We start from the raw sequence: 128,317 nt of genomic DNA, 5'->3' as shown, positions 1-128,317 counted from the left end.
GTTTACAGTTTCAGAGGTTTAGTCCACAGTCAGCTGACTGACTCCATTACTCTGGGCCTGAGGTGAGATGGAGCATCATGGCAGAAGGGTGTGGCAGAGGAAAGTTGCCGAACTCATACCAGCCAGCAAGCAAAGAGACAAAGACAAGATATAGTCCCCCAAGAGCACGCCCCCAGTGACCTACTTCCTCTATCCATACCCCACCTGCCTCCTATAGTTACCACCCAGTAATCCATCCAAATTAGTAATCCACCAAATGGATTCATCCACTGATTAGGTTACAACTCTCATAATCAATGATTTCACATCTGAACAGTCCTGCATTGGTGAACATGAATTTTCTGGGGTTCACCTCCGATGCAAACCATAATATAGGGTTAGAATCCCCAGGTCTTCATAGAATTAGAGTTCCCAGAGGAAAAGTCAAACCTTCTGAGGTTGAAATTCCCAGAGAAGTTATATAACATCCACCCTTGGATGTCCCAAGTTCATGGACATTATTGCCATCTGGGGTTAGAATTCTGGACTACAGAATTTGTAGTCTAAGGTTTTCTTGGAGTTAGGAGCCCCAAAAGTGACACCTTGGATTAGGGGTTGAGGGTTAGAGTCCTCCTTCTCTTTCTTTCTGGCTGGCCATCTGTCCTTTCCACTCAAACCTTCTCGCTCCAAGCCCACGCGCATGCTTGGAGTTCCAATTCAAGCCAACAACACGGAGGAGGTCCGAGGTACCTACAGACTTCCTTGTGGACTCTGAACAGCAACTCTGGAAGAGCCGTGGCCAGTAAGAGAATCACATTTGGGTTTAACATGGGAGCTGCCTGCTCGGTCTTAACTCATTCTAAACCGCCCCTCTCCAAACTTGATTGCACTGAGACTGGGATGGAAAACAAGCCCAAAGGAAGGCCATTTACCCTCCCTGTGAAATGTGACACTGTCTGCCTTCGGTTGCCCCATGTTTTTCTATATGTTTCGATTGTCTCTTGTGAACACCTTTGAGACGATTCTTACACTGCAGTTACAGGGTTAACTCCGGAGGCTTTTAGCTCCCTCTTTGCCTTTTTTCTCCTCTCTCTTCTGCTATTTTTACTAAGATAATTTTATCATTCAGGCTTGCTGTGCCCTCTTCCCAGTGTTCACAAGATGGCTCACTTGAATTCCTTCCCCAGGGAGGTATTCTTTTTATGATGGCAGCTTTCAACATTTGAACAAAGTCGAAACACACAAGTACTTTAACAGGCGTTATTGCCGTCCACAGAGCAGGGCATGGCCTTGCCATCCCAGCAGGGAACAGACCTGCCATTTCCACCTTCCATCTTCTCCCAGGTCCCCAGGGAAGCCTCAGGCTTTCACTCTCCCCCCTTCTCCTGGACCCTGCATGGGGCTTTCTGCATGGCGGGGGGGGGGGGGGGGGGGGGGGTAAGAGCCAAGAGGCTTGAGCCAGTTCTCAAAATGTTTTTTTTTTGAAATATGTATATTTTTATATGATTTGGCAATTTTAATAATACACACTATTGAAATAATGTACTGCCGTACCTAAGTGTGCACAATTAGTGTTAATGAACATTTTTTTAATGTTTAAGGAGACAGAAATGCTAATTACTTTGATTTAATCATTACATATTGTATACAAATATTGAATTCACACTCTACCTCATAAAATATGTACAATTAAAGTATTGGTAATTGATGAAAATATAAAAAGGTATGAAATAAAAATCTTCACATCAATCTCCATGTCCATCTGCCCAATTTGTACCCCCTTCCCCAACTACCCCAAAGTAACCACTTGTACTAGTTTCCAGGTTAAGTACTATAATAGCCTGTTCTCCATGGATCAATGTCTAATTCTCCCTGGGCATCCCATCTCTCCTTTCTCCAACTCCCTTAATTATTTTACTGTGCCTTTGAAAGAGCCCTTATTCTAGCGTACACTGTATTATAATCAAGTAAGTTGTTTTCTTACATGTCTTAAAAGCAAGGATGAACAAATGTTTCCCATGAAGGACTAGATAGTAAATAATTAGCTTCTGCAGGGTGAGAGGCAAAGTGGAGGATTTTATGTAGATATTTATATAATAAAAGAGAATAAGATTTATGCACATTTTTTACTGATTAAATTCAAAATATAACAACAATAATTGAATATAATGTTTTTGTAATACAGGCCAATTAATGAGGAGAATACCATTAATATTTATAGACATTGAAATTGGAATTCCATGTACTTTCACATGAAACAAAATATTCTTTTTTATTAAAAATATTTTAATATATAAAAATCTCAGCTCACAGTTTATACAAAAACAGAGAGTGACCAAATTTGTCCTACAAACTCGGTTTGCTGACCCCTGTTCTACTGTGTGTGACCATCTCCTCTGGCTTCTTTACCTTAGCACCTTATGACACCAGTATGGTTTAAATGTTCTCCACAGGTTCATATGCTAAAGATTTGCCCGGCAGCCCATGGCACTATTGAGAAGAAAGTTGAGTCACTTGGATTGTGTCCTTGAAGGGATTATTGGGACATACTGGGACCCTCACCCTTTCCTCTCTTTCTCTCTCTGCTTTCCAGCTGCCATGAAGTGAACAGCTTTGTTCCACCACACACTCCCACTTTTGGTGTGCTGCCTCACCACAGGCCCAAAAGTTAAAGAGCCAGCCAACCAAGGATTGAAACCTCTGAAACTGTGAGACCAAATAAACCTTTCCTCTTTTTAAGTTATTTATCTCAGGTATTTTGTCACAGTGTCAGAAAGCTGACTAACACAGGTACCTTGCAGAGTCTTAGTGTTTGTTGAATGGATTACTCTACCCATCAGCATAGGATTTCATCCATCAAGTAATAATGGCTTAAATTAGTGAGCCTAATTTTGCCAGACACGGAACTGAGAACTTTACATTTGCTTGGTAGCTCACCACTTTACATTTGTTTACTAGCCTACTAGTAAGACTGCACTAGTATTATCCTTATAGTATAGATAAGGAAACTGAGGAACAAGGAGTGTACTGCTTCTTGCCATGAAGAAATTAAGCAGGAGGGCTTTGTCTGATGCCCAATCTTCTGACCCCTGTGGCCCAGTTCCTGAAAGCCCTCAGATGGCTTTGGATAGCAGCAGATTTCCAGAACTGTGAGCATTCTCTTAGAGCAGAGAACTCACGGCAGGGCGAAGACTGGTTTTAGGAAGGGAGGGATATTCTGAGCATAAGCAGGAAGGGGAGGGCTTTCCAGTGGCAGCACCTTCTAGAAAGCTCTTGACTATATATATATTTATAGTTTTTACCAGCCCCACATTTGAACAGGAGCAAGAGCAGTCCAGGAGTTTTGACTGATTTATCATTGAATCAGGTCATTGTTCTCTTTCATGTAACAGAATTTTATTTCACATGTTGCTAGGTGCATGCCAAAAATGTGGATCAGAACTATCAAAAGGATGGTACAGGAGATAATTTAGTAACATGGGGAAATGTTGCTAAAGAGGAACAGTAGGTTCAAAGTAATATGAATACCATGATCTTGTTTATTTCTTTTTTCAATCTTTATATTCTTAGCTTGTTTTTGCAGTGCTGGGAAGGGAACCCAGGGCCTTGTGTGTTTTAGGCAAATGCTTGACCACTGAACTTCCCCCGGTTCCTCCCGCTCTTCAAAACATGTTAATAAAATTCATTTGTGTAAGCATTCAGATACTTTCATGTGGGAAAGATGATATGCAGATTCCACTACAAGTGCAACAGGAAATCATATTGGAAAGGACGGTACATCTGGCACAGACCCACAGAGGCATGATTCCAAAGAAATGTTGGTCAAGAGCCGTCCATCTGGGAAAAACTAAAAATAATGATTTATAGCTTCATGGGTGCAAGAAATTGTTCAAATTTAAAACACTAAAAAGTAGCACTATTTATGAAATATGGAAATCAACTTCTAATTGTGCCAAAGGACATATAGGGCAAACAAGAGGAAAGTTTTCATTTGTTGAGGGACAAATATATGTGGTCCATCAGATTTAAATGCTAATTATTATTAACAGCAAGCCCTCCAAAGAGAAAATAAAATCCAAATCATTAATCATGTAATTTCAAACAGGTAATAAAGGCAATAAAATTGAATCCAGTCGTGGCCTATCAAATATTTACCTGACAGACATTCTTTACAGGAGCACTCGACCCATTTGTAACCCTGCTTCTATTCTATACTCTTTCTTAAAGGAAAAAAAAAAAAAGGACTAGTTTTGTAAAATGATAATTTGAAAAGAAACTATAGTGGTTCTTCCCTTATCCACAAGTGGTACGTTCTAGTGGATGTCTAAAACTGCAGAGAGCAAGGAAACTTAGTACATGATGATTTTTCCTAAACATATGTGCCCATAATAGTTTGCAAATTAATCACAGGAAGAGATGAACCATGATGACTAATAGAACAATGATAATAATACACTGTACCACAGGTTATGTGAATATGGTCTCTAGTTTTCTCTCTCAGAACATTGTACTGTACTGTGCTCACCAGATGTTCACTGAGGGTGGGTGAAACCCTGGACAGGAGGGACGGAGGTGCTGCCCAGGGCTACCTGTGCTGCTATGGCCCTCTCCTCTGTGAACTGGGTGTGTTTGCTCCTGTGTGTGCTTGTTGATTATTTCAAATGTATTACATTCAGACCATGCTTGATTTGAGGACTTCTTTTGTTTTCTTTTTTTTTCTGGACTATGGTTTTATTTGGCCACATCAAATACTTAGTGAGGAAAAACACCCATGTTGAGGCTGTTTCAACTTTGAATTGCTTTGCACATACATCCAAGATGTTATTGTAAACTCTGAGAGTAGCATTTTTGTGTCGGTATAATTATAGAATCGGGATCCTCTTTCTCCTCTATGGAGAGAGCAGCTCCAAACTATTCATTGTGTTCAAAGGACCTTGTGAACAAACTAAATTCACCCAAGGAAGGAAGGATGACTCAGACCTCTTGAGTCAGCATCTTGAGGACTTTCCCCAATAGCTAATCTTCCTATTGGGTTGCAATTTTTTTTTTTTTTTTGCAATAGGGCAATTTTGCTGTGTGTGTTAAGATTTCAATAAAAGGCAGAATGAAATATGGAGTATGAAGTTCCCAGCAGGTTTGAATCAGGGCATCACTCACTGCTCTAATGCAAAACCAAAACTGCAAGACACAGTGATAGTGAGGGTTGGTGGGCAAACTGGTGATCTTGGCCCCAGATCAATCTGTGTCAGGAGTCCCTCAGACTAATTTAATTTTGATGATATAGTTTGAGATCTAAGGTATCACTCATAAGTTACTAATTTTTATTAAGCAAATAGTTCAGGACTTGTGTATCCAAGCAAGTTTTGTCCTCTAAAGTAGTTCCTATGACGAAATCCACTTCCCAAAGATGTTCATATTCTCCTGGTGTGTTTTTGAAACCTTTCTTTTTAATTGATCCCTGGGCCAGTTTACAAACTCTATCAGAAAACCAGACTCTTTACTTAATATTTATGCAAAAATATATAAGTCACAATGGCTTTTCCCTATCTGGGAATACCATTGTTATATTCCTATTCATATGTTATATAGAGCAAAATAAAAAAGGAATAATAAACATTTTAAAAATTAAAAACATGAAAGCATGACAAAGAAATTGTGAGAGGAAATTGTTTCAGAAATCTCAGAATGAGGAAGATCTTTCTAAGTATTACACAGAACATGTATCTGTTGGGGTTTGCCAAGGAAACAGAATCAATAGGAGAGCTATCAATCTATTGATCTATCTACCTGTGTGTCTATCTATCTATCTATCTATCTATCTATCTATCTATCTATCCATACATCCATCCACCTGGATGAGATTCAGATGTAAGAGTGGACACCATAGTATTGAGTCAGAAGGCTGGAAAAAATTCAGATAGGGTTTACATGTGACATTCTTGAGGTTGATGCCTTCTTCTTTGGGAAGTCTCAGTTCTGCTTTTAAGGCTTTTGCTATAGTTTGGATCTTGACTATTCTCCAAAGGTCTGTGAGTTTAAGGCTTAGTCCCCAAGATGGCTTTATTAGGAGGTGGTGGAACCTTAGAAGGTAGAACCTAGAAGGAAGTCATCAAGTCATTGGAGGCTGCCATTGAAGGAGACAGTGGGATCCCAGCCCCTTCCTCTCCCTCTCTTTTGCTTCCTGGCCATGAGGTGAGTACTTTTGCTCTGACATGCAATCCTGCCATGATGTGCTGCCTCGCCACAGGCCCAACGATATGGGACCAACTGATCATAGACTGGAACATTTGCAACTGTGAGCCAAAATAAGCCTTTTATCTTATAAGTTAATTATCTCAGGTATTTTGTTATAGTGACGGAAAGCTGACTAATAGCCTTCCCCTAATTGGCTTTATTCAAAGTCTATTGATTTAATTGCTAATCACACCTAAAAAGGACCTTAAGAGCAATATCTAGATTTAATCTATTTTTCTAAACATTGTATTACAGCCTAGTCAACTATGTAAAAGAAAAAGTTGACAAAACTGACTGCAAATACAAAAGGGTGGCAACCCTGTTCCTATAGGGATTGCATTCTTGTGACATTGCTGTCAGTAATCTGCTGGTCCACTCTGCCTCTATCCTTTTAAGTGAGAGTTTGAATCTAAGTGAAATGAACTGCCACTCTTTTTTTCTAAACATGCATTTAAAGAGAAATTTAAAGTAGGAATTATTAGGCTGAGAATAGAACTTGAACCCTTCGTCATGGGTGACATGATTAACGTCTTCCACACATGGAAAAACTCGTTGCTATGTTTTATTCCTTGGTTGTGTTTTTGTTTGGGGAAATTTTTTGAATGAGAAATTTCTGTTAGTCTAGATGTCACTTTGTATTTGACATTAACTTCTCACACTGATTTAAAATTGGTGTCTCTTAATTAAAATAATTTTTAAAGAAAAATTTTAATGAGGGAAAAACCCTGCATTGTGTGACTTTCAATTAGAATGAAGGAGTTTTGGGGATTTCCATTGGGTACTTGTTGCTGTTTATGATTTAAAAACTTACAACAACAAAACAATAGCAAATATAAAAGTGATCATCATCGTGGTTTCAATCCATGAAACATCTGAGGAGATGGTCAGTGAAGTTTATTTTTTATGAGTGAGATTTAATTTCTCGAAGAAGTTTGAACACTTACTATAGACCTGAGAACACCTTTATCTTTTAAAATTCCCAACTTCCCATGAAGATTCTAGGTAGGGGCAGAGGAATGTCTCACACTTAACAGATGTGGAGAATGTGGAAGAAGTCAGTTGGCTTCACCAAAGTCACGCAGAACTGGCAGCCAAGGCCCAAAACATAGGGACTGTGACTCTGTGCTCATGATATTTTCCCCTAGTTCAGAGTTGGACCTTATTGGATAATTGATTCTTCAAAAGAACCTCCATTATAAGGTTCTATGAGTATTAATCCCTGGGATAAAAATAACAGCAATTCGATTTTTTTAAAAAAATGAGGTGGAAATTTGTTATATGATTGCCTCCCCCCCCCCCGCCCCCCGCCCAGGGAGGAACATTGATTGACTTAGTTCTCTTTGTGAAGTATAATTTTCTTTTCGGATTATTCAGTTTTACAAAGGAAAAATTTCAATGGGGCTAGTCCTGCCTGGAAAAAATAGCAAAAACAGGTGAGAAAAAAAATAATACACAAAATGTACTACAAACATAGCAGGAAAAAAATAGATTGTAAGAACACTTCCTTGCTGAAGGTAATGTCTAGCTGCAATAAAGGCCATGAATTCAGGACAAAAAAGGCTTTAGCCCGCAGAGTGGAAAACCATGTAGAATGGCAGCACAAATGGCTGGCCAGTACTAAGGCCATCAGCATGCCACAGAAGTCGGGGAGCAAGAGGTGCTTATTGTGTGTGTGTGTGTGTGTGTGTGTGTGTGTGCGCGCGCGCGCGCCAAGTGTGTTCATAAGTGTGTGCTCTTCCACCTCCCCCATCCCTGCATAGATTGTCAGCGAGAAGATCAGGGAGAGACTGCCTTGTCTGAATCATTTGGTTCATGTGAAATCTTCTCTTTTTTTTTCTTTCACTCCAGGGTCTAAATACCCTTGGTTAGGCAAGGACACCAAGGATACTTCCCCAACTGAGCCCTTCATCAACTCTCATTTTGTAGTTGTGTATGAATAGGTACTTTGAAGTGCCAGCCCCTTGGCTTACTTCAAAGACCAGCATTAGCAGGTGTTGGGTGTCCTTCACAAAGGGAGAACGAATTTTCTCGTATCAATACAAAAGTTTCATCTTTGAGCCTTGATGGTGGCAGAGCCACTCAACAGGATGGGATAGATATCATTTACATTCAGAAAGGTCATCGGGAATGAAGTTGCCTGGGTGGAAGAGGAGGAATGGAAATCATCAGGGACAGGAAATAGGTGTTTTTTTTTTTTTTTTTCTTCATCAGTTCTCTGAGTCAGAGATGGTGGAATTTATGGCTCTGGCATCATCGAGGCTTGAAGCCTTATTTGGATGGTTTGACCACTCCAAATCAGCATCAGTTTCTGCATTTTCATTAAAGTCTGGAAGAAGCTATTTGAACTTTTCCCCACTGTCAGTTTCAGACATTCTGATTCATTAGTTGAGCTTCCTAACAACCACCACCCATGGTTCTGATGCTGGAGGCCTCCAGGACATTGAAGAACATCACTAGAGCAGACAGTCAAGCAGAGTGACACTGAACCAGGGAGGTTTCTGCCTCTCTGGGGCCCCCTGGCTGGTTCTAGTCACTTGGGGGCCTGCTCATCCTGACTTAATGTAGGTCTCTGGGAGACAAGTCTGTTTTGAAGTTCCTGCTCTATCATTTACCCCATGAACTTGAGCTTGTGCCTTGGTTTACATATTTTTCGGGTGAGGATTATGTGAGATGACACCAAAAGGGCAGAGCAAGTTGTGTGACATAAACTATGTGTCCAATAAACTTGAGTTGTTATTACCATTGTTGAGATCACCTCTTAATGACTCTGGTTGTCTTCATATCTCTTGTTAATAGCTATAACATGTGTTTGGACAAAAGTTCATAAATTGGCCATCCAAGTCTGGCTCAGTAGCACATGTCTATGATTCCAGCAACTGGGGAGGTTGAGGCAGGAGGGATGGCAAGCCTGGGCAACTTAGAACTTGTCTCAAAAGAAAAAAGGGTTGAAGATATAGCTCAGGGGCAGAGTGCCTGCCTAGCATGTCCAAGGTCCTGGGTTCCATCCCTCCTGTTGAAAAAAAAAAATGACCATCCCATAGAACCCCATCCTATAGTACAACATGGATCAATGTTTGAGATTTCCTCCCAAGAGAATCTGCTCTCATGTGGCACTGTTTTACTCCTTGCTGATAAAAGTCTTGCCAAGGTTTTACCAATGTCCATTTTCCAAAATATCTCACCTCTTGTTTTCCTTGCCTCGGATTGTTGTGAGCTCTTCATATTGACATGCTGCTGGCACGAGGATGATAGAGGTTATACAGCATTGGCCACCAGATGTGAATGCAGGTCTGAGAGGAAAGTAGACCAAGTGCATGCTGGACTCAGCAAACTGACATTCGAGGTAGAGCAGAGACAGGTATGAGGTTTGGATTGGAGTGAAATGAGGTTCAAAAAGTGAGAGTCAGAGATGGGACCAGAGAGGCCAGTAAAAGTCAGAATAGAGGGCAGGGGTTGTGGCTCAGTGGTAGAGCACTCGCCTAGCATGCATGAAGCACTGGGTTTGATCCTCAGCACCACATAAAAATAAAATAAAGATATTGTGTCCACCTAATAATAATAATAATAATAATAATAATAATAGAATACACAGAGAGGGCATCTCACACACACCAGGAGGGAACGTTGGAGGTAGCTGCTGCCAGTCAGAGCTGGGGAGGTCCTCAGGGTGTGCAGGGTTAGGAGATGTGAGTTTACAAAGAAATCAGGACCTCCAGCACCTAGGAGGGTCTCAATATGGGAGATAGGCCCTTGGTTAGGCAAGGATACCAAGGATACTTCCCCTAGTGACAGGAACCATTAGAAACAATTAGACGGGGGCCAAGGAGGAGAAGAAGTGGGCATACATGCCAAGTGAGAAGGCCACCAGAGGAGGGCAGGAGCTGGTGTCCCTAACGTGCAGCTAGAGAGTGATTCTGACACAGCTGCAAGGACCAGGACCCGGGAGTCATTTGCCCAGGGCCTTGCACACAGTGTACTTTTAAGACACCGGAAGAAAGATCCTTAATCCATTTCACATCCTGCAAAGCACACGGGGGCTGAGTTACAGACACTGTTCAGATTAACCCCTCCGCCAGTCCTCATCCAGCAAGGAAACACTCAGGGCCTCTCCATGGGGCCCTTCTTTTCCCTTGACTCACTTCCCCCCACCCCAGGGTGAGGAATTCAGGTTGGGAAAAACCAGTGATTTTTCTGAAAGGAAGTGATTTGTCCTGGTTGTACTTTGACATAATGGAGCCCTCAGGTCCTCAGGCAAAGGGAAGCAGAAGCTTGCTGTTTCATCATGGGATTTCTGGAAACCTTCTCTCCCCAGTGGCCATTCTTATTAACCTGGGTTTCAGTATTCAGCAATGAGCTCCCCCTCACACAGGACCCTGCAGATGTGGGGAAAGACAGCAGGGAGGAGCACAGGGGCTCCTGGGCCTCACCAGTCTTTCTGCACAGAAGTGTGCTGTTAGGAGTGATTTTGGCTGCAATTTGTAGAAACTCCAAAATAAAAGTGGCTTAAGCAAGATGGGGGTTTTCTCTAACATGAAAAGTTCAGGATTGAAAACTTGTGTGTCCATAAAAACATACACACAATTAATTATGGTTTAGATGTGAGGTAGCCCTCAAAGCTCATGTGTTAGATAATGCAAGAATGTCCAGAGGTGAAATGATTCCATTATTAGAGTCGTAACCTAATCAGTGGATTAATCCACTGATACGGATTAACTGGGCAGTGACTGTAGGCAGGTAGGGTGTGGCTGGAGGAGGTAAGTCACTGGGGACGTGCCTTTGGGATTGATATTTTGTCCCTGGTGAGTGTTGCTTTCTAATCCTGATTTGCATGTCCTCATCTGCTTTCCTTCATCACACCCTTCCACCATGATGCCTGTCTTACCTTGTGCCCAGACTATGGAGGTGGCCGTCTATAGACTGAGACCTCTGAAACCATGAGCCAAATAAACCTTTCCTTCTCTAATTGTTCTTGTCGGGTCTTTTGGTCACAGCAATGAAAAGCTGACTAAAACACAAATGTTTCTGGGTATTTTATTCATAATGACCCATACTTGGAAGCAACCAAGATATCCCTCAGTAGGTGAATGGATAAAGAAACTGTGATACATCCAGTCAATTTAATATTATTCACAGCTGAAAAGAAATAAGCTATCAAGCTACAAAGAGACCTGAAAGAAAATTAAATGTATACTACAAATGGAAGAAGCCAGTCTGAAAAACCTCCATGCTGTACAGTTCCAAGCACATGACATTCTGGGAAAGGGAAAACTATGCAGACAGTAAGAAGATCAATGGTTGTGAAGAATACCAGGAGAAGGAGAGAGATGAATATGTAGAATACAGAGGACTTTTAGTTCTGCAAGACACATTATCATGGTGAATACATGTCATTATACATGTGTCAAACTAGTGAACTATGCTAATGTATAACACAAAGAGTGAAACTTAATGTCAAATGTAGACTTTAGTTAATAAAAATGTATCCATATTCATTCATTGATTATAGCAAAAGTAACACAACAATGCAATTTGTTAAATATAGAGGGAGCTTTGGGGGGGTGCTAAGAGCCACAGCCAAGTAATATGATGCATGGCATTTTTGGTTGAAAGGTGACGCCAGCAAGCCATTGAGATGATATGATTATGTTAAGATCTGCATTCATATGGATATTGGACTCCTGCTGTCCACCTTGGCCTGCTAGGGACTCCTGGAGAGTTCCCATTGGTTGGGGAAGTGCGGTAGGAGGGAATTCTGGAGGAGGGACTTCCTGTTGGGGTCCGGGAGAACATGGTGTAGGTCGGTCGGCAATTTCCCGGGAGCGTACGGGGCATTGGCGGCAGTTTCAAAAATAAAGTTTGTTCCTGCTTGAGTGGCTCGTGATTTTGTGCCCAGCCAGACTGCGGCAGGGGGTATACTGAGAAGGTATATGGTAGCTTTTTGTTCTCTCCACTTCGCTTTTCTGTAAACCTAAAAAGGATCCAAAAACTCAATTAATTAATTTTAAAAATTAATTAAAAACAATGTCTAGGATAGGCAATCTCAGCCTGGAACGATAGCTTCACAGTGATCTGAGACCCACGAACCTGTTGTCTTTCTGCCCTCCTAGCTAGTGTGGCTTCCATTCTCTACGCTCAGAATGCCAAGTGGAATATCCACTATCAGTGGTTCAGGAAGCAGGAAAGAACACTGCACTTGAGTCCACATTTATTAAGTAACCTTTGTGGGAAGTGCTTTGCAACATTTGCGGGTATGTATCACTACTCATGTGGCTCCACATAGCTGCGAGGGAAGCTAGGTGCTGTGGTTTGGAACTGAAGTATCCCTTACAGGTTCCTGTGTTAAAGGCTTGGTTGCCAGCCTACAGCCCTGGGCCTGGTGAAAAGAAGTTATGCCACAGGGCATGCCCGGGACGGGGATATCGGACACTGGCCCCTTCCTTTCTCTCTCTTTGCTTCCTGGCTGCCATGTGGTGAGCAGCTTTGCTCCGCCACCTGATCCCTACCATGACTTGGTGCCTTGCCACAGGTTCCAAAACTATCGACACAACCAACCAGGGACTGAAACCATGAGCCAAAATAGATGTTTCCTCCCTTAAAAAATTGATAAATTAATTAATTTTATAGTAGAATGCGTTTTGACACATTGTACACAAATGGAGCCCAGCTTCTCCTTCCTCTGGTTGACCATGGTTCAGGGCCACCCCAGTAGTGTGATCATCCATGTACATAGGCTACTAATGACATGTTTCCTCCTTTTAAGTTGATTTGTCTCAGGGATTTGCTGTGATGGAAAGCTGACAAACAGGCGGGGGGAGGTAGTCTTTTGCTCTGGGTAAATCGCCACCCTAGTGATTCTCTTACTAAGGGAAAATAGGGGAATGGGTGTTGGGCATTGTCTACCTCAGGAAGGCACTACTGCTCTTGGAAGCATAGGGCTTGGCCTTTTAAAGAAGCCTTGCAATTTCTCAGTGACACTGCTTAGTTTTCCCCATCCCAGAGACCTTCCAGAGGAATTCCTGGCTGGTGGGGAGGTATGTGTTGATTGTTCAATGGAGTCAGGCACTGAGGAGGAATCTTACCACTTACCCCTTCAATTGAAGGCTCACTAGGCAGCTTGCTGACCTCACTTTTCTACCCTGATATTGGGATGGAAGTGGGACTGCCCCAACAATGACCAGTGTAGTGACATTAATGGCATCGTTGAAGCACAGCACATCTCCTTTCAACCAGGGAAGAGCTTGCTTGTGTACAGGCTGGGTGGCATTCAGGAGCAGGGACAGCAAGATATAATCCACTTGCTTTCTGCCCTGCAGGAAGCAGAAGTCTCTAAAGAGCAAATATACCAATGATACCTCCAGAATAAACAGCTGTCACAGGGTCCCAACTCCTTACGCCAGGCTGGGGGACCTTCCGCATAAAAGAATCACCCCAAGCCCTCTCAGGGCAGAGCGGGAGCACTCATGCAGAACTGATGCAGCTTCTGTCTGAGGATACATGGGGGGCCTTCTGGGGGCAGCGGATGCTTTGCTCATGCCTTTAAATGACTTCATAAGCACCAGAGGGCAGAGAATCCATCAAGGCTAGACAGGGAAAGTAGAGTGGATGAAAGCCACAGGGACACCAGGTCACGGCCAACTCCTGACGTCGGTGTTGCGTCTTTCCTCCTGCAGTTTGTTAATGGGGTTATAGGCTTCTGCAACTACCCATTAATACTCATAGCTGTCAGCTCTGGCTGGCAGCGCCTCTGAAACACCAGCCTCACGGCTGGGGAGCACATGCGTGTGGCTTGCACACAGAGCAGCTAAGCTTTCCAGTAAGTGGGGCCCTGCTCCTGCTCTGCCTCTCCCCTTGGCTGGTCAGATAACTAGAGGCTCCTTGGACTATAGGAACCAGACGCCAGAGAATTAAGGTTGAAGATTTTTTGTTTTTCCCCTTTGGGATGAAAACATGCTGTTCTAAAACCACTGTACACCTGCTTAAATATAATGTTTGCCAACAGGGAAAGCGTCAGAGTTTCTTAGAAGCACATTTCTGCCAAAGTCCAAGATTTGAAAACTTCAGGGAGCAGAGGAAATTTAGTAAGCAGACCAGTTTGTATTTCTTAGTAACCATTTTGTGTTTATATATCAAATGAGAGAGAGAAACTTGGTAGAAAGAGGTCAGTTCCAAAAAGTCACTCCCCACCCCCCAAACTCACTGTTGCACAATATATATATTTTTTCATTTACTTCATTTAAAATGTACTGAATGAACATTTGCTTTGTGCCAGGAATTTTGTTGTTTTGCCAATAAGAGAGGGAAAGTAAAAGGAGTTGGCTTTGAGGTCACTGGATCACCAGTGACCTGCCTACTCTGGGTACTGTGGAGATGGCCATCCTTGTGGAAAGCCTGGCCTCCAAACTTTCTGGTCAGGCTGGAAATACCATCTTCCAGAAAAACTGTCTGAGCCATCTGCCATTTCCTCCCCAGGGTCCAGCTGCTACTCCACCCCCACCCCCACCCACAGACCAGACAGCCTGTGGCTCCACTGTCCCCTCTTCCCTTCTTCCCAGCCCGAGGGACTAGTCTAGAGATGAAAGATAACCAAACTCACCACAACCCAATTTCTCCCAAAGAACTTTTGTATTCCCCAAATCCTCTCCCCATTATCAATATGCAACATATATGCTTCTGACTAGGACATTTTACCTATATACAGTCTTCTAGAAGCCTTTAAGAGCCTTGGTGTTGGCAGAACTAAGCCAAAAGATGCATGTGTTGGCTCTGCTTTCTGCTGTTTGTTTTTCCAAAGGCAGTGAAGACAGATACTGACAGTGTGATGAAGTCTCAAAGTGGCACAAGTGGCATTCCCTTTGAATCATTGAAAGAGTGCTTTGTTGCAATCAGAACACTTTGAAACATCCTGCAGAAAAAGGGAAAACAGAATGGAAGGAAATTTTGAAATGAATGAGAACTAAATTGCAAGATCCCCAGCAAACGTACCAGCTGTCAAGGCAGCCACTGCACCTGAGATTTTCCCTTGACAAACGATCCCCCTCTCTATCACCCCAAGCTGTCAATTTTATCATCCGGTGTTCACTGTAAACACAGACTGGACAGTAGGCTCTGCATTTTTGCATTTATCAGACACAGAAAGCTGCATTTTATATTGTCTTTTTGAAGGTTTCCATGAGGATGACACCACTTTAGGGTGGTATTCTGTCAGTCTTGTGATAAGAGTACTGTCCATCCTTAATGATTAAAACAAAAGTTTACAATTTCATTTAGTTAAAAAAAATTTAAAATAGAACAATTTTAGGTTCACAGAAAAAAAATGAGCAGAAAATATAGAGTTTCCATATACTCTCTTTCCTTGCACATGAATAGCCTCCCCCACTATCGACTTCCTGCACAGGATAGCACTTTTGCTATAAAGGATAAACCTACATTTATATGCAATTATAATTTTTCAAAGTCCATAATTAGCATTAGGGTCTACTTCTGATGTTGCTCATTCTACAGGTTTTGACAAAGGTATAAGGTGATGCATCCTCCATTATAGAATCATACAGAATCATGTCATTCACCTAAAAATCTTCTACACTTCACATATCCACCCCTCCCTCAGCTTAACTGCTGGAAATCACTCATGTTTTCAGTTTTTTTTCCCCAAACTTCATATAGTTGTGTAAGAAATATGCTCACCTGTCCAAATCCAAGGAATGAACTAAGAGACACAAGGTACAGCAAAAAGCAAGGCTTTACTTTAATGGGTGTGTCTTGTAAGATGGGGTGTGTTGGGGGAGCAGGCACACAGAGATTGGGCAACCAGCATTTTATCCCTTAGAGTGCAAGGTCCCTCTCCTGGCTCCTCATTGGCTGAGTACTATGGGGTGTACAGACTTCCTGAATGTCACCTAGGTTTTACTCTCTCCTATTGGGTTATTTAAAGAAATACACCTTTAGTTGTTCCCACCCCTCTTTGTTCTCTTGTGGCGAGATAGTCTTCTTGGGGTGAATGCACTCTGACACATACGCAGCTCTTACTTCTTTACCTTAGTTACTATTTCTTAACAGAGAGCTGTTTCTGTCTCGGTTAGGCCCTCCTGTTTGTGAAGGGGCTGTTCAGGTGCATGGATCTGCCACATCCATAGGTTAGGGTGCTATTGTGTAACTTTCCCTTCTGCTCCATTTCCCCTCTGACTGTCTTTCTCCCATCCAAGTACTAACCAGGCCCAACCCTGCCTTGCTTCTAAGATCCGACAAGATTGTGTGTGTTCAGGGTGGTATGGCCATAGACTCAACTGTCTTTCTTACATCCCAACTTTACACCTAAGGCTAAATACTATATTCTGAAAATGAACCACCAGACTTTCCATTTCTCACAGTTGGAACCACAGAGTAGGTATCCATTTCAGATTATCAGCTTTCATGTAGTAACCTGCATTTAGGTTTCCTCCATGTCTTTTTGTGGTTTGAGCTCATTTCTTTCTACTGTTGGGTAAGACCCTCTTGTCTGGATGTACCAAGCTTCTTCATCCATTCACCTACTGAAGGCCATCTTGATTGCTTCCCTGTTCTGGTGGTGGCTTTTTTCTCATTCTCTTGATATTATCTTTTATAGAAATTTTTAATTTTAACAAAGTTAGATTTATCAATTCTTCCATGAATTGTGCCTTTGCTGTTCTATCTAAAAAGCCATTGCCAAACCCAAGGTTGTCTGGATTTCTTCCTTCTAGGAGTTTTATTTATTTGTTTATCGTACTGGGGATAGAACCCAGTGACTTGCACTGCTAGAAATGCTCTACCATTGAGCTACGTTCCCAGACTTCTTATAGGCGTTTTACAGTCTTGCATGTTTGGATTTAAGTCTGTTTTATTTTAGTTTTTATAGTCTTTATAATCTAGACCTGTGTCTAGATTAATTTTTTGCATGCAGATGTCCTGTTGTTCCAGCACCATTGTTAGTTTAAGAGACTATTTTTATTGAAAAGACTCTTGCTTTGGCACCTTTGTCAAAGCTAAAGTGACTATACTATGTGGGTTTATTTCTAGGTTCTCTGTTGTGTCCCATTGACCCATTTCTATTATTTCCCCAACATCACACTAAATTTTTTCTTGAATATTCTTTTTCCTATTGATTTGTAGTTCTTTTTACATTTAGAACACAAGTGCTTTGTTGATCATGCAAACTCTTTTCCCAATTTGTTTTCTTTTTGCTCTGTTAATAGTGTTTTTGATGAACAAAATTCTTCGTGTTAATGTAGTTACTCATTATTTTTTCTATTATTATTATTATTATTACCTTTGTTCCTTATTTAAGAAATCTTTGCCTTCTCCAAAATCATGAAGAAGTTCCCCTCAAAATTGTTTTTAATATCCCAGTCTATGGTGAAATTCTGGTGGAGAAATGAGATGGAACATTGACTAAATATAAATAAACTAGGAATTATTTCATGCAAAATCACTTAGAGCAAGAACTACATCATAGCTTCCCAGCATGGAATACTGCAAGTTTAGTCGCAGAAGATTAGTTGCAGAAGATTTCCCAAAGAAGGGTAACTTAGCCCCAGAATGAAAGAAACTCCTGGAATTCAGTACAGTGGGAAATACAGGGCCAGGCTCCAGTTGAAGAACAAGGCTGGGACATGAGGGAGCAGGAGGAGCGATAGCGCTGATAGGTACTAGGGATCGAACCCTGGGGTGATCTACCACTGAGCTATATCCCCAGCCCTTTTTAACTTTTGTTTTGAGACAGTGTCTCACTCAGCTGTTGACGCTGACCTAGAACTTTAGATCCTCCTATCTCAGCCTCTGGAGCTGCTGGGATTATGGGAGTGCATCATGCCACCCTGCCCCTTGGAATTTTCAAATGTTTGTTCCTTTTTCATAGACATGAACCTAGCATAGGATATGCCAGGTTTGACTACAGAGTACTCAGCATTCTAATGTTTCTTAAATATGTTCACATTGGAAACATTCTACCACAATAAGTCGAAATAAGACATCAATACGGGATATAAATGCTGAATGTAGTGAGACTCCTCTGAGAGTAGGGAATTATTGTCTAAGATGATTTTGTGTAGCATATTCATTCATAAATAGGAAGGAGACTAGAAAATAGTGATCAATCTACTAAAAGGACCAGACATCATATTAAATAAGAAACGACAAAAGGAACAGAGAATGATGAACTTAGAAGAGTGAGAAACTTGGGGTAAGAATGTTGGGAGATAGGAAATGGGACAAAGGGGACCTGCTCATATTTGCAAGCATTTGAGGAGGTATGTAGAAAGGAAACTAGACTTCTTGTGTGTTTCTCCAGAATCCGGGACAATGAGCCATAGGTAGAAATGATAGGGAACGGGTTTCACTCAATGGAAGAAAGACTTTTCAAAAGAAAAGCAAACCATGGAGGGGTGTTCTCATAGGGCAGTGGTCTCCTTCACATTTCCTGTCCTCAAGTTACTGGGTGTCCACCTGGCAGGGCACAGATGGGCATCTACTTACAGGTCTTTCCTGCTTCTGAAAGTAATTGACTAACTGATGGATTAGTTGCAGAAGATTTCCCAAAGAAGGGTAACTTAGCTCCAGAATGAAAGAATCTCCTGGAACTCAGTACAGTGGGGAATACAGGGCCAGGCTCCAGTTGAAGAACAAGCCGGGGACATGAGGGAGCAGGGGGAGTGTTAGTGCTTATAGTTAGAAAAGGGTCACATGGAGAGAACTAACATTGATGTCCAGAAAAAAAATCAGTTGTCAGAAATAGGGCTGTGTGCAAAGATGGATATACTTATTAACTTACCCATCTATTCCATAATGACTTATTTGGTGTTGTATTTATAGGATGGAATGATACACAGTAGTTAAAAATAAATGAACTACAGCTGTGTACATTAAAAAGCATAATGCTGAGTAAAAAAAAAAAGTCAAGCCATAGAAAGTATAGAGAATTATGATTCCAATAATATAAAGTAAAAAAATTAGGCAAAATTAAATAATATGTTATATAGAAATGCATACAGTTATTGTAATCCATTCCAGATTAAACAAGGAGGGGCTGGGGAAGCAGCACAGAAACATAATAAGACAAAGGGACAAGGAAATGATTGATGTAAAGTTCAGTTGTGTGGCAGGAAGAGAGGGCTGGGTTCAGGGAAGAGCATACAAGTGCTTCCTAGATAGTAGTGAAAGTTTATTTCTTAAGCTGGTTGGTGGATACATAGGTATTTCTTTTATTACTCTTAAATCTGCACACATATAGTTCATGCACTCTTGAATATAGGATGTAGTCACAAAAATCAAAAGAAAATCAAAGAAGAGGTGGACATTTTAGATTGAAGGAGTGCACCAAGTCTTAAGTAGAAGAGAGAGAAATAAATCCATACATAGGCATAGCAGAGAATAGCAGTAAACAAAAAAATATAGAAAAAAACTGTCAAAACCACTAGAAAGATAAGTACTTAAAAGCAATCCTTTAACTGACAGGCGATTTATCAGCAATAATGGATACCTACAAGTACCTGCATGGTATCTTCAAACTGCTGAGGGAAAACAACTATATAAAGCAGAATTCCTTACCCATGAATTACACCCAAGATTTAGAGTGAAATAAAATCATTTTTAGACATAGAGACCAAAGAGTTTAGCCCTCACAAACCTCAGTAGACAAGCTACCAAGGATATTTTCCAGCAAAAGGAAATTTAATCCACAAGGAATGAATGGGAATCAAAAATCCAGGGTGAATAAAAAAACTGGTCAACATTCTGGAAAATCTACAATAGCCTTAGCTATAAACACACACAAGAAAGCTAATTCAGAGGTTGCTATGGTTCAGATGAAGTTGCCTAAAGTCTCATGCTATAAAAGGTTGGTTCCCAGCTCTGCACTATGGGGAGTGGAAAGTTAAATAGGTAAAGCCTACGTCGGGGTGTGCCCTTGTAGTTACGTTGTATCCTATTGCAGAGCTGGGTGCAAAGAGTTAACACTAATGCATTATTTAAAAAATGCTAGAAAAGAGGATATATATATACACAATATCTTTATTTACTAATTTTCATGTGGTACTGAGGATTGAACCCAGTGCCTCACACATCACACATGCGGGGCAAACGCTCTATCGCTGAGCTACATCCCAACCCCCTGGAAGAAAGGATTTTGAATGTTTTCATGATGAAGAAATGATAAATGTTGGGGGAGATAGACATGATGATCATCTTGATTTGATAATTACCCAATGTATGCATGAATAGAAACTTCACATGGTACCCCAGAAATATGTGCAATTATTATGCATCCCATTAAAAAATAATGATTAAGGAAAGCTGGTCCAGCAGGGTTCATACAGAGTTGGAAACCTTTCAGGATGATGATCCTTGGTGGGGGAAAACAAGGCCTAATTGAGGAAATGATGTGAGATTTGAGTAGGAAATGACAGGGCGAGCCAGCCATGTGCAGTTTTTCAGGCAGAACATTCCACAGTCCCAAGAGCAGAAGTTTGGCATGTGTGAGGAACAGAAAGTTCAGCAAACCTGAAAGTGTAAGAAACAGCTCATGGAGGAGCTTGAAGGCCACAGAAGGATACTTGCATTTTGTTTTTACTGCCATGAAGAACAATTGGAGAGTTTCTTGCAGGTGAGTTACACAATCTGTCTTTATAAAGAGAATTTTGGCTGCTGTGTGAGCTGGAGGGGGGTACAGCTCTGTGGGGGAGTATGCAGTTAGCATGAATGAGGCCCCAGATTCCCTCCCCAGCATCCCAACATTCCCACTCATCATATATCATTCTGGCTGTTGTGTGCAGAATGAATGCATTATCAGGGAGTTGGAAGCAAGAGGGAAACAGGAAGCTCTTTGGGGGCAAGTGCAGTTACTCAAGTGAGAGAAAGGTCTGACTTGATCCAGCGGTTTGTAGTGGACAGACAGAGGCATGGACAGGTTGGAAATATATTTGGGCTGTTGAGCCAACAGGAAGTGCTCTTATATGGACTCTTATATTGGATAAGAGTTCATGAAAGGGAGAGATGGAGGCTGACTCTCAGACAAGGGGTTTGAGCAACGGCAGTGAGATGCGGAAGTTTGAGGAGCTTCAGATCAGGTGGGTGTTGCAATCAACAATTCTGTTTAAGTTTGAGACGACTATTAGCTATAAAAGCTGAATGGTCAAGCAGGTAGTTAGACACTTCAGGGTGGAGGTTGGCACAGAGTTCTGCATGACAGATATAAATTGAGAGCTGTCAGAATATAGATTGGACTGGGTACACTCACTTAAGGAGTGAGTATAGATGGAGAAGATGTCTAGGTGGAGGCTTGAGATTAGGGTTTCTAGAATTAGCAAATAAAAATAGAAGCTACTAAGTTGAATTTGCATCTCAGATAAGAAATTAACACTTAAAAAATATGTTCCATAAATATGTTTAAAAATCATTTGTTGTTTAGGATATGCATATGCTTAAAAATCATTTGCTGCTTATCTGAAACTCCTATTTTATTGAGCATCATTGTAATTTATTTGGCAACTCTATCTAAGGTATTTCTGTATTTAGATGACAAGCAGAGAAGGAAAAGAAAAGGCAATGTGTGGCTGTGCAGCCAATTTCTCCAGAACGCAGCCTCATAAAATAATGCCTTATTATGCTCACAGATTCTGGGGTCAGGAATCTGAACAGGGCGTAGTAGGTATGGCTTGCCTCTGCTCCATGATGTCTGGGGCCTCAGTGAGAAGACTGGGAAGCTGGACACTAGAGTCATCTGGATATTTGTGGACGCACATGTATGATGATGGATGCTGGGCAGTTGGTTGTCATTTTAGTTAGGGCCATCAGCTGGAGCCTCTCCATGTGGCCTCTGTATGTGACCTGGGCTTTCTTCCAATATGGTGGATGGTTTCCAAGGGTGAAAAAGAAAAGTCCGGGGAGGGGGGGCGGGAGGGAGAGAGAGAGAAGAAAGAAGAAAGGGGAGGATGGAGAGAATGACCCAATCAGGTAGAAACTGTATCATTTTTATGACCTAGCCTCCAAAGTCCCATAACACTACTTCTACCATACCCCATTGGTCAGTGCAGGCACAAGTTCAAGAGGAGGGAAAATCTTTACATCCTTGACAGGAAGCAGTAAACTTCCAGGAGAGCTTTTGAGGCTTCTATACTTCCTGTGTTCAGTCTTCTGATCCCAGATCACTCTGCCTCAGGCCAGTGCAGTAGGAAAAAATCAGGAGAGTGAAAGCTAAGAGGAGACACTGTCTTAAGAAGGAGGGAATGGGGAGCTGAGGAAAGGATGCCCAGTGCGTGTGTGCACGTGTGTGCACCCCCTGTGGCTTGAGGGGGTGACAGGCAAGGTCTGGAGAGGGTGGGTGTGAATGAGGAGGATACACGTGTGCTTGTCTTGGTCAGTGTAAGAGAAAGCTTGCTAATGAGAAATATAGTGAGAAGAGAGATTGCACCTGTGGCCAGGCTGGCGCAGCGACGGTGGAGAGAGCAAAGCCCGGCAGGGTATGGGGGCTTGGTGAAGACTGGCAGGGAGAGGAAATGGAAAAGGAATGGCTGAGTGGCAAGGAAAATGGAAGCACAGAACCCATTGAGGAGTGTCTTTGAAATGTGTTTCATGGGGCCTTAAGATAATTATTCTAAGGAAATATTCCTAAGAATGAATAATGCTAACATTCTGTGGCGCTAAGAGGGAAAAAGTGCTCTGAATGTTCCCTAAGTTTTCCATTATCTTTTAAAAAATGTTCCCAAGCCTAGGGAATAATGCTACACAGCATGTTTTTCTTCCTCTTGGCCTTGAGAAGTAATTTTCAATGTTGGCTGATGTGTTTTGCGGTGTAATTGGTCCTCACATGCAGCTTGTGGCATCAAATTCAAGGTCCCCAGGAATACAGCTTAAAGAAGGGAGCTAAGGTGAGTGAGCCCTGCCCATGTGGAGAGGGGACCATGTGCCCCATGGCCCTGGCTGGAGGGGGAGGATGTTGGTCCTCAGGTCACCATGACAACCAACCTACATCTTTCAATACATTCATGGTGATCAAAACGCCAGGGGAGCCATAATGTGCCAGTTTATAGTCTGATGGACTCTTTCCCCTTTAGGATACCCTCCGTGCCCAACAAAATGGGCAGCATCTACCACTGTGTCCCCTATGTGGGTTAGCAGGATAAGAAGGAAATGCTATGGGGAAATGGCTTAATGGACTCCCTCTCCTCCCTGAGTACCAACATGTAGGAAAAATATTTCTGGTCTATCAAATGTTACTTAGAAATTGAAAAAGAAAAAAAAAAAACCCTGCTAGTTAATTTTTTTCTTCCAGTGGTGTGACCAGCTAAGCAAGTGGAAAGTAAATTGTGTTTGGGCATACAGACTAAGTCACAGGAAATAAAGGGCCTTACCTGAGGTAACCGGCCAAGTCAGGAGATATTGTCGCTCGAGGCTCCTGATTTCAGATAACTTAACCCATTAATGAAGAAGCTCCACTAGGTCTTGGTATATGCTCTGGACCATAAGGAGGGATAGGAAGAAAGCAAGGATTCACTTGTCACATCTTTATGGACCTGAACATGGAATAACTAAGGGGCTTAGTCATGTCTCTGCCCTTGAACACCTCCTGTGTGGGTGGATGTGTGCAGGCAGAAGCAGGCAGGGGGCTCCAGGGAATCAAGGCTGGGGCATCCCAGTCAAAGCCAGTCCTGGCTTTAAGGGGAAGAGAGGCAAAAATGCATGCTATTTTAAATAATTTATAGTGAATAATTTAGTCCTTTTCCATTACCGTAACATAATGCCACAGACTGGATAATTTATAAAGAAAAGAGATTTGCTTCTTACATTCTGGTAGGCTACGAAGTCTAAAGTTGAGGGGATGCACTTGGTGAGGGCCTTCATGCTATAGCACAGCATAGTGCAGGGTGTCACTGGCTAGAGACAGAGCAAGTGCCAGCTGAGGTCTCTTTCTTCTTATAAAGCCACTAATCTCATCATAGGGATCCACTCTCATGACCTCATCTAACCCTAGTTACCTCCTAAGGCCCCATCTCCAAATCCTATCAACCTATGAATGTCAATAGGATTTTCCACTCTCTTAATTCCATAACAACGTCAACCAAATCTCAACCCATAAATTTTGTGGGTGGGGCACATTCCAATTATCACAGTGATTAAGGAGCAAACCAACCAGGGTGAAGGAGATGATGAGAGCACGTGGGTTCCAGGAAGTGGAGCAGTTGTCATGGGTTGGATTAGTTTGAAAAGGCTTTGTGCAGAAGAAGCAGTTTGAGCTGGGCTTCCTGAGAGGAGGATTTGAATGGGGATCATCTGCCTGAGCAGAAGCAACCCATAGACCTCCCCATCCTAAAAAGAACACGGTCCACATTTAGAATCCTAGTAACAGCATCAATTTCCTTGGAGTAAAGAGAAGTTAACCTTCAATTACTTACTACATGTTTTCATTCAGCTTTGTTAGGCACATACTAAAAGTTCTATGTTTTTTTCTTCTCTTTTCTAATGTAGAAATTCTGGGAGTGAATTTGTCTTAGCTTTTAGTCTGGAGATATTTGTTCAAGGAATAATGTAGCCATTCACCCTACAATGTTGTGACCCTGTATGAGTGACAGATTGTCAGAGGAGCCCAGCATCCTCTCAGGTCATGGTTACATGGGAGCACCATGGAAAAGGCTCCTGGGATCTCTTAGCATCCTTTTTACTTTAGAAGAAGTAATGGAAAATGATGGCTCCTTGATATAAAAGGCACCTCAGCAACAGGCCGGAGTTTCTGAATATTGACTCTGAACCACAGGGGCATCACCCCACAAAAGGCATTCCTAAACTTCCACATTTTCACTCTTAAAAATTTCAAAAGTTCAAGAGAATAAAAAGAAAAGCCACAAACTTGGGATAAGGTATGTTCACAACACATATCTGATCAAAGCCTGCTATCCAAAGCATGCAAAACTCTAGTTGATAAGAAACAACCCAACTAAAAGTGAACCAAGGCCTTTAACAGATTCTTCACCAAAAAAGATACACAAGATGGCAAGTAAGCATATGAAAAGATGCCCCATATAATATGTTATCAGGGAAATGCAAATTAAAACAATGAGGTACCACTGCACTTGAATTAAACGGCCCAAATCCAAAACAATGACAACACTGAATGCTGTCTAGGATTCATGACAGCAGGAACTCTCACTCATTGCTGGTGGGAATTTAATGATCTAGCCATGTTAGAAGGCAGTTTGGCCGTTTCTTACTTACAAAACAAAACATGCCCTTAGCATACAGTCCAGCATTTGTGCTCCTTGATATTTCCCCAAAGGAGTTAAATACTTAGGTCAACACAAATACTCACCCTGGAGTGCTTACAGTGGCTTTATTCATCATTGTCAAAGGTTGCAAGCAACTAAGATGTTCTTCAGTAGGTGAATGGATAAACAAACTGTGGCAAAGCCCGACAATGGAATATTTTCAGCACAAAACAGAGGGGTTGGGGAGAAGAGAGCGCACTATCAAGTCACAAAAAGACATAAAGGGACCTTTAAATGCCTATTATTAAATGAAAGAAACCAATCTGAAAAGGCTACATACTGTATGATTTCAACTATATGACATTCTGGAAGAGGCAAAACTATGGGAATAGATCAGTATAAATATCAGTGGCTGTCAGGGTTTAGGAGGAGGAGGAGGAAGGGATGAAAAGACAGAGCACAGAGAATTTTTAGGGCAGTGAAAATTCTCTGTGTGATATCATTATGGTGGATACATGCCATCATACATTTGTCCAAACCCAAGAGACGCCACCAAGAGTGCACCCTGAGATTAACAACCGACTCTGGATGATGGTGATGTATTAATGTAAGTTCATCAACTGTAATAAATATACACCTATGGTGGGGAATGTTAAAAATGGAGAAGGCTATTCATGTGTGGGGCAGGAGGTGTATGGAAAAATCTCTGTACCTTTCTTTTAATTTTCATGTGAACTTGAAATGTCTCTAAAAAACATGTCTTAAAAAATGTAAAAGTATAGAATCAAGATTGAATGTGTAGCTTACTGGTAGAGCACTTGGCTGGCATACGCAAGGACCTGGGTTCAATCTCCAGTACTGAAATAAGGAAAAAGTCCAGAATTATTGAAAGCCCAGTACAATGAACCCTTGTACTCCCTCTACCCAGATTGCATTGCTTTGACTTTCTACACATTTATGTGTCTTTGGGTAGAGAAGAAATTGAGTTATAGACACCATGACACATCTGTTTATATTTTGAAAAGCGTCTCCTAACTATAAATACACTGTCCTACATAACTGCAAGAGAATTTTAAAAATTCCTCAGTGTGACCTAGTATCCAGTCCATGTTTAAATTCCTGCAGCTGTCCCCAAAATGTCTTTCTTAGATGTTCATTTTCTTTGAATCCAGATCCAGTCTCTCCCGTTGTGCCTGGCTATTATGATTCTTTAAGTTTTTTAAACCTGTACACTTTTGCCTTTTTTTTTTTGCATGACATATTTTGTTTTAAAAATCAACAATGTTGAGATATAATCAAAATACAATAAAATGCAGGCATTTTCATATGTTCATAAGTGTATATATAATTGTATAAACCAATGTAACCATCATCCCTGGCAAGATAATTTCTGTCACCCTGAAAGCTCATGGGTATCTCTCTAAAGTCCTCTCTCTGCTCCTGGTCCCAGGAAACCATTGATCTGCTTTCACATTATCATATTGATTTTCTGTAGATTGGTTGGCTTGTCTTGTAGAACATCTTACATGTCCAATTGTTTCCTTGTAGTGTCATTAACCTGACACTCTAGCTATTGTATTTTCTGTGCACTGGATGTTAAGTCTAAACGTTTGGCTAATTGCAAGTAAAATGCACATGGAAAAGAAGACTTCATAGGTGATACCAAATACCTCTTGTGGCATCACACTGGGAGGCATATGAAACCAGGGTGTGCCATTGGTAGGGACACTCAGCTTGCTCCCTTGGGTGAGCTATTGATCATTAGGTTTTTCTTTGTAAAACTATATTGTTATCTTGAAATGAGTAAGTAGTTTTCCCTTATCTGGGGCGTTGCTTTCTATGGTTTCATTTTCCTGAAGGCAACCATGGTCTAAAAACATTAAATGGAAAATTCCAGAAATAAACAATTCATAAGCTTTAAATGACATTAAATTGTTATAATTATTGTATTTTATTATTGTTGTTGTGCCTAGTTCATAACTTAAACTTTATCATAGCTATGGATATATATTTTTAAAAATCCCATTGCATGTCTAGGATAGGGTACTATCTACAGTTTCAGACATCTTTTGTTTTAGGAATCCAAGGAACATCATGGAACAAATACCCCCAGATTAGGGGGGACTACTGTATGTCAGTGTGTTAGTTGGCTTTCTGTCATTGACAAAATACCAGAGAAAATCAACTTACGGGAAGAAAGACTGATTTGGGCTCATAGTTTCAGAGGTCTCAGTCCACACTCAGCCAGGTCCATTGCTTTGGGCCTGAGCTGAGGCAGAACATCATGGCAGAAAGTGACGGAGCCAAGCTGCTCAGCTCATAGTAGCCAGGAAACACAGAGAGATGAGGTGGGTTAGGAACAACACACAGGCCCAAGGTTTCACCCACAAGGCCCTATTCCCTCCAACAAGGTTTCGCATCCTACAATTTCCACCACCTCCCAGTCGTCCATTTAGCTGTGAACCTGTCAGTGAATTGATGGGTTAACTGGCAGCCTAGCAAAAGAGTTTCTTGATTTTTCAATTATGTAGGATCATTCATTTTAGAGTTTTAGTTAAGTGATAAAATTTCAAAAAACCTGTTGGGCTGCTATGGCCTTATGGGATTTATAAAATAATAGCATCCTGTTCAAAATTGGAACTATACTCCAAGCATCCTAAAACAATTAAAGGGCACAAGGTCAATTCAGAATGTTACATGGATTATTTTAGAAATTACCTTATTCATGTATTTCAGGATATTTATAATGTAATTATAATTCATTTATGCACTAAATATTCTGCCCTTGAAATCCTGTCATCAAGTTAAAGAATTAATGTAACCACTTGCACTGCCCAGAGAGAGGACCACATTTTGCATGCTTTATTCTAGGTGACTCCCAATAAAAATGGACCCCGTTCCCTCAGCATTAGCTCTTTATGAACATGCATGGTGAGGCCAAGGATGGATGACTATTTAATGATACTGAGTTTTACATGAGGGCACTGGAGTCAGAAACAGTTGCAAAATAGGGGAAGGAAGTAGCCTGGGGCTCCGTCTTCCAGAAAACACCAAAATACACCTGAAGAACTTCAGATGTTCCAAGTTCTCTTTGTGCTGTATTGTGAGTGAGTCCCAAGGAAAGGTCAGCTATAATTTGAAAGTGTTGCAGGAATAATGTTATCAACTGTGGGACACACAGTATGAGGAGGGAAAGGATTCCTCCAAAGTGGCCTTCTGCTCCTCACTGGTTGAGGACTTCCATTTTTCTCTGCTGGATTATGTCTTGACCCAAGAAACCTCCCACCAAATTCTTAGTGACAGAACTCAGCATAAGTGGTGTGTGTGTGTGTGTGTGTGTGTGTGTGTGTGTGAGAGAGAGAGAGAGAGAGAGAGAGAGAGAGAGAGAGAGAGAGCATGCATAAGCATGTGCAAAGATGCATATCCAGGAGCTCAACTGGCTTGCCAGAGATGTCCACAGGTATATAATGCTGTTTGTTGGATACTGTGAATCCATGGGTACCTCTATCCATTTGAGAATATATCAAGGTCCAGACCTCTTCATTATAGTAATATGAAATCACTAACTTAGGTGCTCAGAGAGCAAAATGATGAACCAGATAGAGATCTTGACCTGGAGGAATTCGGAAAATAAAGTAGTGGAGACCTTGATTATGCATTGAAACTGCCTGGGGACCTTTAAGAAATGGTGGTCCTGGTCTCATTGAGCAGAGGTTCTGACTAATTTGGGTCCAGAATATGCTGTAAGTACAAAGACTTGAAAACTCCTGAGTGGTTCTAATGTGCATTGCAGTAAAGAAAGGCATTTGCCAGTAAATAGATGGAGCTAGAGAATATCATGCTAAGTGAAATAAGCCAATGCCCCTCAAAACAAAGGCTGAATGTTTTCTCTGGTATGCGGATGCTAATTCACTATAAGGGGGATGCTAGGGAAGAATAGAGTTACTTTAGATTAGACAGAGGGGAGTGAAGGGAGAGGAGAGGGTATGAGGGTTGGAAGGATAGTAGAATGAATCAGACATTATTTCCCTATGTGTGTGTGTGTGTGTGTGTGTGTGTGTGTGTGTATAACTATACAACCAGTGGGATTCTATATTATGTACAACCAGGAGAATGAGAAATTAAACTCCATCATATATGATGTATCAAAGTGCATTCTACTGTCATGTATAACTAATTAAAGCAAAACAAAAAAAGACAAAGCCCCCAGAGAGCCATAAACTTAGGAGCAGTAACATCTTCAGTCTCTAGGAGTGCTATGTAGACTGTGGAAGTGTACATATAATCAGTAGGGAAATGAATACAATTTGAAGCTGTTGTCCTCTTTTATATTCAGGTACGTGTGTACATAAATACATACATATTACATAAGTATCACATTCTCATAATAGATCCAGGGATATGAAAATATTCAAAGCAAAACACCTGGTCCCATAGTGACTTGATTGATGTTCAATGATTCACTAGTCCTCTTTCTATGTTTGAAGCACATTGACATGTAGGCTCCACCACATACTTCATATGTACTCCATAAGCCTATGGAGTTGAGATCAGGTTATCTACTTTGGTTATAGTGGTGTTTACCTCCATGTTTTGATGGCTATTTAGTGTCATTGGCTATTTGATGTGCGTATAACTCTTTTATTTCTTGTTACTCTTGTTTTTTTTTTTGAGAGAGAGAAAGAGAAAGAATTTTTTAAATATTTATTTTTTATTTTTAGTTTTCAATGGACATAACATCTTTATTTTATTTGTATGTGGTGCTGAGGATCGAACCCAGCGCCCCGCGCATGCCAGGCGAGCACGCTACCGCTTGAGCCACATCCCCAGTCCCATCACTTTTGTTTTAATTGATACAAAAATCTCTTTAGAGCAGTAACAAAACAACCCCTATAGTTAAACAAGCAAAATTAAAACTACAACTGAGAGTCCTCATATGATTCCGCAAAAACAAAACAAAACAAAACAAAAACTTAGCTTTTGATTTCCATGAAAACCAGAAACTTTTTGTTTTGCAATGTAGAACTACTTCTGACTTAATCAAACACTCAGGCTGTAGGGCAAACAATTGGAGAAATGTGGTTCTGGAGAATAAGTATGTTTCTAATGGAAACTATGAGAGGAACAGAGTCTGGACATTTTAGAGTGGGAGGAAAAGGATTAAGAATGATTTATCAGAGCGAAGCAAAAAGGAACCTGAAAGGGGTAAGGTAGCAAGTTGATACTGCAGCAATGCAATGAATTTCGGATTTCCTCTCTTATTTCATTTTGAGATGAGTGAGGTTACATACATGTACATCACTTGGGGTGACTAAGCTGAAGGTGGAGTTGAAGGATACTGTCTTCCTCCTCCATCACTGGCATGATGAACAAGTGATGTCTACGTGGGAATCCACTCAGGAGATGCAGTTTCGTGAAATCACCCATGCTAATGTGCAAAGCGGCAACTGCTTCTGCAGATGCCTTGCAGGGCAGTGAAGCCAGCAAGTAGGTTATCCAGGCTGGAGTGCAACTGTTTAAGCATTAAATTGCATGTTTATTTCACGGAACATTAAAAACCAAATGGTGCCCTGTCATGCACCGCACCTGTGCCTCTTGTTTGGTGTGGAAATGATTGCTATAGAACCTGATGCAATGCTGAATTATCCCGGAGCTGACAGCAGAAGTTGTGATTCACTAGAGAAACCCTGATGCCTCAGCCAGGCCCAAGCTAGTCAAAGTTAAATACAATTGGTTTTCAGGTTTACTACACTGAATGTGTTTATTCCAAAACATAAGATGCTTGGGGGTTTTGTAATGCACTATGATTACTTTTTAGAGAAGTTTGTTTCTTAAAAACAGATGAGAGTAAAGAAAAACAGTCAGCGTTTCTCTTTAGGTAGTTGGACTCCCTACTATTGCATCTCTCCTGGTAAAAGTGGTGGCCTCCCTGTGGCAGTAGCTTGAGGGAGACAAACTGGAGAGGGTTTAGTGGAGCCAGGAAGTCCAGACATAATTTGAAGGCTCCATATTTTACCACATGCTGTTCTTGGTAGCAAAGGATTTGTCATTTCATTTAAGTCTGGGAATTAAGCATGACTCAATGCAGATGGCCAAGTTCTGAGCGGGAATGAGAATGGGCATCTGGCTAGTTTGATATAGCCAAGTGGACTTTCCTTATCAAATCTGACTGTTGTGAGCCAGGCCATTCTTAAATACATAACCCCTGGTCCATAAGTGAACCCACCCTGACACATAGTAAGGGCCCCTCTTATCTTATCCCCCCGTCGCCCTCCTCTACCCCACAGACCACGCACCATCACCTGGCAGGAGCACAGGATCATCTTGCTGGGAGATCTCTGGCATTTGGATCCACAGTGAGTGGTAAGGAGGGGAGGGGGTGCTTCACCTGGTCCCAACAGGTTATGTTCCCGCAGACGGGCAGAGCCCAACATAGAGAGCGAGCAGGAGCCTTTCCTCAGGAACTGGGGGGCAGATTTCTGTGACGGTCATGAGGACAGGTGCTATGTATCAGGCTACTGTAAGTGCTCAGTAAATGTTCGCTGAACAAAGAAAGATATTACAGAGGGACAAAGAGACATTTGATGAATAAAGAGAAGAGAGAAATGTCTTCAGTGGGCTTGTATCCCTCCCAGAAGAAATTGTATATAGTGTTATTCAAAAATGTTATCAAAATATCCCTCCTAAGACAAGGATAGAGGGAATGCTTAGCTTAGGGGGGCCTGGAATGGAGGCTTGGGGACTATAAATCACATCTAATGATATGCAGCTGATGGTCCAGGTTCTGACATAGCTGTCTCATGCCTGTCTTGAGGTCACTCTGCAGGATGATGTCTCTTGGACCAACTCCTGGACAGCCCTTTTGTAACCCCCAGAATCCTCTAAGCCTGGTAGACCCTTCAAGACCTAGACCTGAGGGATTAATTAATAAGCTGTTTGTAATCAAAATAGGCTAATGAAAGTAAAATCTTCTCCAAAACACTATAAATTGGGATATTCCCTTACCTGGGCAGACTATGTAAACGTGAGTTTATTTGGAAGCAGGGGGACAAACCAAAGGATCTCCTTAGGTTTCTGAGGTCCTATGAGTTCACAACCTTTTTCAAAATATTTTATGGAGCCTGGCGCGGCAGCACATGCCTGTAATTCCAGCAGCGTGGGAAGCTGAGGCAGGAGCATCGCAAGTTCAAAGCCAGCCACAGCAACTTATTGACAAGGCTCTAAGCAACTTAGCAAGACCCTATTTCAAAATTAAAAAATAAAAATGATTGGGATGAGGCTCAGTGGCTAAGTGCCCCTAGGTTCAATTCCTGGTATTAAAAAAATTTGTATATATTTATGTATGCACACACACACACACACACACAGAGTATGGGTCTGGGAATATAGCTCCACATGCCTAGTATGTGTGAGATCCTGGGTTCAAGTCCCAGCACTGCAAAAAAAAAGAAAAAGAAAAACCAAAAAATAAGCTCCAAAGCCAAAATATTACTGTAGCCCAGCGCTAAACATTTAATTTGACATTGTTAATTTGTAGCTGAGGAATCTGGGCCATGGCATGGTGGACCATTTGCCCAAAGTTAAACTGAACATCAGCCTTTGTCAGCTTTCTGCTCTCCTCTGAGAACATTCCAAATTTGGTGATGTTCTGGTTTCCGACTTATAATTAGCCTCAAGAAAGTGCTGACAGGTTGCGCTGCTACATTGAGGCCAGTCTCTCTTTCCCAGGAATCTGACATAAAGTCCCCATTCCAGCAGTGCATGACCCAGTTTCTTTCTCATGTTCCTGGCGCTCTGGGGCTGCTGAAAGGGCCAGCCGTAGCTAACAGAACAGAAGCATGGGCCCCAGCTCTGCTCCTGAACAGTGCCATCTCCACTAGGCTGGGGCCCATATGCTCAGCTTTCTGGGGTCACTGAACTTCCACTTGCACCCCTGAATTCAGATGCAGTCCCAAACTGACACTGTGCATAGTTGCAGGCTGCAAACAACTTAGAGGACCTATGTTTCTAGGAGAAATTTCCAGTCTAGAAACAATCAAGGCTGTTTACCATTCACTCTGGTCCTATTTTTTTCCCCCTTGATATGGGGGATGGAGCCCAAGGTCTTATACATGCTAGACACCTGCTCTATCTCTGAGCCATGCTCCAAGCCCCTTTACAATTTTGTTTTGAGATAGGGTCTTGCTAAGTTGCTGAGGCTGGCCTTGACTTTGTGATCCTTCTGCATCAGATTTCCTGAGTCACTGAGATTAAAGGCATGTATCACTGTGCCTGGGTTTTGGCCCTGATTTTGAGAACTCTTCTTTGTAAAACACCCAATACTCTGCACACACGTGCATACACATCACACAGTCATACAACATGCATGATAACACAACACACACTCATACCACACACACAACACACACTCTCACATCACATATAACCCCCATACCACATACCTATGCACCCACAACAACACACACACACACACACGTATCACAACACATACCACAGTAAAACACCACCCCAGTGTGTGCCGTTCTCAGATATAAGGAAGTGGGTGCCATCATTTTTGGTGTCCTGGCTAAAGGAAGAATTCACCTTGAAGAGAATTTGACTGACACTGATCTTCAAGAAAGTTATGTCTTAATTTTATTTTCTTCTGGGAACTTTTCTTACATTCAATTAATATTACATGAGGATGCCATGTAACACAGGAAATAGCACAACTTGAGTTTGAATCCCAACGCTGCTATTTACAGTCAGTTCACCTTGGACAAGTAGCTTAATTTCCCTGGAGCCTCATTTTCCTCATCTGCAAAGTGAAAATAATTATACAAACACCAACGTGTAATTGTGAAGATAAGAACCAGCGGTATAGAGTGCTCACTGTGTTGTCTGGCACATGGTGTTTAGTACACAGGTGTGTGGAGACAGGTTGATGGGTGGGTGTCCTCATCCTGCTCTGCTTTTTCGGGTCGGAGGGGCTGTACCCATTCTCAACTTTCATTTGGGACAAAGCCTCCAACTTCTCCGGGTACCTGGCAGCTGGAGATTGCTAGTAACTGAGGGATGGGTGTACAGCTTTGGGCCATGAGCATGACCATTCTCCCAAGACAGAGAGATTCTTCAAAGAAAAAAAAAATAAACAAGTCACCTTCTTAGGTCAGTCTGGGTTCTCTGGAGCGCCTTCGTACCCTGTGCTCACCTTTCGTTGGCCTCCTGCCTGCAGGAGGAAGTTCAGTGACCCCAGGGCTGCTCCAAGGAAAAGGTACTATTGCTTTCCAAGTCATTTCCAAAGTTCATGTTGAGATCTAATTGTCAAGTAATGGTGTTGAGAGGTGGAGCCTTCAAGAGATGGATTAAGCCATTATGGTGGGAGGGGGCTCCTGATAAAAGGATGAGTGGGCTTGAAGCCGTGCGTCTTGTGCCTGCCCACTGGCCTTGTACCACGTTATATTGCAGAACTGCAAAGGCCCACCAGAAGCTGGTGCCACACTCTTGGACTTGCCAAGCCTCCAGAACCACGAGCAAATAAAATTCTACTGTGATTAAACTACTGCTTGTGGGATTCTGTGGTATCAGCAGAAAACAGACTAAGATACTGATTAACATGGGTGGTGGTGACTCTGTAGTTGACTTTCTAACATAAAGATGATATTTTTCATAATAAAAAGAAGCATAAAAACAAAAGTGCCAGTAGAGAGGGTTGCCTAGAGCAACTCGAAGAGAGGGAGGAGTTAGTAGGTGAGAAGCGCTGAGGGTCTGTCCTGGGGCTCTGGCAAAGAGGATGGAGACGGAGGAATGGCCTCACAAAACAACCAGCAGGTAGAACCTGGGGTCTTGGCAACAGAGGTGGCATTGAATGAGACAGGGAATCGTCTAGAACACCCAGCGATGCCCAGGCTTCCTGCAGGGTCTTGGAACCATCCGAGAAGGATAGAGTGGTCAGGAGATGGGTTGGAAGGGATGATACAATTTGTTAAGGGCAAATCGAGTTTGTGCTACTTGTAGGGACAAGAAGTGGCATGTTCAGTAGTCAGTTAGATACAAGGATCAGAGCTCTGCAGAACCAGTGGGCAGCTGTCTTTAAAAACTGTTTTATTGCTAAAGATTATTCTAAGTAGTTACTCATTCCGCTTGGCGGGAGGGCCCAGAAAACCCCCAGCACGCTGGTAATTATTCAGTCTGAGTCACTGGGTGGCCCTTTTCTCATGGTTCATCTTTCTTTACCTAAGCGCAGGGTTTAATGATTTTTCAAGCTCCTTTTCCCTGGATTATAATGCGGAACTACTCAGCCTGGTACTTAAGAAGCTCATTTCCTATTTAAACTTTATTAGAATCTAATTCCTTCTCTATCAAATGGCAATGCAATAACTTCAGCTTCCCAAGTTAAGTGGGAGAGAGAGAGCCATCGAAAACTACAAGTAAACAGGAAAGGCGGAGAAGATGAGAGAAAACAGAAGACTTATTCCTGCTCAGGGCCTGTTTCACATCCCAGGGAGGTGGCAAAGAGTTCCTCTGCTCTTCAGGCACACATCTGGGGCTGTCCAATCACGTCTGCTGGTGGTGCAGATGCACTGGGGAGGGCCATCCAGAGACAGTTGTCCTCACATGGCTGAGAATCCAGAGCCCTGTGTGTGAAGAATCTGAGCTCAGGGAGGTGAGCTTAGGTCACATTGCTGGACAGAGAGCCAGGGGACAGGGATAAGAGATGCACCTGGTTCATGAGTTCAGGGGCTCCAGTCTACCTTGCATGACCCTGAGAGTGAGTTGCCTTCAATTCTGTCTCCAAGAGGCTTGTCTTGCCCTACTGGACCCAGGAACCTTAACATAGGTTCAGGACAACAACCCAGGGACGTCGATGCTGTTGCTCTGTGTTCCCTTCTGCTCTCACACACTTTGTGGATTGTTTCAAACTCGTCTTTCATGACCAGCTCAAAACTCCTCCTCTGTGAGCTGTCCTCAGTCCACTCAGCAGCAGGGGCCTCCACCTTCTCTCTGTGTCCCTGGCCCTATGTTCCTGCTTACCTTCAAGTATCAATCACAGGAAGGCTTACGTATCCATCTCCTCTCCTGACTGTTGCTGAAGTCTTCATAGCACACAATTAGTATGTGTCAAGCATTTAATAATGTGAAATAGCGAGTGAGTGAATGAATGAATAAACAAAAGAACAAGGAGCTGCTTATTAGGCCTTGTGGTTTGCCCTTCAAGAATGCAAAAGTGACCTGGGGACGGTGGATAGTGGACAAACCTGGTCACCCGAGGGCAGATCACCTGATACTTCCTCTCTCCCTGCTCTTTTCTCTCTGTGTCAACATGCAGACCTCTCACTACTCTCCAGAGCTGGAACCTTCTCAGGACTTGGCTCTAGTGGGTGAAGTGGCTGTCCTGGGTCTAACCTGGGCCATTTGGTACAACACTGGGCTGCTCTCCTCCATCCTCACTCCAGTTCTGTTTCCTTCCCCATCCCTCGATCCCTAGCAGACCTCACTACCTGCCTCTCCCATCACGGGGAGGGGATGCTCCCTGTCTCCTCCATTCAAGGAGTGCCCTAGGCAACTCTGAGAGGCAGGCACTGAGCAAGGAAGCCGCAAAGAAGCATCATTCTTCAAGGTGTTCACTTAGCAGCAAGAGCAGGGATGTTAAGAAGTGGAATTCCAAAGAGAAGATAGCACCTTATTTTGTCCTTTGCTTCCCCAACTGTCTTGGTTGAGTTTAGAGGGTTTGATCTTTAATCAGATCTTCATTAATCACATGCCTAGTGACAACCCGTCTCAGGTTTTGTCCAAATAGCTCAAACAGGCCTGGGGGTGAGTTTGGTGGTACAGTGCTTGCCTACCATGCTCGAGGCCCTGGGTTCCAACTCCACAACTAAAAAGGAAATTCAAAGATGCAAACCTTAAGCAGAAACACATGATTAAGTCTGCTGATTCTGCAGCTTCTCCATGAGCAAGCCTGTCTTGCCAGACCCCAGCCATTCTGCATTCTGTTGGGGGGTATATTAGTCAGCTTTCTGTTACTCTAACAAAATACCAGAGTCAAGCCTACTTTATTTTTAAAAAGAGATTTATTTTGACTCATTGTTCTGGAAGTGCAAGATGTAGGCACCCGATCTGGTGGTGGCCTTCTTGCTGACTGAGTCCCAGGGCAGCAAAGGGCAAGAGTCAGGGGGCACATGTAAGTATGTGTGTGGCTCTCCCTCTTCTTATAAAGTCTTCAGGATTCAATCATGGGGGCTCTGCCCTAATGACCTTATTTAATCTTAACCATCTCCCAGATGCTCCATATGGTGTTGAGACACCACAGGCAGATTAAGTTTCCACCCTCTTAATACCACTGACACATAACTTTGTGGATTAAACTCTAGCATGAGTTCAGGGGGACAAGCCATAGCCAAGTGGTCTTCCCAGTGACCCTTTTTAGGGATTACTCCACCCCACTCCATCCTTCTATCCTTGGAGGCTGCCATGTTTTTAACACTGCAATGCACTTCCCCACCAAAACCAATTAGCCCAAGGGGAGTGGGTGGGGGCATACTACAAAACAAGCCAGTCCCCTCACAGAAGAGTTTAGTCTGGGGCATGGTAGAAAAGGCAGTGTCTCTATTTGGGTGGCTAAATTGTAATGAGTTTCAGCAGAAAGGGATTTCCCAAATGGTGTTAACTTGTTTATGGAATCGTTGCAACAACTAAGAAATGGTTTGTTAAGTCTCATCCTTGGGCTCATCCTCTAAGAGCTGAGGTGCTTCAGCTTCAGAATCTTATGTCTAGGCCCTGACTACATGGTTGCCATGCAACACAGACAGAACCCGAGGACCTTACACTAGGTGAAGGAAGTCAGGCACAGAAAGACATCACATGTTCTCACCTGTGTGTGTGAATGTTTAAAAATTGATTTCAGGGGGCTGAGGATGTGGCTCAAGTGGTAGCGCGCTCGCCTGGCATGCGTGCGGCCCGGGTTCGATCCTCAGCGCCACATACAAAACAAAGATGTTGTATCTGCCGATAACTAAAAAATAAATATTAAAATTCTCTCTCTCTCTCCTCTCTCACTCTCTCTTTTAAAAAAAAAATTGATTTCAGGGAATTAGAGAGTAGAAGGGTTACCAAAGGCTAGAAAGGGTGTCGAGGTAGAGTGAAGGTGGCTGATGGGTCTGGGGATGCAGTTGGAAAGGAGGAATAACTTCTAATTAGACGGTAGGATAACTATGGTTGACAAACTTTAATTGTATAGTTCAAAATAGTCGATAGAGAGGATGTTACATGTTCCTAATCCAAAAAAAAAAAAAAAAAGATAAATGTTGAGGGTGATGCTAATTCTCCAGATCTTATCATTACACACGGTATACATGTACTGAAGCATCACACTATACCTCCCCTCCCCCCAAAAAATGTGCAAATTATTTGGGGTCAATTCAAATTTTAAAATATATTTTTAAAAAGAGGCTGCAACTGGTTCCAAAATCACATTGCATCTGCCACAATTCACACCATCAACACAGACACCTCAGTCGGGCATGGTGGTGAATGTCTGTAATCCTGGTGGCTCCAGAGGCTGAGGCAGGAGGATCACTAGTTCAAGGCTAGCCTCAGCAATTTAGTGAGGCCCTAAGCAACTTAAGGAGACCCTGTCGCAAATAAAAAATTTTTTAAAAAGGGCTGGGGGTGTGGCTCAGTGGTTAAGTGCCCCTGGGTTCAATCCCTGGTACAAAAAAGAAAAGAAAAGAAAAATCATGACACCTCTTCTCTAGCTGCTGCAGTAAAGCACGGTGCCTCCATGTGGAGCTTGCCAACAGGTAGGATGGGGCAGCAGAGAAGGCCTCCACCTCACACTCTCCAAGTTGTCTGCCCAAACCTAGTTCATTCTCACAACCTTGGTGGTGAGGGAGCTGGAACTGCAGTCTGTCAGTTCTACCCTGAGCTATCCCAGGAGGGACTGGAGGAGGAGAGGGGAATAAGCGTGAGGGCTGATCCATCCCTACCGCCTTTACCTTCTTAGGTTTCTTAATTTGATTAAACAGCAGCCCTCCTAAGACTTCAGATGTGCCCCAGCCCCACGTCCTGCTCGTCTCAAGCAAATCAGACTCTCCCTTTTTGTAGCGAAGGTGCCAGATATCAGAGGGAAACTGGCCTGGAGATCATGTCAGCTCAGCCCTGAGCCACCTTTACTGTGGGTACCATGTGCCCAGAGTTGTGTCCTTCTCTATAAATGTACTGTTTGTGGAGGGCAAAGTGAATAGGAAAAGCAATCCCCAGGGTTAGTGGACAAAAGTGTCCCTTGGGAGAATGCGGGCCACTCAGTAGACCATCAGGTGAGGGTTTAACAGGTGCTGTGTATCAGAGGTGGAGCCAACGAGGGTGGAAGGTGTTGGGCTTGGAGTCAGACTCTAGGCGGGGAATGTCACAGTTGCACTGCTGGGGCCCTGGAATAGACTGCTTAGGCACTCCAGGGGGACAGGCAGGGATCAACAGGTGTGACAGGGAGCAAGCACCAAGGTCATTACTAACAGATTGTTCAGGGGTTAGCCATCCTGGTCTGGAATTCTCCTGACCAGCTTCTCTTCTCCCCCTTCCACATCTCTTCCATCTTTCCCCGGCCCCTCAGGTCCCCGTGCTTGGTGTGCCTACACACCTATGAGAATGAGCACATTGCTGTCTGTCAGCAGCTATCTGCAGCTCAATTGTGCACAGCCCTCCAGAGACTCATTTCCAAGGTCACTCTTCCATGAGGAACGCCACAATTCCTTTGAATCCCTTTGCTTTCACGCAGGTACCAATGCAGACATTTTAAGCATGCACAACACACCTAGCCCTTGCTGACTGTCTCTTATCAGTTTCCTTATAATCACATTTTACTCTTCCACTAATTTACTACATGACTTTAAAAAAAAATTTTTAAGAGCATGAGCAGGCACTCTAACTCCATTATACTTAATAGTAATGAGCCACACATAAAATAGTCCGTTTACCCTAGTCTACTTTTAGGGTATGACTACTCCTAGGGATGTAAATGAGACAGGAGTCCTGTGGTTCAGTATTTTGAAGTTTCTTTAACTTCAGACCATAGTAGTTTGGCGTGGGGTCTTTGGACACAGTTTATGTTCCAGCTCCTTCATTCCTAGAGTAATAAGGGAGAGATGGTAGCTAAAGATAATTCCCAGGTCTGTAGCCGGGAGAGTAGTAGGTTTTAGTGGGGAAGATTCTGGTTTATCTTTGGGCAGATGGCATTTGAGATGGCTAAGAAGCATCATGGAGAAACACTGGAGCAATCGTATCTACAAGTTGGCAGCTTGGGACAGTGTTTTAGTCAGCTTTGCTATGACTAAGGATCTGACCAGAACAATTTTAGAGGAGGAAAAGGTTATTTGAGGGCTCATGGTTTCAGAGGTCTTAGTCCACAGAAGGCAGGCTCCATTCCTCAGGGGTTGATGTGAGGATGAACATCATAGCAGGAGAGGGTGGTGGTGGAATGCAGATCACATCGTGGTGACCAGGAGGCAGAGAGAGAGAGACTCTACTCACCAGTTACAAATATATACCCAAAGCCACGCCCCAATTCTCAAGTCCTCTAGCCACACTCTACCACTTCAGTTCCTACTCAGTTAATCCCTACCAGGGGATTAATTTACTGATTGGGTTAAGACTCTCACAACCCAATCATTTCTCCTCTGAACCTTCTTGCACTGTCGCACATGTGAGCTTTTGAGGAACACCACATCTAAACCATACAGACAGGTTTGAATCAGAGACAGTGACTGAGAATCCCCAGAATTGAGGTTCTAGTTTTTCAAAATGATGAAGTGGATCCTAATGTTACCATGACAACACATAGTTGCTTCAGTTTGGAGGACTGTGGGTGGGGTAACAAGTCTGTGACCGTCATCTGGTGGCAAGTTGGGAGCTGCCTTCTGAAGGAATCGAGTCTAATCTTGGCTTTGCCACCTGATGGAGTCACTTCGCTCCATAATTTGCAAAATGTATGTGAAACCAAATTGTAAACTATGAACTGCACATTCAAGGGGTTGTTGTTGTTATTATTATTATTACTGGTTTTGGACTTTCATAGTTTCACTTAACAGCAAACCTTCTATATATAAGTGGATAATAAATATTGAACGTAAAACATCCTAACGAAGGAGCACTGGTCAGTGTACTTTGTTCTGTAGTCCTTCTCCATAGGAAGCAGGGCCAGGGAGAAGCATCTCTTAGAGTTGCTTGGCCCAAATCTGTTGACACCCAAAATTCTGAAAAATAAAGCTGAGTCACAGCCAACAGCCTCACCACTTCAAGTTCTTATCTAGGGGAAGACTACTCATGCAGTAATTATGTTCAAAATGAGAAGGGGAAAAAGGAAATGAATAATTAGGAGCAATTGAAGAGATGCAAATTTCTCTTTGTTCCAAGCTGGTGTCACAAGACGCCTCTTCACGGAGAGAATTTCTATCCCATTTAATTTGCTTTACTTCCAAGTGAGTAGAGGAAGGAGATGTTGGGGGAGAGAGAGAGACATAAAGAGGCAAACAAGGGAGATAAGAGGAGAGAGGAAAGCTTCTTTCTATGGAAAAGGAGAGTTCCTGTGATTCTATCAGAAAAACAGAATAATAAGAGATCACCGTGATCAGCATCTTGTCAGTTTTGAGGAATGGGAAAAGGAAGACTCGGAATTCTTGATGGAACCCCTAGTGCCACAGGGAACTGTGCCTTGCTCATGCTTTGGGGCGAGGCAGTTTCCTGGGACCCCCAACCCAAGGCTTCTCTCCTTCTGGGCTTATTTTTGGGTCCCTCCCCCAAACACAATGCAGGACAGTTTGGTAAATGGCAGCTGTCCAACTATACAAACCTCTTATCTTTGGCTAAAAGCTCATAAGCAAAAGAGTTCCATTTTACTGCCTACTGGCTCAGCCACTGTGCCGGCCACCTCTCCTGGGTTTCAGGCACCCTGGACTCAAGTCTGGGAGTCAACCAGGGCTGGCCTGCAGGACTGCTCTAGCACCTTGCAGGGGTCTGTGTGTAGGACTCTTGGAGAAAGAGCTCCCTAGAGCCAAGAGAGCTGCTGCTCATGTTTGCTGCTGGGGCAGGGAGCCTCTGGGACCCCATCCTCAACTTCAGGAGCACCCTGTGCTCCTCCCACTGGATCTGCCTTTTTCCTTCTCACCCTTGGGGCCCCAGTGTGGGGCACAATGCCTCTCAGTACAGTAGCCAATAGGGATGAGGGGAGGAAATGCCTGGGATTGCCATTTTGGGAGAGCTTACAGCTCCAGAAACCATGGCCCCGGGAAACGTGAGTCAGATACAATGATGGCTAATCTGGGGAAACATTTGGCAAGGCTGGTGCTCTCCATGACTCTCAATTTGCTGGTGAGGAGGTGGAGGCTGAGGTGGTGACGGTGCCTACCCTGGTCCCCAGGCCGGGGGCAATGGACCAAGCCTCACTCTCTGGCTGCCTGGCTCCTGGAACCCATGCTCTCCTGCTGCCCGGATCCTTTTGGTGATGAGGCAGCTACACCAGCCAGAGGATGCACCCTGGGAAAGAAGCGCAGCCTCGCTGAGTCTGTAGAGTTGGTTTTGCCACAGCAGAGACTGCTGTGCACCCTGGCATCATATCCTTCTGGACTAGTCTTGGTTAGAGGAGAGAATTTTATAGCCAGGAAAGCAGATCCAGCATCTATGGACATGCCACACTTGTGCCAGGCTCCCCCTATGCATGTTAATGGGGAGACAAAGGAGTAATCTGAGGAATGAGTGCAAAGGTTCAGGTATTACAAACAGAAGCAATAAAATAAATGCTTGTGTGCGTTGTCAGGAGGCAAAGAGGCAAAAATCCAATTTAAGAGATTATGCCAAGTGGAAGAAATCCAAAGTGGATTGTGGAGCATTAACCACCATAAAGGGAAAGTATAACATACCCTGGTTTTAAAAATTACACAGAGGATCAACACCAGCTGACTTGCTGTTTGGGGCAATAATGATTATTTTCCTGAAGAGGACTGGAATCAAGTACTGTGCTTTTTTCATTGCAGTGCATTCAGCAAATATGACTGAGAGGTGTTTTTTTTTGTTTGTTTTTTTGTACTGGGATTTGAACCCAGGAGCACTTTAGCACTGAGCTACATCTCCTGTACTCCATTATCTCCCTTTAAAATTATTTTTCTTTTGAGACAGGTTCTAGCGCTAAGTTGCTGAGGCTGGCCTCAAACTTGTGATCCTCCTGCCTCAGCCTCCCTAGTTGCTGGGATTACAGATGCTGACTGAGAGTTCTTAGGACCCGTGTTTTCTTGATCCTCTGAACCAGTGGTGTGCTGTTCATGCACGTTGGACCCCGGCCTCAAACACATCAGTGGAATTTTAGAAGGCTGGTGAGCGAGATGTTTCTCATGGAAGATATAGATTTGGGAGAAAGGAACCAGGTCTTTAGGGACAATGTCCCAGAGAGGTCTTTTGTGCCCTCAGGGGAAACCTGGCCTGGATGGAGGAAAGATAGAAATCCAGCAAAAGGATCCCAAATCGTGTGGCTCATGAGTGACAGTAATGAAAGAAACCACTTCACAGACTAGCTTTAAAACCTCCCTGCATTCCCCTTGAGAGGTTCTGCTCTGGGTGACTGAGGTTTTGTAATTCACAGTTCTTTTCAGTCACTGGTCTGCACCACCCAGGACAAACTCATTTCAGCTGTGGAACAGAGCGGGAATAGACAGGGCGATTCAGAACCAAGATGGGAACAGACAAGAACAGCTCCCTGCTGAGTGCACTTCTGGTGAAGCACTCTGCTAAGCACGTGATGCATACTGTCTCCCTGGGGCTGCTAACAGTCTCTAAGTCTGACCAATGAGAACGCTGTGGCTCTGAGAGGTTAAGTAACTAGCCCAAGGCCACACAGCCAATGGTTAGCAGAGCTAGGATATAAGTGCATGCCCTCTCCACTATATGGCCCCTCCCAGGTGAGGCTTCAAAACTAGGTAACAGGGGGACAAGAATTAAAAAAAAATGGCCACGGGTCTGTGCTAATGAAGGCCACATACAATTCTGGCCATTTCTTCTTCTTTTTTTTTTTTTTTTCTGCTTTTTCCTAAAGAAAGAAATGATATAGATGTTGGCCACAATTGCCAGGGCTCAAATAGTGTGCACTGGACTCCACAAATGTAAGTGCAGATCAGCTTACAGACAGAGCATCCAGGCCAGTAACACAAATTGTAAGAGTAACCCGGTGAGCCAGGTGCAGTGCTGCACATCTGTAATTGCAGAGACTCAGGAGGCTGAGGCAGGAGGATAGCAAGCTCAAGGCCAGCCTCAGTGACTTAGTGAGACCCTGTCTCAAAATAAAAAAATAAAAGGGCTACATGATTTATATAAGAAGTACAGATGACGCGATGTAGAAATAGTGATTTATATTTGTTTCTTAAAATCAATCAATCAACCAACCAATCACTAGTCCAGAGGAAGAAAACCCCCATACCCCATGAGCCTGGTAGGCTGCGTACATTTTATTAAAGTGAGCTGGTTTAATCAGGGTGCATTGGCAGCTTTTCCTTGCTGAGAGGAGCAGTCTCCAGGAGCAGCTTCAAACAGTGAATGGGGTCAGCATTCAGCTCACGTCTTCCTGGCACCCAGAAAGATCCAGCACAAAGGTGAGTTCCAATGCATCCTTGACCATGGTCAGATGGAAACTTCCTACTGCCCTCCCCATACCTCTCTGTCACTCAGAGTTGTCTCCATGGAATGCATTCACTCAGGTGTCCCTCACCCAGCCCCCTTCTATTTACTGTTCATCATTCACGCCATGTTTACTGTATGAGATGCCACACTGAACCCTGGGGCTATTAAATGAATTGGGTCCACTAGGAAAGCACAGGGGCAGGAAGGAGAGGCTTCCCTTGGAAGGAGCAACCAGTGCGCACTGCAGACAGGAGATCTCAGGCCATTGGCTAGTTCAGAGATCCTTCCAGCAAGCCCCTGGTTCCAGTCTCACCCCCCACTGTGAAGCAGACCGAAAAGTAAAATGGGGTTATTCTCCCTAAAACCTGGTTTCCTCCATGTCCCTCTCCTGTTCCAGCCCTTCTATGATTTAGGATAATGTCTCGATTGGTAGCCAAAATGCTCCCACCAATGGTCAGGCAGCTCCCTGCCACTCCCCTTTAGGAAATTTCTGCTTCAGTCAGTGCAGGCTCTCAGAGGGGATCAGAAATTCAAAACCACAGGCATCATGAAGGTGGAGGTGACTGAGTGGGGACAGACAGGGAGGTGCCTATGACAGCATAGTGCTCACTTGATCTCCCCTGAGGGCCTTGCAGAACTGTCCCCGGGGCCTGTTCTAGGCTTAGTCCTCCCTTTAGATCCTTCTCCAGTCTGGACCTCCACGGGACATGCCCCTCTCCCTGTGCATCTTTGATCCCATAAAGACTTCCTACATTTCAGAAAGCAAAAATCCTCTCCAGCTGTATCAAAACACACTTTGTCCAGAATCAGATTTATTTTCCTTATCCAAAGTAGTTCTTCCTCATGATGTTCCTGTCTCTAGGCATGGCCCTGCTGTGCTTCCAGTCACTGAGATGGAAAATACACACTCCTCCTCTCTTGCCACGGCCCTGAGCCCTGTAAGCACAAAGCATAGAATTGGAAGGAACTCGGAACGCTGGACATTTCTAGTCCACTTGCCCACAGTCCCAGGAATCTCTTTAATAATAGCTCAGATCAAGGATATTCCAGATTGACTTTCAATCCTCTCTAATTACTTAGAAAAATCTTTATATTGAATGAAAATCTGCCTTTCCAGATCCTCCTGGGCCTCCTCTCATTAGCCACATGGGATGGATCTTAGCCCTAAGTGTGTTTGCACTGCCTCCTTTGGCTTCTCCTTAACCATCTCCTACATAGTTTTTAGGTGAGGATCCTGATTACTACCTTTAACTTGTCAAGGTCCTTCCTAAAGTGTCAATCAGACTTCAATAAAATTCTGCTCAAAAAATATTCCTTGGGTCCACTAGGAGAAAAGCAGTATGTTGAGGTAATTGCAAGCAGGACTTCAGGAGTGAAACTGCCTGGGTTCAAATCCCACCTCCACTGCTTTCTGGCTGTACAACACTGGCCTTCGGCTTTCTCATTCAAGGCCATAGAGGAAGAAGCACTACTCTGTTGGGTTGCTATGAGGCCCAAATGCATTCATGAGTATGAAAGTGCTGAGAACAATGTAACACCCCAAATAACCATTCAACAGATAATGTGTGCGATCTCTCTCTTTGCTTAAAAAATAGATGATATGAAAGGAGGGTAATTTTTAAAACTGAATGATGTGTTTATGTGGGCTTATTAAACTTTCTTTTTGCTTTATATATGTTTGAAATTGTCTATAATAAAATTAAAAATTTTAAATGTCATATTAGTTAGGTGGGATATATCTATATAATATGGGATATTATAGCAGCTGGGTATACAAAAATAACAAGACAATTCCCAGCATTACGGAATGCTGGGTAGAGTAAGGGAGATGTACATGCAAACTAATAGTTTCAATGTCACATTAAAAAAATGACACCCAGAGGCAGCCAAGCTATCACAGCAGCTCAGCAGAGGGTGTGATTAACACTGCAATATGTGAATATGTGCCTTTTCCGGAACTCTCCCTGCCCAAGGAGTGCATTAGCTGATTTAATAGCCCAATGTGCCCATCTCGAAGGTCCACGCTGTGGCTGTTTTCACACATGGTAGTTAATTTCATGGGCTTTTCAAATGCACGACATTGGGTGATTGACTTATCCTCTTTGACCCTCGGATTCCTTTCTGTACAATGGGGCCAATAACACGCCTTCCTCCTGGAGTTGGGAAGTTAAAATTGGCAAGTACGCAAAGCATTTGGCACTGGGCAAGTTGTTAAGCATTCAAATGTTGGCTGCTTTTTCTCTTCCTCTGACTCCTAAATGACTAAGATCACTCTTCCTCCACCCCAGAGTTTGCATCCAATCATCTCTTCTCTTTAATTTATATTTCCATCAAGCACTTTCCTGAAAGCCTTTTAGCGGTAACTAGAAGGGCTGAGCTCATCAAACTTTCCATTCCTTCCTCTGCCTCTTGGACTAATTGATGGGGGCTTTGGGGCTGGAGGAGATCACGGGACACAAGGCGGTGTGAAAAGAGAACAATCGAGAACTCGTGTTCTTTCTGAGCAAAGGACAAAAGCAATTGTTTTTTAATATTTAAGATGAAATACTTAAGAACCTATCCTTCTACCCATAGAAAGAGATCAAGGATTCCAGGCATCATCTCTGGAAAGTTCCGGACCGAGCCCCACTTTTCGAGGCTACAGCGCCACCTGGTGGCTCCACCTGCGGGTCGCCTATCTTTCGGTGGCTCTGCTTTCCCTGTTCTCTTATTTAAGAAACAAGTCCATAATTTCAAACCGAAATACAACATCTAATTCACTTCCTCTGTAGTAAACTGTGACATCTGGAAAAGTTATGTCCATTTCGGTCCTAATGAGATTTTCATGCTGGGCAATTATTCTTTTCTGACAGAAAGACATGGTTTTGAAATTCCATTTCAGCAGCATAAATGTGACACATCTGGTACTCCTCTAAATTATAAGGAAGCTTCCAAAAGTTATGTTTCAAGATGTGATTTGCACAGGTAGCCCACTCAGTTCACCTGCCAGCTCTTCTCTCTCTCTCTCTCTCTCTCTCTCTCTCTCTCTCTCTCTCTCTTTCTCTCTCTCTCTCTTTAATGATACTGGGGATTGAACCCAGGGGTGCTCTATCACTGATTTATATCTTCAGCCCTTCTTATTTAAACAATTTTTTGACTCAGTCTCACTAATATGCTGAGGCTGGCCTGGAACTTGAGATACGCCTGCCTCAGCCTTCCTAGTCACTGGGACTACAGGAGTGCACCCAGCTGTCTGTCTCCCAAATACAATGTGAGCATCATTTACCTTCCACATCCTTCGAATTCTCTGCTTTATTGGCAGTATTTACTGCCTGAACCCTGGAGGCACTCAGTGCCTATTTGTTAAATGAATCAATTAATTTCATCTTTAATACTGGGCTCCTGCCCACTGAGTACCCGGCACTGACCTGTGTTGGACCATGGACCAGGGAAGGAGAGTAATTGTACAGATGTGTGTGTCCTTCTTTAAACATTTATTTTGTAGGAGGCGGTTTGACCGTGATGACAAGGATTGGCATGTCTCCAGAGAGCTCATTGACTGTAATATAAAAGCTCACAGAGTAGATCTGCAGTGAGGCTGGACTCTGCTGGGTAGAGATCCACATTCTTGTCCAACAAGCTTTCCCAAGATTATCAATCACTGCTGGGTCCTTTCTGATGTAAAGGGATGGGTGTGTGTACATGCCCTGGTGTCCCTGTACAGGGTGACAAGAGGAAGGGTGTTTTGGTATGGATATTTCTTAAGTTATTTTTTGCTGTTTTTGGAAACTAAACGTGCTCCAAGGCAGAGGGGGGTGGCAGATAAAAGTCTTACTATTGTGTTTATGCTGTTCTCAGAACTTTGAAATGAGAGGAAGCTATTTCCTTAGTAAGGGCAACTGCCAGCAGATGTCGCCAGCTCCCAAGGCATGAAGTGCCAGCAGGGCAGGTGCGCTTGAAGGTGAGGGGGAAGGGCTTGTGATGGGAAGAGACTTGTCTTAGTACAAAAATGTGAGTGAACTAGTGATCTCTCTGAGCTCATCATATCCTGGCACTTACTGAAGGAAATTAGTGCTTGTCTAGTCAGCTCACTTCCTTGGCTCTTAGGACTCACCTTTTAGCTAGCTTCATTAGCCTGTTTCTACTTTGGGGTATGTGCGTGTCGTTTGTCACCCTTTCTCCTTGGTAATCAGGATCTAGAGGGTGCTAGGTGTTGACTTGGGCGTGCTGTGGTTGGAGTATCCCCAGCGCTTCTCAGCCAAGCCGTGCAGGCTTTGTGTCAGAACACTGCCCAGAGCTGGGCATGGGGTATCACAACGGAACGGACCCCTTAGGTTAGACTGCTCCTGCCCTCCCTCTCACAACTGTTATTTGGGGGCTTAGAAAGCCCTTTGAAGAAGCAAAGTGGCCATGCTTCATGTCTCCTGCGACATCTTCTTTGAAGAGTGGCTTCTGGTTCACTTAGAAGTCACCCTTTTTAACTGCATGGTTCATGGCATTGTGCAAAAGCTGATTGCCAAGAGCGAGACTTTGCTCCTGGCCTGGTAGGCATCGAGGACTCATGGTGGCCGCTCTGCACTGCCTTTGATAATTCATAGCACATACAGGTCACTCACCGATCATATGTCCCTGGCAGGTGTGGGTGCTGATGGGCATCTTGAACTTCTTCCCAGACCAGCAGAGGGAAGGCAGGCCAGCCCACCATACCCACAACCCTGTCCTAGACCATATTAAATTCCTGCCACATTTCCCCCCACATTTTTAAATTAGTGCATTATAATTGAATATGTTGATGGGATTTATTGTTACATATTCATACATGCACACAAGACAACAATATAATTTGGCTAAAATCACTCCCCACCATTTCCTCTCCTTCCCCCCAGCCTCCCACCTTTGGTCTCTTTCCTCTACTGATCTCCTTTTGATATTTCCTAAGATACACTCCACCTTTCTTTTCCTTTTTCCTCTCTAACTTCAGCATATGAGAGAAAACATATGACCCGTGACCTTCTGAGTTTGACTTATTTCGCTTAACATGATGGCCCCTAAGTCCATCCATTTTCCTGAAAATACCATAATTTTATTTTTTCATTATGGCTAAGTAAAGCTCCACTGTGTATATATACCACATTTTCTTTATCCATTTATCCACTGATGGGCACCTAGGCTGGTTCCATAGTTTTGCTATTGTGAATTATTCTGCTATAAACATGGGTATGCACGTATCACTGTAGTAAGATGACTTCAGTTCTTTAGGATAAATACCAGGGAGTGGTACATCTGGATCATATGGTGGTTCTATGCTTAGTCTTTTGAGGAGCCTCCATACTGCTTTCCATAGTGGTTGTATTAATCTGCAGTCTCACCGACAGTGTAAAAGTGTTCCTTTTCCTCCACATCCTCTCCAGCATTTATTATTGTTTGTGTTCCTGATGACCATTCTGACGAGTGTGAAATGAAATATCAGTGTAGGTTTTTAAAAATATTTTTATTAGTTGTTGATGAAATGTTTTATTTTATCTATTTATTTGTATGTGGTGCTGAGAATCGAACCTTGTGCCTCACGCATGCTAGGCAAGTGCTCTACTGCTGAGCCACAACTCCAGCCCTCCCCTCAGTGTAGTTTTGATTTGTATTTCCTTAATTGCTATTGATGTTAAACATTTTTTCATGTATTTGTTGGCCATTTGTATTTCTTTTGAAAAGTGTCTGTTTAGTTCATTTGCTCATTTATTAATTGGGTTATTTGATTTTTCTGTATAAAGTTTTTGAGCTATTTATATATTCTAGATATTAATCCTCTGGCAGAAGAGTAGCTAGCAAAGATTTTCTTCCATTCTGTGGGTTCTCTCATCATATCCCTAATTGTTTCCTTTGCTGTGCCGGTTTTTAATTTGATGCTGTCCCATTTACTAACTCTTGAGACTCCTGCCACCTTTATGTCTGTCCTGGCTTCCCTCCTCAGCCCCAAGCCATACTGCTGGCACCCTGTTCCATTTCCACCTGTAGGCTAGTCCGCATTCGCCTGTGCCTGGGGTGGAATTCTAGGGCAGGCAGACAGGAGGAGTAGGGCAGGCAGCATTCAGGGTTTCCCATGCCCTAGATTTTGCCTGGTCCTGGGAGGTCAGAGAGCCATTTTCACACAAACTTCAGATGGGTAGATTGTGGTGTCATTTGATGACATTGTCTCTTGGAGCCAGTGGCTGCAGTGTGGCCCTCCCCAGGTGTCCTCAGAGTGCAGGGATTGAGTCCAGGGCCTCATGCCTGCCGGGCAAGTGTTCTACACTGAGCTACACTCCCAGCCCCACAGTGTACTTTTAAATTACTCAGCTTTAAATTCACATTGTATTTCTATATAAGTTGCTTCTATTAACAAAGAACTTTTCTTCATTTAGGTCCTAAATGAAGTCTTCGTTTGACAAGGTCAGGTCCCCAATATCAGTCTGTACAGGAATGGTTCATTTGCAAATGGCTTTCTTTCTAAATAAGGATGTTAACAAGCACACTACAAATTATATATATATATATATATATATATATATATATATATATATATATATATACACACACACACACACACACACACACACACATACACACACATACGTATGTATATATATATATTTATATAAATTTTTTATATATTTATATAAATTTATACATATAAATATACTTATTGCCCTAAGGAGTTGCTTAAAGTCCTAGCATGCGCGCACATACACACACACACACACACACTCTTATCCAGTGTGATTCTGAAGGCAACTGAGAACATATTCAATTCCAAGTGAAAAATGCTCCATGAATCCATTAGATGAGGTTAATACAGTTCGTAGTAATCTCAGATATCTCTTATTCTAGCCAATCTCTTCCTATCTTTCTCATTCTGAAGGATCCTTTTACATTTTGAATTTCATCTTAACACACCTCATGGTTGGAGCCACACATTTCTGTGTGAAAATGAGAACATGACGGAGAACTGCTGGTGGAGAGGGGGGTTTACACAGACAACCTCAAGAGAGGAGCAGAGCAGCAGGGACCATTGGATTCCAGGGGCTCTGGATGGTGGGTGCCCAAGGTGAAGGAGGACCTCGAGGGCAGGGCAACCTGTAGGTAAGGGTCCACAGTGATCATTCTCCATGGAACTGTGGACAATGACCCTCTGAATGAACGGACCAGTAGGCTGTGACCCTTGGGCTTGGGACTTGACGTGATAGTGAGGAAGCTTGGCTTGTCCTTGGGTGATGTGGGTGTTCTTTGGATGGGCATTGTGGGAATTTCAGTGGTAGGTCTGCTTATGAAGTCGTTGGCATTGGACGTCATAGGGACTGTGGCTCTGGTGGTCTCTATGTTTAGAATTTGAGTTCTTAAATGAACAAGATCCCAATAAAATACTTTTTCTGAAATAAGAAATGTGTTATGATGAATCCTTAATGCATAGTTACTATAATAGGACATCAAAGAGAATAATTTGCTCAGTTATATCCCAGGAGGCTGGAACATAAATTAATCTTTTCTGGCCCCAAAGTTTGAGCTATTAGCACAAGCCGCCTTTTACATGTGCCCCTACAGCTCACCTTCTGTGACACATCTCAGGCTATTTGAACTAATAATTTTTGAAAGGAAAGGATGGTGAGGAGACCTTTAGGTGTGTAAGATTTGCCTTGGATGCACGCTCTGGCTATCCCCAGGGCCCCATTTAATCTGGGTCCCCTTAGGGCTTCAAACAGTGTCCCTCTGACCTGCTGCAAAATCTTGCAGAAGCCACATGAGCATTTGATTGTGATGGGTTCTTCCTCTTCAGAGTGGCTGCAGGAGCCCTGATTCATTCACACCGGCAAGCAAGTGGCCTGATCAATGCTCCATCATGTGGAGCAGCTCCAGTAGAGGGAGAGATCTTACACTTTGGTGCCTACACTTCTGGGACTTTCAGCTCTGCTTCATGATATTGAACATTTTCTTTTCCTTCCTCCTTCTTTCCCTTCTTTCCTTCCATCTTTTCTTCTTCGCAGTGCTGGGGATGTAACCTAGGATCTCATGTATGCTAGGCAAGTGCTCCACCACTGATCTACTTCTGTAGCCCCATTGACATTTTCAAAAATTCAAAAAAAAAAATCAATTGCCATGGAGCCGGCTCTATCTAGCACATTATTAATGGTCCTGGAGCTGACTAATCATATTTGCCCAACCTTTTGATAAACAGTTTCTACAACATCTAGGGTAGAAAAGAAAGCACACATCCCGTCGACCAGGACAAACTTGAAGTATTGACCTCTCTCTCCCCACATGCCCCACTCTTGAAACATTTAGAGTCTGGCACCAGGGTAGTCGATCATTGTTCCCACATCACCAGGTCCTGACCGTGTTTTGCTGCAATAGCGCTTTGCCTCTTTCTGTGAAAATAATTTTTCAAGATTTCTTGAGGTTGGGGATATCCGCAGCTGATTCTTGGGGAAGGACAGCCATGATAGGGACATCAGCTTGTGCCCAGGTGCTCCTGAGTGATCTCTTCTTGGCTCTCTGGAAGGGGGTTGCTATAAACTCAAGAGGAGTAGCCAGGTCCTCCCAGGGCACTAACTAGACAACGCTCCTCCCAGGACAGACCTCTCAGTGCAGAGGTTTCCAAGGCTTCGTTAAGCTCCTTTTTGGTTTAGACTCTGTCCTGTTTGTGGGAAAAGGCAGGGAGAGCCAGAACGCTGCATCAGAGGGACCATCTTTTCAGTCTACACCCTGGTTATGCTCCTCTCCTGGCTTGTGAACACAACATACTTTTGGTCCTTACCTGTTGTGACAGAAGCAGTGGCTGCTGGGTGGCATACAGACACTGATTTTCCTCTGTCTCCTCTTTGCTTCAAAATTTGAAACATAAATTAATTGGTTAATTGTGCAACTGCCCCCCCCCCCACCTCACTTGCATCTGCTGGAATGGTTAATAAAATTCAATGTATAATGACAATACCACCTAGGGATCAAGCTCAGTGGGTGGAAGAGTGTTCGCATTGCGTATGGAAGGCCCTGGTTTTGATTCCAACACTGCAAAAGAAGCAGTAAAAAAAAACAAAAAGGCTATAAATAATAACAGTAGACAGGATAAAGGGACAAGGTTGTAGATCTTATAGATACATGGATATGAGTTCATTTATTCATTCAACAAACCTTCACTGAGGGACTTCTAAATGCCATTGAGCTGTGTCACTCACCCAAATGTAACCATGGACTAATATCTTAAGCCCCGGAGCCATGGGACCTCATCTGTGACAAGGTAGACAATGTTACCTGTGGGTTTCCATGAAGATTAAATGGATAATGTAACAGGGTCAGCACTTGGCAGTGATCAATAATTTTTTTTTTGTTTCTTCATTTGGTCCCAAGGCAAGGGAGGCAGTTTTGGAGAATAACGTAGACTCATGAAACCCCAATTTGTTAGTCGAATGAGCCTGATGGAGACATAGGCACCCTTCTGTACTTATCAGAGTGTAAAAAGCAAGGCCTCCAACCATGCTTCATATCTCTGAAAAGTTTACTTTACCTGGGCAAACATGTGGTATCAAAGAAACAAATAAGAGAAACGCAAAAGTTCAGCTCTTTAAGGTGGGAATTAATTAGACCTCACTGAAGTCATCAACTGGGCCTCTCGATTGTCAAGTTTAGGGTAAGAGGGTGGGTGCAGTCTTGGACTGGGAACCAGGAGCTCTGGTTTGACCCCAGCCAGGGTTCCTGCTTGCTCAGGAAGACACATGACTTTGAGCTTAGGCTCCCAGACTAGGGCAAACTTCCCTTTGAACAAGGAGGGGTTAGCGCTGAGGATCGAGGAGCCACCCTCCCTTCCTTTCCTTCTTCCAGAATGTTCCCTGAGTAGCTCCTCTGTGTCGGACCCTATGCTGGACACTGGGGAAACTGAGATCAATGAGAACCAACTGAGCCATGATGGAGCTGATGGGGGCCTTGGGTAAGACAGACATGAAAACCGGAGGGATGGCTTCTCTACCAGGTCTGGCTCCCGAGGGACACAGGTGTTCCGTGAATTCACAGCAGAAACCACCAGTAGTGATTACTGATTTCAGCTCCATTCTGTAAAGGCAGCTGAGAACCAGAAGAGAGATGCCAGAAAGTTATTCATGTGGGAGAGGAATGTTTTCTATGTGTTAGGAATTCAGAAATAAAATGCCTTAGTAAGGAATCCTATCCTGACAAGTGAAGAGCTGTTGGCACAGGCCACCATTACTGGCAGAAACAGTACCACTAACAGATACGTGGTTGCATGACCTGATTATCCTGCCGTCCAACTTTCTGGTGCTAATGATGTAGTCAACATTTTGTCTCAGATGACTTCTTAGTTTTCTACTGAAAGACACAGTGTACAGATTGCTGCTTGAGTCTGAATTTAGACAATAGCAGTGTTCTGTCTTTTATTGTAGATACACTTAACACAAAATTCACCGGCTTAACCCTTTTTAGGTGGTACTGAGTACATTGATGTTTCTGTGAGCGGTCTCCACCTTCCAGCTCAGAAACTTCTTTCTGATCTGAAACTCTGCACCCATCGGACAGTGGCTCCCCACCTGGCCTCCCCCTGCCCCTGGCCCATGCTCCAAGTGCCTCACACGAAAGGAGGTGTACAGAATCTGCAATGCAAGGTCAGACACCTTATCCTCTTTGTCCTGTGTGGGAAAAGGGCTTGGCAAACCCAGGGGACAGTTTCCCATAGGTTGAGACAGATTGTCCTTGGTCCCAACCACTAGGGCGACTCCATAGTCAGAAGACAAAGCTATCCATGGGGAAGGACTAATTCCTCATGGGGGTTCCCACACCTACATTATCCTCCCCAAAAGGTAAGTGCAGGCTGTGTTCCTGTGGTGATTCTGCCCAGGGGTCACCTTTATGGCCCACTAAAGGAAAGAATTGTGGATAACTTCAGAGCCAACAAATGCTTTCTTAGTCATGGAACATTGGAGGGCCCCTATAAGTGCACAAATCCATCTTGAATTCTGAGCCTAACAGGTGACCCTGCACACCTGCCTCCCCATTTGCCTGGCTCATGCCTCCTTGCCCAGTAAGTCCTGGGTCAGGTGTTGCATCCTGCAGCAGGGACTCATCCTATGAGATTTAGTGCTCTCTGGTTACCTGTATGGAATTCCTTATGATGACTCATTGTCCCTTTGCTGGTCAACCTCTCCTAGTGGGACATCGGCTCCTGTGGGTCAGGGACCACCGCTCTTTCACTGTTTATCCCAACGCCTGGTGATGGTGGACACCTGTCTCAGGTAGTCCACTTTGAGGCAGAGTCTGAGCTTGGATCCTTAGTGCAAGTGATTGATGAAAGCAGCGCGTTCAGTGGGGAAATTAGGCAGCGGGAGAGCAAAGCAAAATTGTGGTTTCAGCTGAACACCCCTCGGACAGCAACGGAACACAGATGCGCCACAAAGTTGTCCCACTGTTGGGCAGGGGCCAGTTTTGTACCTGAATGAGCCAGTCATCGGGTATAACCTTCCAGGCATTTCCAGGTGACATGAAGCCCCTCAGCAGAGCGCAGTGGTGTGGAGAAGGCTGTGGCCGGGCTGGCAGCTGGCACTCACACACCTGGGCATGAGCAGGAACCAAGAGTGCTATGGTACCGTGTATCTTTGCTAAATAAATACTTGTCCACAATAATGACAAAAACAAAATCAGTTGTTACTTAGTGAACTTGCCTCTGAGCCAGGTAATGTCCTGTATCTTTTAACCTCAGAGTTTCATTCATTCTCTCCACAACAATCTCTGAGGTAGGTGCTGATGGTGGGAATGAAGAAATTGAGACCCAGCAAAGTTATGTGCTTGCTCAAGATGCACAGGTCGGGTGGCAAACACCAAGGCTTGAGCCTAGATTTAGTGGCCTTTATCCCAAGTGATTTGGGAGCTTGATAAGTAGTGGGGAATGAGACCTCCCTCCATTAGTACAATTTTGGTGTGGGCTGTTTCCTTTGTCAACTTACATTTGTTCCATTTGAGCCTTTGCTAACCTGCAATGTTTTCAAACTGGTAAAAACATTTAATTAACACCTTGGTCAAATGCCACTCCCCCCAGGTAGCCTTCACCTTCCCTTTAGAAGTCTCTCTCTTTTTTTGTGTGTGGTGCTGAGGATTGAACCCAGGCAAGCACTCTACCAACTGAGCTATATCTCCAGACCATAAAATCTCTCCTTTCTATCAAAGGTGTCAGATGGCTTCAGGCTGATTTCGTCTTTGGTGCCTGCAGACAAGAGTCCTTGACGGTGGTGGACTTGGGGGTCCAGGAGAGAACAGCTCTTGCATTCCTGGGCCACTCCCTGTTTTCTTACCTCAGCCCCCGGAGATGTCCATGTCAATACTTCCTTGCAGCTTTATCTGTCCCAGGTCCCAGGCCACAGCAGTATTTGTCCAAATTAGAGTCCGTTTACTTTGCAAACCACACTCAAGCTTTCCTAGACACTGAGCAGCTGCTCCCCTGACGTCCCCAGCAGGACTCTTGTTTGCACTGTATGTGGTCAGCAAACAGACCGCCTTGAACAAGCCACCGGCAGTGTTTCGCTGCCGGGATGGGAGCAGCAGGCACTCGGAAGACACTCCTGGCTTTTTCCTAACAGACGGCTACCTTGGTTCATCCTTTTGAAACATGGAAAATACATCCAGGAATAAAGCATTTGCACCAAAGTGTACAAAATTGCCTGCATAGAGCAGAAAGAACAATAGTGCACCCAGCAAGAAGTAGTAGCTACTTGGCCTTTCCTCTGCCGGGGAACTTCCTCTTGTTCTCAGTAGGAAGAAGCCCAGCAGAGTGGCTATGAAGACAGTCTCAGCAGAAAGACCACCTGGAGTTTTAATCCCCTGCCAGGGGCTTAACCTTTCCTCACCTGTCAAATAGGGAAAAGAATCCTGTTGGGAGAATTAAATTAATAAACTTAAGACACTTAGAACAAAGACCAGAATGCAAGCAATTTTCATTAAATAATAGCATTTAGGAATGCATCTCAATTTTTGATGGGTCCATAAACTGAAATTATCATAAATTGAAAATGTATTTAATCCACATAAGCCACTGAACCTCATGGCTCAGCAGCGCAGCACACTGTAGTGTCACAGTTTTCCCTGGTGATGGTGGGAACTGACCTGGAGCTGCGGTGTCTGCTGCTTCCCAGCCCTTTGAGACAGGATCGGAAGGCATACCACCAGCCCAGGGAAAGATCCACGTTCCAACTTTCAAGTACAGAGTCTACTGGATGTGTATCACCTTCACACCATCATGAAGTCAAACTCCCCTAAACTGAACCACTCACTGTACGTTGGGAAACTTCTGTATTTGTTCTGGCTGGCTAAAGGCACCAAGTCAGAAGATTGAGTTGGTGCTGATGCACTGTTAGGGATCCTTCCAGATGGGGAATTGGCAGCGTAAAACACATGTCGGTACTTCTCCTTAGACATGGCGGAGAGTTTGGCTGGCATAATCAGATACTGTTCCTGATCCAGAGAGGCTGAGTGACAACTGCTGGCTGCCCGGGGCTCTGGTTCTGCGCTTATGCTGTTGCATTACCCCCTTGGTCCTTCCCCTTCCCCTTCTACACAGCCCAGAAACTGTCTCCTGACCCAGTAAGAGAGTATTTGTCTGTGTATCCCACTGTTCTTAACATTTGTGCAGTCAAAAGATTCCTCATATGTTGTTTGGCTCGGTCTTGCAAATACCAGATAGATACTTAGTGCTGAACTAGGTGTCCTTGGGCCCTCTGTGGCCCTGCCCTCTGAATATTTGGCCAAGCCACGTGGCTATAATCAGCAGCAAAATATAGTGGGATTCATGAGATAATGCTGGCAGGGTGGATGTGCTCCTTCTTGGGTTTGCGCGACCTGCAGGGTGGCAAGCTGCGACCTGCAGACTCCGCCCTTGTCAGACCAAGCGGCCATCTTGGCCACCACATTTCTACACCTCCTCTGAGGAGTGCCCTGTAGAATCCTGACTTGCAAACAGGGGCTGGGCAAGGGAGGAGACTTTGAAACATCTCCAGGAATTCTTCTCTGGAAAGGAGTGCTAGATGAGGGATCTGCCAATGAGTAATTGACTTGTCACACCCCAGTCCCCAAACCCAGCCCCAGACATTCTGGTGCCTAAAAGTGTCATTTCCTGGCAAAGGTGAAGAAAGGGTCAGTTTCTACCTGTCATTTCTTATTCAGTGAGCTCTTGACCCACAAAGCAAACACATGCCCAGCCTTGCATCCACAGTTAGAGGATTATCCTTGACTTACACTGGCCCAGACCGGCTCTGGTGGAGCTGGCATCTGCCATGAACCTCCCATTTTATTTGATGGCTTCCATTTGGTAGGTATTTATAGATGCAGCTAATCCCCTCAGGTATCATTATGCTCATAAAATGCAGGGGAAAAAATAGCATAGCCCCACCTACTTCTCTAGTGCTCTTAGGTTCAGTTAATCACTTTCTTCTGATTCACACCAGCTTTCTTTACTCTAGGAATGAGCAGTAGGTGGCGCTGTGTAGCCACAAAGCACCTCCACCAGTCCTGGTCTTGTGACACCTGGCCATCTGCCGGTGGGTTGGTTACAAGACCTATTCTTACATGGAACTCCTTATATGAACCTATAGAACCCACGCACATCCTCCTACACACTTTAAATCATATCTAGATGACGTGTCATATCTGATAGGATGTAAATGCTGTATAAATAATTGTTATGCCTACTGTTCAGGGGAAAATGAAAAATCTGTACATATTCAGTACATACACTTTATCTCTCCAAGGTTGGTTGAATCCTCAGGTTCACAACCCATGGAGATGGAGAGCCAACTGCACTGGTTTCCCAGGGTCCTCTGTCGCCTGACAGCTTGCTCTACTGGTAGAAAGTTGGTGCTAGGCTGTTTTAACTCCAGAAATCTACCTGGACCTACCTGAACCAGAGTTCATGGATGAAACTGCTGTGTTACAATACCATTCTTGTGAAGTCCAGGATGACACATTTAACAATATCTTTTGTGACTGACATGAGCAATGGCTTTTTCCTTGAAGTGATAGTGAATATACTGATTTGGGTTAAATCACTAAACAATATTGCCATCAAAATTTTATACTCTTGTATTTCTTCAATTCATTTGAAAATTGGTTCAAATTGCTGTATCATCTAGGAATTTTAAGTTTAATCCTTTAAAGAATTTCCTTTCCCCAAATTAGTTGAAAGCCTCAAGTTTTAATTACACATGTATGTGTTTAGTTTGGAGGGAAGAATGGTGTCAAAAACAATGCCTCTAATGAGTCTTTTTTTTTTTTTAAACCACATTAACTGAAGAAAAACATTAGAAAACAATACTTAGAAATATCGTCTGGGTTTTTAGTTTGGATAATTTTTTGCAATGCTTTTTTTTTCTAGTTTTTACATAGACCTACCATTGAATAGGAGAAATTTTGATACCAATAACAATAAAAATTTACTGCCAACAACAAAGCAAAAAAGTAAAAAACAAAAATGATGTGCCCAGTGTGTAATAAATAAATAACATTAAAGAGAAAAGCTGATACTATTTGGGAAAGGGCTTTGCAGATTATAAATTACCGTCTTAGGGTCAGTAGAGAAAACTTGTATTGAAACACTTTCTAAGATGAAGGACAATCACGAAAAGACAGTTTTCTGTGGGTTTCCCAGGTATGGGTTAAATATCCCTAATCCCCAAATCCAATTTCTGAAATGCTTAAAATTTCATGAAACTATACATCGAGAATTCACTACTGGTGGATTTGGATAATTTAAGAATCACATAAGAGAGGCTCACTCAGCCATCAGGTTTGATAGCAATTTTTTTTTGCATTTGTTTTATAGTATAGCTCTCTTTATCTTGACACAAAGGAGCACTTGGCAAAAAGTCATACTTCTCAAATTTTTAAAAATCTATTGTATATCTTTTATTATATATTTTTTACCATAATATGTGACATTTATTATGTCTATTAATTCATTCAGTGTTCTTACTCTATGTATTATATATTGTTGACATCATTTTCAGATAAGGAAACTAAGTTTTGTATAAATAATAAATGACATTAAAAACCATGAGGTATGAAATTAGAAATTTATATAAAATTTAAAAAGGAATTTAAAAATTTACAAATTTTACAAAGCTGTCGAAATAACACTTCCCTCCATAAAATTCTCTGCATTAAAAAATTGTGATGGAATATGTTTAACATAAAATGTCAGTTTAGCCGGGTCCAGTAGCACACACCAGTAATCCCAGCTTCTTGGAAGGCTGAGACAAGAAGATTTCAGGTTTAAGGCCAGCCTGGTCAACTTAGTGACACCCTGTTTCAAAATAAAATTTTGAAAAGTGGGCTGTGGCTGTAGCTCAGTGGCAAGCACTTGCTTAGCATGCAAGGCCTTGGGTTCAATCCCCAATACTGGAAAAAAAAATAGAGTCATTTTAACCTCTCTTAAATGTACTGATCAGTGACATTAAATACTTTCACACTGGTGTGCAACCATCACCACCCTCCATCTCCAGAAAATTTTCATGATCTCAAACTAAAACTCTGTACCCAATTAAACACTAACTCCCCATTGTCTCTCTACCCCAATTCCTGGAAAGTACCATTCTACTTTTTCTATGTGGGGTACCAGTCTAGGTACCCATATGAGTTGAAGTGCACAGTATTTTTTTTTTTTGTATGTGTGTGTGCAGGGAACCACACAGCATTGTTACTTTGTGACTAGATTATTTCACCAAATGTAATGTCTTCAGGGTTCATCCATGTTGTATGAATTTTCTTCCTTTTGTAAGTCTGCATAATGTTCCATTGTATGATGGTTTACCCGTCCATTCAGCGACGGACACTTGAATTGCTTCACCTTTTGGCTATTGTGCATAATGCTGTAGTGAACATGGGTGTATGAATATCTGAGTCCCTGCTCTCACATTTTTTGGGGGGGTTCATGATCCAAATTGCTGGATCATCTAGGAATTTTAAGTTTAACCCTTTAAAGAATTTCCATTATTGTTTTCTACAGCAGCAGCAGCATTTTATATTTTGTGTAAGAAACAAGTGTTCCAATATCTCCATGTCTTTGTCAATAAATTTTTTCCTGTTTTTTTTTAAATGATACCTATCCTTTGAAAAGACCTCCCATGTCATTTTTTATGGGTTTGGAGAATTAATACTGTTAAAATAGTCATACTACCCAAAGTGATCTATGGATTTTATGCTTACCCCATCAAAAATACCAGTGACATTCCTCACATAACTAGAAAAAACAATCCTCATATTCATATAGAAGCACCAGAGATCATGAATAGCCAAAGTAATGCTGAGCCAAAAGAACAATGCTAGAAGTGTCACAATACCCAATTTCAAAATATGTTACAGAGAGCTATAGTAACAAAACCAGTAAGGTGTTGGTATAAAAACAGATATATAGAACAGAATAGAGGACTCAGAAATAAACCCACATATCCAAAGCCACTGATTCTTGACAAAAGTGCCAAAAATATCTATTGGGAAAGTCAGAATCTTAAATGGTGCTGGGGAAACTGGATGTCCATCTGTAGAAGATTGAAACTGGATCCTTACCTCTCACTCTACACAAAGGAACTAAAAATGGCTTTGAGGCTTTAATGCAAGATCTGACACTTTGAAACTACAAGAAGAAAACATAAGGGAAACTCTCCAAGATATGGGCCCAGACAATGATTTCCTGAATAGGACTCCAATGGCCCAGGAAACAAGACCAAAGATTGACAAATAGGATTATATCAAATGAAAATCTTCTGCCCAATAAAGGAAACAATCAGGAGAGTGACGAGTCAGCCTACAGAACGGGAGAAAAATTGTTGCCAGCTATTTATCTGACAGAGGATTAATATCCAAAATACATAAAGCACTCAAAAACTTAACAAAAAAACTTAAGTAAGCCAATAAAAAAAATGGGTAAATGATCTGGACAGTTACCAAAAGAAGTAGAAATGGCCAATAAATATATAAAAAATATTTGATGTCTTTAGCCAACAGGGAAATGCAAACTAAAACTATATTGAGATTCCATCTCACCCAAGTCAGAAATAATAAAATAACAAATGCTGGTGATGATATGGAGGAAAAGGAACTCTTATACACAGCTGGTGGGAATTTAAATTAGTACAGCTGCTATGTAAAACAGAGCAGAAGTTCCTCATAAAAACTAGAGACAGAATCACCAGGTACCCAGGAATTCCATTCCTTGGTCTATATCTAAAGAAACGAAGTCCATGTATAGAAGAGATACCTGCATGCCCTTGATTACTGTAGCACTGAAGTGAAGATATGGAAACAACCCAGGTGCCCTTTAACAGTTTGGAAAGTAAATCACTTCATTTTTTTTAAGTCCAAGGTTCCCTTTGAACAAAATAAGACCAAAACAGTCCTGAGCATCTGTGAACATCACATGAGACAATGCATTTGTAAACAGGGGGTGAAAACTCTATAGAAATTGCTGGACTGTTTTGATAAAATTAGCAGGAATGGGACAACATATGCCTACAGCGGGTTTTTACAAGGTTGGAGTGACTCTGGATAATGTCACCAGATCTACCAGACATTGGGCATTGTGTGGCTGGGATCTCCGGTAGAGGTGTCGGGGAGTGTCTATCCACTGTTCCCTGAAGACCAGGGCAAAGAGAGAGAATGACCCATGAAAAGGGAATACTGGCTTTGAGTTCCCTCTGTGTCAACCTGGGGACTCTTCATTGTCAAAATGTATTTGTTCACGGGATTCTAGAGAAAGCCTTGGAAGGATGGGATCAGGCTGCGACTGGCGAGGAGGTGTCAGACCCTGGCGTTTTCTAGACAGGCTGCTTGAAGACCACACAGGCCCTGCTTACACCATGGTCCACAGGTGGGTTTAGCGCCATTCAGAACCGTCTTCAGAGAACAGAACAGGGAAGGTGGAGATTGAGATTGAGAGAGAGACAGAGATTATCTGAATGTCCTTTCTGAGAGAGAGAGAGAGAGAGACAGACAGACAGACACACTATCTGAATGTCCTTTCCTCGTTGGTGTCTGGTCATCTCTTCTCCGGGTGGCCACTCCATACAGCACAGTGGAGGGTAGACCTGCCTAGAGAGGAGCCTGACACACAGTGGGCATATTTCAAAATTAATCAGAACGTGACTGTCTCCTCAGTTCCCTGTGATCCCTATATCCTTTTGGAATAGGAACGTTGGTGCAGAGAACCTCACAGCCCCTTCTTCACATCTCCCTGAATGCCAGCCTCAAGTGAGAAGCCAGCCCCACATCTAATCAGTCCTACCACCAGGCTCGGGGAGAAAAGGAACCCTCTAGCAATTCCAGAGTCCTCCAACCTCGAAACGGTTGAAATGGTTTGCTTTAAAAACTGAACTATTGATTCAAGATAATCTAAGTCAAAATGCCAGCATTTTTTTTTTGAATTGATAATCTGTTTGTAAAAGTTATGTGGACGTACAAAGGCCCGAGAAAAGATGAGACATTGGTAGAGAACAAAATTGAAGCTTCTACACTATCAGATATCAAGACTTATCATAAGCATATAGTAATTAAGAGGATGTAGTATTGAGGCAAGAATAGAAAAATAGTCAATGGAACAGAAAACAGAGTCCAGAAATAAGCCCACACATTAATAGGCACCGACTGCATCTATGGCAGAAACTCTGGTGCAGAGAAGAGGAAAAGGATCGTCTCCATAATTGACATAAAGGCTATTTGTTACCCATATTAAAAAGAAGGAAAAATCTTAAAAAAGAATTCTATCTTCCCCTTTCCAAAGGGCTGAGCCAGCCTCAACAAACCTTAGAGAAATCTCATGTTCTCCAGGGCTGCCTCAGTGCTTCTCCCCATCCCCGCAGACCAAGAGCAAGAGAGGAGCAGGAATTAACACTGGCCTGAGAAAGGCGGCAGGCTAGTGACTGCCAACAAGGAAGCTGGCTCAGAGCTTATCTGGATGGGCACCTGGGGAGCAGGCTTAGTGTCTGCAGCAGAGTCTGGGTGTCCCTACAACCGGCAGGGCCCCTGGCAAACAGGAACAAGATGGCGGGTAAGGAGTTTAACTGCCTTCTCCCTCCCCCAGTGACCATCCTTCAGACAACAGGGTGGCTGGAGGTACAGAATAGGACCAGGGTGTCTTTCTTTATCCCAATACAGCTGGCCTGGCCTTTTTGAGGGAACACAGAGATGCTGAGCAGGTGAACACCCTAGGGACATCCTCAGACCCCCTTTTCACTCCTGGGGACAGGACATGCTGAAACTAAACCCCAGGGACACTCAGATTCCTATGTCTCATTCCCCGAACTCCTGTCAAAGGAGCCAATCTGCAGCTGAGGGGAACCAGATGTTTTGAGGCCGCATCCTCCTGCCCAGCAGTCGGCTGGAAGGCCTCTCTTAAAAGCCTGGGTACCTGGCTGATGGGGGTGGGGAGGAAGGAAGAGAGTGGGAGAAAATTAGACAAAGGAAGACTACCATAAAACCAGCAGCATGTCTGTAATCACCAGAGCCCTTTGTTTAGAGCGGGTTTAAACAAGTTGGGATCCTTTGGAAGGGGGGCCATAAACCCAAGGGAAAATAAAAGTGTTTACAGCAAAGGAGACCCAGGTGCTGTGGGATTCGTTTGGCCAGGATCAATGGGGGAGTGGCGGGGAGCAGGCCTGGTCTGCACTGAGGCTGAGACCGGCTTCCTCTCTGGGCTGGGCTGGCTCCCAACATCAGAGCATCAAACCTAGATGGGGGAGGGGGAGGTGCCCCCACCACCTCCACTTCAGGCATCCAGGAACCATCCCACATTCCAACTGGGGAAAGCAGGGACAAGAGGGCAGGGTGCCAGTGGGGCTTTGGGACTTGGAAGAGTCATCGCCCTGGGCCCAGGAGGTCTCTCTACTGCACAAATTCCTTTATAATGGACTCAGGGAGGTACAATAATAAGAGGTTTGAAGACAGTCGATTCTCTAAGAAAAAAGTGCCTCTGGGTTCCAATTTATCAGATGGGAAGGTGTAAGGAGGGAGGTTTTGCCTGAGGAAACGCATTCCTCAGGGAGCAACAGGCAGGTTGTGGGTGCTGAGGGGAAGGATGTTTGTGAAAGTAAAGCTGAAGGTGGTTCTGTTGGAAATGTCTAGAAGGCCTCGCCTGACCTGCTCTGCACACCCTCCCCCGTGTGCTTCCTGTGCAGCATTAACAGTGCTGATGACCAGCGTCCCTGTCCCCATTTACCCACTCAAAATTTAGCCTGCATCTATTTTAGGCCAGGCAAACAAGTCAGGGTCCATAGAGACACAGGACACAGTCCCTGTCTTAAAAGTAGGTCAGCTTGGAGATGGCTAGCAATAGCATGTTCAGAACATGTATGTATGTATATATATGTTCATGTTTTGAAGACCATTAATTCTCCCCAAGAATATAAGTGCCCATGTAACATGATGCCTTTAGGGAATGACAGTACCAAATAAAGCTAATGATTCTTGGATGTATACTGTGCTGTCATCATAGTGAAATTTGTTGTTTGGGTTCTGCAGGAAAGGTTGGCAGACTTTGTTTTACCAAAAAAAAAAAAAAAAAAAAAAAAAAAAATCACACTAAGGTTTCATCCATACTCACAAGGAAAGTGAGTAATCAGAAGCACAGGGAAAAATCTACCTGGTCTCTTTTGCCCATAAGACATCTGTGTGACTCTTTAACTTGAAACAGCTGTCAAGGGGTGTGACCAAATGTGGACCTCTTAAAGATAAGTCCAGTGGGATCCTTCTCTTCTGACATTCATGTACTTGGTTCTTGGATCTGCCTTGTGTGTTGAAGCGGTCAGCTTTCTTCCAGAATACCTAATATGTTTCTTTAGCGGGAGATCCGGTCAAAAAACATGCAAAGATGCCTGTTCCATCTTTAAAATTCCATTTTTCATAATTTGATTTCAAAAGCATTTTGGTCCAAGCTTTGGCCACTCAAGTGACCTCCCTAGGACTATTTTCTGATTCATAAAATTGATTAACTTATGAACTCTGAGCTCCTGATTAGCTAACAAGGAAAAAAATAAATAAATTCTAAGTAACAAAGTTGTCTGGTCATGTGCACTTTAGGAATGACATTCTATCCACTTTGGGGAAAGTATTTTGCATGCCCTGAGCCTTTGGTGACATTCAGCATTTATGGGGCCTTGGTGTAAGAGGTCTTTCATCTCTTTTAGAGCTTGATGCAAATAGCAATCCTCTCTCAAAGCTCAGCTCCCTGGGGAGAGGCCCCAGAGACAGACCTTGTGCATCTTTGTGTCCAAAGGGTGGCAGCAGCTTCTTCCCCCAGGGCTGGTATCTTGCTCCTTCAACGAAGGTACTGAGTCATTGTGCCAGGTCAGGCAGCTCCCAGAGGAGGACACAGCCACCAAAAGAACTGGAGGTAGCTGGTTGTAAGGGAGTACATGGAGATCATGCCCCTTGGACCTGAAAAATCAGTGTTTTGTGAGAGAAGAAAACACAGTACAAGGAAAGGGCAGGAGCTTAGAAATTAGGCCAGAGAACCCAGGAGTCAAGGCCACGCTCCACCTGCATGCTCTGTACTTGGCACACCTGTTCCTAAGCCAGGGCATTTTACTCTCCTTCCAAGATGTGCTTGGTGGCATGCTGTGCCGGAATCAGTTGGCAGACAAGGGGTGAACTCCAGCCCTTCTCTTTTCATTATGGCACATGATGTAAAACTTTAGTTTTATACTTGGTGGAACAAGAACATAACTGAGTAGCAAGTGTTCATGGATATTAAGTCGAAAACATGATCTTTAAAGACAGTGCAAATTTGCCTGGGCCCATCTCAGCCTGTGCCCATCCCTGTGCCCAAAGCCCTGCATTGTCCCAGCTCCCCTGGGAACTCCGAGTCACAGCCACCAGCCCTATAAGTTCAGCATGCCCTAGACATCACAGGACAGACACACGTCAGCAGTGATTAGACGTGGAACAGGGTTTAATTAAGTGCTGAATGCTGTGTGTTTTATTATATTTTATTTAGATGCTGTGGATTGAACCCAGGGGTACTTGTCCACTGAGCTACATCCCCAGCCCTTTCAATTTTATTTTATTTATTTATTTTTAGACAGAGTCTTACTAAGTTGCTGAGTCTAGGCTTAAACGTGAAATCCGCCTGTCTCAGCCTCCAGAGTCTATGGGATCAGAGGCAAGTGCCATCACTTGGAGCTGAATGCTGTGATCAATATTAGAAATACATGAGGATTTTGACAGGAAGATGTCTGGAGGGCCTGGGGGTCACAGAAGTGTTTTGTGGCAAGGCAGATGTGGATGGGTGCAGAGGAGGGGTAGGCACTCTATGCCCTGGAGGTGGGTAACAGGAGCCAGCCTGAGGAAAGTCCTGCTGGCAGAGGAGGTAGACCACTGATGGCAAGATAGGGAAACAGGGCATGAAGTTTGGATATCATGAGGCAGGCAGTGAGAGTCATGAATGGGTCATAGGAGGAGCAAAGGGTTAGGAGCATGAACTCTGGAATACACCACAGGGTTGAATCTTGGCATGGTCACTTTCTATCTGCATGGCCTTGGGATGTCACGTGACTTACCTGTGCTTTAGTTTCCTGATACAGCTTTGGCACCTAAGCCTGCAGTTTTGCCGTATGTTTGTGGCAGAGAGCTCAGCACTCCCTCCCAGTTCTTGAAGCAGCTTGTGGGCCAATAGCACAGGGAAGAAACGCCAGGGAGGAAGGAGGCTGGAAATGCTTAGAGACTTCTCCTTTTATCTCACCTAAGTCACACGCGTTTACTTGTTTCACATTAGTTTTGAAGTCCTGTGTAACCGGTTCACTCTCCACTGTGTGGGGTGTGATCATCTGAGGAGGAAAAAGTGAGGACAGAGAAATGCACTGAGCATTATTTCCCACCTATTTCGTGCTCTCTTTGGGGTGGCTTGATCCCCACTGGGCCAGCCAGCAGGAGGCCACAGAGGGACAGGGTCTGGGACACCCAGAACCCACAGTCTGGTGTTCAAATCTTTGAAGCACATCAGAGCGATTTTCAAGTCTGCTTTTCTGAAAATTTGCAATGCGTACACTCTAGCTGCAACTTAAAAAGAACAAGAAATAGAAAAGAAAAGGGGACGGAAGGAAAACGGAAAGGAGGTGTGTGCATTGGGCTCCTGGGAAATAGAGCTACAGTCTCCTGAGATAAATTTACAGACACTGGAGCTGTGCAGGGGCCTTCCTGAAGCTGCTGGTGTGCAGAAGGGTTGTGTCTTCTTGTTCTAGGATCTTGGGGAAGAAAGAGATTCACAGTGGGGAACAGAGTGAGGTCACACAGCCTCCCCACCTTTTATGAACACTTTGTCCTGTTGGGGTGTTTCCAGTACCCTCCTCACATGGTCCCAGGGTGCCGGAGGGACATTGTGGACTGAGGGTGTCTGTGCTCTTGAAGCTGGGTGTAGGGGATGTGAAGGAAGAAAGGGGGTTGAGGAGAGAGAAAAGAGGGAAAGGAGGAGGGGGCAGGAAAGGGGAAGGACAGAGAGAGATGAAAGAAAGGGAGAGGAAGGGGGAGAGCGAAAGGCAGAGGCCGGGTGGGGAGGGGAGGGGAGAAAGGGTCAGTTAGAGGTGGGAGGGGCAAGAGGCAGAGAGAGAAAGTGCAGTTTCTAGCAGATAAACACAAAGCTCTGAGCTTTGGGGGTATCTCCTTATTCCTCAGGCAGCTCGCCCTACTCTGCCTGACCTGGCATCTGCTTTGCTATCTGAACCAAGCTCCTCAGCAACTGAGTTGAGATTGTCACCGGGTTTTTTAAATACCAGTTGTCTCTGGCGCCCTTTCCACCCACCCCACCTGACAGTGCTCCACTTCTCCTCTATGCAACAGGCACTTATCTGTGGATGGCCAGCACCATGCTAGGCCCCAGGTATAGTTCCCAGAGCAGAGAACCTCTGTTTCTGACCCCAGGGAAAGTATGGGGACCATTCTAATGTTCCATCTAACTCCTCTTCCATGGGATTATGAGCACTGTCTACCTAGCTTGAGTTATTGAGAGACTAGAATATTCTTAAGCAGAGAAAATACATAATCACCCCCACGGACCCAACCCCAGCTCTCAGTTTTCAGTTCAAAACCAAATTTGTTTCATCTTCTCTTGTATCCCCACTCCACCTGCACCCCTAGAGGATCCTGAAGCAAGTCCCAGATAGCTCACCATTTATAAATACCTCGGAGAGTATTTTTAAATGATAAAGATTCTAAAAATTACAATCAGAGGATAGTTCATCTAAAATGGGCAATAATTCCTCAGTGTCATTTAATATTTAATCTATAGTCACATTTTTCTGATTGCCTCTTAATTTTTTAATCTGTACATTATTTCCCATATAACTTTCTCTTTTCCTGTCTCTCTCTCTCTCTCTCTCTCTCTCTCTCTCTCTCAGAGTTATTTCTTTTAGTTTCCTACAGGCTGGGTTTTGCTGATGCAATTCTTATGGTGTCCTTTAACTCTACTTCTGGCTCTTGTATTTGCAGAGCTATATGCTGGTGAGGTGTGTGTGTGTGTGTGCGCGCGTGCATTTGTGTGTGTGTATACACATACACACATGCAGATCTGCTTCATAGGTAGTATGTATTTTCATCAGGAGTGCACAAGGCCTGTCTTTCTCTCTTTGTGTGTTGTTACTAGTCATTGGAGGTCATTTCCTATGACTCATTCATTGGGGAAATTGTAAAAATGATGATGTTTTAATACTTTCCATCATTTTTTTTCATCTTTTAGCTGGAATACTCTTCCCTTAGCCACTCTGGTTGCCCTTAGGTTCAGATTATACAGAAAATGAGGGACACATCCTTGGTTTGCCAGTTCAGAAATGAAGAAAGATCTGGCTCCATAACACCTTCCAAAGGTACTAAATAAGCTGTGAATGCCACAGAGGACTTGGTACTCTGTGAACTCAGGGACTTAAGTTACTTGATCAGTTTCAATCCCCTGCAGTTTTCATCCTTAATAGAGATGTTTAACTTGTTCCATCATTGGCTAGTGAGAACATTTATAGGCTTAGCTCCAACTCTTTTGGTACCACCAGAGTAGACTTTGATATCTCCCTTTCTTTCTGGTATGAGGAATATAGTTTAATTTTCTGCCCCAGACCCACAATTAACCATTTCTCCAAGGATTTCTGGTTGCTTTTTGTGGAGATGATCATCTGAATACTGAGAGTGCTAATTACCCCAGGAAGGTCATTGTTTCTAGGTCTTTTCTGTGGACAAAGCTAGAGAATATGCATTTTTAAAACTAAAGGTGAAGCTCATCATCAAATATTCTTCTGATACTTCCATCCAAGCCTGGGATTACAGGGATGGGCCTGAACTTCATGGGTCTTATACCACATCTCCTTTCAATCACAGCGAAAAGTCCTCAAAGATACCAGCATAGTCACTCATCAGAACTGTCCCACAACACCGGGACAACAATCTCACCCATATGACCATCAGCAACATGATTACAGTCCCTGAATTCATGGCTCAAGGAATTCCTGCCTCAGCCTCCCGAGTGAAATAGCCTGGACTACAGGGCACACCACCGCCCCTGGCTATTTGCGGTTCTTTCTGTCCTTAGGAACTATCCACTGAGAGTGTACAGTCTCACTCTAGGGCTTTTCAATCACCTGCCATTGCTCTTGGGGTAAGGGTATACACTGGGGGCAATCACTTTCCTCCTCCTTCCAGCTTTTAGGAATTGCCTTTTGATTTAATTTTTTCTCATCATTATATAAAATATTTACTGGTTCCAAAATAAACTCTATAAAACTTGTTGTAGGGCTGGGGATGTACTCAGTGGTATAGCACTAGTATACATGTTTGAGGCTCTGTTTCACCCCCAGCAAAACACACACACACACACACACACACACAGTCTCCAAAACTTGGCATATGAAAAAAGTCTACCTTTTATCTCTGGATCCTTTAGTTTATTCTCTCCTTCCTTCTAGTGGTAAGCATTTTAAAAAACTATGAGCTATTTTTTCACTTTTAAATGCATATATATAATATATATATGTAATATATATGTAATGTATATATGTAATATATATGTAATATGTATATATATATATAATATATATATACATATATATGTATTTGTATATATGTATATATATATATATGTATATATATATTGAGATATAATTTGTATACCATCAAATCCATCTTTTTAAAACTATGTATGTGCCTTGTTTTCTTAGATAAAGCAGTGGCATATAATAAGCACTTTCCTCTACTTTGCTTTTTGCACTAGTAGTAAGTCCTAGAGAGCCTTCCCTGCTAGTATCTAGACTATCCTCATTTATTAGCACAGTTACATTGCATAAAAGTGTCATCATTTATACCATTAGTCCCCTATTGATGGACATTTGGATCATTTTCAGATTTTTGCTTTTACAAAAGATGCATGTATTTCTTTTCTGATTTTGGCCAGCTTACCTTTGGGATAGAGCCGTAGAAAGGAAATTGCTGAGTCAAAGGTAAATGAACATACAATTTTCTAGACATTGTCCAATGTCCTCCCACTAAAAATGTCTGAGAGACCTGTTTCCTCACAGCCTGGTCAGCACTGTATGTTTTCAGCTTCTGCAATTTTGCTATGCAGCTGACAGCAACTGTCTCCATGTAGTTTTACTTTGGGTTTATCTGCAGATGCATGGAGTTGGGAACATTATCATGTGGTTAAGAACTACTTACAGTTCTTTTCTTGAGAATTGTGTTTTAATTTCTCATTCATTTTCCCCAGAGGTTGTAAAGCCCTCTGCAATATGAGTGTAAGCATTTCCCCTAAATTATCTTTTATGTTTTTTACTTTGTAGGGCCTATAAAAAGGCAAAAAGGATTTTTGTTGTTGTTTCACATAAGCAAATTTATCAGTCTCTCATTACTTCCACTTTTGAAACATAGACAGACTTCCCCTATTTCTAGTTTATGGATTTGACATGGATCCTTTACAGTGTACTAAATTCCCATATGAAATTTGGTCCATTCTTGGATCTTCTATTCTGTTCCATTGATCTGTCTCTTAATTCTCAGGACATGAAGCTGTTTTAATTATAAAAGATTTATTATACACTCTATTGCCAAGAAAGACTATCTATCTTCTCCTCATCTTTCTTTCCCATGATTGTCCTAGTTATTCATGTTTGTGCAGAGAACTTTCTACAAGTTTTAGAAGTTACCCGGTTTCAATCAGTGTATCTTGTACCTTGTTTGGATCCTCATTCAAATAAGGCAAATAATATTTTTTAAAGGTTTGTATAAAGGCCAAAGAAATGCTCCTATACGCATTTGATGAAATTAAACAATTTTCTTTTTTGTGTTTGATAGGACAGATAATAAAGTGGCCACAAATTACATTTTACATTTGCTTCCAAGTAATCCTGGTGGTAGGTGGAGCGGGAAGATGTAGAGGAAACAAATGAGCCCTAAGTTGATCATTGTCGAAGCTCAGTAATGGGTCTCTGGGACTCATTTCATCATTCTATTTATTTTATGTATGTTTAAAATTCCCCCTAATAAAAAGCTTAAAAAAGGGGAAATGATATTCAAGTTCTAAAGTGTTTGAAATATGGAGCAATATAAGAGTTTTCTTATCATATTTAGCAAAATGGGGATATTTCGCATAAAGAAAATTGTCATCAGAAGAAGCTACGACAGAAAGAAATACTCACCCTGGTGTCCCAGCACCAGCTTGGCTCGGTGCCAGGGGAATTTGCTGATCCTTTTCTCCATTAAACATTTACCTGGCGCTGAACTATATCCTTTACTGGAATTTAAAGGTCCACTATAGGTGTGCCCAGATTTATAAGCCAGATGAGTTCCTGAAAAGCTGGGTTTAAATTTTTATATTTTGTAATTGTTAACCAACCATGTTGCTCAATGTATATTTCTTGTGGTCCTTGAAATTTCTTAAGTGTTCCAAAAGGATAAAACCAATATGATATCTAAAATGTCATTTTTACGGAGTTTCTTTTTTTTTAAGCAATGTAATTTTTTGAAAGAAAAAAATGGCCTGGACTGTATACAATAGACCAGTGCTTTCTCCACACCTTGGCACTTGGTAAAGTGAATTTTGTTCAGTGCTTTAAATTGGCACTCAAACCTGCACTTGACACCCCGGATTTCATAGTTTGGGGACTAGAAGGGTGAGCCTTTGCTTAACAGGCGATAACATTTTCCCAGTCCTTTAAATTGTAAGAGATTGTGTGAGGGGGGAAAATGCAAATGGAACTGGGTGGCTGGGGTTAGGGAAGAAGGGAAACAGTTATATAGCCTTCAATTCCTTTTACATTCAATAGTGGGTATAAGTGTTTCCTGTTAAATATTAATAAATACAACTATTTGGGGGGGGGGCGGAGGCTGTGCACTGAGCAAACCAAGGATATAGATGCCACGACCCAGAAATTCGGCTCTTGAAGCAGATTTCAGGGAAACGTATGCGATGTATGTCTGAACACGGTACAAAGTTGTGTGTCAACAAGATTGTTCACGACAGCCAAATACTGGAAACAGCACAAATGTCCATTGACAGCTGGACAGGTCTGTCCATTGTTGGATATTGACATCTTGGATAATCACACAGCTATAAAGATGAACAAACCATGGCTCAATCCAACAATGTGGGTGAATGTCACAACAGTAATACTGGTGAAAAAAGTCTAGGCAAACAAGAATACACACATATTATTTAGAAACTGTATTGCTAAAGGATTATACACAGGTGTTAAATAAAACTACAACAGGCATGGGGGGGGGCAAAGGAATGTTTAAACTCACACTCAGCTATGAACAACCCATCACCACAGAGGGCAGGATGCTGGCTCTCACAGTGGAGAGGGGAACTGAATGGGAAGGGATCCCTAGAAGCATCTGGGATCTGGAAATGTCATTTATTGGTCTGGTTGATAAATGCTCAGGGACACATGAAAATTATTTTTAAACTGAATATTTGTTTATATGTACTTTTCCGGGTATGTTTTATTTCTCCATTAAAAGGTTAAAAATTTTAAGTTAGTGAAAGGGCTTTTAAAAATTTATGGGACACATTTTCTCTTGGATTGCCTATAAATGAAGATGCATCACTTGCCAAATAGCTTCTGGGGAACTTTGTAAAGTCACTGAACTGCTGAATCCCATAGCTCATGCTTACGTAAAGGACGTTGGAGAAATGACAGAGGAGGGAAGTAAAGCATCTGATTGTTCTCACAGTGGTACTTTCTGCTGAATTACCACTTTGAAAATACACATATGTGTTTCTGGGTTATGTAATTATTTGTAAAGGGAAAACTTAAATGGAGAAAATAATAGCTCATGGGGAGAGATTGAGACAGATTTTTTTTTAAAGTATAAAAGAGAATTTATACTTAGAATAAAATACCCTTTGTACTTGGGTGTGTGTGTACGTAGGCAAGGCAAGGGGACTTTTCTGAGTAACGAGTTAAAGTGAAATTACCATTATTGCAAGTTCAACCTTGAGAAAGCCTTAAGGCTTTGCCCTGCTCTAAGCAGCCCAGGGAGCCCTTTCAACCATCAGATTGTCCCTGCTACCAACCCCTGAACACTCATTTAGGATGCATTACTAGATTTTACATTTATTAACTAGTACCTAGCTTCTGCGTGATGAATCATTATAAAAGATTTATGTGTCTTGTACATGGCACTGGGTTTGAGAAATGAGAATAAGTTGCAGAAACTCACTGGACAACTCCACATAGGGATTGGCTCTGAGGGAAGAGAAGGAAGGATGGAAGTAGCTGAACGTTATTGCATGCCTGGTACTATATGAGTTGCTCTGACACATAATCCCCACTATCTTATCAGCAGTAGCTCCTGCAAAGAGCGTGCAAACCCCCAAGGATGGGCAGTGGTTCCCATCTGATGGGGGAGGAAACCAGGATCCAGCCTAGAGGAAGAACTTGGGCAAAGTACGGGGCACAACCAGGGGGAGTGAGGGTTACTACAGAAAATGGCAACTGGAAATTGGGATAAGAGGCCAAGATATAAAGAAAATCTAGTTGCTTTGATTAATATACTAGTTATAAATTAAGACTAAGCCCTGAGCCTAAGAAAATAAAAATCCAAAATATGATCTGCTACAGTCTACCTGATTTTTATATTATTTGGTCATAATAATCAGGGGTGTGTGGTACAGTAGTCCTCCTTATCCTCAGTTCCCACTTTTTGCAGTGTCAGTTACCTGTACCCAACAGGGATCTGAAAATAATATTACATGGAAAGACTCCAAAAATAAACACTTGTGAAGTTTTAAATAGCTTTACTATATTGTTACAGTTAGTCTATCTTATTATTGTTGTTGTTAATCACTTACTATGTCTAATTTATAAATTGAATTTTATCATAGGTATGTGTGGGGGGAAAAACATAGTACATGTGGTTTACCTCTACTTACAGTTTGAAGCATCCCCTGAGGGTCTTGGAACACGTCACCTGTGGATAAAGGGGACTACTGCATTGGTGGAGGAATAGATATCTAGATTAGTGGAACAAAATAACTCAGAAACAGACCTATGCAAATATGCTTAATTGGATTTTGAAAAAGGTGCAAAGGCAACTCAGTGGAAGAAGGATTCCCATTGGGGGGGGGGGGCGGGGAAGATTCTAGGGCTGGAGATGTTTAGCCCTTGCCTGACACACACTGAGGTCCTGGGTTCCACCTCCAACACAGCAATTAAAAAAAAAATGGTGCTGGACATAAAAGGAAACAAAATGAACAAACAAAAAAAACTTGACTGAGACTAATCCACAAAGTTACAACTATCTTATATTTGATAAAGGGGCTAAAAGCATGCAATGGAGGAAGGATAGCATCTTCAACAAATGGTGCTGGGAAAACTGGAAATCCATATGCAACAAAATGAAAGTGAATCCCCTCCTCTCGCCATGCATAAAAGTTAACTCAAAGTGGATCAAGGAGCTTGATATCAAATCAGAGACTCTGCATCTGATAGAAGAAAAAGTTGGCTCCGATCTACATATTGTGGGGTCGGGCTCCAAATTCCTTAATAGGACACCCATAGCACAAGAGTTAATAACAAGAATCAACAAATGGGACTTACTTAAACTAAAAAGTTTTTTCTCAGCAAGAGAAACAATAAGAGAGGTAAATAGGGAGCCTACATCTTGGGAGCAAATTTTTACTCCTCACACTTCAGATAGAGCCCTAATATCCAGAGTATACAAAGAACTCAAAAAATTAAACAATAAGATAACAAATAACCCAATCAACAAATGGGCCAAGGACCTGAACAGACAATTCTCAGAGGAGGACATACAATCAATCAACAAGTACATGAAAAAATGCTCACCATCTCTAGCTGTCAGAGAAATGCAAATCAAAACCACCCTAAGATACCATCTCACTCCAGTAAGATTGGCAGCCATTATGAAGTCAAACAACAACAAGTGCTGGCGAGGATGTGGGGAAAAGGGTACACTTGTACATTGCTGGTGGGACTGCAAATTGGTGCGGCCAATTTGGAAAGCAGTATGGAGATTCCTGGGAAAGCTTGGAATGGAGCCACCCTTTGACCCAGCTATTGCCCTTCTCGGACTATTCCCTGAAGACCTTAAAAGAGCGTATTACAGGAATACTGCCACATCGATGTTCATAGTAGCACAATTCACAATAGCTAGACTGTGGAACCAACCCAGATGCCCTTCAATAGATGAATGGATAAAAAAAATGTGGCATTTATACATAATGGAGTATTACGCAGCACTAAAAAATGACAAAATCATGGAATTTGCAGGGAAATGGATAGCACTAGAGCAGATTATGCTAAGTGAAGCTAGCCAATCCCTAAAAAACAAATGCCAAATGTCTTCTTTGATATAAGGAGAGCAACTAAGAACAGAGCAGGGAGGAAGAGCAGGAGGAAAAGATTAACATTAAACAGAGACATGAGGTGGGAGGGAAAGGTAGAGAAAAGGGAAATTGCATGGAAATGGAAGGAGACCCTCATTGTTATACAAAATTACATATAAGAGGTTGTGAGGGGAATGGGGGAAAAAAACAAGGAGAGAAATGAATTACAGTAGATGGGGTAGAGAGAGAAGATGGGAGGGGAGGGGGGATAGTAGAGGATAGGAAAGGTAGTAGAATACAACAGTTACTAATATGGCATTATGTAAAAATGTGGATGTGTAACCGATGTGATTCTGCAATCTGTATTTGGGGTAAAAATGGGAGTTCATAACCCACTTGAATCTAATGTATGAAATATGATATGTCAAGAGTTTTGTAATGTTTTGAACAACCAATAAAAAAAAACTTGACTTGTTTCTCTCAGAACTTATACAAAAATTACCTTCAAATGGATCATGTACTTAAATGTAAAATGTAAAACTACCAAATTTTTAGAAAGGTTTAAATAAAAACATTGACAATACCAGATGCAGATGCTTGTGAGGATGGAGAAGCTGGATCACTCACACGTTGCTAGTGGGAATGGAAAGCGGTAACACCACTCTGGAAAATGTCAGGTGGTTTCTTAAGAAACTAAACCTGAGATACTGTGTAACCCAGCAGCTGAACTCCTAGACATTTATTCCAGAGTAATCAAGATGTGTGTTCGTGCAAAAACCAGTACATGTTTACAGAAGCTCTGTGCATAACAGCATAAACTTGTAACCAGTGTAGATGTCCTATAGTGGGTAAATTGTGAGTGACAATGTGGACACATAGACTAAGGAATTCTACTCAGCAATAGAAAGGAAAACTACTGATGCATGCAACAACTTGGATGAGGAGTCTCCAGAGAATTACACTGAGGGAAATAAGTGAATCTGAAAAGACTGAGTACACAGGATTGTGTACACATTATGTTCTTGAAATGACCAAATTGTAGTTACAAAGGACAGATTAGTGGTTGCAAGGGTTAAAGAGGGGTGGAGCTGGTGGAGGTGACTGTAACTATAAAGGGCTTTTCTCTTTCCTGTCCTTGCTGGATTTCTACAGTTGGTTCTTTGAATGCCACATGTCTTTGATCAAAGGCTGATTTACAGATTTGTCCCACAAGACCTGATGAGCAGCTTGAGGAAAATCCCTGTTATTGTCCAAAGGTTCAAGATGCTCCCATCTTTAAAATTAAGGTCTAGAGTGATATTTACAGTGGAACATTTTCACATCTTTCTAATGTAGGTGTTCTGAAATTTTTTGGTCTTAGGACATCTTAATACTCCTAAAAGTTATTGAGGGCACCTAAGGGCTTTGATTTGCATAGGTTACATCTACATATATTTAATATATTAGAAATAAAAAGGAGGAATTTTAACATATCCATTTATTAATTCACTTAAAAATAACAGTGATAAATCCTTCATGTGTTAAACATGCATAGCGTATTTTATCAAAAATAATCTTGTATTCCAAAATGACCAAACTGTGAAAAGAGTAGCATTGCTTTTCATTTCTGCAAATGTCTTGCTTTCTAGTTTACAAATCTCTTTAACAGATGGGTTCTCAGGCCTGCCCTGCTTCGATCCACAGGACTAGATTGTGGGGTTGAAATATACATACGTCTATATGTGTACATACGCATATATACCTATGTATGTTTAGTATATGTTTGTGTGTATTTATAGGTATGGAAAAAAAAACCAGCATTACACAGATGCCATAAAAGTGTCTGTAGCCCCTAAGGATCCTTGAACCACACTTTAGGAACTGCTAATCAGGTGAATTTCCTCAGATCTAGATCAAGTTCTTCTTTCCTCAAAGTTGTAGAAGGCACTCAAAGCTGGACGTTTTGAACGGGTCATTTTGGAAAAATCTAGGGAATAATCAACAGAGAGTAGCATAATGGAGGAAAAGAGTGTCCCCGAAAAGCTTTTGTGGGGAGACGGTGATTTCTGGGTTTTCTTTGAGAATAGACTCTGTCTGTCTGCGCTCAGGAGGCCCCAGCATTTGGAGAGACCCAAGGAGACTGCGGGATAAAGCCGGGAGGCCGCCCAGGTGATGCGGTCCTGGAAGAGTCCTGGGAAAGCAGCTGTGTCAAAGCAGCCTCTATCAGAGCTTTCCTTCTAACGAGATTAGTCCTGCTTTCCCCCTGCTCTTTATTTCACTGTCTGCAGGCCACCTCTTGGCTCTCATGGTAATGTGATTAGCTGGCCTGTGGCCCACACCGAGACCACTGTCACAAAGATCTCTGCTTCCTTGAGTGCACCTCTCCCCTGAATGCCACATCTTGTGTTTATAGTCACAGGGGGCATTGTTAACTCTGGGATTCAAATAGAATGGGATATTTACGACACCCTCCCACCTCCCCCACCCCCATAAAAGTTGATTCAGGGAGACATTTAGGGAAGAAATAGACAGAAGACAGATGTGTTGCCTTCCCCAGATGCTGAGGAGCCTCAATTGTTCTGCTTATGTAATGACTTTTTATGGCTCCTCGCAAATGCCTCTTTTGACTTTTAAAAAGGTGCCAAAGTCAAATATAGGTAGTTACCCAGAATGTTTTAGTAATCTCTCCGGACATGCCAGCTGGCTCAAAATCCCGGATCCGAGGATATGTAATAAGCAAACATCCCTTTCTGATTTCATGGATATAGCTGGTTTCCTCGTGTTTACATGTACGACTGTCCATCTTCCTACAAAAAGGGATAGAGTCTTATTTGGACAACAAACCCCTTTCCATAAACCCTTAATGATTCAATAATTGTTTTAAAGGCAATTTATATAATTACAACAAGAAGAAAATGAAATTAATGGAGAATGTGGACCCCTACTTCTTTTCCTTTAATGCAAATCAATATATCCAGTTATCTCTGCAGGACATATTTGATTTTAGTGATTTTTATAATTTAGATTAAGCTAAACAGGAAAATGCCCAGGATAGGGAGGGTTTTCCTGTCAGCAATGTTGGATTTTTGCCAGGCATTGGCTCTGCTATTCTCACTTCAAAGATGGTTTGTTTAATACTTTAACTCACTCGATTGATGTCAGCATGTGGGTCAGCAACCTGCACTTTAGCATGGACTTAGGAGGGATGGTAGGGGAATATTGGGTGCTCCAAAGACTTGCCCCCACTGCTATTTCTCTTATTCAGAACCAGGCACTGAGAAGCAAATCGAAGATTGATAGAAAAATGCCAAGAGGGCAGACGACCTGAACAGCTGCATCCCAAGCAAAGAAATCCATCTCCACTTACAAGGACCAGTTCCAATGTCTTCTCACCTCTGAACAGTAAAGTTTAACAAACAGCTCTTTGGGGAGAAAAAAATAAGCCCTGATTTGTAGTGTTGGCCATTCCTATGTAAACACTGGCACTGGGCTGACTTCAAGCCACCAGTGTGATATCACTATACCTGGAGTTGGGAAGGGGTGTTCCCCACCCCTGCCCTCCCCGCTGGCTCTTGCCCACCACAGGCTAGCTCTACACACCTCTGCTTGTGCTTCCACCTCTTTTTATGAGTTAGATGTCCACATGCTTGTCTCTGCCAGGAAACTGGAAGTGTCAGACAGGCAGAGAGTGGTTTCAAGTCATTGCATCATTTATAGTGCCAGGCACAAGAATCTCACAATAAAAAAAATCCCCTGTAAATGGTCACCCATCGAATCATTGGTACTATTTTTATTATTGCAGTTGTTATTGTTTAATTAAAAGACACTCTTATAAGAGCTTTGCTAGTATTGTCTCACTTGGTGATGGTGAACATAAGAACATATTAGAGAGCTTTAATGTATGTGTTGAAAGAATAAAAGAATGCCCAATTGGACTCGATATCGAGAAACCAGGAAAGACTGTTTCTGTATTTTCTCACCCTATCTCCTCTTGCTCTTCCCCATGCCACAGAAAACTTCTTCCTCCTCATTCCCTCTCCTCTTCCCACACCATTCCACCCCTCCACTCCTTATTAGTTATGCATATAAGCAAATATTTACAAATGATCCTCAATTGTGAGAGTGGTAAAATTCTTCTTTATCTCACCTGCAATCATCAATGTCTCTTCCCTGAAAAAACAGCATGTTTTCCTTATCAAGGAGTTAGGGGAACCCAAACATCTTCTCAAAGCAAATCTCAAAACTTTTGTGGACTCTGAATTCCAGGTTGCTGGGCATAAGAGGAGACAGAAGGGACGGTTGGCTGGGTCGCAGTTCTTTCAGACCCCTGACAGCCCGTGAAGCTCCCCAGGAGACAACCTGGGAGCATCAGGGTTCCTCAAGAGGCGGAGAGGAGAGTTTAGAATCAGGAGCCTAGAGTTAACGTCTTAGCTTAACCACACAGGAAATTTTAGGTAAATCATTTCTTCTACATTAATTCAACATTTTAAAAAAACATTTACATCTTAATTTATTTATCACCTGGGAATAATAACACATTTTCTCATAAAATTTTTAAAAGTTCAAGTATATAAGGTTGTACTTGAACACACAAAGCATGGTGCATATCCATATATGCAGAGCATGAAAGCCTGATAGTAGATACAGTAAGCACATTGATATGAAGTACTGTTTTTCTTTGGAGTTTAGACCAGCAATCTCATGGCTGATATAGATCTATAGGTATTTTGCCATGTTGATCCAAGTACATAAAATATTCATTGTTAGTGCCAAGATGTTCGTTAAATATTAAATTCCATGTTTGTCTTGCGCTGGGCTCATTAGTCATGGAGATTGTCTTTGAAAATAATGAGGATGTTAATAGCAGCACAATTCAGAATAATGAACTATGAAACCAGCCTAGGTATCTGTCAAGCAATGAGTAGATACAGAAAATGTGGTATATATCGGGGCTGGGGTTATGGCTCAGTGGTAGAGTACTCACCTAGCATGTGTGAGTCCCTGGGTTTGATCCTCAGCACCACATAAAGATAAATAAATAAATGTATTGTGTCCATCTACAACTAAAAAATATTAAAAAAAAGAAAATGTGGTATATATGCACCATGAGTTTTATTCAGCCATAGAGAAAAAGTGAAATTATGTCTTTGTAGGAAAATGGATGGAACTTGAGACTATTATGATAAATGAAAGAAGCCAAACTGAGAAGGTCAAGGGTAGCACGTTTTCTTTCATATGTGGAAGCTAGAGAGGAAAAAGAAAAAGAAAGGTAGGGGGGATTGTATGAAAATTGAAGGAAGATCAATAGAGTAGAGGAAAGGGACCAGGGGGAGGGAGATGGGGGAGGGAAAGAGGAAATACTGGGGAATGATATGGACCCAAGATTATGTTGTTATATTGTGTGCATGTACAAATACATAGCAACAAATCCCATGATTATGTACAACTATAATGCACCAATAAAATATATGGGGAAAAAAAGAAAGAAAATAATGAGGATCCTGTAAGCAGAAATCAAATCCTATTTGACTAAACCCATCACTAATACCCTCAGAAGTGCTTCCTATTTTAGATCCTGTAAGTGATATTTCATCTTCATCTCCAAAATTTTGAATAGGCAAGTTACGGAAATTCCTAGTTTCTATTCAACTTTTTCCTGAACTTTCATTAATTTAGGTTATTGTTGCTATACTATGTAATTCTATAATCAGAGATGAAATCTGGCTAAAATATATTGGATACAATTTAAGTAAATATTTTTATTTCGACTACTTTCATTGTTTGTAAGTATTTGGGGCAGACATTCAGAGAATTGTTTTCTCCTTTGGGTTAAGCATTATCTGGTCAATACCTTTTGTTATAGAATGAATGATATTCTAGATTTATAACTAGTTTCCCTAAATTCTGCTGATGGAGCTATCATTTTACTTAGGAACGTTCCAGAAAGGGGGTCCAGGGATGGGGGGTCCCCTCATATTCTTCTCATCTGCTGACTTCAGATGGGAATTTGAACTTCTAGTGTCTAAGACAAACCTACTGACAGTGGTCCAACACTAGACACCTGCATGAGCCTGTAGAAGAGACTTTGGTTCAAACAACCAGGTTTATATTCTTGGCTGATCATAGAATTCTCTCCGCGTGGGCTGGGGCTGGGAGAACTTGGAGCAGGAACTGAAATAGTAGCACAAGCCAGATAAAGCATGTTCCCACACCTTGTCTTACCCGGCTTATATCCTCCTCAGAGACAGGAGAAAAGGGACTGCTCTGTAGAGCAGATACCCATAAAACACACATGGAGATGAAGGCCTGGAGCAGGCAGACCCCAGACAGGATGATTCCCTGGGCTGCTGGGAGACGTGGGCAAATCACAAAACCAGGTGCCATCACTGTCTGCATCCCAGTCATTCCCAGCACCAGCCAAGTTGAGAACTGGGTTTCCTAGAGAGGAGGACACATTTAAAACTCATCCACTAAGCTCAGCAACAAGTGCTTCCTCCTTCAAACACCAAAAGGCATTTCCTGTCGAAAGATCTTTTCCTTAAAGGGTTATTTCAATACAGTGTCTGCTCATGAAAAAAAAAGTTTCTTTGCATGCATATAAATATTATTGGTATTGGAAAGATTCAAGCTGTCGGTGACAGTTCTGTTTCTGATGTGTCTCCAGTCTTAATTCTTCAGGTCTCTCTTGCAGACCAGATCATTGAATCTCCAGGTCCCCTTTCCCTTGACTTACAGAAAGGAATAGTAAGTCTGCTTACTTTCTTCCAGTTTCTCAGGTCAAGAAGAATTGGCCATTTGTTTGTGGTTGTTGTTGTTGTTCAATCTATTATTCAATATCTACCATGTGTAAAAGGTGCACATTTAAATGTATTTTCCTGTAGTTCTCATACAAGGAACAGATTTTAAACTTTTGTTCAAAACCTCAGGATGGCTTCCAAATTAATAATTTTTTAAATATTTTTTTTTAGTTGTAGTTGAACACAGTACCCTCATTTTATTCCTTTTTATGTGATGCCGAGGATCAAATCCAGGGCCTTGCACGTTCAAGGCGAGCGCTCTACCACTGAGCCACAATCCCAACCCCAAGTTAATAATTTTTTAAAATAACTTTTTCTCCCAAGGATACCGCAGATGAGAGTTCCCCTGAGAAGAGTTTCAGTCTGTGATGTTTCCTTGATGGAATAGCATGTGGTAGGAGATAGAAGCTGGGAGGCCAGGTCTGGAACAGTTCCCTATGGAAGAAGGACGAGGGGACAGTGTCCCCTCAACTCCAGGACCCCAGTTCCTAGAAAAATGGAGGAAATGTTTTCGTCTTATTTTTAAACAAATGGATCCTTTTTGGAAGACATGAAACCCTGGAGTCAATAAGAATCTGAAACCACAGTTGAACAATAAAGGAACTAGCGCAGTTACCCACACAGGGGGGAAAACAAAGAATTTTTCAGTCCTTGAATAGAGTGTTACAAAATGTATAAACTCATACGTCCATGCCCTTGGAAATGTCCTTTGGTTTTGGAATTTGAGTTTTATGATGTCCCTATAATTAAAGTTTAAGTTTTTTCAGGAGAGAAAATGAAGCACTTTTAAAGCCAACTTGTTTCTCAGGATGTAACCTGGGGCAGATTTTTTATGGCGGCACTAGGCTTTAGTCACTGGCTGGCACTCTCTTCCTAATTCTCAAACTGCTTCTAGCACTTCCTCTTTATGGTGGGGCTGAGCTTCCGGCACTGGCAGAAATGCAGCCCTGGCCTGGCCCACTTCGGCTGCAGACAGACCATACAAAACTGTGTCCCAGAGAGGGGAACAGGGTGGTGACTGTGACAAAGGGTGGGAGCTGACATGAACAGCCACATTCAATGGTGTGCCAGGGCCTGTTGATACAGCCTGGCAAAAATCTTCAGGAATCTTCTGAGTCAGTTATTAAACATAGCCATTATTAATAATTAAATTTTATAAAGTCAAGATTAAATAAGTTACATAAAAACCAAAGATAATAATTCTGAAAATGAATCACCTATTTTTTTTAACCACATTTTACTATGATCTATGTTCTTGTGGTTATTTAGACTATTGTAGCTATGTAGTAGCAATACTATTCAACAGTGTATTATTGCACATCTCTTACCAACTGCACCTTCACTATGTTAGTAGATTAAAATTGGCCATGAGGAAAATTACTGTGTTTGAAACAGAGAAATGAGCAAACACCACCAATCAGGATTTGGCTGAAATTTTCATTGATTGTTTAGACTTAGGAAAGTGATAGAGAAAATGTTCATAATGCAGATTAAACTTAAAAGTGTGTCATATGTATAGTTGTCAAAAAATAGTTAATGGCTTAAAACCCGGAAATATATTCTTGCAGCTTTTGAAATCATTGTCTGATTTCCTCAAAGAAGGAAATCACTTTATTGACAAATGGCTAACACTTTTTTCTTTATTGCTTCACTTCTGTTTGACTCTTAAACAAAGATGTCTGCTAATGTTTCTGCTGGAACTATATACGTTCATTAATTGCAATATAGTTTGGCTATGGAGATAAGAATTCAACAAAAACCAGCTGAAAGTGTTCTATTAGATTAATCTGCTATGTGGGATTTATGATTCAGAATGTTGTATATTTATTTGTAAATTGTGTGTCCTATATCTTCTATATCAGTATAATTCCATATTTTCTATATTAGTATAATTTGAAATATACACAAACGTGCACGTGCTTTTAACCCTGAGAGCTAGTTGCTAAATATCTTCTCCCACAGTACTATATACACCGGTGCAATGAATCTCCAGACCTTGAGGACAGTGGCTCTCAAAATTTTTAGATGGTATTTTTGGTCAGTTTCCATAGGGCATAGAGGAATGGAAACTGGCAGAATTATGTCCATTTTTTATTTAGCAATGTGGCATGGATGGTTCCTTCACAAACCCCGCGCCTTTATGTGTTAAGGCACAGTTACTGGAACAGTATAGACAGATGCCAAAATACGCTACCATCCACCTGCAGCAGACTCTGTTGACACTGAAGATGTGAAACCAACAGTGAGTTAAACTTAAAAAGAAGAAAAGCAGTGATTGTAAAGCACAACCCACTGGAGACAGCACTGATAACACAGCATTCCTCCTCCAAATCATGGAATTCCAACCATGTCACATGTTTGGGCCACAGTGGCAGCCAGGCCTCTGGGGAGGAACCAGAGTCCAACCCTCAGTAAGTTCTGGGCTTGTGCTAATTTAGCGCATGAATAAATTATATCAATTTCTGATGATTCCCTTCTTGCATCACAAATAATTAGGCATTAGTCATCTATAAAAAGTGCTAGACCTTCCTGTCATTTACACATGAGACACTCAGGAAAGGACTTGAGCCTTTGCATTAGTTCCCTGACTAGCTGGAGGCTGGCTGGGTGTCGGGGGAGGCAGCACAAGCTCTAGGAATTATGTTGCATGGCTGACGACTCCCACAGTCTTCCTGGCCCTCTGGCTTCGTTAAGACCATTTCTAACCATCCCACATTTAATTTAGACTTTGGAGTCAATGCAGTCCTTGTGTTTAGTTTCTGGCAATAAATCTGGCCTGTTTGCGCAAGCATCAAATCCTCCAGGATGTCACCCAGTTTCTGCTGGGGCCAAGTCAATCACAGAATTTCTGCAGTTAGCTTTCTGCGGGGTCTGCCTGCTGCTCCCCCACACCCCAAGCCTTGCCACTAGCTACTGCAGAGGCTCAGCTCTGTCTCAGGCAGGGTGGCGCTTGGGCAGACAGCCATACATCATTCCAAATGAGGGCCAAGTGGCTGGCTATCTCTGCTTTGGAAATTCTGGGTCTGCTTCATCGCGTGCTTTAAAGAGCTTATCTTTCTGTTTATTTGTTTCTCCAGATAGAAACAGCATTGGCACAGGGATAGCGCCAGCACCCGGAACTGACTCAGGAGCTGCCCCTCCTTAGCCTTGGTTTAGAGTTGACTTAGGGGTTAAAGGTTACGGTTTTTGAGAAAGGTAGTAAAACATTAATGATGGGTAAAGTTCTTTCTCTCACGCTGCATAAGAGAACTGGGTGATCCTGTTTGCTGTATAAAGGGGGTATTTTCTTAGGGCAATTTGAAATTGGCAGTGCAAATGCTCCTTGACTTCCTCCTGTGTCTGAGGTAAGTGTCGCAAGGTGGGTATGCAAAGAGCTAATCCCAAGGCCCACTGTAATTGAGTGCCCCCACTGGGGAAAATGCTGCATATTTTGAGAGAACCACTGGATTACTAAATGTGAGGAGCCACACAGACTTCCCAGAATCTGGCCCATAAGCAAAGTACCATCTAAGGCACATACACATTCACAGCCATGTAATGTAGAAGTTTGGAAAGCTGGAAATCAGATTGACTTACATGGTTGAAGACTCTAGAATTTTATTTTTATCTCTGACCCCCAGATCTCTAGGTGACCTGGAACCATGGACAGATTCCATATCTAGAATGAGATGTGTTTATTTGTCTATCATCAGTCTTCTGGCATAGGGCAGACCCACAGTGAGCATTAGCTGAGGAAACCAATGGGTCCCACAATCTGCCCTGTGCTTGTTACCTGCCACCTCTGTGGCACTTACTGTCTCACTGGGGAGACACAGGTGTGTGGCACATGTGGAACCAGGATAAGACCAGCAGAGCCAGGAGCTAACACACTGTCACATCAGCATGCTACAGGAAGGCAGCATCCTAGAGGCCTTCATGGGCTCAGGGTTGAGGCTGGACAGGTGCCTTCATATCTGCTGAACAAAGGTCAGGTTGCTGTGGGCCTTTGGGGTGCTGGACAGTTGAGGAGGAGCAGGAAATATATTTTAGTCTGCCTCCAGAACATGGGAAAGACTAGTTTAAAGAATTGGACTGAATCCTGTTTTACCCAACTTCAAGTGTATGTCCAAAGCCATGGGTTTGAGGCCCCTGCAGTTCCATTGTTTGTGGTTTGAGACTTGGCCTTCATTAACAACCCAGCCCAGATCTTCTTCTCCCAACACAGGACAGGCTGCTGAGAAGAGACCCAAATCAGTGGAAGCATTCTTACCACCCTCTAGGCAGTGTGACAATATAAGCTGTCACATTTTTAATGTCTCTTGTAATGAGTATTCAAGATGGAAGCGTCTGCCAAGCTTATGCAGGAGGCTGTTTGCTTCATTGAGTGCTGAGGTTTATATGTAGAAAAGACACACACACACACACACACACACACACACACACACACACGTGTCCCCAGTTCTAGCTGGAATAACAGGATGAAGCTTTTCACTCATCCTGTTGATTAATCAGCCTGAAACTGCAGGTGACACTAGTGCTCAGAAAAGCAACAATTTATACTGAGGCTGCTTTGCCACCCACATCCTGAAAGTATGTCCCCAGACTCGGCCAGGCACACTCTCCATGGTCTCGTGGAACTCAGAGTGTGTCATTCCTGTTTGCAGCGTGATAGAAGGCTTCCATGAAATGATGGATGCTTCCAGGAGAGGCAGCACGAATCCCTGCAGCATACAGACTGGTGGTGCGTAGACTTGTGGAATCATCTCTGACGAATTAATTTATCCTTGATGTGGAGGGTGTGGCTACACAGCATCTGGCAGCACCGGAGACCACTCAGACTAATTTCTTATTATGTTCTAACAACGTAAAAACCCAAACCTCATCTTTGAAGCAAATAATAAATCTTTCCAGATCCTGATTACCCAATTTGGCTGTTTACTTTAATCAAATCACAAAATAATGACCAAATTTGGATTTGATTCTTGGTTATAAAGATAACCAAGAAGCCAACATAAGTAACTGTCAGTCAAAGTCTTTTCAGACAATAGCTAGCATTACAACATGCCAATTACATTTTTATCAGGTAGTTAAGTTAATTACCTGTGGTAAATGTGTTAGTGGGACAAGTATAGATTGCTGTCAACATTTGCTGACCACTTTAAAATGCTGCCCAACCATATGGGAGGAATTAAGGGTATAATAGCATGCAGATCTATTTACACCCGCTAATGTCATATAAAATCCAGTCAAGGATTCAGGTTGGAACCTGCACATCTTTTTCCTACCACAAGATGGCTCTGTATGGTTTCTTCTGAGAAGCGACACAGGCTCTCGGGCAAACTCATTTTTGGGAAACAGCCACAAACCCCTAGGTGATGGTAGTATCAAAACTGGACAGTGGGCTTGAACTAGTGACTCCAGCCTCCCTCCCTTGCTGAGCAAAACCCTCTCACCCCTCCACCTCCCCAGCACCCAGCACCCTTGGCTTCCCTTCACCCAAGGTTAAAGCAGGGTCTGGACCCTACAGCTTTGGCAGGGACCTGACCTTTGTCTTTCTAGTACTTAGAGTTAAACATACAAGTGTACTTGGAAATTTGGGGTGTGCTTCATTACAGGGTGGTAGAGGATGCCACGGCCACAGGTGTCAGAAAACCACAGGCTGAACCAGGGTCCATCCCAGGCTGTATCAGCCTCCATTTAGGGGTGATAGCCTTCATTTAGGTTCCATGCAGGGGAAATTTCAAGCATTTCTCTGCATGGAATGATGGTCAAGTTTTACATCATTTTAATTTATTATCTTTGGCGATTTATAATCCATTTTCCAGTCCCCAACAAAGTCATAGCATTCAAAACTGGATTTTGCTTACGAATAAGCCTCATTCACACCCCTTCCTAGGGATGCCTACCATTCCTGAGCAGTACCACCTGCTATCAGTGCTCTCTCTCTCTCTTTTTTTTAAATTGACCCATTGTATTTGTACATACCTGTGGGGTACTGTATGACAATTGGATACATGTATGCAACATGTAATGATCAAATGGGATAATTAACATTTTTGTCTCCTTAAACATTATCATTTCTTTGTGTTAGGAACTTTCTGAGTCTTCTCTATTTTATTTTGAAATGCATAATTAATTGTAGACTACAGTTACCTTCCTGTTCTGTACAACACTAGAACTTATTCCTTCTGTCTAGCGGTGTTGGTATTCATTATCCAAACTCTCTCAATGCCCACTGCCCCTGGTCCTTCTCAGCCTCTAGTGACCACTATTCTACTCTCTCCTGTGAGATCAACTTTTTTGCTTCTACAAACGAATGAAATCACACAGCATCTGTTCCTGGCTTATTTCACTTAACATGATGTCCTCCAGTTCCAACCATGTTGCTGGATTTCATTCTTTTTTTATGGCTGAATAATATTTTTTTCAGCAAGTCTGTGGATTTATCTCATTCTCTCCAAAGTGTTTTCTTTTTCTACCATCTCTTCTGAGTATTTAACGTGTATTATCTTAATTAATTTTCCTCGTGGCTTCTTGACTCTGCTGAATCAATTATAGAATTTTTCCAGCATCCACAATTCTGTTGCAACAAATATGTCTCTTATTCTTTTATCTTTCTGGGATGACAAGATTTTTTTTTTAAAGGTCCTTACTGTCATTTAACTGGAACTTCAGAAAAAAGCAGAAGTGAATGCTTATGTTCAATCCACCAACTTTAATAAGATGCCCACAGTGAGTCCTGGCATGTGGTGCCATTTGCTTATCACAATAACCTTACACTGTCATCGTCCCTATTTTTTCAGATGGGGAAACTGAGGCATGGAGAAGTTGAATAATTTGCTCAAGTCCACACAGCCAGGAAGCAGCATGAAGTTAGAACGTAATTCCTGGGAATCTGACTCCAACAATGATCAAGTCTTTCCTCCAGAAGAGGAAACAGAGACACTGATGGAAAGTCTGTTTATGAAACAGTGAGAACCCAGGGGGCTCTACACACGCACAGGTGCACTCTCAAACACACACGGCACTGATTGCCCCCTGTTTTCTCCCTGGAGAGGGTGGGGTGCCTGCCTTCAACAGGGGTGGCTGAACACATGGCACTCAACACTGCATGCCTGAGGTGTCAGCTGTTTATTAGCCACATATACTCACAGCCTGGGGGAGGAGGGCACTGAGGAGCAGGCAGGGCAGAGTGACACCGCAGGGGCTGTGGGAGGAGGCTTTGTAAATAACAAGAGGGTGGGGTGCCACTGGGTCCCCCATAAGAGGGTCTGTTGGTTTGTTTGAACAATGTTGTGGACTGGCAAGGGGGTGAAAGCTATTGAGGACCAAGTAGGGTACAGCTGTCTGGCTACACAGAGAACGAGACAGTTGGGGAGGTGTTCCTGCTTGGGGGTGTCTATGACCAGAGCAGGGGAACTCACAGTTAGGTTTTAGGGGCCCTTTGAGGTTCCAAGATGTCATGCAACACAGGAAATTTAGTTCTTATGGTATACATTCACAACACCCCCCATACACACACATATACTTCCTGCTGTGGGAAATTTCTCCTTCCCTCTTTTCAGTAGAAGCTTGGAGTTATACTCAATTGAGAGAATAAAGCATAGCATATCTGAATTGATAAGAATCTGGTACAGTTGAGAGCAAGGGACTGAGGGAAGGTTTATCTAATGAACAAGGCAACTCCCACTCTCTTCCTTCACTAAGCTTCTGGAATTCTGGCCTCCAGAAGCACACCATCCGCACAAACCAGGGGAAAGTGATCAGCCTAAGAGGAAAGTGCTAAAAACACTATAGTTCCCAGTGACATGCCCCCATTCTTGGTCACATCCCACAGGTACGCGACTTCTTTTTGTTTTAAGTTAAAAGTGAGAAAGCAGCCAAAGATCTCTAGATAGTTAAAGAAACTCTATTGTAAAACATGGACCAACAAATGGAAAGAGAAAGCAGAGGATACAGACTATGCTGGAGGTAGAAATTTCAAAACCACTATTATTAATATCCTCCAATATATAAGAGAAGATAGCATATACATGGAACAAGAACAGGATGTTATCAAAAAGTAGTACCCAGAGAACCAATTTAAAAATTTTAAATTTAAAACAATAGAAGAAATTTGAAAACATAAAAATATTATAGATTTTTAAAAACTCAGTAGAAAAGGTAAAAGACAAATTTGGGGAAATCTTTCAAAAAATAGAACAAAAAAGAAAAATAGGAAATGGAAAGATGAGAACATGAGAGGATTAGCAGGCACCATCCAAGAAATAGACAAGAAAATCTCCTAGTTGTACAAGGCCATGGGTTTCCAGATGGTGAGAACCCACTTTGTGCCCAGCACAATGGAAGAAAATTTGCCAACAAGACATGACATTATGTATCATTGTAAAATTTCAGACTAAAAGAAGAAGACTTTAGAAGTTTCCAGAGCTCTCAAGGAAGAACAATGTCAATAGAAAAAAAAATCAGGAACCACAATGTTTGGCAAGAAGGAAAGAAGTCACAGTTTATCCCATGAGTTTTAATGTCATCAAATCAGTAAAGATACTGAAAACTGATCTAACTGAAATTGGGGCATAATCTCAGAAGCATAATTCAAGAGCAGACATGCTAAAGTTAGCCTGTACATGTTCCATTCTGTGTATCCACTACTTCCTGAGACTAAGCTATGTGCTTAACCACCCTGCAACTCAATTTCCTTATCTGTAAAATGGGAGTCATAACAAAACTTATTGCATAGGATCTGGGAGAATATTAAGTAAATTAATATGTGAAAAATGCTTAGAATAATGTGTGTACATAATAAATTATATATAAGAGCAACCTAGTGTTGTTATTTAATAACAACACTAATCATATTAATCATATCAGGAAAATGAAGGGAGAGAAGGGAGCTGGGGTGGGGGTTTAATCTTTATATTCGATAGAGGAAAATTAATAGGAAATGCCTAAAACTGGAAAACCAGGAAGCAGCACTATAGGAATGCTATTTAAAGAGATAAAGGAACATACTAAGAGGGGCTAAGATGGTTATAAAATCAATTGTTCCTTCTGGAGAAGAAGAAATTGGAGGAAGTCCAGGGGGACACGCAGGGGGCCTGTTGTTTGAAATCATATCAAACCTTATAAAATGATTTGACTCTAGATTTCCCAGAAGCAGACCCTGAAATGTGAATTTGGGTGCAAGTGATTTATAAAATGTGCCCAGGGGAACTGGTAAGAGATTGGAAAGCACAGCCCAGACTTGCTGCAGGCAAGATGACTGAGTTTTACCCCTCAGAGCCTGCCACACCCATATACAGGTGGACAGGCTCCTGCAGCCCCAGGGTACGCCATGGGGGACAGCATAGCGAGAAGGCTGGTATCAGGCCTCAGAAATGTAAAATACCCTGAGATGATCTGAGAGATGACCTCTAAATACCTACAGGTCCTTAGGAATTAAGCCAGAGAAGAAAAAGTAGGCCCAAATCTCTGTCATGTTGGATTAGGTCCTAACTTCCTTAATAAGACTCCTATATGGGGTAAAAATGGGAGCTCATAACCCACTTGAATCAAATTGTGAAATATGATATATCAAGAACTATGTAATGTTTTGAACAGCCAACAATAAAAAATTAAAAAAAAAAATAAAGATTTTATGACATGACAAAAAAAAAGTTGGTATGTATATGAAAGTGCTTTGCAAACCCCTATAAAACTGTGAATTAATAACATAATAAAAAAAAAGACTCCTATAGTGCAAGAATTAATATCAAGAATCAATAAATGGGATGGATTCAAACTAAAAAGCTTCTTCTCAGCAAAAGAATCCATCAGTGATATATAAAGAACTCAAAAATCTTAACATCAAAAAACCCAAATAACCAACCAATAAATGGGCCAAGAGACTAAACAGACACTTCTCAGAAGAAGATATACAATAAATCAATAAATATATGAAAACATCTCTAGCAATTAGAGAAATGCTAATCAAAACCTCTCTAAGATTTCATCTCACTCCAATCAGAATGGCAGCTGTTATGAAGACAAACAACAATAAGTGTTGGTGAGGATGTGGGAAAAAGGCACACTTATACTCTGCTGGTGAGCTTGCAAATTGGTGCAGCCAATATGGAAAGCAGTATGGAGAATCCTTGGAAAATTGGGAATGGAACCACCATTTGATCCAGCTATCCCACTCCTCAGTCTATACCCAAAGGACTTAAAAACAGCATATTACAGGGACACAGCCACATCAATGTTTATAGCAGTACAGTTCACAATAGCTAAACTGTGGAACCAACTTAGATGCCCTTCAGTAGATGAATGGATTAAAAAATGTGGTGTATATACACAATGGAATATTATTCAGTATGAAAAGAGAATAAAATCATGGCATTTGCAGGCAAATGAATGGAATTGGAGAATATAATGCTAAGTGAAGTTAGCCAATCCCAAAAACCAAATGCCAAATGTTTTCTCTGATTTAAGACAGCTGATTCATAATGGAGAGGGGAGCATGGGAGGATTAGATGAACTCTAGATCAGGCAAAGGGGGAAAGGGGAGGGCGGGAGGGGAAGGGAGGGAGCATAGTGGTAGGAAAGATGGTAGAATGAGATGGACATCATTACCTTAAGTACATGTATGAAGACATGAATGGTGTGACTCTACTTTGTATACAACCAGAGACAGAAAAAATGTGCTCTAGATGAGTATTATGAATTATAATGCATTCTGCTGCATATATAACAAATCAAAATTAAAAAATGAAAAAAAAAATACCCATAGGTCCTAAAAATACATTCAATACTCTCGATTTTGCATCTCAGGTCAGATTCTTTCCATATTTGTACACACAGTGGGATGGGTGATAAATTGTTCAGCCTCCCTGGAGGACTGTGGCTGTAGGGTACTAACATATGGAGGGTCCTGAGTTTATCTTCCCAGATATCCAATTACTTTGTGTACCTTCAGGCTTGAAGTAGAGGGACCACTGAGGGTGAAGTTCTTTCTTGAACCCCAGAAATCTATTTTGCAGAGACAGCATCTCCTTTGGGGTGGCTCTTATTGTTATGAGCAGGGTACACTCAAGGAATTTATCCTAATTATTTACTGTCACCTTTCATACAGTTTCTTTGTGTAAAAACAATAGTGCTTAGTAAAGGCAATTTTAGTACAATTATAATGTCGAAAAGTACTCTTTTTTTTTTGCAAATGTAATCAGCAACAAACAATTCTTTGTTGCTCAAAACAATTTTGAAAAAAAGAAAAGCCTGTCCTTTCACTTTCCCCATGGGACACTACTCTAAATTTCTCCTAGATTTACATACTTTCATTTATTAAAGAACATAAGCTAAACAGAAGCTTAGTAGAAAGTACGTTTGGCAGGACAGGAGTAGACCTCCCAGGAAGCCTTTCTTCACAACCCTGCTGTAAACGAGGTGTGAACACACTCTCACTCTTTCAACACTTTTTACCACTAATGTGTCCCTGGCCACAGTTTTCTGAGTGCCTTTTTCTAAACAGGGAGCAGCTGGAAGTCTCCATGGTACATCCCCTGGGCAGCCCCTTAGGATTGACACAGTATCTCACACAGATTCCCAGTAAACATTCAACAGGACCAACTTTAGCCTTACAGGTGGCCCTTCGTGTCACCTGTAGAATGGGTTTAGAATCCACGGACTCAACCAATCAATGATCAAAAATGCTTTTAAAAAATCCCAAGCCTGGTATGGTGGCTCACACCTGTAATCCCAGCAACTTGAGGGCTGAGGGAGGAGGATTGCAAGTTAAAAGCCAGCCTTAGCAACTTAGCAAGGCCCTAGGTAACTTAGTGAGAGTCTGTCTCAAAATTAAAAATAAAAAGTGCTGGGGATGTGGATCAGTGATTAGGTACCCCTGGGTTCAATCTTTAGTACCAAAAAATTCCAGAAATTTCCAAAAAGCAAAACTTGAATTTGTAGAACATCAAGTACCATGCTGGATCCATGCAAATGAAGTGATGTGGAGGCACACCTGCTAGAGCTCCCCACACCTTCTCAATCTCTCTCCAGCAATCGCTGGAGCCTTGCATTGCTGGCCTCCAGTCTTGCTTGTGTACTAGGTGGTTAAATTGATGATGTTGCATCTGTTCTGAATGCAAACAGCCTTTTTTCTTCTTGTCAATAGCTCCTAAACAATACAGTATAACAGCTACTTACCTAGCATTTACATCGCATTAGGTATCACAAGTAATCTAGAGATGTTTAAAGTATTCACAAGGATATGCATAGGTTCTAAGCAAATACTACACCATTTTATATAAAGGACTTGAGCGTATGTGGGTTTTGATGTTCATGACTGACCTGGAACCCGTCTGCCTTAGACACTGAGGGACAACTCTATGTGCGGGTTCACTCCCATTATCACTGATACCACAAACATATGTCTCTATGTGACAATCACTGAATGCATAATAAATGGTAAGTCTCTGTGGAAGGTGAAGCAACTAGTAAGTAAGCCATCTGCTTATGCACAATATTTATTGTCATGAACTATTCCACAAGAAAAGAGGCTCCCTTCTGAATGACAGTGCACCTCTTCTGGATGACTCCTCCCTCTGGGATGCTGGAGGAGGCCATTGAGCTCCTGGTTGGGAATAGTCACTAGCTCTGGGATTTCAAATTGTGACAACAAAAACAACAGAAAGATCTAAAATCTCAAACCAAATTGTTGGCTTTATTTGGTCTCAGTTGCTCTAATAAGTGTTACTTTTGAAAAATCCATTTCTACTCACCTCTGGAGCAGACATGGGTCAGAAGTCTATGATACTGTGTGCAATATTTTCTGCTTATGTGTGTATTTTTCAGGGAGAGGACTCTGGGAATGGGCTCCTAATTGTAGTGATGTAGTCTGTGACTGAACTTGGGTTCTTGAATTCAGAGTTGTAAAACATAAACAAGGGATCCAGAAAGAATTTAGGCACGAGCAAGAGTTTATCAGGGGTTTCTGCTAGAGCCAAAAGAGATGACCAGCACAGACAGAAAGCATGTCAGGTTGGTTCAAGCAAAGAACATGGGCAAATAGCTCTATGGCATGTCAGCGGCAGGCGGGAACTCATGGAGGTGCGGCTTTAATTGCCCTTGTTCTCTTTTATATTGTGTTCTCCATCTCATTACCATCTGAAGTCTCCATCTAGGGGTGTTCCATGTCACTATGCTAATAAGGTAAAGGTAACTGTAGGTCACTTTGGAGGCTCTGTATGCATTTGCCTTTCATTGTCTGGGAATTTGCCCTTATCATCTGGATGTCTCTGGTATTATGTTCAGAATAGGGGGGACCCTGTTTTGTCTGGCTCTGGTTGGCATTTCTGCTGAGCACATAATCTCAGGAGGCTGAGCTGACTTTCCCAGCCTCTTGTCTCTTGGTATGTGATCTCACTCCCACAGCCTTGAAAACTGGAGCACATTTAACTCTAATTTTCTAGTCTGGCTGTTAACCCCATGAGACTGACAGCTCGCTCTCCTGCCTTATTTCTCTGAGAGGTGTTCATACATTTGAATTAAGGGGTCCTGTTTTCTATGGGTGTGTGTGAAGGTACATAAGGCAGCAAAGAAAGAGCTTTTGGTGTGTGGTGGAATACTTTCCTTTCTATTTCTGATAGAGGCAATACTGGTATGAATCTACTTTTTTAACCCTACCTTCACGAGATAAAAGAATGACAGAAGACCTAGAAAGGGAAAAGCCACACGGAATCATTCTATTCCCCTCCATTCTGTTCCAGCTGCAAATAAATGAAGGTATTTTATCTGTTTAGGTTTCTTTTCCCACTGGAAGGGCAGGGGCAGGGCACAGACAGCAGAGCCAGCAACTGTTCCTACATCTGCTCAAATTCCTATTTTTAAAAGATGAACATTTGAGACCAACTATTTTCTCTTCTTCGTAGGTAAAGGAATATTAGTAGAAGTTCTTTGAGATGCTGGCGCAAGTTCGTATTATCACCCAAGTGACAACAGTGGTTCTCCAGAAGTCCCGCACCTTCTCAAACAGGGCTCCCCTGCTGTATCAAGGAGCCCCGACCTTCCTTGTAAAGAGAGATGGCTCCAATTTCTGAAGCTGACTCAAAGACCAGCAAGAAAGGAGTTTGGACCCAAAGCACCCTGTACTCTCATCATCTCCTTTGTCTCACAGTGCTGATCAGCACAGCCTGGGACGGCTGAGAATCCCTTCAATACGGAGTTTGGAGTAAGACAAATTCAATAGCTTGAAAATCCCCTGACCTACCAAGTGCCAGGCCGTGCTAGGTGCTGGGGATATGTTGGTGAATAAGATACACAGAAGTGTCTCTACGGATTTTGTATGCTGCCAGGGACGATTAATTAAACATATAATTGCAGTAAAATGCATTGAGTGCTGTGAGATGGGAAGTGAAGAGTATTGTGGGGCATGGAGCAAGGATAGCTGGCCAACCTGAGGAGCTGTACCCTAAGCTGCCCCCTGATGGATGAGTAGGCATTCGCAAATTGTGAGGGACAACAGCAGGCAAGGAGAGATGTAAAGACCAAAAGACAGTAAAGTGGTCCCTTGGAATCTACGGATTCCAGGACTGGTTCCAGGATCGCCAAGGATATCAAAATCTGAGGATGCTCAGGTCCCTTATATGAAATGGCATTGTATTTGTATAGGACCTTGTCAACCTTCCATCTACTTTTATCTTCACTATGTTACTTACAACACCTCGCATAACATGTGTGCTATGTAAATAGTCGCTGTACTGTATAGCTTATGAAACGAGAATAAGAAAAAATAGTCTCTATATTTTCAATGAAGACCATCTTTTTTTTTTTTCAACTTCTTTTCAATCCAAAGCTGGTGGAATTACTAAGTGAGAGCCCTCCAATACTGGCTGTATATGGGATTGTCCAAAGCAAAGGGAGAGAGAGGGCCAAGTGGGAGTAACCAAGAAAGCTCAGTTCACTGAGTGTGGCCACCATGGAAGTGGTGAGAAATGAAGCCTTGGAAATAATGCCAGGTCCTCGGAGGCCTTGCAAGTATCCCAGAAAGGAATTGAGACTATCCTAAAGGCTGTGGGTGTCACTGAAATCCCTGCATTTGGGAGGGATCTCTTAGCTGCAGTGTGAAGAAAGGATTGGACAGCGTTGCACTTGGAGGTCAGATGCTGGTTGCACTTGGAGGTCAGAGAGGACCATGACAGACTGGATCAGAATGGCAGCAGTGGAGGTGGAAGGAGATGGGTGGATTCTACCCTGAAAGTAATCCCAGAAGACATCCAGAAAAGGGGCAAGGACTCTCTAAATGTGTCTGCTCACCTCTGCCATGTGCATTTCTGGTGGCTCAGTGGAAAAAAGCTGTCAGAGGAAATTAGCAAACACAAAAATCTTGCATGTGCTGTGGATGGAAACTGTGCATTCAAGCACCTGACCCTGTGGGTAATCAGAGAGCAATTAAGCCTCACTTGCTAGATAGAATCTGGCTACTGCAGACCAAAATGGATTTGAAGTGGATGGGAGTGATTAAGCACAGGCTTGTGGCAGTACCCTGACGGGGCAATTATAGCTGCAGGAAAATGTGATGATCTGACCAAGTGAGAAGGGGGCTAATTACAGAAGCCGGGCAGGAATCATGTGATGAGCTGATAATCAAGAAGACAAAATGGAACTGTGTCTAAACACTGTCCACTAGATGATTCCAGATAAGCAAACGGCCCGTGGAAGTCGTGGGGAGCATTCAAAGAACAGATGCTGAGAGAGAGTGAGGAATCTGCTGACACTCTACAGCTGGGAACAAGGACAAAGACACAAGTGACAGCTTGGGGGTCAGGTCCTAACCCAGCGATTAGACAGGCAGTGATGCCTCCAGGTTTGTGAGACACTGGAGCATGGGAAGAATGTGGCCAAGAGGTGAAAATCTCTCCTGCCCAATATAGAGGCAAAGGAAATTCACTTGGGGCTGAGCTTGGGCAATGGAACAGGGCTTATTTATTCATTCACCTTTTATCTGACCCAATATTTGAGAATCCATCACCAACAACAATTTATAGACATATGACCTTCCGTGATTGGCAAAGGTGTCCACATAGACCACTGTCATGATGACCGCGAGAGCTAAGGTCTCCTGAGCTGTTCCTCTCACTCGTGTGTTTTGCTTTCCATGTGTTTTGTTGATTGATCCTCCCAGACTGTAAGGTAGGTTCTCTTGTCCTCAAGTGACTGATGAGGAAACTAAGGTAGAGAGAGGTTAAGTTGTTTCCCAAGATATCACGTGATGCTCATAACAATTTAGTGAGGGATTTAGGAGAGGATCTCCGCCATTTTATAAATGAGGCAATCCAGGTTGGGAAGAATTACTCAAAGTCAGACTTATTGGAGCCCAACCCAAAGGTCTTTCTACCATACTGTGTGGTTCATAAAAGCAGCAGCAGAGCATGTAGTTCTGATTCTTTAAACTAAAGGCATTTTTAGAGATGAGTCTTGATTCCTTGCCTGACCCACAGAGACAATAGACCAAGCTAACTACTTCAACTATGCTGGATCAATCTGAGAGAGGTTACTTTTGGAGAATAAGGATAAAATTGGAGCTGGGCCTGTTGGTACACACCTATGCTCAATGACTGGAGGGTGCTGAGGCAGGAGGCTTGCAAGTTCAAGCAATTTAGCGTGGGCAACTTAGTGAGAACCTGTCTCAAAATGAAAAGGGCTAAGGATGTCGTTCAGGGGTAGAGTGCCCCTAGGTCAATTCCCAGGACTGTAAAATAAAATAAAATAAGGATAAAGGGATTCCATATTGAAGGTTTTACAGGACAGTCCACATTCAAGAGATTTTTGACTAGTTATCACCAGAAATGCACTCTTTCTTTTTACATTATGTGTATGATTTTTTTTTCTGTTGTTGTTGTTGTTAGGAAGAAACTTGTAAAATGGATGAACTTGATATCAGAGCCCCTCCCCCTTCTTACCAGAACCCTCTTGTTCAGAAGCCCCCCACTGTTTGTGGATGGTTTTGAACCCACATGAATCTCTTCTTTGGGTGGATTCAGAACCAACAGATCTAGAATGATTTTGTGGAGTAGGATCTTTGACTCTGTGTTTTAGTTATGCCACATAAAAATCTCCCCCAAACGTAGGGCCTTAAACCAATACATACTTCTTATCTCATAGTTTCTGTAGGTCATAAATCTGGGCACAGCTTAACTGGTTTCTCTGCTTCAGGGTCTCTCTGAGGATGCAGTCAGTAAGGGTTCAGGTCTCATCTGCAGGTCTGACTGGGACAGTATCTAATTCCAAGCTTACATGATTGTTGGCAGGATTCCATTCCTTGAGGATTGCCAACCAACGGGGGGCCTCACTGCCAAGTTGGCAGCTGGTCAGAGACCACTCTCAATTCCTTGCTATGTAGATGTCTCCAGCACAGTAGTTTGTTTCATTAAAGTGTGCAAACCGAAAAGCTCAAGAAGGCAAGGAGGAGACTTTGCCAGTAAGATGGAAGTCCCAATCCTATATGATTTCACACACATACACAAATAGGCTATAATTTTTGTTTATTTACTATGTTTCTGGATCCTGGGTTAAGCACCTTGTGTCTTAATGAATTGCCTCAAGTAATTCTCAGTACACTGTGTGGCACATTATTATTTTCATTATATAAAAAACATGAACTTTAGTGGCATTAAATTACTGTCTCAAGGTCAAATAGTAAACAGTAGAGCCAGGATTCAAAGTTAGGTCTGTCAAACTCTAAAGTCCATGCTTCTAACCACCACCATTACTGATCTGGCATCTTACCTGAGCCCTCAGATGTTCTCTATTTCCACGATCACCTCAAGTCCAAAGTTCCTACTCTACTGATGACAATGGCTTCTTAGTGTGCCTCCCCTACTTAAGGACTCTCCCTTCCAAACCTACTATATACCTTCTTCTTCTTTAGTACATATTTATCTTGTCAAGTGCTGGCTCAAAATATTATCACTCTCTTCCTTTCTTATAACAGAATCATAGACTGTTAAGAACTGCAATTATCACATTTGTCTTGCCAAGTTTTAACTAAAAAAAAAAAAACCCACAAAACAAAAAACAAACAAACAAAAAAGCCTTGCCATCTCTCCATTTCCTGCCAAAGAACCATAGAATGTTAGAGCTGGAAAGGATCTTGGGTTTCCATTTTATGCAACTTCTTTCTGAGATTAATTCTCCTTTAATTACTGGTTGGGGGATGGTGAGAGGGGAGGTGAAGCAGGTTTTCAATATGCTATGCCCATAATAAAATCAAAGTGCCTGAGATGGTGTTGGTAGGTCTAAGGCTTGGTAGAATAACAGGGGATCTGGGCAGATCTGGAACAGTTTGGGGGGAAGAATAGCTCCTGAGCAGCAGAAATCTTTCCACATGGTTGGGGGTTGGCTGATTTGATCAACCTGAAAACTCTTTTTCTGATAGAATCACAACTCACCATGGGAACTAGAAGACCAGAGTCTTCCTTGGGTGTTACTGATAAGGAGGAAGTAAAATCAATAGCGATGGACCATGGAGGGGGCAAGAGGGAAGGAGCCACGGTCAGCCCGCTGGGTGGATGCTGGCACCTCTCATGGAGGCAAGGTGACCCCATATGTAGGGAAGGGGAGAAGGAGAGTAGCTTTGGGCACACTGAGTTTCCGGGTCTGTGGGTCCTAGCTTGGAATGAAGGCAGGGAAATGAATACAGAATGGCAAAAGATTGATGGTGGTTGTGACGGGCCAAAGGGGTTCTTTCTACTATTAGCTCTATTTTTGTCAATGCTTAAAATTTCTGTGATGATGAAGAAAGTGTGAATAGACAAAGAGGAAGAAGAGCACATGCTAGTCTTTTAGTTAACTTGGCGAGGAAGGGGAGTGTGGTCAGGCAGTGGATGGGGGATCACAGGGACTTGAAAAGGGTATGTTTGAAAGACGATAGGTACAGATTTGAGCATGTTCATTTACCAAGCATGTTTATTATTTATACCATCACATCAAAGAGGGTATATTACTTTATTATTATCATAAAATCACTGCATAACAAATCACCCGCCAAATCAATGGCTTAAATCATTTATTGTCACAAATCTGTGGACTGGCTGAGCCAGACTGGGGTCAGCTGGGAAGGCTCAGCTTTGCTCCTCATGTCCCTTCTGCTTCCTGGGCCAGGCTAATGTAGAAATGTCATCCTTGTGGCCATGTCACAGGCACAGGGAGCTATGGGCAAGGTCTCTTGAGGCCTAGGCTTGGAACCCACACACTGTTGTTTCCAACTTGCAGGGTCAAAGAAATTATAAAGCTGAGCACAGAATCGGGGGTGGGAAAAGATCTCCAGCTCCCTTTATGGGTAGAACAAAGTCATACTACAAAGGGTGGCTAGTAAATGAAATTTACCACTTACAACAGGAAAGCCATGATTCTTCTGTCTTTTGTAACTTTTGGGCCTGATCCTCATGACGCACAGTCATATCCCCTCCAGGGCTGAAGCTGTTTGGGATGGAGGAAGATCTGGAATCCTAACTGGACCAAACTCTCCTGCAGGGGTTATTAGCTATGAATAGTTTAGAGACCAGATTACATAAGGTCTAGCTGCATGGGTAGAGACAAAATCCTTGGAAAACTACAGTTATAAGGGTAGAAACTCTGAGTCTCATAGAAGCAGCTGATTCACAGAGAAGAGAGTGAAGAAACTGGCAGAGGTGAGGAGAGACCTGGTCCTGGGAGGGCCTGAAGCCTGAATAGGGACAGGTAGTGGGGAGAGGAATTGAGGGGAAGAAGAGCAAGGGGAGAGGCTGGGGAAATGAATGCCCAGAGAGCAAAGGAGGAGAAAGACTAAGGTGGACAGCAGGTCCCAATAGTGGTAGACTGAGAAATGGACTGTCTGCAGATGACTCAGAAATCCCAAGGGCTTTCAGTAATTGGCTCAATGCCCCCTCATATCCTCATATCCTTCCTTTAAATTCCTTTCACATGGATTAGGAGTGGAATTATGTTCCTTCCCTTGCACACCAAAGACTCCTCAATGAAGACACTTGTGTAAAACCTTTAAGATTTCACACCATGAATTCATGGTTATGTTCATTCAACTAACAAAAAATAAATCAGCCCTTCCTGTATGAATTTCACCTTGCTACTGAGGATTCAAAAAGAATATCTACCAATGCCTGCCCTTTTGGTGATAAAACCAAGATCTGGCAAATTGGAAATTATATGCCTGGACAGTTAAAAATAGCCCAACACATCAGAGGACCATCTAATCAGTGCTACAGAAAGAAAAGGTCACAAAAATTCAAAGTCAGTAAATCTGGGGACTGCAGGTGATGCTTGTCTAGAGGATGTTGGGCTTGATCCTGGCCTGGAGGAGGTCTGAACCCAGGTCTCTCATTTCCCACCTAAACGTCATCACAGAATTATAGGAATAATACTTTGAGAAATAAAAATGCTCTGCAAATATTAGTCGCATGAGCTTAAACCTGTAAAGTCTCAATGGTTTAGGGAGAAGATGCTGGCAGCACATGCAGGAGAGATGAAAGGTAGGAGAATGTAAAGGCAGGAAATCCTGTGGAGGGGAGAATGGACAAGAAGTGTGCAGAAGCCAGTAAGGGAAGGGCAGAGGAAGGAGCTGGTGGTAGGCGCCCAAGAATCATCATTTTCAAAAGCTCCCAGGGACTCTAATGTATAGAGTTGAGAACCACTGTTTTCATGACTGGGAGAATTCTAGTGTTGTTGACAGGGAGAAAAAAGGGCAGGGGATGATGTAGGTAGACAGATGGCAATATTGCTTGACCTACAAATTATATTGAGTTTGAGGTGACTGCTTAATGCTCAAGAAAAATCCACTTTAGAAATTGCCGCAGCCCGGCTGGCTGCAACAAAATAATCGGGGGTGACGAATAACTTGTGTACGTTGATACAGCAGGAGTGGGAGCCCTTTATTGCAGGACAGGAGCAGTATTTATACATTCCACACAGCTTATCTAATTAGCATAAACTAGATACATCAGTCAACCAATCAGGAATCTCCACACTTAATGGCTCACTGGCGTTACTTCACAAACCACTCCCTCTGGCATTTTGCCAGGCACCATCCAGACTTGTTTACTAACTCTAACATTCCCCTGGCAAAATGCCAGGTGTTATTTTGACTTGTTTACAGACTCTAACAAGAAATGTGGGGCACTGGAAAAATATATTGGGGAATAAACTGCAGAGAGGAAAGAGGTAGGGCCACGGATCAATTCAGGGAAAGAAAGAGAATAATATTTGTAATTAATATCATTAATAATATTTGTCATTAATATCATTATTGAAAAAAGATCTATATGAACCCTCTAGCTCCACTGGTTCTTAGTTAACTTAAAAAATCACTAATTCTGGAGGTCAAAGAGCTGGGCAATACATTATTAGTCTCCCACTAGCTTTGTTGTAGATAATATTTCTGACATGAGAGTTATGGTGATTAAAGTTGCCTAGGTTAATTTTCAGAAACTTGAAGGCTCCTTTTGCTGAAAACACTGACTCTTATTGAACCTGCAGATGTACAATGAGTGAAAACCCTCAACGTCTCTGTCTCCATATTGCATGCATCTCCTTTACTCAAATCTGCATGTAGACTTGTTGATCATTTGAGAAAAATGTTTGCTCTTAAATTATAATCCAGGGTTAACTTGACCTAGGCTTTCCCAGCCACTCTCCTCTCACTTCAAGGCACACCAGCCACCATGATAGGAAACACCAGACTATGAAAGAAGTAAAGAGGTGATACCTGAGTTCCTGGAAGATTTCTGCATATTCTCAGAAAATACATGAGTATCTTCCCTTTTATTAGCCCCTCCCCCCGTAATTTCTACCCTGTATCTGTAAACCCTCAAACCCAAGAGTTGATAAGCTGGTTTGGGAGCAGAGCTCCCACCTCCCCATTCTTTGACTCCTGAATAAAGCCTTTCTTTCTCCCCAACACTCATCCCTCTGATATTGGTTTCCCCATGGGATGTACTTCTGGACCTGGGTTTGGTAATGATCTCATTTAATTTTAAAAATGGCCTTAAGGTAGGTGAGATAACAATTTCAGTTTTAAGGTAAAAAAATTCAGAGACCCATACCAAAGTCCTATAGTTAATAAATTTACTGAGAATCCAAAGCCAGGTGACTGAGCTTGAAAGCCCATGTTCTGCTGTTGCTGAGCGTGAACACATGAGAGTTAAAGTAAGAAGGTAGAAGAACAATTGGTCAAGGAGACAGGAACAGTCAGGAAGTCATGAGAAGAGCCATGGTGTGCTGTATGGGGCCAGGTGGCCAATAGAGAAAGAAGGACCTCAGAGGTTCACCATGTACTCTGGCCATGTTCACAAAGCAACAGAAGGAGAAAGCTAGGAACAGCACAGGGCAACCATGTCACACTTCCAGAATTGTAGGAAAGGTATGTGTGGACTTCTCTCCTGGAAAGAGGTGGAGCAGTAAACCAGGAAAGCAACATATAGGCCTACATCACAGACACCCTCCCAGTCCTTTTCACAAAAGTTACCTCTCAGGCATTAGTACTATTTTCCCCATTTTCAAGATGAGGAGACTGATTCTTAAAAATACTATATGAGGATTCCAGTTTGGATTATCAAAGTCCTGGCTTGTTGGCTCAGAGACCTGTCCATCATTTTCACACAGATGTTAACCTAATGATTTGGAACGCTGCAGGATATGAAAAGATGAACCTGATGGAACATCAGGCAATCCATAGTATCCCTGTTATTCAGGCTTATCCTTTACATGTGTGATTCTCATAAACCAGGCTACCCATATTCAAACCTCTCAACAATGCTTCCTCGGATTCCATATGCATCAAATCACTTGGAGATCTCCCGGATTCAAGTAAGTTTGAGATTCCTGTCTCTAGTGATGCTGACGGTTCAAAGTCCAGTATAAAAGGCCATAAAGTTGTGGTTTGCATGTTGCTTGCACATTGTAATCAATTGGGCATTTAAAAATACTGATGCCTGTTTCTACCCTCCCTGATCCCCCAAATTGTGGCTTAAATGGTCCAGATTCACTCTGAGCTTTGGAAGTTTTGAAAGATCTCTACGTGGTTCTATTCTGGGTTTGCAGCAGAAGAACCTGGACAGTACGCAAGGAAAGGAATCCACAAAGCGTGCAATGCCATAAAGTTAACGAACAAGTTAAAGTACATAAGGTTAACAGTTTCTAGAGGATAGTGGCGGATGGGAAACAAGTAACAGTGAAGCAGTGCTTAGGCGTTTGTGCTGCCTGGGACCCTTTTGCTGCAGATTGGTAAACCGCTGGGGTTCCGGTTGCGGCCAGGACTCCCGGCGCATGCGCGGCCAGGACACTCTGCAGGGACTTGCAGAACGTGCGCGGCCGCGACGCCGAGGCGGAGCCTGATGCCCGCCGCGCCCCGCTCCCGGAAGTGTCCCCGGAGCGTTCTGCCGCGCTCGCCGGTTCGCGGCGCTTGGCCGCGCGCCTGGCCCCGTGGGCGGGGACCCGGGCGCCCTGGAGCAGCCGGCCTTGGTTGCCGAGGCGGTTTCGTCGTTGACCATTGCCGATGCGTTCATAGCCGCTGGCGACAGCCCAGCGCCGCCCGCGTCGCCCGGCGCACTCCGCAGGCAGTTCATCTGCTCCTTCCCGGACTGCAGCGCCAGTTACAACAAGGCCTGGAAGCTAGACGCGCACCTGTGCAAGCACACGGGGGAGGTAACGGAACTGCGGAGGGCGCGGTGCCCAGCCCTTGAGCGCGCGGCGACTTGACTGGTGGGCTGTTCCCCTCCGCTTAGGACGGGGCGTGGCCACAGAGCGGCCGCTGTGTCCTGCGGGTGCCGAGGGCCAGGTTTGCTAGACGTGTTCAGCCTTGGCATCCTCGTCTTAAGTTAGGAAAGGAGCTGAGGAAGTGACAAGAAGTCCTAGGGCCGCGGTATCTTTGCCACGGCTCGTGGCTTCCTATTCAGTCCTTTCTCCTTGGATCCTGAGTCTGCCATTCAAGCACCTTCCGGTGATCTGTAAATGCCGCACGGCGAGACAGCCCACTACCCTCCCAGACCGCCTCCCTCTGCACTCCTAGAGCTGGTACAGAGGAAAACTTCCCAGAACCCGGGATTGTGCAAGCAGCACGTGTTCGTTCTTTCATAAGTAGGGGGAAAGTACTGGACAGAACAGACCAGGCTTTTGCTGCCACGGACATTGTTTTAGCGGATCAGGCAAAGGACTAGGCAGGAATGAAGAGCAGTGAAGAGTGGTCAGGAAAGGCCTTACTGTGTGAGCTGAATAAGAAGGATCTAGCCGGACAGACATTTGAGTCAGGTAGAAAGAATGGCAAAGGGATCCTGGGGTGGAAAGCAGAGCAGTGTGATTAGGTGAGGGGATCTTTAAGAGGTGAGGTCTGAGAGGCCGGGTGGAATCGCTTGTAGTTCAGGGTAGGAGTTTATTTTAGGGCAGTGTAAGCCTTTGGAGGATGTTAGTTAAAGTTATGTGATGTGGCATTCTGGGTTGCAGGTGAGGAAAACAAGACTCTTGGAGGCTATGAAATCCGCCCCTTTTGCCAGTTTGGGGCAGAGCTGGGATTGGCAGTGCCTCAGAGGAATGCCACAGAACATGCACTGCCCACATCCCTGCATTCCTGTCTTTGCTTGTTGCACCTACCCTAACTTACAGGCCACCTCCACCATGCAATGCAGTTAAGCATTCTCACGCTCCACTGCCTTTGAAGACTGATGGCTGTCCTTGTCCCAAATTTTGGGATCCATGTAACCAGTGTGTCCGAGTTAGAGCTTGCCTTTCCTTTTAGACCTGTATGTTGTATTTTGGATATCAGTGTTGCCAGCTTTGTTATACAGTTGGAAAACATGAAGTCATCTGTGTTGTCCCACATCTCACACGCTGATTAACTGACAGATACTCATTGAGCCTGCTCCTTGGTAAGCTGAGCAAGATTCTGTGGCTCTGCCCTTGGTAGGTAATGCGGCTCACTTGTGCCTTCCTGCCCACTGACTGTTCCCAATCCACTCCCCAAGGTCTTAGTACCTCCCTCTTGGATGTCATGGTGGTGTGCTTTCCATAGTTAGACACATGAAACTGATTGGGGATGTGTTTTGGTTTTCCCTGTAGATTCAGAATGGAATTCTGGGCCAGTGAGGAAAAGCAAAAGAACTAGAGGCAGTCAGCCTTCAAAGGCTGGAGAGGGTGAGAATTGGGACCATGAGAACACACGGAGGAGGTAGCCTGTAAGTTAGGGTAGATGCAGGGAGCAAACGCAGGGATGCAGGCCTTAGCTTAAGAAATTAAGGGCCTTCTGCTGAGGCATCACCTATTCTGGCTCTGCCGAAACTGGGAAAATTTGTTGGCCTCCCTCAATGTCATCTGGGGCCCTTCCCACCTCCTGGGTCCCAAATAATGGTTGTAATCAGGGCCTTGAGCTGTTGTCTTTGCTTGGCCCCAGCACCTATGAGCTTTCTCAGGTGACACATTTTCCTGTAACTGTGCTTGGCATTCATTCTCTTACCACAGACACCAGTTAGAAACAGGTTAGCAGTGCTGTGCCATTACTGGAAAGGCTGCCTGCTTATTCCAGGTGATAGCCACAGAGAAAAAATCTGCAGTGATGTGAGAAGTTGTGGCATTTATGCTGTGTAATTTCAGGTAGGAAAACCTGGTCTTGCTTGAGTATAGCAAGTGTTCAACTTGCTTTCTGAATGGAAATCATCTGTGGATAGGGAGTCTGTGACTTTGCCTAGTAAACACTTTAGGCTTTTAAATAAATACCAGTTAATCTCTAACTAGGGCAAGATTGACATGTTTTTTTCTTCCTGCTAGAGACCATTTGCTTGTGACTATGAAGGCTGTGGCAAGGCCTTTGTCAGGGACTACCATCTGAGTCGCCACATCCTGATTCATACTGGAGAAAAACCATTTGTGTAAGTACAGAACTGGTTTTAGGGCTTTGAGGTAGGAAGTGTTTGGCATATATACCTGCTAAGAGGATTGATCCTAAACTCACAAGATCATGAATGTGAAGTTGCTTTCATCTTCTTATATGAGAGGAGAATAGGTTTTGAATGTGTGGAAGAGAGAAAGGGTTATTGCAGGTTATTTGTATAATAAATTTAGGAATGAGTTGATAGGAAGTTCCCTTGGTTTGCATCCTCTCATCTCCCTTTAAAACATATAATAATTAGAAATCAATCTTGAAAAACAATTTGGAAATCACTGAATAGAAAACAGTTACCTGGAAAATTCTTGGCTTGGTGTTGTCAAGGTCTTTGTGAACAGTGTAGTCTTTGTAAGTTGCTAGGATAAGTGATAAAAGCATGATGAAGTAGGGCTCTTACTATCTGGTCTGGTGTTTCCCAGAACCAAGCTTTTGCCACCACTACTGTTTAAGTTTTAATTTTATTCTTCTAGAAGTTGCTGTTTCTGGAAGGGTGGAAATACTGCCTTCCTATCTGCTGTTTCATACCAGTGGAACTCAAATTTAGGGCACATCAGATCACTCAAAGAGCTTGTTAAAACAGATTTCAGAGGGCTAGGGGTGTGGCTCAGTGGTAGTATGTGTGCTTAGCATTTGTGAGGCCCTGAGCTCAATCCTGGGCACCACAGCAAAGACCAGGAAAGCCACAGACTTCAGGATCCACTTGAATTTGACTTAGTAGGTGTAGGATGGGGCCTGAGAATTGGTATTTCTAGCAAGTTCCCAAATGATGCTGATCTGCTGATCTGGCTCCCACACTCTGAGAACCATTAACCAGATTATTTATCATGAAAACAAAATAGTTTTCAAAGAAGAAAGCAAAACAAAATAACCATAATAGCTGTCCAGAGCTATATGCAGAGACTATGACAGGAAATAGCTGCTTAGAAACTTTTTCAGATACTAGGATTTAATATCATAATTTTGTTCTGTGACACATTTCGTTGTTCAAGAAGATTTCCTAATGGCCTGAGTTGAATTTCTTTGAGTTTTAAGATGAAGCGAACGTGAATTATTTCTTGTCTGAATTACTCAGATGATCTGAGAAAGGTGAATTCATGACATGGGACAGACTTCACTGTCTCCTCCGTGACAGACAGGTCAGAGGCTCTGTCCTAACAGCATGCTAGCCTGCAGGAATGGGGCAGAGTACTGAGGATGGCTTTCATTTCAGTCCCTGTTCATGTGCATAGGGTATTGTCAAAATCAGTGAACCTAAGCACAGCTTAAATTATTTCAAAATATAGTCCACCTAGACCAGAACAGAACAACTAAAGAGGTCTGTGAAGTACTACAGGGATGGTCTTTGACCTGGAAGATTTACTTTGGGAATTTACAAATGTAGTAAAGGTACATACAAGTTGCATGCACACTGTTGTTAGTAGCAAAACATTGGAATCAATCCAAATGCTCATCAGTAAGGACAGGTCAAGGTATATCAACCTGAAGGAATACTATACAGCTAGAAAAATGAATGAAGACATTTTCTGAGAAACCATTGGAAAAAAATCATCACGGCATATTAATCAAAAAACTAATGTATTAATGTCCTATATACAGGGCTACCTTTTTGTGTGTAAAAAAGCAGGGGTGGGACGGGAAGAAACCATTTGCTTTTGTTTATATTGAGAAACCCTAAAAGTCACATAGCAATACTAAAAATATCCATTTTGGAAGTGGCAGGAGAGTGCTGGTTGGGTAGGAACACTGCAGCCACGCTCCTTTTTTATGCATCATGATTTCTGTACAAAGTGACTGTGTGCTCTATTAAATCTTAAAGGGGAATTAGGGCTCGGCCCACCTGCACAGACACATGGAAAGGGCAGGGTCATTGCCACGCAGTGGAAAAACACTTGGTGGTGGTCCTTGAACTTGCTCCAGCCCAGCCCTCCCTCTCTGTAGCTCCAGGTCATTGGCTCACTGGACAGTACTGCTTGGCTGTCTCTGGGGTTAATTCTTTGTGGCTGAATTTGCTCACAGTCCAAACTGAGCTCTCCTCTCCTTGGACTCCTGCTCTTTTTCTTATCTGGGTAGGGGACAGCACTGTTTGGTCACCTATGTAAAGATAAGGCAGCTCCCTCATCCTTCTCCCCCACCCCCTGCAGCTGAGGTCCCTGACTGTCCCCTGGGTCCTCCTGTTCACTCCGCAGCTGTCCTGTCCCAGGCCCTCACTCCCTAGTGCCTGAGGTGTTTTCTCTGCCTCACCTGGCCCTCTCCCTTGTCACCTCCAGATGGCTTCCCTTCTTAACACTGAAGCAGTTTTGACCTCTGCTTACGTGATGAAGTCCAGGTTCCTAGTGTGTCACACAAATGGCCAGTGTGATTTAGCCCTTTGCTGTTTATCTTGCACCGTTTGCTTGATTCTCAGACATGGAATTGTGGTCCAGCTATGCTTAACTAACCGATACCCATCACCCCCAGTCTGCCCGGGGCCTTCCTGTCTCTGCACCTGCTGTTTGGTTCCTGTCAGGATTTCCTGCCTCCAACTTCCTGCCCCACACGCATGTTGAGTTAGATGCCTGTGTCAGGTTTAGAGTGAAGAAAGAGGCGTAGACAGCATGGCTATTTGGCAGGACAGTTGTGGAAGTTTTGGAGCTGCTTCTGCCTGCTTTCTCTGTGGTCTTCATCTTGGGGCTTCATCCTTGTGTTCCAAGATGCCTGTTGGAGTTCTGGCTGCTGCATCAGCATACGAGCAGGCAAGGAGGAGGAAGGGGCAAAGGTGTGCCCCCATTTTAACCACTGTGAGAGTTGAACAACTTGGTGGAACTTTGCCACCTGGCCACTTCTAATGCAGGGAGGCTGGACAAAGCTTTCTGTTGGCCACCTGCTCAGTCGACCCTCAGCATTCTGATCCTGCGGTCGAGGGCTTCTGGTATTCTCTGGCACAGCAATTCTCCCTTGAGCTTCCGTGGGCCTCGGCTCTGGAGTTTTCACTGTCTCAGCAACTCCTGGTCACTGCCTTTCCTCACCTGGCCCTGGGGACCCTCAGTGCCTGCTAGGAGTAACTGCTGAGCATCAGAGTTGAATGGTAGCTGAGACTGAGACTTGGAAAGGAAGTCCTGCTTCATCGGCCAGCCTTATGAATGCTCTTCACAAGAGGCACTTTTTCTTTTTCTTTCTTTCTTTTCTTAAGCTGCACAGAGGATTTAGATCATTCAAGGCCAGGATGCCAACTTATGGGAAACTAGACTGGCTTGGTGATATGCCAGAGAGCATATGGTTTATGGTTCTGCTCCAGGTATCTGTTTTACCTTTAATCGTAAGCTGAAACCAAGTTTTTTTTTTTTTTTGAGACCTTTCTGAAAATGCAGTTTATAGTGACATTTCATGTAAAATTGAGGTTATCAGATTCTCACCTGAGACTGATGTGAGCCTGATTAGAACCTGAGCAGGATTTAGGACTTGGGACTAGTGTTTTTACCTTCTCTTCTGCTAGTGTATGGAGAATGTCTCATGTAGTATGCTTTATGTTAAAAGTCAAACACGAAAAAGCCTCTTGTTATGTGGTGGTCACATCAAAGTTGAAAGGCCTGTATCATATGGCTTAACACTTTGGGATTTTTTTCTTTTTTTTTTTGATGGTGCTGGGGATAAAACCAGGGCCTTGTACATGCCAAGCACATGTTCTTCTACTGAGCATACAGCTCAACACTTTGAAATTTACTATTTTATACTTTCCTTTGGAATATTTTTTATAAATAGGAAGGTACGCTGGGCATGGTGGCACATGCCTGTAATCTCAGCAACCTGAGAAGCTGAGGCAGGAGGATTGCAGTTTTGAGACCAGCCTTAGCAACTTAGTGAGACCCTGTCTCAAAATTTTAAAAATGGGCTGGGATGTAGCTCAGTGGTAAAGGGCCTGTAGGTTCCATCTTCAGCACCAAAAAAAGAAAAATTTTAAAAATAGGGGGATATACATTAAAATTTCTCTTCCCTTGGCTTGTTAATATATTGGTTTATAAAATTTCTTACAGTTGTACAGCTAATGGTTGTGATCAGAAATTCAACACAAAATCAAACTTGAAGAAACATTTTGAACACAAACATGAAAATCAGCAAAAACAGTATGTTGTAAGTATGATTGTATATGCTTTTGTGTAGTATGATTTTCATATGTTTAAATTTTCTGAATATTTTTACACTTATTGCTGATGTTCTAAAGTTTCCATTAACCAAATTTTGTCTCTCAAATATCTAAATTTAGTCTGGTACTGGCTATCCTAATCATAAAGGTTTTATTTTGTAAGCAAACACTGTGCACATTTAAAGTATATAATTGGGTAACTACCTCAACCAAAATATTTTTGCTTTTTCAAATGTCATTAATCTTTAAAGCTTCTTGACATAAAGTAGAATTTTAAGGTAACTAAATAAGTGAAAGGAGCAAATGTGTAGTCTCTAAAATAGTTTTACCTTTAAAGGATTGTTATGAACTGTTGATTTTTTTTGTTTTTTCTCAAGACTAACAAACATTTATTAACAGTGTAATTTCGAAGGTTGCAAGAAGGCCTTTAAAAAACATCAGCAGCTGAAAGTTCATCAGTGCGAACATACCAATGAGCCTCCATTCAGGTGTGTGTTGCACGGGGCTGGTGGTCTCTGAAATTCTAGGTGTGAATAAGATTGAAATGCAAAGATTGGGAGCTGATGTCCTGGAACAGCTTCCTAACCAATGTTTTTCTGTTAATATGCATCATATATACCTGTTTATATATGAGGGCATTTTAAAAGGTAAATTTTGTTTTGTTTCTTTAAAACAAATATTTAGTGTGTTTCAGAGAAGGCTATGAGATGGTACAGTTGTAGTCAAGCTTGAAGGGAAGGCTCAGGAATGGCCTATCTGTTCATGTAGAGCCTGTGCAACTCCATGAAATGTCATTATGAAGGCACGAGTTATTTTCCTGTAGAACAAGACAGAAGTGGCCTCAACCTGCAGTTAGAGAGGGTTTCCTGGGGAAGACGGAAGGGTGGCTGGACATGTCAGATAGAGCTACAAAGGGCACCAAGGGATGAGAACTGCGCCTCATGCTGGTGCTCCCTGTGTAGTGGAGCTGGTCATTGTCTTCCTTCTGGCTCACGCTGGCTGCCCTACGCCCTGGAGTTGCTGCAGTGACAGTGCTGTCATTGCGTGTAGGTCTGCAGCTTATTCCTGTGCTGTCAGTTCCTTTAACACCAAAGTAGCGTGTTTTGCTTGTTTTTGGTGGTGCTGGGGATCGAGCATGTGCTTTTTATGGCTCACCCGGGGCTCCTGCATCTGCTGCTGTGTTTTCTTATCACACAACCCACATCCTTTGTCACAAATTGCTCAGGATTGTTCAGGTATTTACCTAAGCCAAGTCTGACACCTCTTGAGGTATCTTTGTAGCTATGAAAGCAGAATATTTTTCAGTGGTATGATGATGAAGACTGTTTATGTGATCATATAAACAAAAGAAGTAATGTGGCTTTTTTCTCTCAAGTAGTTAATTTTTGCTCCAAGACTAATTAAGTGACTGGAATTTCATCTCTGATTAGATCTACATTTTAATCTTACTTTTGTGACTGGTTGTAGGGAGAGGCAAGATGTTGGAAGAAGTAGAATTAAGTACCATTTGCTCTAAGTGGAGTTCTTTGTGGAAGTGGATTGCTAACATTTCATGTGTTATAACTAAGGTGTCCCCAGGAAGGATGTGGGAAGCACTTTGCCTCACCCAGTAGCCTGAAACGACATGGAAAGGTCCACGAGGGTATGTATGGATGGCCCTGTGTGCACTCACATGGACAGTCGGGTGTGTTTAATTGACTACTTGGTGCTTTCTATTCTATTCCATGCCCGTGCTGAGGAGCAAGAGGGATGCCCTTCTGCTTATTCAGGTCTTGTTCTTTCCCAGTGCCTGCTCCTGCTCTGCACAGAAGCCGTTTGTATCCAGCCAGGGCTTTGCTTCTTTACATCAGTGTGAACCCTTCTGTTTACTACCTGTGCTACTCTCTTCCTTATTGGCTTTTCAGAAGGCTAGGATAATAGGGTGAAGTTTTCACAGCCATGAGACTGTAACTTAACAAAAACTACTTGATTCCGTTAACTACTTCTATTTGTTGTCTTGTTACCAGGAGGGCTTTGTGGTATCTATACTCTAGTTTTCCAGGTCCTAGAATTTTGTTTTTAAATGAATTAGTGAGCAAGAGTGCAAGACAGCCACATTCTTTTTGGTTTGTAGTGGGAGAAACTCAGCTTGTTTCATATGGCTGATAATCCAGTTATTGTGCTTTTGCACAATATATATTTCGGATCACAGTGTTTTTCTCTGGATTCTCCTGGTTTATTTTCTTCCATAGCTATACCTTACTTGTTTTTGCAGTATGAAACTTACAAAGATGCAAGACTAGAGGTAGCTAGGGAATGGGCAGTGTAACTCCTGAGTCTTGGTGCTGATGGTCTGCCAAGGACAAAGGGCTGGGTAACACTTTTGCTGATGGAAAAAAGAAGCATGCTTAGAGAGGCAGGGAAAGGGAACATGAACCTGTGTGTGTGTTGGGGGTTGGGTTAATTAGCAGGTGAAATATGTACATGGTTTACCTAACGAGATAGAGGCACCCTTCCTGGGGTATCTGCTAGGGTAAAGTCCTAACACGAAGCACCTCGTATACAATTTCACTATAACGTTACCCTTTCTTAAGTTTTTATTCTCACCTCTTGAGTCCAACAGAATTGAACGTTATTGGGAGAAAGGAGAAAGATTTTCAGGCATATAAGTTTCCTTTCTAATTATCAGTGTTTACCCTGAATATTCTAAACAGAGCACCAGTCTTTTTTTTTTTTTTTTTTTAAACAGGCTATATATGTCAAAAGGGATGTTCCTTTATGGCAAAAACATGGACAGAACTTTTAAAACACATGAGAGAAACCCACAAAGGTAAGGCACACATGAAAGACATGATATAAATATTTGCCACTGCAGAATTGATGTAGTGCTTTTAAAGAGTGGAATGTTAAATATATACAATAAAGTAAAGATTTTTTATGTTTTGTGAAATGCTGGCTCCCTCAGCTGTTTGCCAGGTTAGCAGAGCTGGGCCAGGTCTCCTGGAACTAGCATGCCATGACTTAACATGCCCAAAGGTTCTTGAAGTCTCCAGTGAACAGTCTTGGAAGGCACCAGTGCTCTGTGAGGCGCTTGGGAAAACAGTGCCTCATATTGAAGGACATGGTGTAGGCAATATTTTGTTTTCTCCACCTGTCCAGTTACCATGCCGAGAACCTCTGCTTCTAGATGATGAACACCCAAGGGGCTTGGGAGTGATATAAGAAATTAAAAGAATTGAGACAAACCTCCTAGCAGTAAAAGTTGGTGTTAGGCCAAGCATGGCGACACATGCCTGTAATCCCAGCAACTTGGAAGGATGAGGCAGGAGGATCCCAAGTTCAAAGCCAACCTCAGCAACTTAGCAAGACCCTAAGCAATTTGGGACTAGGGATGTAGCTTAGTAGTTAAGTGGCCCTGGATTCAATCCCTGGTACCCCCCGTCCCCCCGCAAAAAAATCTTGGGTTAGAGTTTGCTTGGAAATTTCTGTATAGTCATAGGTTTGGGACATTGAGTATGTTATTTATGCATTCAGCATTATTTTTTCTGTGTGGCACTATCTAAGAAAGTTGGTTAAATTTGTCTACTTCACAGAGGAAATATCATGTGAAGTATGCCAGAAAACATTTAAACGCAAAGATTACCTGAAGCAGCACATGAAAACTCATGCCCCAGAACGGCATATGTGTCGATGCCCAAGAGAAGGCTGTGGTAGGACCTACACAACTGTGTTTAATCTCCAGAGCCATATTCTCTCTTTCCATGAGGAACAGCGCCCGTTTGTGTGTGAACACTCTGGCTGTGGCAAAACATTTGCAATGAAAGTAAGTTCTCCCCAATGTGTACAGCCCCCTTTCTCTCTGTGCTTATACATGGGCTTTGGATTGGCATCCTGGGGTCTGCAAATGGGAAGAACTGCTGAGCAGGCATGACACACCTCCCACTTTTGCTTCAGCTGCGTGGTTCTTCATTCAGATCTGCAGAATATACTGGCTTCACCAAATCTCAGAGTGTGCCCTCCACCAGAAGCATTGGCATCAACAGGGAACTTGTTAAAAATTAAGGTTCTCAGGCCCACTTTAACCCTGCTGAGTCAGAAGCCCTGTGGGTGGGGCCCAGGAATCATGTACTAAGTTAGGGAGCCAATGACCTTGGTATCTATGCTTATTTAGAGTATGCTGGTGCTTTGGGTTCTTCTAGATACCATCACTTAAGGACTTGGAAGGGGAAATGAGCAACAAGGAGATGAGGGGCCACAGAACTTTGGGGATTTCATCTAGGTCTGAGCAGTGTGCATGGGGTCAGTGAGAATGTGACACTTGGGAGGGGCCTATGCAGTCTGCATTCTCTCTGGTTGGTGTCTTACAGATTCTTACCCACAATTATAATAGAGACTGAAGAGAGAGCTGAGGTTCACTCAGCACAGTCAACCCTGCTAGAAAACCCCCAGGAAGCTGAGGGTGGCCAGCACTGTCGCCAGTATCAGCAGGACATTGGTCAGGTTTCCCACTAGTGGTCAGGAATATGGTTTGGGAAAATTCAGTTTGAAACAATAAATGACTCGTTTACAACAGATTTCCCCCTCTTCAAGAAGAGCCACAGTGGTTGGGGTTGTATACATTCCTAAAGTGGTCCTTGGAAGGACAGTGAAAATCACTAGTCCTGGAGTGAAGATTCTTCCCTTACCCCAGGGGCAGGTATGGGGGGTGGATTTAAATCCTATCCCTGAACAGAAAGAAGACTAACAGGGTAAATAACTTCTGCAGCTTTCATGTTCATGGATTCTCCAGTGTTAAGGTTTTTAAAATACAAGGTTTCTTTTTTTTCTTCACTATAGCAAAGCCTCATGAGGCATGCTGTTGTGCATGATCCTGACAAGAAGAAAATGAAGCTTAAAGTAAGTTGAAGGTGCTTAGGCAAGTTCTTGGTTCTAAAACCTGCAGCGCCTGAAGCCTGGTGTGTGTTCCCCTGGCCCCACTGTGGGGCCTGCCCCACTGTTGAGGACCTGCCTCTCTGTAGGCGTGTTTCTCTGTGAGAGCACACAACTACTGTAAAACTAACCCAGATAATTTTGACTTTGAATTCTAGTTGTCTGTCTTCCTTATTCCCAAAGGTAAAACCATCTCGTGAAAAACGGAGTTTGGCCTCTCGACTCAGTGGCTACATCCCTCCCAAAAGGAAACAAGAGCAAGACGCATCTTTGCCTAAAAGCGGAGGGTTGGGGAGCTGCGTGGAAAACAAGGTGCTCTCCACAGTCGCAGTACTTACCCTCCACTAGGCAACTACTGGACCTTGTTGAAGGACTAACAACTGAATTTTTACTTGCTCAGAAGCCTGTTTTTCTTTATTAAAATCACTGATGCAGAACATTTGATTCCTTGTCATTTCCATTTTCTTTGTTCACAATGTCTCTTTTCTGGGCCTCTTGCAAGTCTCCATGTGCCTTCTCTTCTTTCTTGGTCAGATGACGAAGAACACACATTAAGCCTTTTCCTCCTTTAACAGGTTGTGGCTTGGATAAGAAGGTAGCTATTCCAGGCATAGTCTGAACTATTTGATTAAGTATCTCCTCCTAAAACAGGAAAACAGTTCAAGAATAATTTAAAATCACACAAAAATGTGTGATGAATACACACAAAAATCAGTGTACTAGTGACTTATTTAAATAACTAGCTGATTAGCTCATATATCTGGTTAAGTGACTGAAATCTGCAGAGTAACTCTAAGTGACTGAAGGAACACACCGAAGGCCTGACAGTCTTGAGTCTCCACTCTGTCACAGCACTAAGGGGTCATATTTGGCCCCCGACTAGCCTCTCCTAAAAATAAGTACCAAAAAGTAGGCTTGCACCTTGGCAACCTACCTCTTTATCCCCAACATTTTTAGCTCAGTGCAGTTCCTAACACTGATGCTCACTATTACAGAATCACTTGTTAAAAAAATAAAATCATGGAGACCCTGGACTCCAGAAATCCTCAACCAATTGGGCTATAATCCAGGCCTAAATGATCCTAATATGGAATTAGGGTTGAAGCCAGTTTACCAATGCTGCTTTTAGTGGGTGATAAAGTTACCCAACTTAAAAGTGGAACAGACAGGGCTGGAGCTGACAGCTCAGTGGCAGAGTGCTTGCCTTGCATGTGTGAGGCATTTGGTTCGATCCTCAGCACCACATATAAATAAATAAATAATAAAGGTACATCAACAACTAAGAAATATTTTTTAAAAAGTGGAACAAACAGCACATAAACTTGTCCTGGCATTGTAAATCAACACATTTCAGCTATAGAATTCTCATAAACACTTAGGACAACCTAAAAGAAGAATCTATGAAGTTTCTAGTTTTCCTATTTTAAAGGCTACACAGTCAACAATCTGTAAAATAGAACAGTATATTAACTTACACATTTTTCATATGGCAAGGTATGTTACAATGGAAAATACAATATGCTTGTGCTTTGAGAAGAAACAAACTGGAAAGCTCTTGTCATTACTGGGAAGTAGAATTACACTCACTTTTCTTTGCTTTTAATTTTCCCAGATTTTCTACAAATGTATTTTTATATCAGAAAACAAAAAAACACAAGTGGTTACTTATTCCAGCTTCTACTTACCATCTTATTTTCTTGCTCATCTGCATTTTTCCCCTTCTTTATAGTAATTTGAACTTGGTATTTTTTCTCAATCCATTGCTGAATCTGTTTACTCTTTGTGTCCAAATCATGTTGTTCAATATTTGAAGAAAAAGTTAGTTCCTTTGTCACAGCTGGTCCTGGTTTGAAACAGTGAGATTTGATGCTAGAACTACTTACTAGTCTCCTTTGAAACCCGAACTTGCATGCACAACTTGAAGATCTTAGGTTGCCACAGAGGCCTCAATGGTCCTCATCTGACTTGCAGCTTCACAGACCAGTAACTGCTCTTTTAAATTGGGGAGATAGACATAAAGTACCAATATTTTACCTGCCAGTTCAAATCTGATAGGGTTTTTGCATTATATATAACAGAACACTATAAATCAGGAAGAAAAATAACCAAGAAAAAATGAACATGAATAGGCAACTCAAAAAAGCTCAAATGGTGGCAGGAAACAGAACAGTAAGTAATGATTTCTCACCTATTAGCATGCAAAAATTATAGCATGACAGTACTAAGTGTAGGTGAGAATGTAGAGAATTTTCATATGTTGCTGATGAGAGCAAGTGCAACTATGTGACTTCATTGAATTTATAGTATGAACAAGTGTTCATAATAATGAAAAACTGGGAATAAACCCAATGTCATGAAAATGGATTAACAAATTTGATATGTTCTTAAAATATGGTAATTATAATAAACTAGCTATAGCTATTATGTAAATATGAACAGATGTTAGAAACAATAGTGTCATTTATACTTTCTTACTATTAAAATCTAGTGTTTATGGGTGTATCTATGTAACGAGTTTAGCAAGTGGATCTACACACTAACAGCAAGGACACCTCTGGGGAAGGGGCTTCAACTTTTCTGTAGTGATTTCTACTAAATATGTGAAGTATAACCATGTTAACACTTGTTCATTTTGGATGATGGGTAACAAGGTTTATTATCTATTTTTTCTGTAACCTTTTAAATTAAAAAAAAAAAAATCTTTTAAAAAGAGTTTTTAACACCTTGCTTCCTGGCAGTTCCTACAGTTGGTCCTGGGTCTCCATTAGCAATGCCTTCCATATATTAGCCCTTCAACTTCTCCAGTCTGTTCAGCTTTTGTTTTTGTGGTTGTTGTTCAACTTTTTTCAATGACATAGTTTGATGTCCTTTCCCCTCTGGTTGATCTCTTCTGAATATCTATTTTCCAATCAACATCCTTGTTAACTCTGGTGGTACAAAACTGAGCCACAGTCAACATGTGCTTTTCTCAAAGCACAAAACCTCAGGATGGCTGCCCAGGTACCAGTTTTCTGACAATTGTCCCAGGGTGCTTCCCAGTGAGCAATCTTCCATAACAATCAGCACTTTTTAGGAACCATGAAAAACAAGGATATCTTCACTTAATATCCAGCTCATGGCTTCTGTGAGGCTTCACAGATAAGTGCCTGGAATGGTGACTGGCCACGTATGCAAATGAGCATCACAATTGATATTCTAATAAGATGCTTTGGTATGAGGTGCAATTTGGACCCCTTCAAAATTTAAAAGGTGCTTCCAAATAATTAACCAAACACTTCTAGTTAAGAGATGAGAAAAGCAAAACAAAAGGAAGGAGTTAAGTGAATTGTCTAGGACAGGTCTGATTCCACCTCTTCTGAATTTCATTGCATCACTCAGAGACAAGGCGACAGGACAGAGGCAGGGTATTTCAATTGTTTTGGTTGGTTCGCCTTGTTTCACCCTCCAATTTACAAAGGTTCAAAGGAAGAGACAATAGATACAGGGAATTAAATAAGGAACAGAACTAAGGGACAGCGGAGGAGTCAAAGACACTGGGAATGCTGGTAAAACCATGAATATTTTGAATTTTCCAGTTTCTCGTTTCCCACTGTCACAGGCATCATGGCAGATGCCAAAGTTTAAATTGCCGATTTTTGGTCCTAAAGGATTCAAGAAACAAACAGCAAAATACCTACCAGCTTTTAGTTTGGCCTTTTCCATGTCTCTGAGCCGTAGCCGTTCCTGGTGAATCTGTGTTCCTGTCATGAGCTGGTATTCCGGGGGCTCTGTGCTGACGTTCCTCCTCACCAGCCTCAGGTCTCGCTCTTCCATGAGTCTAATCGCATCTGCTCGGTGCATGTTTCCCAAATCATTGCCCTTCTCATCAAGGACACGAATAATTCGCTCACCAATTTTCCTTCCAATATTACTGAAAGTCGTATCATTCTTTTTTTTCGTTTTCCTCTCATCCTGGCTGTCCTCAACTGTACTAAATCTTTTTGCATGAATTAGGTAGGGCAGTCTTGGGGCAGAAGCAACCAGGGACAACCGTGCTGGGACTGTCTTTTGTACAATGTGTTTATCAAAACACCTTCCAATGCAATTATTTTCAGTCCTTAAGGTTTGTAGCATTAACCTCTTCAGAAGAGCAGCCATCCTAAGAAAGTAATGAGAAAAGTTCATTAAGATTCAATCATTTTCCAGGAATTATGGTACACACCTGTAGTCCCAGCTACAAGGAAGACTGAGGCAAGGAGGATTACAAGTTCAAGGCCAGCCTTGGCAACTCAGTGAGACTCTGTTTCAAAATAAAAAAGGGATGGGGATCTAGTTCAGTGGTAGAACCCTTGCCTAACATACACAAGGCCCTGGGTTCAAATTTCAATACCACCCAAAAAATTAGATTAATCATTCCCATAGTCTGCTATGTGATATATACTGGGCCACAGGCTGCCTTCTGTAAGTGTTATGGAAATGCTGTTCTCAGGACGACTAAATCCATGCATGGAAGTTTGCACCAGTAAGATGGACCATTGGGTAACCCCGGCCAGATTAATTCATGGTGGTACTGTTCCTAGTACAAATAGTTATCAGAACAACCCAGGACTGCACATTTTTTCTCCTATGCTCTTCTATACTCACTTGACTATTTTTGCCAGGAACTTATAGTGTCAACACTAAGAGCAAAGATCATACTGAGGGCTTATTTGTGAGGATGCAGTATATAAAATGCCTGCTGACTTATAAATATCAGTTCATAAATTGCTAACCATTTATCTGTATATCTGATGGTATATAAAAGTTAAGAATAGTATTATGGGAAGGGGAACCCTCCAAGAAGTATACTGACCTACTGGAAGAACAGACTGTTAGAAAAAATACCCCCCTGACATAAACTGAAGTGCTAGCCTCATAAACTATAAAGATCACTACCCAGGTAAGGTAGGCATTACTAGCAAGTGTTAACTAAGCATTAGGCATATATGACATTGGATTTACTTTATGGTGTAAGACTGAATTTGAAATGCTTTAAAATGACACATTGATTTTGTTTCTCTGCTATCAAAATGCCTCTCTCATTCAAAGGTTTGGTAAATCTTAGACACACAGGCTAAAGGAGTGACAGGAGGACCCATTCATCTCATTTAGGGTCTACTAAGAAACATAAAGAAACAAGGATTCAGAGAGGTATGACTTATGAAAAGTCAAAGAGGACAGGAGGAAGTGCCTCCTCCCAAAGAATGCTCACTGCACGGCCTACATGAGAATCACTGATGGTATATAAAACTGGAAACTCCCTCGGGCCCTGGTTATGATCCATGTCCTATCCCAGCATGATCCCTTACTCCTCATGTTGATGAGTGACCTGGAAAAAGAAATGGCCCTGGTTTTGTTCTTTATAAGAAGCACAAATTGCTCTCCATAATGAGGCTGAGCTGTTTAAGAGCTAGAACTCCAACTTACAACACTGGAAAAAGTCCCCATATATCTTTGGCCAATTACTTAACCATTTTTTAGCTATTAAATTGAAACGACTTAATAACCATTCAGAAAATATTTAAGAACCCTGTAAACTCAGAAGAATCAGCACTAAAACTTGAACTTATTCCTGTTAATCTTCAAAATGGCCATGTCCTCTTCCCAAATTCCCTAGCTCAGTGACCTGCATGCCTAGCCCTTTGGAGGCACATGACATCTCCACTCTCCCTTTCAATCCAATCCATTATCAAGTCTCAGCAACTTTACCTTCCTAAGTCCCACTCAGATTTATCCACTTTTTCCTATATTCACTGCCACCACTCTTGCTTATGATTGTCCATCTTGGGCTGGGGATGTGGCTCAAGCGGTAACAAGCACGGGGCTCTGGGTTCGACCCTCAGCACCACATAAAAATAAAATAAAAAGATGTTGTGTCCACCGAAAACTGAAAAATAAATATTAAAAAATTCTCTCTCTTTAAAAAAAAAAAAAATATTGTCCATCTCTTGTTGGTCCCTGCAACCAATTTTAGCCACCACACTGCTGTCCAAACCACACCAGCCCTTCTCCCCACCCCAATTTAAAACTAACTGGCTGCAGTTAAAGACATCAATCTTCAGTAGGCCGAAAGACGCTTCTCACTTTTTTCTGCCTAAACCACATGGCCTTTTCACTTTTTAAAGTACTCTTTCCTTCAGTATAGGAAACTAAGGGAAATATGTCAGAGGCCAATTAATGCCTCTGCTCTTTCTCAGGGCATTATTTCTATTACCTCCACAAGTAAGCCAGACATGTCACCTTCTTTCCCCCATTTGTCTGTTGGGTTCAACATAAAATATTTCCACAGTCCGACTTATTCTTCCCTTATAGCACTTATTACAATTATAACTTTGCGATTATCTTAATACTATTGCGCTCCCTCACTAGACCATGAACTCTGAAGCAGGGAACAAATGTGGTTTATTCATTAACGTTGAGACTGGCACCATAGTTGATCTTCCATAATCTCCCATCCACCCTCTTATTTTTCTTAGACTGACATCTTCTGTAACTTCTGTACTTGGAACTGTGGCTTCTCAGTAAGAAAACTTACTTTACGTCTCGTGCGAGTCTTAAACCATGGCACCTACTAAGCGATAAATGGGAGGGGGGACCCCACAGTCACTTCATGAACTTCCTACTAAGAACTCCCCCGGGGACAGCAGGCAGCAAAAGAAATGTATTTGCTTAGCTCAACCTTTCTAAACCCAAGCGCTCTCCACTAGTCTGGATCAGCCGAGCTGCGATCATGCTCTAGCCCAGGGAGCGAGCGCTTCCGGGAGGAGCTGACTTAATCACGTGCCCAGCGCTTGCCACGCCCACCCGGCAGAGAGTTCGCGACGCGCCAGGACGAGAAAGGACGTGGGGACGTGCTGCGTGCGTGCGTGCGTGCATGCGTGCAGGCGGGCCGGAATGGCAGGTGGAACCGGCAGCACCCAGTAGGACGGTTGCCGGGTCTAGGTCGGTGGTTACTGGGAAGCTTGGGCTGTGACCGGGCCCTGAAAGCTTCGGCTTTGTAATCTCTCGGAACCCCCGTCCTCCCACTCGGTGCTTCGGGGATGCGGAGGGCTCGCCACCCTCCGCCCGGCAGGACGTTAAGCCTGACCTTGCATGTTCCCGGGCCAATGCAAGGCCGCTTGCTCTGCACGCACATCCCCCAAGACCACGTCCTCCCTCCACAGGTCCCCTCACCGCTCGGCCCCCTTTACCTTTAGCATTACCTGTAACTGGGGGTCGGCGATTGGTAATGTCTGACAAAAAGAGCCAGTGAACGAGCTCGGCGTCAGGACCCTTTCGCTTTCCGTAGTGGGCAGGGCTTCTCTTGTCCTTTAAAGGAAAGGTGACTTGGGAAAATTTTCCCCGACAAAAAATGCTGAGGGCATGGGTAACTAATTGCAGGGAGATTGCTACTCTTCTCCCGCTCCAGTTGCGAGATGAAGATCAGTCACATCGAGGTTTTGCAGCAGTAGCTGATCACTTTCACTAGTTACATTACGTTAATGCCAATGTTTTTATTTAGTGAGATATTTAATACAATGTTTTATAAACGTCTCACAGTCTTTGTGAGTTAGGAAACATTGTCCTCGATTTACAGGTGAAAGACAGATTCAGGAAGTAAAAACATTCTCTTAATTCCCAGATAACGCTAGGCAAGCTGGAACCCCGCCTCCGACCACCGCTTGCAGTTTCTGGGTTCCTAACTGAGGCTTCCCGAAGAAACCGGTGATGGATAAGGAGCAAGTCAGATTAAAGTGCTGTTCGAATTGCGAGTTGTTCTAAGCGGTCGTCAACGCAGCGTGTTTAATTGACTTCCCAGAGTCAGCGAAGAGCCAGTTTGGAACCCTGCTGTTGTATGAACCCCGTGGTTTCTCTCCTCCGGTCTGGGGGCCCACCCTCTACCACCAGGCTTCTGGCTCCGTTTTAGTGTTGGTGTTAATCACCTTCCCCTCTGATCATTAGTAAAAAAAAAAAAAATGCTTAGTATCAGAGTGAGAATCTGCAGGCTGGGCTTAATGAAGCCAACTTAATCGTTCCATTCCTCCTATAAAGTTGAACTATCGTTTACTGGCTACTTATAGTCTGCTGGAATACCTTGTCTTTTAATGGTCATTAAATAATTATTTGAATCAGGTATTACCTCTTGTAAGTGAGGAATCTAGGTCAGCCTTAAATAGCTACATGAGAGCAAAGACTATGTCTCCTGTTCTTCATCAAATAACAGCATCTGGCACTTTAGGCACTGATAATTTGTGACATAAACCTTGAGGCAACTCGTGTGTGACCAAGTTGAGGGTTAGTGGCTGCATGTTCGCCATTTCCAAGTTAGGGATTCATTTTATTCTACTGATATTATTCCTTAGTACTAAGACATTAAAAAAAAAAAAGTAGATATAGACATAGAGTGAATAGGGCAATGCCCTGGGAAGTAGTAGGTGCTCTACATCGGTAAATGCCCGCATTTATGATAACATTTACTTACCAGCCAGTCACTGTTCTAAACACTTGACATTATGTCAAATTAATTTAATCCTCAGGGCAACAGCATGAGCTAATTACTATTATTACCCATTTCACAGATGAGATAACTGAAACATGAAGAAATTAAGTAATTTGCCCAAGTTTACACAATCAGTAGAAGAATCAAACATTTTTTAAAAAGAAAAAACTCAGTGTGGCTGCAGTTGTGGCTCAGTGGTAGCCCACTTGCCTAGCATGTGTGAGGCACTGAGTTCAATCCTCAGCATCACATCAAATAAATAAAGGTTTAAAAAAAAG

The 128,317-nt window shown here is 42.7% G+C and overlaps 2 protein-coding genes and 1 long non-coding RNA gene across 7 annotated transcripts; 2 read left to right on the top strand and 1 right to left on the bottom strand.

Annotated features, from left to right (window-relative positions):
• Window positions 1-55,503: 55,503 nt before the first annotated feature.
• LOC139705461 (uncharacterized) lies at window positions 55,504-106,573 on the top strand. The gene is made up of 3 exons (XR_011707422.1): window positions 55,504-55,678; window positions 91,421-91,620; window positions 98,522-106,573. It is a non-coding gene; the product is annotated as an uncharacterized lncRNA (long non-coding RNA).
• Window positions 106,574-106,973: 400 nt separating this feature from the next.
• Gtf3a (general transcription factor IIIA) lies at window positions 106,974-119,979 on the top strand. Its single transcript, XM_071611762.1, has 11 exons — window positions 106,974-107,001; window positions 107,368-107,447; window positions 107,976-108,284; window positions 110,397-110,497; window positions 114,525-114,621; window positions 115,034-115,122; window positions 116,203-116,276; window positions 117,363-117,443; window positions 118,207-118,436; window positions 119,450-119,509; window positions 119,726-119,979. The coding sequence occupies exons 1-11, from the start codon at window positions 106,974-106,976 to the stop codon at window positions 119,888-119,890; spliced, it is 1,314 nt and encodes a 437-aa protein (XP_071467863.1). The 3' UTR covers window positions 119,891-119,979.
• Mtif3 (mitochondrial translational initiation factor 3) lies at window positions 119,766-126,865 on the bottom strand. 5 transcript variants are annotated; one of them, XM_027928758.2, is made up of 4 exons: window positions 126,763-126,865; window positions 123,220-123,680; window positions 121,228-121,385; window positions 119,766-120,184 (listed from the first exon to the last, which is right to left on the bottom strand). In XM_027928758.2, exons 2-4 carry the CDS (start codon window positions 123,677-123,679, stop codon window positions 119,966-119,968), a joined length of 837 nt encoding a protein of 278 aa, XP_027784559.2. In that variant the 5' UTR covers window position 123,680; window positions 126,763-126,865; the 3' UTR covers window positions 119,766-119,965. The 5 variants fall into 5 exon arrangements, with proteins under 5 accessions (XP_027784559.2, XP_027784563.2, XP_027784560.2 ...); XM_027928762.2 differs by having other exon boundaries at window positions 126,751-126,856; XM_027928759.2 differs by lacking the exon at window positions 126,763-126,865 and adding an exon at window positions 126,240-126,315.
• Between the last annotated feature and the right edge of the window lie 1,452 nt (window positions 126,866-128,317).

This window comes from Marmota flaviventris, chromosome 4, assembly GCF_047511675.1.
Source record: "Marmota flaviventris isolate mMarFla1 chromosome 4, mMarFla1.hap1, whole genome shotgun sequence".
NCBI lineage: Eukaryota > Metazoa > Chordata > Mammalia > Rodentia > Sciuridae > Marmota > Marmota flaviventris.
The sequence above is the reverse complement of the archived record's forward strand: the minus strand, read 5'-3'. Positions and strand labels throughout refer to the sequence as shown.

Coding starts and splice junctions, on each gene's coding strand:
- Mtif3 (XM_027928759.2), bottom strand. CDS start 126,292: ATGATCGCAGCTCGGCTGATCCAGACTAGTGGAGAGCGCTTGGGTTTA. Junction 123,681..126,239: donor GAGCGCTTGGGTTTAGAAAG/GTTGAGCTAAGC, acceptor TTACTTTCTTAG/GATGGCTGCTCTTCTGAAGA. Junction 121,386..123,219: donor AAAGGCCAAACTAAAAGCTG/GTAGGTATTTTG, acceptor GTTTCAAACCAG/GACCAGCTGTGACAAAGGAA.
- Gtf3a (XM_071611762.1), top strand. CDS start 106,974: ATGTCACACTTCCAGAATTGTAGGAAAG. Junction 110,498..114,524: donor ACTGGAGAAAAACCATTTGT/GTAAGTACAGAA, acceptor AATTTCTTACAG/TTGTACAGCTAATGGTTGTG. Junction 116,277..117,362: donor ACATGGAAAGGTCCACGAGG/GTATGTATGGAT, acceptor TTTTTTAAACAG/GCTATATATGTCAAAAGGGA.